Raw genomic sequence first — 108,462 nt, forward strand, 5'->3', positions numbered from 1 at the left:
GGTGGGGGATGGGGGTGAGGAGGAGGAGGAGGAGGAGGAGGAGGAGGAGGAGGAGGAAGATGAGGAGACGGTGGTGCAGAGGGCGGTGCTGTTGGAGAGGTTTGCGTTGTTGAATTTAGAGGCGGGGACGAGGAGGAGGAGGGGTGCGACGGTTAGTCGGGTGGAATAATAGGATAGAGTGATGGGGTTGGGATGGTGGATGGTGGGGGTGGGATTGTTGGGGGAGTCTTGGATGGTAGCTTTGGTTTGGGTTGGAGGTGTGGATTTGTTGATTGTTAGTCTACCTAGGTATATCCGACACCAGCAATGGAGTCTTATACCCATTTCTTCTTCTCGGATTTATAGTTTCTTAATGGAGTCTTTTTTTCTTTTTCTTCTAAAAATACCCATCTGCATTCTTCATGGTCTTTTTAAAGTCTTAATCAAAAGGTACCCTCCTCAACCCCCTCGCACCACCTTTCCTCGCCTCCCCCTCCGCGCCAACCGCAGCCGGTACGCGAATACCACAGCAATCACCCCAACCCGCACTCGCATGTACATGTCTCTTCCCCGTTTCATCATCAAATACCTTGACCTCCCCACCCTCTTCTTCCTCTTCCTCCTTCTCCACACCCGCCTCCTCTTCCGTGCTCATGCCCTCAACAGGCGGCACCAAACTACCAAACAAGAAATGTTGCATAACGGGTAGCTTCTCCAGAATCTCCTTGCGGAACATTTTCCGCATCCCGGATTCTATCTTCGCCCATGACTTCGCGGAGGATATGTCGTCCAGCATGGGTGAATGCCAGCGCAGACCCTCGACGTTCTTGACGGAGTTGACGAAGGATATTTGGTCGAGGTAGAGAAATTCCTTGCTCTCCTCTTCCAGTACCAACGCGTTGTGTATGCTCTTCGGTGTGATGTAAGGGTGATGAAGCAATTGCGCTGCGCCGAACAAGAACGGAAGGAACTGGTAGTCGTCCAGCCCCCAGACACCATGTGAACCGGCTGGCTCGAGGTAGTATGATTCCTGGACGCGGCGCATGAGGCGGAGGTATGCGGGGAGGACGACGAGCGCGAGCGCGGGGAAGGTAGTGTCGGGGAGTATGCCGATGCGATTTAGACAGAGCAGCCAGAGAAAGAAGTTGAGTTCGTGGCCGGATCCATAGTCTATTCTTCGTTTGTTTCCAAAGGAGTTGTGGAGGTACGTCGCTATCTCGTTGACCTGCGCCTTGTCGCTCAACCCGAGCTTCTCGTGCCATAGTGGTAACACCGTCTCTACTTCATCGAGGAAGGTGCGGAAGACTGGGTTGCCGAAGCGCGAGCCTGTGTCTTCTGGTGGACACCTGTCTAGCACCTTTTCTGCCTCCGCTAGTATCTGCACGACTGTCTTGACTGTGTCTGTGACTTCTTCATCTTTGACGCTCGAGATGCTGCGGTCGCGTACCGAGTCGGCGATGCCGAACACGAACGCTTCGACTAGCGTGCATGTCTTGCTCTTGAGAAATAGCTGGTGATCCTCTGGGCTCAATATGCGCCTTGAGGGTCGCGTGTACGTATGTGTCTCTAGATTCGGCGGCGCGGGTAACGAGGGCGTCGGTGGGGGAGGGGCAGACGGCGGTTCTCGCGATGTGGGGGCGCGTTTGCGGGGGATAAGCTTGGGGAGTTTGGCGCTGAGGTCTGGCGGAGGCGACGGGATGGCTGGCGGTTGCGTCTGTGTCATCATGCTGTGTACTTTATGTGTTGGTTGTTTAGGTGTGGATTGTTAGGGTGCTCAGCGTAGGAGGCGCATGGAAAGTGGAGGAACGGGCCGTGGCTCCGTGAACGTCATTCGCGACTTTCATCGAAGGTTCGTTACACCAGACTAATCTATCGAAGCTTCTGTTGCATTCAGAGAACGGGAAATAAGACAGGACAAGATGACATCGCTGTACCACTACACATCCTCGCCATTTTCTCTGTTCAGATGAGATGCATATGAAGCCTTGTGAACACCATGTATCTCACATCCTGAATCCGTCTCTACAGCCCACAAGACGTCACTCATTACACAAAGTCTTGCACAAACGTCGTTACATGCGTCTTCGGAAGCAAGGGAACGCCTCCGTCGTACCAGCCTTATCGGCAGGGCGCAGCGTGATGTCAGATCGTTGCAACCGACTCCATTGTGCAAAGTATACGATGCACGTCTCGGCTTGATTGAGCATTATACAGGTTGCGGTGAGCATGCTCTCATCATCTTCGGGAGCACTTCTGGTGTCCAAGCGAAAGACGATGTCATGTGGGGCTTGCGTAATGACGTTCCTCGGGCCATATGAGCTGAGTTTCTCTCGATGATTCCTCGGTGCGTTCGATTGCGCCGTTACTTTCTTACTTTGAAATGGATTGCTATCAATTCATGTCAGTTGTTCCATGCCATCATCTGTTCCTGATGATGCTACTGTGTCTTTCTGTTTCCTTCGAGAAGTCCGCACGGCTTTTGTGTCTACATGGTGGATCTCTTTCTCATACGAAAGAGGTTCAGCTGGTGAGATGAGAAGTGATAAGCAATGAACAAGGAAACGCGACATTTGAGCAGGACTTCATATACTCTTATCGTTTTGGTATATCCAAACATATACCATCTATATACATCCAAATCGTCCCTATCCAAACTCATCCCATCATACGATCCGCGGGTATCAAACGTGTTCTGAAGGCCCCTCAAACCCTCCATATCACCCCCTACAGCCTACACAAGAGTAGATCAACGACAGCCTTACATAACCGTACAGCACCCAAGCTTCTTGAGCAACCTGGACAAGCCCTTCTTGGCCATCTGCTCAATCTCATCATTTTGACCCTGCTGCTGTCCGTGATGTTGCTGGCCACCGTGTTGTTGACCACCATGCTGCTGGTGACCTCCATGTTGCTGTCCGCCATGTTGCTGGCCGCCATGTTGACCACCGTGCTGTCCACCATGTTGTCCAGGGTACCCTCCATAACTCGGAGCCTGAGGAGGCGGCGGCATCTCATGCACATCACCACCCTGCAGATTCACAAAGATCCTACCCTCGTTCTCCTCAGTGCGGTACTGCAATCCCAATTCGCGGCACACCTGCTCGACCCTCGGCTTGATCTTCTGGACATGGTTCCTGCTGTGGTTTCCCTTGCCCACAATGACATGTAGATGGCCTTCACCTCTCTGTCTCGCAACCCTAATCCTCTCTTCCAGGACATCCTCGGCCTCTTCTACGAACAAGCCGTGGAGGTCAATGGTATCGCCTGCGACTCTGCCCTCGGCGTTGTTTTCCCGGAAAATGTAGTCGCGCGCCTGACGGTTGTATTGGTCCATCTTCGCGGCGTGGGCTTTGCCTTCTTCGGAAAGCTCGTGGGCGCGCGCTCCATCGCCGGATTCGTAGGCTTGGTGGGCTTTGTCGAAGCAGGAGGAGCGTTTTGCGGCTTCTTGGCGCGCAAGGTCGCGGAGACGGTCGTACTCGGCTTCGGTATCGGCGGACGCGTGGTTGAGTGCTGGAGATGTTTGTCAGGCAATGCGCATTGTAGGTTGTGAGCGGTAGTGATTGTCCGTCAGGGCGTGTCAGGCTTCGAGTACGTACAGCGCGCGCCCAATGAGTGCATTTCCATGGCGGCCATCTTGTCGCGACACCAATTATAACAATAAAAATCGCGTGAGAAGGGTGGGTGGTGCCGTGTTATGTTGTTGTCGAGCGACAGCACACATTAAGATGAAGCTCGGAGCCGCTAAGCGGGTACATGCAGATGCGCAGGGTCCAGATTTGACGTGGCTCAGCCGTGAAGATCGGGCAGCCCCATCGTGGAGTACCCAAGATTGAACCACTGCGACGGTAACAATGCGCTGTACTGCGTGTAGACCGATATGAACATGAAGTGAATTGGGTGGGTATAATAATCGTACGATGCTGTTCGTGATGCTCGCAGTCGAGCAGAGCTTGCGCTGTGATTCCGCCAACAATTCTAACCCCTGCAATGCGTATACGACTGTTCAAGGCTGATGGCTGCGACATGGATGGGCAGGATCGAGAGTCGCCCTAGAAACGAATCTTCGGCCCAACGAAGACGATCAGGAAGGCGATCACCCATAGCCCAGCGATCATGCCATACAGCTTGATCCTGTCCCACCAACCCTTGCCTTCAGTCATCCTCCGCAGGGCACCCATTCTCCTGCTGGCAGCATCCATGTTCAACGTGTTCTTATCCAGCCCTGCAAGTGCGCGATCCACTACGCCTTTGTCCCCTTCGAGCGTGTTCCCAAAGTGTATTGACTGCTCTTTCAGTTGCCTCGCCATATCGAGCAAGTCCGTCGTGAGCTCTTCTTGTTCGTTGCGTTCGTGGGAGAGGAGCGCTTCTGTTTTCGCAAGCGAAGGGTCGGCTGTGCTTGAGGTAGATTTGGACGGAAACAAAGAGTTGCCGGATGCTGATTGAGTCCCTGCTGCGTTCGCCTCCGGCTTGCCTCTTCGGCGCAGCTCTGACGCGATGCCTTGTGCTGCATTCTGAAATGCTTCATTGCCTTCTGTAGATGTCGAAACATCGCGCCCGGCTTCCGTCTTTACTCTCGGTGCATACGAGGGAAACTGATCCGCGTCTTCTTCATCAGAGTCTACCGACCCTTCTGACTCCGTGTCGTCTAGCTGATTAAGCTCGTATATCCGTTGGTTGAGTTGCTTTATGAGTTCGCGTTTCTGTTGCAGGTCGTTCTGTAGTTCGGCTTTCTTCGACTTGGAGGGTATCGTAGAGGCAGAGTGTTCGAGGCTGAGGAGTAGGGTGCGGGCATGTTCAATGTTCTATGATACCATCAGTGTATGCAATAGAATGTATAACTGTGTGAAGCTTACCGCGCTCACACGTGCGCGCTCGTAGGTGGACTTTCGCAACTGCGGTGACGGGTCGACCAGTACTAAACGGTCTAATCTGGACAACAAGCGATTTAGATTGATGCTCGTGGTGTCGCCGAAGCCCGGAGAGCGAGTTCTTGTAGTCATCGTAACGGTTGTGGTGGTGCGCTTCTAGGTGGATGCGATTGAAAGCAGGCAAGAGTGATGAAGAGGTGACGCTGGCGGGGTAGGAACTGGTGCACGCTGTTTCTTAGGTCAAGACGTGTGTGTTCAGCTTGTATTTTCTCGAAGTTCTTGTTTTGTCAGGATGGTTTGGGCTTAGGCAGCGCGTAGTTGGCGAAAGGTGTTGTTCATGTGAATTTACGTGTTCTCTCCGACGTCACCGACGCGAACACCAATCGTGACATGGTGGGTCACCCCCACACAAGCCTAAGCTTTTGCTAAGACAACATCACAACATCTGGTACAAGTCTCATGAGAACAATTGTTCATAATATGATACATCCTCTTGGTATAGTACAAGTCATGTGGTCGTCTAAAAACTGACCAATTCCATCGCTACGCTGTTTTTGCGCAAATGCGGCATTGCATGCTTTCATCAAACTCCAGTCATCGCTATAACATGCTGAATGGATACACTCAAAGAAACAACAGAATGCTAATCAAACTACTTCTGAGAAGGAGTAATGGGGCCACGAGTGAAGCTACAAATTGTTAGCAAGGTGTCATGGTTCAGGGAAAAGAGGCATGACGTACTTGTTCCAGAGGGTTCCAAGGAAACCTGGCTTTCCGTATGCGTCGTGGAATGACTGCCTGCGAGCCATACTCTCTTCGTCTTGACGACGCTTGAGGGCCTCTAGGTTGCCAAATCGCTGAGCTGCGGAAGACTGAGAGATGTCAGCAGCTGTTGATATAAAAAAAACCCAAGTTAGGCTCAAATAGGATGAACTTACCCTGCGACGGCCATCGTAGTATGAAGAGCCAACTGAAGACTCTGAAGAACGACGGTCGGCCTCTTGCTTGGGTGCTTCGGGCATGGCTGGGGTGGTGTTGTCTCCAAAGACCTTGTGGTTCTGGGAAGAGTACTTCTGCTGGAATGGGGAAGGCATTGTGTGGTGGAGTTGGACTGATAGGGGTATTTGAGAAGGTTGGACTTGGTTGGACTTGTTGATAGAGGCTGACTGTATGTTTGAGCTGTGATACCGTCTTCTCAACGGACAGCAGCAGCTTCATATAGCCGTTGTTCAGCTGAATGTCTTCAAAGGTACGATCGCTCGTGGCCTGACCATTACGCAGACGATATCTGATCGTACCAATCAGACGATGCTGAACTTCCCCCGCATTCCAAACGTGCAGCTTGGACCCTGATTTCTGTAACAATGACATGGAAAGGGCAGTTGCTGAACGCCAACCTGCTTACGAGCTCACTGATCAGAGCAAAGGGTCCTTATCCAGCGAATCAGGTCTTGATGATTCATACGCGTCATGTACGGCTCGGGGATGCCTGGCATGAACCCCCGCTATCATGTCCTCCACAACGTGACTTCGATCCAGGCTGACAGTCGTGGTCTCGAAGATAGTCTGGGAGATTCCAGAACCGGTTGGATTGTCGGCGGACCCTTGGGGGGCTGAGTCACGTGCTAGTACCATTCATAGTATATCGATCGCGCTAGCCTTTGGAAGTAGATCGGTCTTGTCCCGATCACTGCTTGATCCCGGGGTAAACTGGAACCATGACGGCGTGGTGGACGGTGTGTTTGAGAACAAGACCTAAAGCAGCCACGCGCGTTGCCCTGCTTCACATCGAGCTCGACCAGCTCGACCAGACGGCTAACTCCGTTCAGCTGCAGAGCGCTGAAGCTGCCAAACCCTTATCGCCAGGTGGTACCTTGACATCTTGTGCATACTCCGGAGTACCGTATCGACCAGGTCATCGTTGTTTCTTTTTCTGCGAACGCTGTTGATGTCATCAGAGGACGTTGCTCGAACTACTCACCTTGCTTTGTGTTGCGTTCCACGGACCCTGTAAATCGTCCAGTTCACGGTCAACGGGCAGACGCGAACAAACCTCGCCCGGGCAGAGTCACGTGTATGACGTCAATGGCTTACTCGATGGCTGACTAAACACGACGCGTTACCCGATTAGATAAGCGAAGCTGGAAGAAAATGTCTTCCGCTCTTGCACTGCAGAACTTCTCCTCACCTACCAAGGTCACTCGCCTCTCCGATGCAGGCATCCACCAATCTTTTCGCGACACCGATGGCGACCGGCGCATCTTGAGTCAAAGAAACCGAGGTAGAAGCGACACGCGTCCTGAGCCGTGTCTTTAGAGTTTGAGGCTCCCCGCCGTTGGGTATCAGACTGGTTCTTACAGGTGAAGATTGGCAGGTACTGATGCAGATCTCTCGGCCACAGAAGAGCCGGGCCGATGAGAGAAAATCTCCCTCGTATCCAAGCTGTCCGAGTTTTGTCGCACAACACTCTCCTTTTCAATGCAGCCGCACACACATACACTCACACATGGCGCAAACTCAGTGCGTGTCATCGACTGCACTGCCTTGCCTCGACGTCCGCCTTGCCGTCGCCGGCCGAGGACCCTGACAACTGACAGGTCCACGAGGACGCCACCATGTACCTAGGTACCAAAGGTATGTTACATTCGCTCGTTCACCTCCCCCTTTCCTGATGATACCACAATTTTCAAAGCATAGTTCATCTTAGTCTTCGGACAGTGAGGAACGAAATCAGCAATGTCTTTCGCTCCTATCTGACACAAAAAACCCACAATTATTCACGTCTACCTTCTGGTCGAACACTTTCTAACAATGAATAGACTTTGCAGTATTCCCGCATCGCAGTGAGCATGCGCCACCAAGTAGGCCACAACCTGAGGCGCCTGCCAGACAACCGTCACCGGGTAAGCGATGTGTCGCCTGGTAACGTCTCAAGGCTAAATGCTGTGCGTGGTTTCTCCAAGCAGCCGCCGACGATGCCTGTGCCACAGCGCACGCTTGATAAGGCAATCTCAGTGGGATTGTATCACTGTGATGTATGCAGGTGCCGCCATGTCTGTCGTGAAGCGATGTCAGATCCGATTCAGAAGTCCGATTCAGAAGCAACTCCCATCGCCGCATGTGTGCGCGCGCGCATCTCCTTCTCCTATGAATAAATAAGATTTCAAGGGGACAGTCAGTGCGGAACGTTGCGGGTGAGCCGGCTGAAGGGAGGGAGGGACACCGTTGTCCCATACACCACATGTTATCAATCAAACGCTATTGCCATTGCGCGTTCGCCGGGAGGTGCGCAACGCTCAGCCTCTCCATTTGCATTGTTGCCATGATTTGAGAGGATTATCCCCGGGGTAAAGTTTATTCATGTTGATCGCGGGACTACACGAGAATCACAACGATCTTGTGTACCTCCGGTGCAACAGGCCCTGATTTTGCAGGTTTGGCGGCGTTATCGAGCCGCCATCCGGCCTCGCGGTTGGTGGTTGGCAGCGGCGATCGCTTCCCACTATGCAAGCCCGGCAATCCCCCGGCAACAATTCAGTTTAGATTCCCACAATTCGTACCCATGAGCGACATCGATATTTCGCCGACTCGGAACGCTGTCCTTCCAATGTAAGTCGCGAGACGTGCAGGATAACTGGAGAACCGAGCGCCGTCTCTGTGACGTTAGCGTTTGACACAAATTGATAAGAAAGCCGCCTTCCCAGCCCGACCGCCGAAGGATTTTGGCCCATTGGTTTTTGTACCGCCGAAGCACCGCAACAAGATTTTACTCGTGGGATATGCTTGTGGGGCTGTCTCCTATGCGTTGGCACTCGAACTAAGCCACCAACCGGTCAGCACGCACGCCCTCCCACACGTTATTGTCCCGCTCGTTTCCTCCCTCTCTTCTCAACTCAACACCACACACCTACCTACACACGACATCAGCAATCGCCTCTGCAAACCAGCACATTCGAGCGATTTTTCTGGCATCATTTGCTAGCAACGACCATCAAAGACGACACTCTCAAACAAGAGCCCTTGCTCAGGATGACAATTCGGAGCCCAGACGGAGCCCTATCCAGGTACTTACTGCCCAACGGTTTCCCCCCAACTCATGTTCTGCTTTACGCGTTTCTTACCTTTGACTACGACATCCTGTGTTGCTAGACTCATGTATTTCTTTCCTACTGTTTGTTTTTGTTTGCCGCCATTACAGCCCGCATGGATGCCCAAAGGATGCCACAGGATACCTTCCACTGGATGTGCCGCCCTGGTACAGGATCTCCACTTGGCCACTTTTCTTCAGTAACCCAATGCCGGATGCTTCCCAGGACAGCCTTGGATTCGAGAGACGTAGCGCACTGCCCTTGCAGTGTTTGTAGACACGACAATCACGAGGCCTCGCTGCCCCGACTTCAAAGCTATCATGCAGAGCTCTTGAATCGGCGGTCAACAGTCACGAGTGGATCCTCGCGCTAGTCACATGCACTACGACGCACTATCTGGAAGATGACCAACAACAACGGTATGCAAACCTGCACCGCCCCCAGGACAACGTAGGCAACTCTCAGCAACGTCGTTCATTCATGTTATGTTCGACTGCGCTCAGCGACACGACTGGTAGTATCAATGTACGCAATCCACACCTATGGAGCCCACAAGGATGAAGCCATCATGGACCTGCCTTCAGCACCTCAAGCCACATGGACTTCTCATGGACCCTGCCACCGTTTTCCACTGGACGCTAACGAGGACCACCATGGTCATGGACTGATTTGGAAACATTTGGAGATACGAAGTACGTACTGTAGGCTGAAGCTTCAGCCTATCCACATCGACCTATTGATCCGAAACTAACTTGACTGTTGTTGAAGGAGCATAAGATGTTCTGGATGATTTGCTCCGCTTTCATCTTTCCTGGTCTCATTGGACGTTACTGGATCTGACTGGATTATACACTGGATCACCAACTTCTCGCCAAAGGACTCGTGGACGTTTCAGCTTACCCACAATGTCGTCCCTACCTCCCCAGGAATCAGGTCGCTACCTCGCAAACAACCCCAATCTTACTGGCTTCCTAAGGTGCGTGCTAACCCCTGACGCCTCTGCGCTGCGTTGACTGACTCTTCTATAGGCATCCTCGGACATACTAACATGGCGTTTTCCTTTGTACATCTTCACGAACATGTTAGGTTTGCGCGTTTGGATACTAACTTTGGTGTCCAGCGACTCTTTCTTCGACTCACCACCGGAGAGTGCTTTCTACATCTCAAACATCACTGAGTGGAGGAAGGAAATCCCAGCCCCGGTCGTTTCCGCACCGGACTTTCCTTTCTCTTCAGACTTCCAGGACATGCACACAGCAGAATTCTTTGAAATCAAGGATACTGCTTCGGAGTGCAGCATGGACAGCGCATACCAGAGCCAGAGCGGCGCCAGCCGGCGCGGAGCCCAGAAGCCGGAGCTACACCACCAGGATAGCCGGATCAGCAGCCAGTTTGTTGGCAGCGACATCTACTCGCCGACAATGAGCTCGGAGAACTACAGCACATTCCCGGAGACCCTGGACATGAGCCACATGCAACCAGCCACATCCGGATCATGGAATGCCACAGAGGGACCCCTCACATATGCTAATTACTCTACAGCTCAGGACTACACACACTACTCGCCAGCGAACATGCCTCGCTTCGCACCTTCCACCATCGCCGACTCTCCACAGTGGGCTACATCCGAGACCACCTTCCAGAACAACCCTTTCACCTTCACATCATGGCCGACAAACGACACCATGTTCAACTCGCCTCAGCGATGGCACAGCGCCTCCTACGATGCCTCAGAGCGTCCCGCCACCCTACGCAACTCATCGTCATACTCTCTCCAAGAGGAGTCACGGCGAGCTTCAGCACAAGACGCTGGCTTCGGCGCTTTCGTCGGCACCCCGACCAGCACCGCCAGTGTTCACTTCCCTCAGACAGTCAACGTTCTCGAGGACACCAAGCCCGCATCTGTCGCCCACTCAGTGGAAGACAACGAGGACAGCCTCTCCCAGTCTGAGGCAGCTGAGACCAAGCTCGAAGAAGAGCGCACCAAGGTCGCCCGCAGCCACCCTCTCTACCAGCAGACACCAGACAAGGATGGAAAGTACCACTGCCCTGAGGAGGGCAAGGCCGGATGTACCCACAAGCCCACCGCTTTGAAGTGCAACTACGAGTATGTATCGTTCTCACACAACCCAACATGCACTGACACCTACAACAGCAAGTACGTTGACTCTCACCTCAAGCCTTTCCGCTGCAACAAGAAGACCTGCGTCGGTGTGCAGTTCTCCTCTACTGCATGCCTCCTCCGTCACGAACGTGAGGCGCACGGTATGCACGGTCACGGCGCGAGGCCGCACCTTTGCCACTTCCGCGACTGTGAGCGCGCTGTGCCAGGTCACGGCTTCCCTCGTCGCTACAACCTCTTCGACCACATGAAGAGAGTGCACCAATACGATGGGCCCACTACTGAGCCATCTCCGCCTGTCCAAGGGCACGCTCCTCGCAAGTCGGCGTCTCGCAAGCGCAAGGCGTCGGCTGAGGAGACTGGTGAGAAGCGCGTTAAGGTTGTCAAGCTCACTGCCGAGCAACAACGCCAGCAGCGTCGCGAGGCCCTCACCAAGGAGTTCTTGAGCAAGAAGCAGCACATCATTGATGTTCTGACCAATCTCAGTGCCCCCAACGAGCTCGGCGACGACATCCAGTTGACGAAGGAGGTCGTTGGCCTTCACGACATCTGCACTCAGTACCGAGATGTCTTCGGCGGCTGAATGAAGCACACGTCTGGTAGACTCCGTCTGCAGAGACAACCGCCAGCAGGTTTGTCATCACAAAGCCGGACCCCTACCCTTGTTTTTTCAATGCATACACATCGCGTTTGATTTTCTGCGTTCTCCGAAAGCCGGATGGATTCCCGCATGCCTCGCGGATGAAGGACCATGACTTCCCACAAGTCTCGGATGGATGCCACTTGCCCTGGATGGCCACAAATCTCCGGAGAAAACCCAGGATACAGAGCCAAGGACATGTCCCAGCCGTGGACTCGGATGCCAAAGGATAGCTAGTCAGCTCTTAGAGCGATAGCAACCCCGCTGAGGGGGAGAAGGACTGAGGTCTACTCATTGCACTATGCATGGCATGAGTTGGTTGATGTATCAGATTGATCTAATGTTAACGGAGGAGTGTAATTAGTACAGTTGTATTTCTTTGGCTAGTTGTCAGTACTCGGAAGGATGACCATGGAGAAGAGGTCGGTCTTGTATAGCCATCATTACCCGCCGCGCGGACGTTGGTGGCTGGAGGAGAGATAGTTCTTGCTTTTGTACGTAGTTTTGCTATTTATACTGTTGTTGTTTTACCTAAATCACTCTTCATGCGCATGTGTGACCTTTGGTGTCGTTGATGGCAATAGAGGGTGCCTCAGCTGCTACCTGGTGGGCGCCCTCCCAAACTCCGGCACATTTCGGCAGCCCCTCGTGCTTCCAAATACCTTCTATTCATCTAAAGAAGCCGATCGCGTGAAGTCCCAAATGTAGCAAGCAATCACCGAAGTCGTGAACGGCGCCCCACCGCCAGGTGCATTTTCGTCCGTAGTACAGTGGGTGGGACAAGCCGAGGTTGTGTCTGACCTGTCAGGCCCGATGGCCAGAGCCAAAGATCGGGTCTCCATCAGGGTCTTATTGCGTAAGCCTAAACCGCCAGTCAAACAGTCGTGCCTGGCTAGACCGAATCTTCGAGTAAGCAAAACACGGTCAACGGAGTTCCGCGTGTGCGTAGGATTATTAGGATTACGATTACGATCACATGCCATGATTCGATTGGGAGGGGCGACAAGCCGCACAGCCCCGCGTATCGCGACGAACTTCAGACCTGTTTTGCGACACGACTTAAAGCTCCGAAGCCTTACTACCACTTTTGCACCTTGTGCTTATACGACTTCTACACGCTCCTATACACCTGTTCTCGAGAAGAAGACTGTCTACGTAAAGAAAGAAGTACCAGGACGAACAGCACACTACACAACCATGGCATCCGCAACGAGCTTCTTCGACTTCAAGCCCAAGGACAGTACGTCACACCTCTCTTTCCTCTCCCTCTCCCCCATCTCTCTACGCAACAGCGACTAACAACCCCCCGCAGAAAAGGGCACCCCCTACGACCTTTCCAAGCTCAACGGCAAAGTCGTCCTCGTCGTAAACACAGCCTCGAAATGCGGCTTCACCCCCCAATTCGAGGGCCTCGAGAAGCTCTACAAAGACGTCAAGGCCAAACACCCCAACGACTTTGAAATCATCGGCTTCCCGTGCAATCAGTTCGGAGGCCAGGACCCAGGCTCCAACGACGAGATCCAGGAGTTTTGCCAGTTGAACTATGGCGTTAGCTTCCCCGTGCTAGGCAAGATTGATGTAAGCAACCAACGAACGAAACCACGTCTTATGCGATACAAACGAACACACGCTAATTACTTTCTTTCTGTGGCGCATAGGTCAACGGCTCCTCCGCAGACCCCGCCTTCGAATGGCTCAAGAACGAGAAGCCTGGCCTCATGGGCCTCAAGCGTGTCAAGTGGAACTTTGAGAAGTTCCTTGTTGGCAAGGATGGAAAGGTCAAGGGCAGGTGGGCGAGCACTAAGAAGCCTGAGGATCTTAAGGCGGATATCGAGAAGGAGTTGGCTGGTAAATAAGCGACGGGTGTGAGTGTGATGGCGCGGCACATACAAGGAGGGGAAGGCTTGAGGCTGGGGCTGAAGGATATATGATGGAGTATTGATACCACTTGCATTGAATGGAATTGATGGCATACTGAATGGAGTGGCGGTGTGTGAATGCGGTCAGGCAGATACCATGGTGATGTCTGTTGACGATCTGCTGATTATACATAGGGCTGAAGTGTACACCGAGTGCACTTCTTGCGCCCTCGTCGGGTCATCGGAAAGGGAATATTGAGCGCCGGCAAATTACAAAAAGCGCGTCTTACAAGGCCATGATAAACCCCAGAGACCCCGCTACACAAGTTGCCCTTCAGTCTTCCAAAGTACACGTCAACAAGCGCATGTGATTCACATCTCTGCTCTCCAGACTTCGCTAGCGGGTCTCAGATGCAGGTATAAAACCTCGGCGCTGGGCCTCCTCACTCCTTCCATCATGCCTTTCCACCCAAAATCGTTTTACCAAAAACAATTACCTGAGGAATTATGTGGGCTCGTTCCTCTGGTGTCCCTTGATCACTGCACCAAAATTCGCGGCTCAAGACGACATGTCTGCGTCTATGGCAAAGAAGCCGTTACCAAAAAAAAAATAACAGGTCACAAGACATGTGTCGCCTCGGTCTCGTCTGCATGTATGCCTTCGAAGATTCCCAAAACCGTGATTCTGCAATCTTATGAGTAGAGTGCCAGCGGACGGCACTTTCCAAAACAAAACCATGATATCATCATACATGTGAGATCCAAAAGTACAGACATTGATCTGATGTCCTCGCTGTCCTTCCTCCTTTCCGATGCACTCATCTGCGCAAACTAGACTACTAGTCGTTTATGTTTGGTCGTAGCCTAGGGAGCTGCATAATATTTAAATAGTGTCTTCTATACCTTTATTTCTTCTTCTATGTTCTAGTATCAATACTAGTATGTACTTCTGCAATGGCCACGGACTTTCTGCAGGCGCTCATCACGCGATCTTTTTCCCATTGCCAATATTTCAGCGATCCGCGCGAAATCGGTAATGCTACAGCTGGTGGCCCAGGCGCCTGGTGGGACCCAGACAAATGGTGATGGGCCAAGTCCACCTCATAGCGCACTACCGCTGTGCTGCATGCGAACTGTGGCCGAGTTGCTTTGTAAACCGATGGTTATATAGCTTACCTAGGTATTGTTTGTATTGGATCGTGATCCGAGGAGCTAGATGGTGTATAAATGATGTCTTCCACACCCTCGTTCCTTCTTCTACAACCCCGACACTTTTTCAAAAGTTCATCATCGAAAATGTTCACACTGTACATATCATGAGTGTGAGCACCCTCCGCTCGCGCGAGAGAACACCAAAACATGATACGCATCGCATGCATGATCAGACTGGCGACTCTCTGTCTTATCAAAATAGAACACTTTCCTATCTATGACTTCGGTTATCTCAAAAAGTCGCGCCCAGACTCTTTCATGAGTTTTTCCTCGGTCCTACACTTAGCAAGAGCGTACATTCTACTCAGTCCAAAAATCCGCGTTCTGGATAGCAATGCTGTTACGAAACAACGTAAACCACTGCTCATGGAAGCAAGATCTTTGGCACTTCGCTACCCTCCTATACCAGAAAGAAATCGCAAACGTGTTCATGTGTCTTTGTCTGCATCCCGCTCACTATAAAAGATGTGCGACTTCCCGCAGACCTTCTTCTCTTCTATTCCACTGCACTTCTGTTATCGTATTACCAAAAAAAAACACCTGAGAGGTGTGATGGAGTTGTCGTTGCGTTGGTCTCTCCAAAACTCACTTTGGACTTCCGCATGCAACGAGAAAGAAGCCTCGTCCATTCCTTCCAGGATGCCAATGTCAAAATCGCCGAGACTTCCAAAACAGTACTATGAAAGATTATATCATGGGCATTCTCTGAGAAAAAATCAGGATGCGGAGTCCCCATGAAGCGGGTGCACTGGCAGCCAAAGCGCATACCTTCAGTACCTATCATGTGTCCACCGAGGACCACCACGACTGCGCGAAAATCAGCCGCCCAAATCAACGCCAGCTTCTACATTTACCTTCACGTCTTGCCCGGTTTCTGTGATATAACGTCATTGCTTTTGGGAGGAAAACTGAAAACCAAAGGCTCAGAACACATGTGTGGCGGGCTGGTCTATTGTTACGATTACTGCCCAGGTGAGCCGGGGGCGCGGTGGTAACTATGCAGACGCCCGCGATCTACACCTTTCCACAAATTACCCGATTAGGAAAGTGCTTATCTACTAAAATACAGAGAGTCACGGTGGATGAAAGCTGTTCTGGAGCACATGAAATGTACTATACCAAAGATGAATGAGTTGGAAAGGCCAACTACCACGGCGATACCTAGGTATGTTCTCCTCCGCTGCATGGCAATAAAAAAGCATCTTAATTCGCCGTCCCTATCTTCTCAACTCATATCTGCTACGAATATTTCCAAAAATGCTGTAACAGATCAACATGTGCGGGCTGCGGTCCTTCCCAGCGCTTTGTCTCTGCAAAAACCATCTCAACACATTGCATGTCTTGCGTGGCTTTCGGGTTCGACAAAAACATCCGCAAGAACACAGCATGTGTCTCTGTGACTACACAAAATACAGATGCATTGCTATGATGTATTTCTCGCCCTCGAGAGTGTATAAATACATGCGCTCTTCCTCCTGTTATCTTTGTTCCTTACTTCAACAATCTCTCGAAACATTGACCAAAAATGCCATCCTCACAAGCGATGGCTCGAGTGCGCTTTTCTGCAGTAATGTCTACTTGTTTGGGAGACTAAACTGGATTATGCCTGTCCTATGGAAGTTTTCGAGTAACTCTCACACAGACTTTACCGTGCCAGAAAACCACCAAAATGCATTTCGGATTCCGCGCATGTCTCCTTCTCGGCTTGCAGGCTACATCAAAAGCAGCATTTTTTCGCTGCATGATTCGTGTGCAGTAAGTTCCTCGAACAATGTGGAGTAGCTTCAAAGATATTCCTCAAACTCGGATGTCTTCTGCGCTCTTTCCTTTGGTCAAAACATCAAAAGTGCTACCATAGGTCAGGCTAGACGTTTTCATAGCTTGTCCGGGTCGTCTTTTTCATATGCCGTTTTTCTACCCTTTCAAAATGCGTTCAAAGATGTACGTGAGCATCGAATACGATCGACTTCGAGTGGGTCGGGGTACTATATAACCTTTCCACCCAGAGCACCCCTCTATTCTTCTTTATCTACTGTCCCTCGCATTTTACCAAAAGGACGGAATCCACCAATCATGTGCTCTTCGCTCTCCTCTCTCGTTGTACCAAAAAGCGCATCCAACTCCAGCATGGCTCGAGAGCTCCTTGCCCTAATCCATCGCAATACCATCTCTTTTCCAAAAGCACTCAAGCAGTTGACCATGAGTAGCAGATTAACACCCGCGCAATGAGCTTAGCGCCAAATGAAGTCTACATAAAGACTGGGAATCTGGCCTTCTCATTACTATCACTCACTCGAGAGCTTTTCTAACGAAAATGGCCTTCCTCGAGTTCATGGGCGCTGGGGGTTGTGTTGAGCTTTATAGCCAACAAAAACCCCATTAAGCCCCATCATGGGCGGCGTTGAGCGAAGTGCGGGACGCGTGAGAAGACCGTGGCGAGGAGTGGTGGTGATCATCATCATCATCATCGGTATATACGTGACAACAGATCTTGACGTACGGGTTGTGTGACAGGATCAGGTCCAGACATGCGATCATAGTAAAGCAAAGGTGTTATATTTCTCTAGCAACGACTGTAGTATGGTTTTCTCCCTTTTCTTTCTCAACTGTAATAAGCCTGTTCGGCACAAGAGAGTGTGTAGAATCGAATGCTATCTCCTGGAGATAGCCTATATGTCAATCTCACTACAGCTGATGTCCCCATCCTGCCTTGTATCTTCTTCACACCTTTGCAAGTCCGATGTTGAAGTGCAATGTCACGCTGTCACACACTTCGGCGTGCGACCGCATGTTGGCACGGACGCATGCAGTGCGGCGCCTGAAGGATGGTGCCAAGTTGAGCTGCAGTACGGACTGGATCCAATATCGATATCTGTGCTAACGCACTGGCAGTCGCCTTCTCTGGTCCTGCCGACGGAGCGCACTGTGGGTCGGACGACCCCCTGTGAAGCATCTTGCCCCGTTGGGTGGAAGAGAGGCTCGCAGCCAAAACGTGGTACGTAACCAGTAGGAATGATCCCTACGGTATCAGAAGACAGGAGATCAGTCGTATCCGTTGTTGCCAGTGCCTATCTGGCTGGCGAAAGCCGTGGAAACGCTACGAGCATCGTCATCCTCAAAGCCACCAAGTCCATTGCGTAGACCGCGACCAGCACCGAACCCAGTACCAACGTTCGGACCCTGACGGGTGGTCTCCACGTAGCGGTTGAGACGGTCAGACTGGCTGAGAGAAGTCGGCTTGTTGTAGTCGTTCAAGCTCAGGCCAGATAGGCTGATACCGCCCGGTGCATCGCTGCGAGTATCGGTAAGCTCGCTAGCGGCAACCGACTCACCAGCAACACTTGCAGGTGCTCCGTTCTTACCCTTGCCGTTGGGACGACCAGGAAGAGGCCACGACTCCTGGAAGTTGGAGAACATGGGAGGGTAGTTGGAGGGAACACCAACACCACCAAGGGCAGAAGAGTGGACTGAAGAGACATCGTCCGGGATGTAGCCGACAATCGAGCCGTTGTCGTTGTACTCCTGGCGAGGCTTATTCCCGTTGAAGCCAGCCTGGCGACCAGATGTCATAGCATTAGCGTGCTGGTAGGCCATCTGGTAGCGCTGAGGTCCACGGTAGGTCTGCTTTGGGCGGCTGAATTGCAGAAGGGAAACCTGCAAGTTGGTCAAAGGACCCTCAACAAGACAGTTGCGCTCCTTGAAGTGGAGAAGGAGGTAGTGCCATAGCGGATGCTTCGACAAGACCTTGGGGTTACCCAGAATGACGAGACCGTACTTGGCTCGGGTCAAGGCGACGTTAAGACGACGAGGATCGCTCAAGAAACCAATACCCTGGTGGTCGTTGGAACGGACACAAGATAAGATGATGAAGTCCTTTTCACGACCCTGGAATGCGTCGACGGAGGCAACTTCAACTTCCTTGTAGTTTTCCTTCTTAAAGCTGCCTGTTGCCTGCATGGAGCTGACAACATAACTACGTTGACCTTCGTATGGAGTGATGATACCGATGTCGCCAGGCTGTACACCGGCCTTGAAGAAGCGGGTGACAATCTTCTCGACGTTCTGAGCCTCGGTGCGGTTGAGGTAGGATGTTCCAGAAGCTGAGATTTCTTCGGCCCCGAGGTTGGACCAGAACATCATGGGGCTGTCGACAACGGGCCAGGGGAAGTCGACATCGCGACGGATGCGCTCCTGCATTGTGACACCGTTCTGGAGAGAACCTTCGTAGAACATGTTCGAAGGGAACTCAGACAGACAAGGATGCATACGGTACTGAACCTGAAGGCGGATTGGAGAGCAACCCAGAATGACGAGACGCTCGAAGAGAGACTGATTGAGACCAGCTGTCGCGGCCTTCTTGTTCATGATGACAGGCCCAAGTTGCTGGTGATCACCAACAAGTACGACCTGCTTACATCCAAGGACCAGGGGAATCATGCACTCTGGCTCGGCTGACTGTGTCGATTCGTCGATAAGGACAGTGCGGAACTTCATCTTGGAGAGGCGCGGATCACCGGCACCAACACAAGTGCAGCAGATGACATCAGCTGCGTTCAGAATCTCGCGTTCAGCTGCACGGGTAAGCTGCTTGAACTTCTTCTCATCTTGACTTGAGAGTTCACCAACATCGCTCTTCAACTGGTTCAACTTGTTGAGCTCAACGTTGGTGTCGTTCATGCGGACTTGCTCGTGGAGGGAGAGGAAGCCGACAGGAGATTCGACATCCTCCCTGGACTTAGCGGTGACACGGACAGTCTTCAGCCCAGTAAGATGAATACGTTCGCACAGCTGGTCAACAGCGACGTTGGAAGGTGCGCAAACCAGGACCTGGCTACCGCTGATCTTGCAGAGATGGTAGATGATGGTGGCTGAAGTGACAGTCTTTCCAGTACCAGGAGGACCTTGGATCAAGCTGAGTGGCTTTTGAAGCACACTCTTGACAGCGTTGATTTGACTGGCGTTCAATTCAGGAAGACCTGGAACACTGAACTTGCGGGGAATCTGGATCTTCATGGGCGCGGAAGCAACCTCATGGCCGAGAAGACGATGGAAGATGTAGCCCGAAACACTCATCTCATCGATGGCAAAGGTCTTCATGGCGTGTTGCATGCGGTCGAACGAAGTGGCCTTCCAGACGTAGTCGGCGCTGAAGTTGTGGGTGCACTCGGTAGGGACGGACTTGTGGTCGCCCTTGGTGCGCAGCTCAATCGTCACCTCATCGGACTGGTTGTTTGGGATCTTGATGACATATCCAACGCCTTCCCAGTGTGGACGGAGTTCTCCTGTATAGCGCAAGCGCATCTCGTCGCCGACTGCGAGCTTGACGTCGCCCAGCTCGAGCTTGGGGAGGATGAAGCTGGCCGTGTGCTTGTTGTTCAGGGCCATGTCCCAGCGAACGACAAGGTTGTCCTGCGACTGCGACTCCTTCAGCTTGCGATCATAGTCGGCCTCGATCTTGACTAGGGGACCAAAGACGTTCTGGTATTGGAAGGCGTCATCGTAGCGCAGCAGGACCTTGGCGATAACCTCCTCTTGACCAGCACCCTTCTCAAGATCGGCGATTGTAGCATTCGCGTTGTCCTTCCATAGCTCTTCGAGTTTCGCGATCGTCTGGGGGCTGAGGTGGCGAGCGCGGAGCTGCTCCTGGTCGGTCGGGGCAGGTACGAGCCAAGGAAGGAAGGAGCGGTCCTCGATGAGCGGCTGCCAACGCGACACGTCCCAGTTCATGTCCTTTTGCGAGGGCATGGAGGCGCATGGCTGGCGACATAGGAGGACGACGACGGTGTCTGATTTGGCGGGGATGAAGCCGAGGAGGAAAACGTTCTTAGTACCGCAGTTGTAGCACTCGAGCGTCGTGTCGCCGAGCGAGGAGGCGGGGTGGAGCTGGACTTCCTTGTGACGGGCGCGGACGAGATGGTTGATGATGTGCGAGGAGGACGAGTTGCCACGGGCGCTGCAGAACCACTTGCTGCAGGCGAGACACTTGACGACGCTGCCGGCGTTGTGAATACCACAGTATGCGCCTAGTCGGGATATTAGTATGCCTCTCATTCCCTCCCAACCCATCATTACCTACAAGCGTGTGCTGGTAGCTCGACCTCGGCGTCTTCCGCTCGCATAGCAGACTGGCCGTTGCGTCCACCGACTGGCATGCTAGCCATGCTCTCCAGGTCGTCTTCATCGTACTCCTCGTCATCATCTGCGCGTCGCCTACGCGAAAGACCACCGCGTGCAAGATCGCCGTCGAGGATGCCCTCGTCTACGTCACCGGCGTTGATGGTGGCAGCCGAATCGGACACCAGGTGGTTGCCCATGTGCGTAAAGGCGCCCTCCATGATGAAGGTTCGCGTCCAAGGCTCCTGCTTTATTCGAAATTTGTGGGGTTGGGTTGAGATTTCGGGGGCAGTTGCTGCCGGGAATGTCGTGGGTGGTTTGTGATCAGGTCGACTGCTCACACCATTTCCAGCGGGAGGTTGTGTGGTAGCGCTTGGCGTGTTTGCGCGCGCAAGTGGTGGTGGCGGCGAAAGATTGTGTCTCAAGGTTGCAGCAATTCAGCGGGGTCGGAATGTCGGAGCACAAGGCTTAGCGCGTTTCTTACCTGAGGCATCGCTCTTTCCTCCACAAGACACTCACTCTGTCATCAAGACCATAGCTCGAGTCCCGTCTCTCTCCCTCTTCTCTTACCGCTCAATACCGCCGTTTCATACATCCATTCACTTTCAAGGCCTGCGTCTGTGGCAGTGGCGCTCTGCTAGGTTTCACAACGGCTTTTGATCGTCAGTGAAATGACCTGCAGCAGAGCCGCATTAATGGACCCTTTATTCTAGTGCCAACGTCTTTTCTACGGATGTGTCGAAACCGTACGCCCTCATGCACGCCATGTTTGGGGTCTTTACTTACAAAGTCCGATACAGTGCGAGTTGAGGAGTCCGCGATTGCTACTCGACTATGCCTGCCAAAACCGTTCACGGCTTCCACGGATTCCTCATGTTACAGAGGATATCACTCGCGTTTATCGCCTACGTTTTTTTGTATGACGTCAAACGCAGCGGTTGGTATGATTTTCTTTAATGGCACTTTGCTCAAATGCGAACCCGGATGTCTCAACAGTCACCATATCTCGCTTTCACGATGGCCAAGTAAGGGCGCGCGGCTTACGTTATCCGAACACACTATACAACTCGCAAAGATAGATCTTCGCGACTTGAAGAACATTTCACAAGAGCGAACGGACAGGGACGCCATCGACGGCGTTTGCCAGCTCCGGAACAGCACTAGGGTGGCTACAATTTGTGTCGCAATCCACAAGCAACATGTAAGACATAGTCTTACATACTACCTACTTGCTAAGATATAATAGTGTGTATGCAGCGACTTGGAAATGCGACACAAATTCTGGTTACCCCTGTTGACAGCTCTTCTACGAAGCGAGCATTTCCAACCCCCACGTCTGTGTAATGGTACAACATCAATGTACTGATACATGACGATATATTCGCTCTCTTTACATCGATGCTGCGTACTGCCGACGCAATACGATGCCAACCCGCCGAGCACTATCGCCGGAGAGCATCCGAGTGCCCCACACCTACTCATTGGAAGTGGCGGCAGCCGCAGTATCCACACTGGTAGGCTCGTTGGTTCCAGGAGACAAGGCAACAACGTGCCGCACGGGACTGGCCGAATGATCGATCACCGCTTCTTTACCTCATGCGGGGTGCAGTCTTGCGGCACGACTTGCATGCGTTTCTACCACTGGCATTGCCTCCAAGCCACATGCGCACACTGTATCAGCCAGCCTACGATATAGTTTTAGCAGGGGTGACGTTGCCTCCAAGCTGCAAGCCACTACTCATGACTTTGGCTGCACGGGCTCAGAGAGCATCGCGAGGTACTTCGGTCCATGTGTATCGCAAATTCACAATATCTAGCGACCATGGCGTGCGATCCGAAATACGTAAACACCGCATGTTACGACTTGGCTGAGGCATGAAACCTCTCCGTATGATGCCGCGAGGCTACGTGTACACGTTTTGGTCCACGCGCAGCTTACTCCGTCGCTTCGCTGAAGAATAAGGCCCCGGACTATTCGATATTACGGCGGGCTGAAGGAACAGGAGTGAAGCAACATGATCGACTGTACCGCGCCAATGATACCTGACGCATTGAAAACCACGCCATATGCAGCCGGCTCGAACAGTCGTGTCATAGATAACCGCATCAGCATTATCGAATGAGCTTCGTACTCAGAATGTTGATCGACACTTGGGCCATCAGAATCAATCACTCTATGTTGATTGATCACCTTCTCGCGGCACTTGCGGCTTCAAAGAGGTGACCAAATATACCAGCTACCTGGATATATGTTAGTAAGCAGTCTCGTTTCTGACCTACAATGCCTGTTGAGACATGAACATCCCTACACCCGTACTGCAAAATAATCCGAAGTAGGTCATCTCGTCATTATCGCAATGATAATGTCATGCATCTGCAAGCCTCCTGCTAGTCAGCAGCTTATGCACAACGCTCATCTTTCAATCCGACATTCCCGACAATGCGAAGCGAGAGACGGCACCATTGAGGTTCATGTTTGATTCCACATGCATATACGATCTTACATCGACTCCATCAGGCGACGACTTCCTGCGCCTACATCATGCAGGACGCCTCATTCACAAGATCAACAGCCCACCGGAATATTTCACATCTGACGGGCTATCAGTTCATGCGCAGCCCCCACATGAAGTACCACGTTCTTCAGCGCCTGGTTCGCATATCCACTGTGGGACCCTGCTTGGTGAAGACTCTGATGAAGAAATCTTGAGTAACCGCGGCTTGCGCCTGCACAAGTCGCCTGCACAAGTTGATCGGCGAATGCGAAAGGCGCGGGAAGGACATTCCAGCCTCAAGTCAATGGCTTGACGTTTGATCGGAGTACGGCGCCACGTGCGGTAAACACCACACTGCAAGCCTCGCAGTCAAGGAACAGAGTGGATACCCAGCACCTACCACCGAGTCGAGCGCGCTTATCTCACAAATTGCGGAGTTTACCAATTTCGCAGAGTCCTTACATAGAACAGTTACGCCCCGCAGAAGCGAGGTACCCATACCAGTCGCCCCGAGGCTCGTGCGAACTCAGAACTCAGCTTAATGCTTACGAGAGAATCGGAGCATCATCTCCACCGATCAGAAATCACGGTGACACAAATCCGATATGCCTCACCTTTTGGAATCTTCTTTTTTCGGTGCAGCGAACATCCACTCTCAGCCTCGTGCATGCTGCAACCTCCGCAATAGATAGTGTAATCGGTCCTACTCCACGGTCATACAGCATCGTAAACGCAAGGCACAACACCCACCTGCCTTTCCCGCTGCTACATACCCATCACACAGCATACTCGTGACATGTAAAACACATCGGATCAGCATCCGAGCAAATAGACTTTCGAACAAATCACGCATGGCAGTTCTCAGCTCCGCATCCACCCGCCTCGCAGGGCAGTCGTACATGAACACGTACATGAAAGCTCGGCCCCGCAATCCTTTCCAAGATTTTCTCCCTCAAGCGACAGTCGCATTCGTGATAGCTCTTGCCAGGCGAGCCATTCACGTACTGAGAGAGTGACATCCACATCGTAAATGTCTCGCATATGTTCTGCATGCTTTCGCATCCACCATCTCCGATGCCCAATGTGTGCCTCAAGCCCAAGATCTACATCGAGAGGTTGCGAGCAGAGCGCCAGCAGCGGGAAACCGAAACTCTACTTACCTAACCAACACACGCCCTTGTCTACCTACCCGCGACATGCGTGCCCTGCGTGCGTGCGTACGTGCAGCGCGACTTAGCAACACCTCACGCCGAAGGAACGCTGCGTTGCGCTCGGACACTACGTATTGCGTGCATGCTGTGTAACATACTATACATATATACACATGGCTCATGACTCGGTACATGATCCAAGCCCATCTGCATGCTGCACACTGCTCCGTAGTAATCCACGGCCATAGGTCAGAAACGGGAAGGAACGAAACGAAGGAAGGCGGACGAATGCGCAGAGGAGAGCGCACGCACAGCCGCAAAAGACCAGAGTTCGCGTCACACAGGCACAGCCGCAGGCAGGCAAGCAGGCAGGCAGCAAGACTATTGAATTTTGACTCGAGGCTTCGTATATTTGAGCTTGAACTTGGTTGAATACGCCATGGAGGTTGTGTAACGTTACCGCGGTGATCGGATCGTGCCGTCCTGGTTCCGCCCTTGGATTTTGCTTTTTCGCGTGTCCCCAACGCACGCGCAGGCTGCCAGCCTCGAACGGTTCCTTCCATACTTTCGGTACGGAGGCATCATCACATCATCAGTACAGTAAACACCATCGCGCATCTCCATGCTTTCGCGCAAGGCCCACTGCCCAAACCCAATCTTCTCTTTCCCCTTACCTCACCACTTTGCCTCACTTCCTGCTGGCCAGCCTTGCCTCTCCCACTCAAATCCATGGCCCAGTCCAGCCTCTGCGCCCAAACCACATCCGCAACACCCGCAAGACCGGATAGTGGCTTTTGCGTTCCCGTGCTCTGCGGGGAACTCTGAACCCACACTTCCGTCCGCCGTCACTGGGAACCTACGAACCAGCGAGCGAACAGCTTTCGGGCGGACATGCGTGCGCAAGGTTTACACTTTTTGCTTTCACAACCCTACCCGTGCGCCACAGAGCGGTCCAGATCGACGACCGGCTTTTGCAGCTCCTTTTTCTTTTTTGTCAACGCCAACGAAATAGGTGGCTAAGCTTGTGGTTTTCTCCGCACGTTAGCTAGAGCGGTACTGTACGGTACTGTTGGTTGCAGATGCAAGTGCATAGTGTTGTCATGATGTAGTGAAGATGGGGGGTGCGGAGTAAGACGTGTTTAGTGCTGCATGTGGAGAGCGAGTGTGGGGTGTGTTGGCAAGCCAGAAGTCATTCATTCATTTTCGCGAAGAAGCTACTGCAATAGTAAAGCGCAGCTGTAGTGTGCGTGCGTGCGGATGGTTAAAAGCTTGGAAGAGAGAACACGAGGTTAGGACGGAAGCTAGCCACGTCAACCACGGCCGTGGTGGCAGGCAGAGGTTAGCTGGAAATGTCATTGTTCAAATTACCATGTCTGCCGTGCGCCATGCGTTGCGGCGGCCTTGTGCGGCTCCGAGGAAGTGGTTGAGAGGGAGCGTAGCTCGTGCTCTCGAGACGAAGATCGTGAACGGCTGCGTCGATCGGGCTGCAAGGCCAGCCCGCTCCCAACCCATCGCCCCTTTCCGCCAGTTCCAGTCCAGCCAGTCTCCTGAGCGACGGGAAAAATATTTTGTGTGGTCATCATTCACGGTGGTCAGAGCATGGAAGCATCGAGAAGGAGGGTTGTGTGGAAATTTGACTTCCAAATCTGCGCAATCGTGGCGCTGAAGCCGTGTGGTATCATTTCTAAATGTTTGTTGAGTGGTATCTTCCTGATGATTAACCTTATCCCACGCCAATGCCATGCCCATTACCCACAACAAGCCAAAGGGCCAAAGAGTGAACATGCGCCAATGCCCACCCCCCTCTTCCTTGCAAGACTAGCATGCAAGACCGGGCCGGCCCACGTATAGAAGTGAAGAGAAAAAGATTGCACCAAACCATGTCCTGCATCGAAGCGAAATTGATCGTCCTCTATCGGAAGGAGGAGACGAAAGAAAGAAAACAAACCGAAAAGTCAACAGCCGACCGACCATGCGAAAACCCCGCACCGCAGGCTCGGCAATTGAAAACAATGCTATGCAAAGCAGTTTTGATGTTGTCGTAGCGTCGTTAAGAGTTTGCTAACAAAGGAAATAAGAGAGAACAGTAGAAGCTTTGTACAGGTGATGATCGAGCGATGAAGCTCAAGAAGCAAGTCTATGGGATATCGCCAAGATGCAGTAACTAAGGTCAAAGTTTGCTCGCCGGCAAACTATCCTTGTTGGTCCCCCATGGTTGAGTGTTGCGCCGATGACCGATGTGAAAACAAAGTATTGGTTATAGAAACGGGTATATGCTAAAAGCGAAGAGTGGGACGAGGCGATCAGTGTCCAAGAGGACACATGATCAACGATAACTTTTGAGTGCCGAGGCCAAGTTGCGGTTCGATGGAGTTTTGATAGCCGTCGGAAGCGGGCCTGCCAACACAATGCGGTTGCGCCAGGACGCGGTATTTGGATTGAGGATGGGTCGGAATTGTTTGCCGTGACCCTTGTCGTGGCGCCAGGCACCAATGGAAGATGCCGAACCGGAACGCCGTGGGATAACAGAGTAGAGGTCGGTACAGATGAGATGTATGATACAAGTCGGATCGACGCGTGGCGCGTCGTCAGCTGCAAGCAGTGGCGTCATGCTACGCTATCGCTCGAACGTGCTCGAGCGACTGATGGAGTCTAGGTCGGATTCGCGCGACTCGCTTCCCGCGCGTTGTTGCTCTTCCTTGCGCTTCCTGCGCTCACTGGGTGCACGGCTGATCAAGCGCCTCACGAAGCTGCGGCTTGCCTTGGTGTTGGTGGGCTCTTGAAGCGGGCTGGTAGGCTCAATGGATGATCCGCAAGAAGCGTTGGCGGCAGGCTCGGGTGCGTCGACAATGTCCTGCTTCTTGATCTTGCAGAAGAGAGTGGAGAACAGGTATTGCTCGCCATTGCTGTCGTAAAGCGGGAGATGGCGGTAGCCTTGCTGGATGCTGTTGAGCTTGGCGGTGAATGTAGCAAGAGGGGCGTGATTGGTGGTTCGGGCATCGAGCGAGTTCCAGACAGTCCAGCGGACGAAGACAAGGCTGGGGTACCTGGTCGTAACTGTCATATCAATCTCGTTGCCGAACTCGGGGTTGTAACCGTTGCCCTCCACGATGCGTGTTCGCTTGCGCAGAGGGTTGCCAATGCCAGAGTGGCCATTGCGAGCAGATGCGTCCTGTCCGCCGATACCGGTGGCATTCGCACCCATGTCTTCGGCGCAGTACATCTCAAACTCAACATACGGGTTGATGTTGGCTTCCTGTCCGAGACCGCGGGGGCGCGGGAGCTGTTGAGCAGAGATGATTTGCACAGTGAACTTGACTTCCTTCTTAGGTGCCTTCCTGTGACCAATGACTGGGGTCTGTGATTCAAGACGAAGTGCGGCTGGCTTTAGCACGTAGCCTGTGCGATCCTCGCCACCAGCAAACATAGCCTCGTTCAACTGCTGACCGAGGTCATAGGTTTGCCAGTTCAGCGCAGCCATCTGGACGCCACGACGCCAGAACTTGAGAGGATCGAAGTTCGATGAGTTGATGCGGAAGGCGTGAGGGTAGACGCGCATGAGGCAACGCATGTTATGCTCCTCAAGCAAGTGCTTCTCCCGGGCTCCAGGCTTGGTGAGCTTCTCAAAAGCACGCTCGTTGATAGAGAAGACGTGGTTGAAGGTGTTTGCGTCCATGCTGCCAAAGTCTGTGAACTTAACTCCCCTTGTGTAGACACCGAGGTTGCCGAGCTCTTTCGTGATGTTGCTGGTCTTGGCCTTCTTCGGCTTACGGCGATCATCTACTACCTCAGCAGTCTCGGCAGTGGTTGCATTGGGGCTGTCGCTGTCTTCAGCTGAGCTCACAGCTGCGGAGGTGGGTAGCGTGTTGTTTGAAGTTCGGGGTGTTGCCCAGAAGGATGCTGCTCGCTCTGGTGGGCTCATTGAAGGCGGGCTGGAAAGAAGAGGCGAGTTTGGGATGAGGTTGTCGTTCAGTATGACAGGTCTTGACCAAGGGGAGCTGAAGCTGCGCTGTCTTCGGGAAGTGATTTCGCCCATAAGAGCCCTGGTGTCGATCTCATCGCCAGCAGCACGCTTGACCTTGATGAGGATGCGGTGCTTCAGCTCTTCTGGTGAGGGTAGCGACTGCGACTCAAAGTCTAGTGGCTGGAGAACCAGCTTGTCGCCAAATTCCTGCATCATGATCTTGACCATGGCAGACTGTTGAACTGGAGAGCAATGCACCTCAAGCGAGAGGATGACTGGGTAGGGTGATTCTGTGAAGGCGTACTTGTTGATGACCTTGATGGTGTCTTGGAAGAGGATGCTCTTGGTCAGAGTGCGGCCGTGCATGACGACCGGAATGTTGTCGGCGCCATCCCAGCAGTCGATCTCAAGGCATCGGCAGCCCTTCTGAAGCGCAGTTATGTACGCCTCAGTGCTTGATTCGCCTGCAACTTGACGGCCGAGCAGGTAAGTGTTGTGTGAGCTGGAGATGTAGTACTCGTTCAATGGTCGGTTGAGTTCCTGTGGCTGGCCGACTGGCTTGAGGATGGAGTTGGCAGCCGAAGTCAGGTACGTCTGGAAAGCGGGGAAGTTCATAGCCAATGGCAATGGGACCTCTCCGCCTTCGGTCGGAGTAGCAGCCATTCTGGGTCTTGTTGCACGTGCAAACTTCTCAAAGGTGTTGGTCCAGTATTCGAGATCGGCGTTCACGTCTACGCCTTGCTCGCGCTGCAAAAAGTCGAAGAAAGTGTACTTGTCCATCTCAATTTTTGAGCCAGACGTGTAGGTTTTGTAGATCGCCTTGATGTCTTTGCGCTCCTTGAGGCGGCGCACAAAGTACAAGAATTGCGATTGGTTTAGTTTTCCAGCGTCGAGGGTATCGGCTTTCTGGAAGTAGGCGCGAAGGGTGGCTTCGGTGCAGTTGATGTGTAGACTTCGGCACAGCTCGACGGTGCTGGGGAAGTCAAGTGTCTCGTCGCCCTCGCCACGCTTCTTCATTGCGCGTTGCCAGACGAGCTTCGCGCTCTTGTCGGCAAAGCCCAAGAGGCCGGCCATGAGGTCGATGCGGTTGCGCGACACAGACTCGAGCGTCTGAGTCCACATGTTGAAGACGCCAACGTCAGGCGCAATCAAGTGCATCGTCCGTATCCGGCCCTTGGAGCGTGTTGTGTCGGTGTAGACAATGGTAAACCAGTAGGGGGCCCAATTCTCGGATAGTTGGCACTCTTCGCGGTAGTGCTTAGCTTCCGGACCTGAGCGGATCTCCTTGACATCGTCGATGTAGAAGGCTTTGGAGGGGCGCGAGGAATCCCAGAATACCTTGGCTGATTCCAGATCGAGCCGCAGGTTGATCTCCTTCTTCTCCTTCTTGGTAATCTTTCTCAAAACGGTGCCTTGCTCGAGGCGCGAGTTGCGTACGGGGGCGACGACGGCGGCGTCTGGTATCGAGCTGAAGCTGGGGGTTGGGTGTGAGATGCCGAGGCCGTGGATGGGCTCAAAGGGGTCTTCTACGGCTTCCTCCTCTTCAAAGGCGTCGAAGTCGGAGATGCCAGTGTCGGCGTCGGCGGCAGTCCTGCTGTCGCTGCGGCGGCGCATGATGACGGGGCCGGAGCTCTTGTCGCGCTGCGCAGACGCATTGCCTCGGCGGAAGCGACCTGGAATGCCCTGCGCGCCGCGGCTCACTCTGCGGATCAGACCTGGTCCCTTTCCTAGGGCCTCGGCCATGGCTGACGGTGAGGACGTGGGCGGCGACTGGACGGGTGGTGGAGGCAGGAGCGACTCGGGCAGGGTGTAGGAGGGAATGGCCGGCAGTGAAGATGAGACGGGCACCATGCCCTCGGGCGTGGACTGCAGGGAGCCATTGAGAGAGCCATTGAGGTACGAGGCCGTCAGCGCGGGACTGGAGCGGGCGGGTATGGTGATGGCGCGTCCGAAGCTGGGCGAGGGCGAGGGCATGCGCGGTCGCGAGATGGCGTCGTGCAGCAGCGACATGGTTGGTGGTGTGGAACAAGCAAGAGGATGTGACGGGGCGGGCTAGTAAATCTTCATGGCGCGGGCCGTGGTGAGGGAGAAGGAGCGTAACGGCGAGCGGGCGCCTCTGGGTAATAAAAGCAGTCAGGATCAACAGCCTGCTGGGTCCTGGTGGAAAAGCGTAGGCTAGGAGCAGCTTCGCATCGTGAGACTGACGGAATGCGTTTGGGCTATGACGAGTCGGGCTTGGGAAGCGCGCGCTGCGCGAAGATGCAGACGCAGGTCAGCTGGGATTACTGGAGAATTGACTTGCATGCACTCTGCATGGATAATTTGGGATCTGAGTACTCCGGAGCAGTCGTGGGGGTTGCAAGCGAATCGCGTCGGCAGACCAGGGCGGGCGAAAATCAGTCAGCGCGCGAGTGGGCGCTGCAGGAAATGCGGAGAAGGGTGTGGTGAGGCGGCGTATCGTGAGTGAGGTGGTGGAATTGGTGGTGAATACTCGGTGGTGTGAGGGTCTTGTGCGTCTGCAATTGGGCGTAGTGTGGATAGTTGGTGGATAGTGTGCGAGAGGAGTGGGCTGTAGGGCAGACAGGTAGTAGTATATGGGCAACGGCTGCGCTTGGCGGCCGTCTTTGGGCCAGGAACAGACAAGGCGCTCACCGAATTTTCAGCTAAATCTTACAAGCACACGATTATCCCTTGACTCCTAGTCATTCGGGCTTCCATCCGCCTCCGCTCAATTCGGGCTCCGAGGGCACTTCCCTGTTTGTCTCCTGGCCTAGCGCTCGACTGCGAGAGCCGCGACACTGGGTGAGGCCCCACTGAGCAACGGTGTCCTGTATGACGCAGCCCATGGTTATACTATGGGGTCCGCCAATCATGGCGCCTCACCGTTCGACGCCTGAGCATCACGGCCACGGCATTCCACAGGCACCCAGCGCCGCAGCATGGCACAATGCGATGACAGGGCAGTGCATGTTCTGCTCTTGTTCATTGTCCACCGAGTTGCATCACAGGGAGCCATGCTCCATAGTCTGATCCATAGCCCATTGTCACGATGCCGTGCCTTCCGGAGCGGGCATGGCATGGCTGCACGAAGAAGCAACCTCAGCGGCCCTGATGCTGTTCGGTTCGTGTGTCGTCGATCAGCTTTGACTCACCGGTATGTTGCGCTGGCCTGTTAAAACTTTGATGCGCCGTCGTCATGTTTGCTACATCGTGTGCGCGCGGTATACTAGCTCTGACTGGCCTGGCACAGCAAGACGGTGAGTCCGAGTCACACGAAGCAATGAGTGTACTGCATTCCGCCCACAGTCGCTGGAAACAACCCACCAGCCAGTCGCATCGGCGCTGCAAACGCCCCATGTGTGGCGGTGGAATCCCCCATCTCTCACACGTGGCGCGCGGGCAAGTGAAACCCAAGTGCGAAGCCGGCACAACGGTTCCATCATCATAGCCGGCTTCTGACGGCCGGCGCAGAGTCAGGGATCCGCCGTCGACGCCCTCCAACCTTCTGCTGGCCCCTCAATTTGCTGCAGCCGACTCGGCTGCTTCACAATTCCAGCACGTCCCGCTCCTCACAAAGAATGGCGCGACAATGCGGTGCGCCCAATGCCCGTATCCGCATCGCCCTGCCACTGCGAGTCGCGTGATTGTTCCACAAACTTTCCACAGCTTCGAGAAGGAAGGATTCCTGCCCCTGGCGCCCTGCTGCCAATCAAACCACGACGCCCCCGCACATCACCGCACACGATGCCAACGTGCCGGGCTTTCCACTTTCGTACTGTCCATGTGACTTGGGGCGGTGTGATGCATCAAAGTCCATCGTTGCGCTTTGTCCAATCGTTTCTTTGATGCGCAGTAGGTACTCTGAGCTGCCGCTTTCATGCCTTGATTCCTTTCATGCCCTGATGTCGTGGCACCGCATTCGGCCCTTGGGCACCAGCGGCCTCTGGCAGCCCCTCGGACGCATATCCGGTAGGCTCGCCGTTGTCGTCGTTGCCGTTCGCTAAGTAAGGATGGCCGGCACTGTGTTGTCACAACTCGTAGGGCTCACCCGAAATAGCGCTGCACGTAGCCCCGCCTGCTCTGAGCCTGCTCGAAACATTTGCAGCGATGACATGCATCTCTGGCCAAGATACCATGCATTCAGTGCCCTGTACCCATTCACCGTGCGAAGGGTGATGCCTCCACACATTCATATCGGAATCTTCACATGGCTTTCTGCATTGAGCTTTTGCATCACTCTGCTGCTCCATGTTTGCGCTGCCGATGCTGTCCGGATGTTGAGCAGCGCGGACGATCGGAATCTTATTGTGTCCATGAGCTGAGCTGAGCTCATGCTACCGGACTGCGGCATGAACTGCCCATCGTACACAATCTGCGCCAATGAGAACATGTAGGCCCCATAAAATATTTTGATTCGCTCATGGCAGTAGGTCGCACGCCGATTGTTAGCCTACCACGGTACGACGTTGCGATATCGATAGGCATGAAATGGCGAATCCATGTTACAGGAAGAGCCGAAACTTTCCACCAAATTTCAGCCTCAGGCATCCCGCGTCCGCACTGAGACGGCCAACCAGCATGTACCTTGTCAACGTTTGTTAGGATCGACGAGGTGGAGTGCCCCGTCATCGCTCGTCAGGATATCGCAGCCAGAGGAAGACCCTTGCGAATTTCCTCGCAATATACGTCTGTTCGACCATGTTGGATGCTGTGCAACGGCGCTGGCATGTCCATCTAGGTTGCGGGACGTTTTTGTGCTACTGAAGACCCTTGAGGAGATGATGTCTGAGGAAGCGTGGTTCTGCAGAGATGCATGGGACTGCCCGTCGAACACTTTGCGACCCGACATCTTCTCGCCCTGCTTATTCCCGCTCATTCCCTCAACAAATCCACCAAGTCCCAATGGACCGTCGTTGAGGAATGTTGATGGCGTTAAAGCTCTGGATTCCAAGGCGTCATAGCCCGTGCCAGAAGCAATTCGAGGTCTAGACTCGAACGTTGCAGGGCTGACAGAGCTGACGGCACGAGATAGTGGCAGACACCTTGAGGATGAATTCTCCGAGTATTTTGGAACCAGCGGGGATGTCTTGCATGCATGATCATGCATTCCTTGATCGTTATCGTCGGTCTGAAAAACAAACGCTTGCCAATTCTTCTCGTCTTCGTCCAGACTTTGCACAGCAGCGTTGACCGGTCTGTCCCGACGAATGAGGGCCATGTCGGAGGCATGCGCCGACATTGGTTTTCTTACACCTCTCTTCAAAGACGGCAAAGAGGCGGAAACGGAGGACGAGCTAATGCGACTCTCGTTGCCCTGACCTTGAGTGGCATGCTGTGACCAGTCTATTGCAGCTTCGTTATTATGTCTCTTGGCGGGGTAATCATGCGGGACGCTGCTTCTGGATGGAATGGATTTGTCGGAGTGGCTTGAACCATCGGAGATTGCGAGATACGTCTTCCAGGGACCCTCATCGACGATTGCATTGGCAGCAGAAACGTCAACACCGACTGATCGTTCCCTATCAATATTGTGCTGATGCACATATCCCGTCTTGGACTCACCTACCGAGTCTGGATCGTCAAAAGGCTTTGTCTCACCGATCTGGTTGCCATCCGATGCAGTGCGACCACGGGCACCTGCAGTAGAGTTGGAGCCGCTGAAGGCGAGACGAAATGCGCGCTCTTCCCCGTAAGCATGGTGTGTGAGTCGGAAGTCATGCGTAGAGCTCTCGTTTTCACGAGAAGTCATCGTCGCAGGTTGACACTGCAGCTCAATCTGGTCACCCGTGAAGCTCTTTTGCTCAGAAGCGTCTGGAGAAGGACTAGCTACACTGCGCCGAGCAAGGCCATAGTGCTGAGGTTGTTCACCGGTCGATGGCGCACGGGAAGCAACATCAGCTTGCTCGAAAGCACTAGTTGCTGCAAGAAGCTCAAGGTCGGCAGGTGGCTTCGCTGAGCGTAGCTGTGCAAGCAGTTCTTCCTGGTCGAAAAGCATGGATTCAGAGGAAGCATGCGACTGCGCATATTGGTCCAATTGTGTAGAGTAAGTGTTTGTCATTGCATCTGTGCCAATCCGGATTCGAACATCATCCAGACGCTGGCGTGGACCACTATCTCCAAGGACTTGGGCAAAGGCATCGTCTGCAAAGTTGTGGACTTCATTCTCGAATTCATCCTTGTCCTTTCGTCTTGGGGCTGCACCGCGTCCTCTTGTCGTTCTTCTGCGCTTGCCGATCTTGCTCTTCTCTCTGCTCGAGCGGAACCGCAGACTGACCGGCTTCGATGGGTCGATGCCGACCCAATCTTTCTGTGTTAAGAGCCTTTTCCTATTCGCTTCGAGTAAGTGCAGTTCCGTATCCACTTCGGAGGCCTGACGTTTTCCGTCACGCAAGTCTATCTATTGATTAGTATCTGCGGTCACTTGGGCAAGAGTGACGAGCCGTCACTACTACCTTTATGAGTAAGCCGATCGTTTGGGTGTGGTTCTCCATGGGGTGTTGTCTCACGACGTTTTGCGGTTGGCTGATAGTTGCCTGGCGTGTGCTCAGGCTGCGTTCTCTCGTTGCGACGTTTTGCTGCGTGCCCGGTGTGTCGCAGAGAGCCTGAGCCAGATGGTGCTATGCCTAAAAGGTAGGAGTCCCCATCGTCTTGCAAATAGCTAGGGCGAAATGGAGCGACGGGAGCGTTTGTATCATTTTGGAGCTGTGTCCGCGCTCGGGCAAAGTATGCTTTCTGCTGTTGGACCACGCCCGTGTTGGCTTTCTTGGTGCGCTGTAGCGAGCCACCTGTCCAGTTCATATTCGAACGCGTCGAAGTTTTCCTGTCGCTGTCCTCGATATGCGCGGACCGATGGAGAGCATATCCTGAGTTGTGCTTGGGGGATGAGCACTTTGCTCGTTGCAGCTGCCCAGGTGCTGCGCGCGCGCTTGCCGACTGGCGATGGGCTGCTCCTTCCCCTCAGCGGCTCCTCTCTCACGTCACCCTCATGAACCCCGAAGCTGCAACACCACTGCAGCACGTCACTCCGCCTCTCGTAGCGCTGGCCTACTCATCTTCCTCGGTTAGACTCAGCTGTACAGCTCGAGTGTCTTGCGCGACTCATGCTCGGATCTGTCGTGCCGGCGGCAAAACGACTACAGATGCGAGGGTCCAATCTCCTGATCGATCAGCGCCTCCTCCATCTTCCCTCCGCAAAACTAGTGGACCGCCGCAGATGTGCCGAGACCCTGCGACGGGAACCCCGTGGGTGTAGCAAATCTTCTACCTTCATGGCCAGAAGGTGGTGGAGAAGGGACCTAAAAGATCATCGCGCTGCTACACCACCTTCAACACATACAGCAACATATGCGAGGGCTTCCAGTTCTGCAAAGCCGATTTTAGAGTTATCCACAACGCGAAAACTTTGGGGCAACTCCTGGGGAAATCGTGGAGAGGTGGAGAAGAACGTGCTCGACGACCAAAGCCCCATACAAAGCTCCACCACCTCCAACGAAACCCCGTTCATCCGTCTCTTTAAAATTCGCAGCCAAAACACCGGTCGCGATAAGTGCGCTTCCTGCATAATGCTGGAGCTACTTCAGATCATTGCTCCTTGCAGAGGGGATTCCGGTCCTAAACGGGTCTTGCGGCATTCTGAAAGCGCCAATGTGCACAGGATGCGCGACTTGACTGGCCGCTAAATGTGTTCTCCCAAACTGACCAGGCACTCGTGTTGCGTTCCCACCCAAATGCCTCAATCTACGTCCACTACGCCAACCACTAATCGTCAACAGTCGTTCAACTTTCGTTCTCGAGGGTTTCTTTTTGTGTTTTTCTATACCAGGTGTTGAGCTTGGTTTTGAGTAAATATCACTCATATCCACAATGGCAGCCCGATCCTATAATGCGGAATGATGGCATACATGCTTCCTGGCGCCGCAGTCCATACTGCGCATGCGCCGCCAGTTGCGGTGTACATTCATGTACAGTTACGTCAAGCGCTATGGCCTGAGACTATGCCTGTGGGTACTGGTTCTACTCGCGGCCCACCACATGTAAGCTGGGGAGATATGGCTCAATGCACGCGCCTACACTCGGAAGAGAGGTGCGTCAGTCGTCTCATTCGACATGTGAAAGGTAGCGATAAGGCCCGCGCATGGAATCGCAGGTGTATCTCGTCTCTATCGATGCTGTATCATTTAGTCGAGGTCAGTTTTCGATATGGTGACGACGGACGAAGGCTAAGAGCCCAAGAGCCTAAGACGGATTGGCATGTCTGCCGAGATAGCCTACGTTTGAGCCTCAAGTTGCCTCATCTAGCTTCCGATACTTGGCGATAATTGTCGGCCGGATGGTTCTCGCCGGAAACGAGGAGCTATCGATCGGAGCTGGTAGACTCCAAAGGGACTCATCAGCATCGCCTGCCCTGAGTCCCTGAGGCTCTTCATTTGCGGATGCCCCAGCCGATTCGAATGGCTGTTCCAAGGCGCCGAAGCGATATGCGAGCTAATCAGATATGACATCACTAGCGCAAAAGACCCTCAAAACTCTGCAACACAGTTCCACAGCAACACCAACCGCGGCCGTCTACCACATGGCGCGCATGGGACGGCAATACTTTGAGACCGCCTGAGATGCAGGAGGCCCTGTACCGTGACTGTCATACCCACTATTATTGCAACATTACCAGACTACTTGTCGAATGGGCATCGAGAAACATGCCACAATCTCTCACCACATGTCAGAAGCGCACGCCTGGGCTCTCCCTACCGCTATCGAATTCCGGTGTTGCAAAACCGTCCCTTGCCCTCAATCTGCCCGAGTGACGCCATAGATCTACGCAATGCCATCCAACAGAATCCCAAGCCATACCCTTATCGTTCAGGGTCCGGCACATTTACGCAGAAGCGCAGTGTACCGTGCCGCTAGAGTTGCAGTGGACGTTTGAGTAGTGTAGGGGGCGAAGTACAGACTACCTTGTCTCTTCGGTATAAAACTCTGGGTATCTGCGCGCAAACCAACCAGCAACCCACCTCCACAAATCCACATACCCACATACCCACAGTTCTCTCCGCTTCCTTTGAGGGGTTTTCTGGAGACATTACCTATCTATCGGGCTCGCAAACTATAAAGGCTGTTGGACTTCCAGCGTTTTCAAACTTGCTCAAACCACAACTGTATAACTCCTTGCAACAAACACACGTTGCAAACTTCCTCGAACCCAAACACCACACACTCCATCACCATGTCGGCACCCTCCCTAGCAGCCCCTGCAACGGGCATGCGTCGCCTCTCTGCCAGTGAGGCTACCAGCGAGAACATCAAGATGGGCCCAACGGTCGTCGTCCCCCCACAACATCTCATGGCCCCCTCGTCAAAAGCATCAGAGATCGCCAGTGCCTTCGAGACCGCCAGACATCACCTTGACGCTGCCAACACTCCTGGATCTCCTGGCTACACCCCCCCAGAGACATCAGTTACGGACAAATACGCCTTCGCTTTTGGTATGTTAGTCACCCTGGGAAAGCAAGTCTTTTCTAACGCATCCTAGATATCGATGGTGTCCTCATCCGAGGTGGACGACCTATCCCTGAAGCCGTTGAAGCCATGAAGATGCTCAACGGTGAGAACGAGTACGGCATTGTTGTACCATACATCTTCGTTACAAACGGTGGTGGCAAGACTGAAGCCGAGCGATGCGTGCAACTCAGCAAGCAAATGGAGATGGAAGTATCACCTGGACAATTCATCTGCGGCCACACACCCATGAGGGAGATGGCAGAGAAGTACAACACCGTCCTCGTCGTTGGAGGCGAGGGCGAGAAGTGCCGCATTGTCGCTGAGGGCTACGGCTTCAAGGATGTGTAAGTTGGTCCGTCACTTCTGTTCATGACATCGACTAACATTGCTCCAGCGTTACTCCAGGAGACATTATCAAAGACAACCAAGATACTACACCCTTCCGCAAGCTCACTGAGGAAGAATACAAGAACTCGCGAGTCCGCAACTTCGCTGAGGTCGACATTGACGCCATTTTCGTGTTCGCCGATTCTCGCGATTGGGCATCGGATCAGCAGATTATCCTCGACCTGCTGATGTCGAAGAACGGTCGTCTCGGAACCCGATCTGCCAACTTTGACGAAGGCCCACCAGTCTTCTTCTCCCACAACGATGTCGTCTGGAGTGCTTCGCATGACCTTACCCGTATTGGTATGGGTGCTCTCCGTGTCTCACTCGAGGCCATGTTCAAGGCTGTCACTGGCCGCGAGCTCAAGACAACCGCATTTGGCAAGCCTCAGATTGGCACTTTCGAGTTCGCCACCCGCCTTCTTGCCGAGTGGCGTCGCGACACCCACGGCATCAACTCGGCTCCTTCAACAGTCTACTTTGTAGGTGACACACCCGAGTCCGATGTGAGGGGTACCAACGAGTACAACGAGCACACCGACTCCGCAAACTGGTACTCTATCTTAGTCGAGACTGGTGTCTACCAGCGCGGCACCACACCTCGCTTTGAGCCCAAGGCTATTGTGAAGAACGTTCTCGACGCCGTCAGGCACGGCATGGAGCGCGAGTACAAGAAGGCTCTCCGGGAGAGCATGATGGAGACTGGTGTGCTCGAGGAGTAGATGTCTTTTGACTCTCTTCTCTCTTTCTATTCTTTGCTTTCCTTTCTGCATAGCACGGCGTTTGGGTAGTACCTCATCTGATTTCGGCAAGAGTCACTGCAGCAGTCGCTATAGATGATAGACATAGCTAGATCGCGCAATAGTAGACACAAACACAATTCATACAAGGCAGGCACAAATTGCCTAGTCACTTCAATCAACCAATCTCTCTATTGCACATCCTCACTTTGATCACTAACGAAGAGCATCGCGTGTTTCAAACCAAATGACTATCTACATGAATCAACTACCGACGTCTGCATTCGCAAGCAAGTCGATCCGGCCTTATTCATCCCATCACCTCGCCTACAAATGCCTCAACGATAGATCCTACCAAAAGGCAGCGAGCGAGTGTCGGCGGCAACTTCCGATTCGATCATTCCCACCCGGAATGACGAGGAGCGCAACGCCGCGTTACCCGGCACTTTCCACACGGCGCTCAACACCGCGAAGCTTGTATTGCGAACCGCCTGAGTCGGGCCGAGATGGCTCGTAGTCGCCGGTTAGTGCGACCAGCGACCACTTGTATTACGACGGCCTCTATGATATCAGCCCACGTCACCAACGAGAAACGGCCGAGAACAGCCTCGCCGATGGGATCGCGATGAGAGAGATGTGGAGTGAGACTGTAGGAAGTTAATTGTGGGTGTTGTGGGCTGGAAGGATTGTGAGAGAGTCGATTGCGTGACTGTCAATGGCGGAACGTGTTCCGCAACTGTAAGAGGAAGTTGCGAAGACACGGTTAGGTCCATCATCGCGATTTCGTATCTGGCTCCACTACTACGAGATACTGATACGACGGCATGTGACATGCATAGGTGGACCATGTCCTCGGCACGGATAACACATCTTCCAACGGCCGTGGTGTACCGTATGTACTGTAGAGCACAGCACAGCAGCTCGGACATGTTTCGAATCGATCGACGAGGCGACGTTGCAACATGGGCCACATGTGGACCCCCCTCATTGCGAGGGGCACACGACGGATGAACCATCCTCATCCCACTTTCGCGCAATCTTATCGTTTCGCCAACGGGTGGATGAGGGACGACCGGCGGAATAGTGTTACAAACAATGCTGAGACAAACATACGGCTATACTCTAAACTCTCGAGATGAGCCCGACACGACACTGACAGTCTGAGTTCGCGCCTTGACTCATGGCCCTGGACCCCGCGACTCGTTTGACAACAGCCGGCCGCTGACGATCTGGGGTGGCCTTGCGGGCAATGCTGGATGTCAAATAACGAGGAATTACCTTGCGCGTTCTTTCAAGGCTGAAGCATGTAGAGGTTGGGGGGTAGCTGGTCAAACATGAGACCAGTGATCCTGATTGACAGCCAATCTGACACTGAAGATCCCGTCTGTCTCATTTTCCCCTTCTGGCAAGTGAGCAGATTTTACCGTCTCCCCGCTGGCTGAGGCGTTTTGGTTCTCGTCGGTCCGTAATGAAGCCTTGCGGCAGGCTGTTCGACCTGCGCTGATAGGTATGCTGGACCCTGCAGTTGAGGGTTGCAGATAAGCGGTCGCTAATGCAAATGGCCGATGGTCCGCTCGGCAGTCAACGTGTACGCTCTTGTACAGAGTTCCATGTGATGTGGTACGTTGGGCTGGGAAATTATTGTCGTACGTGAAGCTGGTACGGCGTGAATCACTAGTCAAGGCCAAGATGTTGGTGAAGGTTTGGCTGAATGGTAGGTTTCTTGCGCTACTCGAATCCGATTGGCGAGCCGGCGTGTAGAGGACTCAACGAAAACAAAGACCACATTCCATACACGTGTACATCGGTGGATCGTTTTGTCACGCGTCAGATGTTTAGTTTCAAACATCACTCCACTGTGGAGATCTCGGTGCCACGGAAGATGAGAGAGAGATGGATGGTATTGGTATATACGGAAGGAGAAGAATAGACAACGAGAAATGTTTGGCGATATGTAACCACGTCCCCTCACTCAGAGCGCTCTTCGTAGGCGTTAAGACTGTAGAACCAGTCCAGCTTGTCTCGTATAGCCTCTTCAGTGTAGTCCGCGTCGTCAACGTTCTTCGGTCGGAACTTGGGCTCCATGGGGTCAATGAACATGGTGGAGTTGTCGTAGCCCCATTTCTCAAGATTCGTGACATTGAATGCCACCATCATGCTGCGTGTTGTTAGTATGAAACTTCGTGACTACCGTATCCGACAAAACTTACTCATGGTCCTCGTGGACGAGATTATGACAATGAAACATGTAAACACCTGCCCACGGCGCGTAGCGAGCCACAACCCTGACGACTTCACCAGGAGCGATCCACACAACGTCCTTCGTACCCGCTGCTTCATATGGCATCACCTCGTTACGATTCCCCGTACGAGACAGTACCTGGAAGTCGACCAGGTGGATGTGAACAGGGTGCGAGGCATTTCCACCTCCGTGTCTCAACTCCCAGATCTCGTCCTCCCCCAGGACAGGTCTCGTCAAGATGCGGTTCTCGATGTCTTCCCATCCTACGCCGTTGACGAGCCACTCGCCGTCGATTCGCGAGAATTTGAAACTCTTGGTGACGTTGGTTTCCGGGGGAGGAGGGATGTAGCGAAGGTCGGATGGTATGGGGTCGTTGTTGGTGCAGTCTGTCACGGTGTCGCCGACTACGAAGCGCATGACGCGATCAGTTGCGGCGAAGTCAAGGTTTCCCACCATTCCGCGCTCGTTGAGCATTGTGATGTTTTTGCCTTGGAAGTCGGCGAAGTCGACGACGATCTCGTAGCGTTCACCTTCGGAAATAGCGAAGTTCGATGTGTTCACGGGGTGGGAGAAAAGTCCTCCATCCGAGCCGATCATGGTGAAGTCTATGGTCTCCTCAGTCGTATCGTCTTGCAGGTATAGGACAAAAGCTATATGTCGTTAATGGAGTTGTAAATGGTATACACGGCAGGTTGACTTACAACGGCTGATGGTACCGTCGAGAATACGGAAGCGATACTTGCGTGGTTCGACATTCATGTACGGCCATGGTTGACCGTTTCTATTTCTGGGTCAGCTCCAAATTTAGCTGCTGGAAACAATATGCGCTTACACATGGATTACATCGCCCCACAGTCCAGTGTTGTTGTTCGTATCGAAGAGGAGTGAGCCATCAGGATTGTATGTTTTCGCGCTCAAGGATAATGGGATATCATGGTCACCAGATGGTAAGCCGAGGGATTCTTCATCTTCATCCGATATGATGTAGAACCCAGAGAGACCTCTGTATACATTTTCACCGGTCTGGCGCTCGGTATGGTCCTGTTAAGAGTCAATATGCGGGCAACAAAATGAAGGGCGGTTGAGAAAAACTGACATGGTACCAGATAGTTCGAGCGTTCTGTGCGTTCGGGTAGTAGTAGTCTTTGTATTGACCAGGGAATGCGTAGTCTGCGGCCCAGCCATCGAACGGAGCACGGTTGTACTGGCCGTGAACATGGACTGATGAATTTGTTGGACTGGTGTTTGTATATCGCACTACTGCCTCTGATAACTGAATCAGCTTTGACTTCATAGACAGAATGAAGCCGAGACCTACCTCGCCCTTTTCGCATCATAAATGTCGGTCCCGGTGACGACCCATCATATGTGTATAGAGTAGTGGCTGGTAGATTGGGGTATATTTGTTGGGTGGCAGCCTTGACTTCCACCTCGTAGTAGTCGATAACGGCGCCGGTAGTCTCATTGGTGTAGGTGCTATCCACTGTCAGCGTTCGGCCACTTTCAACATGATGAGTACTTACAATTTGGCCTCCTTCACAGCAGGTATTGGTAGGGGATACTGGAAGATCCATGTGTATTCGGGGCTGTCCCATCTTTCGGTCTTATTGTTTGAGGGTATCGTGTCATATGGTGGTACGCCGGTCGGGCTAGGAACTGGAATGTGTGAAGGTAGAGTTACGTTTGCTAAAGGAGTGGCACGTATGCTGTGTATCAAACAGCCGACGAAAACAAATGAACGAGTGACAAAGGGAGAATGCATCTTGGGAAGGAAACTCGACCAGCCTGTTTCCGCGGATGACGAGGCATCTCGAATGCTTTAAGGAGAGAGCGATTAAACATTGTTGTTGACGTATGAGAACAGAACCGATCGTTTGATGAGGCATGGGCCATGTGATAGATCCTGCGTATCTCACAAAACGAAGGACAGGCGCAGGGACTGTTGTGGCTGACTCCCAAGCATGCGGATCAGTATGTAGTGACTCCTCTGATCGAGCCAGGATCCACCATCTTGGGAAAGGAAGTTAAGGAGAGTTGGGCCATCGAAAATTGCACGTTGAGTTGAGTTGAGAAAAGCCGAGAAAAAGAAAGTCAAGGGGGATCTGCGGCGGTACGCCACGAGGTTGTAGTCAGTGTAGTCGGCATCATTAGATCTAGACAAGAGAAGAGCGCTATACTGTTCTTCATCACTCAATACTCGAGCCGGGTGTACGATTACAGCGTGGCGCACGAGTTGATGTCGTGAACAAGGAGCTGCGATGATCTGTGGACCCTTCCCGCGTGCAGATGATGTCTAGGCTTAAAGCGGTAACGCTAATGCTTTCTTTGGCTGCTCTTCCTCCTGACACTGCGGTCTTCTCGCATTGTAACCGCACGCATCACCAACGCTTGCGCAAAACCCTGACACTACCTTTACATGCGTTCTCTTATCTTTGATCGCCAGTTACGAAGCTTATAATTGCGTTTCAGTCCCTCTCTCCTGCCCCTCCTATCTTTGATCAACACTTCGCCAGATGCTGTAGCTCGGCCAAGCAGCGCCTCACGGTCTCCGCATTTCTCAATCTTGACAAAAAGCACCTCGATGTCTATTCTTGCTGTATAGCCGAGCACTAGCACGATAACGAGGCTGAACGCGAGGCCCCGAGTTATTGGCATGTCGCACCTGCCACACTACCACCGTGCTTGTTGCCATGATCGGCATCACGGCTTCGAATACCGCATTTTATGTGGTGGCACGGCACGGCACGCTCTATAAATCTGGTTCGGGAGATTGCCACCGTTGACGCGGTAGGGCCACGAAGCGGCAATCGATCATCGAAATGGGAAATGCACGCCCTCCGGATATCGATATTGCCCGGGTGGAATATGTGCACCAGTATCTCATGGCTGATTGTTGTTTTGACGATGGAACCAAGTCATGCGTTGATGCATTAAGAGGCCCGGTTTCCTAGTGTGAGAAAGTACACGAAGTTGCGACTTTGCAAAGCCTATCATTCGGTACATATCATTCAGCGCAATGCGCTGCAAACATCAGCAGTCGATATATTTTTACATCTTCACTAATGCAGTCAGGTCAGCAGCTCACGTACTGAGAGTTTTTTTTGTACAACTATCACCGTTGGGTGGTAGCATTCTTGATCGGAAGCTATTTCAGCAAAGCAACCCTACGTGGGGGAGAAACAGCAAGTTGGAGAGACTACTGCTAGACCATAACGTCGTATCAAACTGAAGCAGTCATTCGAATTTCGACATAAAGCACTCATCGCCTTCGGGCGCTAGAGCTTTTCAAAATGCCTAGTAAAACCCATAGCCTCCAAATCCTCCGCCATAACCACCGTATCCTCCGCCATATCCTCCTCCGTATCCCCCTCCGTATCCGTCATCGTACCCACCACCATAATCATCGTATTCATCATCGTACCCGCCATACCCATCGTATCCATCATATCCGCCATCGTATCCTCCGTATCCTCCGTCAAACTCTCCCCCATATCCACCGTACCCTCCATCATAGTCATCAAAATATCCACCAGGAGCATAGTCCTCATACCCATTATCATACCCGAACATTCCCCCAACGGGCATTCCCCGTTGAAACCCCCTCGCATAAGCTTGCCCTACCATTTCCACATCATCGTATGCATCATGAAAACCCTGGAAATGCCCCATGGGAAACCCTTCTCTCATACCACGTTGATCCCAGCCGGCCTTCTCAGCCCGCTCACGACCTGCCTTGTATCCTTTTTTGGGGTGGCGTGGCATGTCGCCCGTTGGGGGATCCTGGCCTGGCAGCCAGTACTGTGCTGTGGATGTGCGCCCATTGTCGTCCTCATAATGGTGTGTCCATGGACCTTCTGAAGTAGCATGAGGGCTGGCTGCGAAGGAGCCGTCTAATATGTGTTGCCGGCCTGGTGCCTTCTTCGATTTCTTCGCCATTGTTAATGGAGTTGGTTGGTAGTTTGTTTGGGTAATGTGAGTGTTGCTAATTAGCGAGGTTGGAATGTGTGTTGAGGAGGAAAAAAAGTACCAAAGAGCAGAATATATATCAGCTATCGAGCTGTCGATGACGACACCGGGTGTTGGTGACTCGAGACCACGCTGGCGACATGTTGATGAAGAAAGGCAATGTGTTTGGTCAAAGTGCGACTTGGCTACGACAACATGATGTGGTGCGCTGTGTGTTCGATCAGTCAAGTGTCTGTCAGAGAAGAGAGTGTGAGAGCTATGTAGCAGCTAAAATCCGGGCGTGCACGTGTGCAGAGCAGAAGATGGGTACTATGTGATCAAGGCGCGGTGAATATCGGGTGCGGGTGATTTGAATGGGGTGTGCCAAAGGGCTGAGTGTCTGTCAAATCCGCATTTTCCCCTGTTAGTCCTAATTATACTTCCTGTTTACGTTACGTCCATACAAGCCCATCGCCAGTAAAAGACAGCAAGTACATATTTCAGTGCCATCATGTTGGGATTTGAATGATTAGCCAAGCTTAGATAATGAAACACTGATGATCGAAGTGTAGTTCTCAAATTGCGGTCGTGAGCCTAGGGTATATTTGATAGACCCATTGGACACTAGACTACTCGAACAGAACCTTAGTAATAGTTGTATCCGCCGTATCCGCCATATCCATCATGACCACCATAACCGCCAAACGACCCATAATCGTCGTACCCATCATATCCTCCACCATAATCATCATACCCCCCGTAGCCATACCCTTCGTATCCTCCATATCCGCCGTGGAAGTCATCATACCCACCATACCCGCCCATGCCACCACCAGTGAAATCATCGTAGCCCCCATAACGATTATACATATCACCGTGAAAAGCACCTTGCTGATACATGTTGTCGTATCCATAGTCGGCACCCTCTTGATATCCATCGTACATTTCATCATAGTTTCCTTTCCTGAAGCCGTATTGTCCACCTTGGACGTAGCCGCGGCCGTATCTAGTAAGATGTATAAGTCAGCATGGCGAGAAACAATGCGAAAGAAGAATCGAGTCTATTCACCCAGCCGCCCTTCCGCCCATATGGTTCTCATAAGCCGCGTGAGCATAGCCCATTTGACCGGCTTCGTCGTAGGTCGGCTGCCGTCCGCTGCGACGACCACGATCTGGTGCATCGATGTGGCCAGAGGAGTAGTCATGGGTTCCGTCGTCGTGTGTTGTGTGACTCATTACATAGTCGCGGGGGTCATTCGGGTCGTAGCCTGCGAAGGGGTCGGGGTGGTCTTCTGTGCGGCGTGATCTGCGAGAGCTTTTCCGGGCCATGGTTGTTGATCTGTGTGATTGATGGTTCTGGAGGTTGCTTGAGGAGTTGTGATGAAGAAAATAGTAGCTGTGAGAATGGGGAGAAGAGAAAGTAGACTCGACTTGACAATATAGACGATTTATATGCGCATTGCTACGACGTGTTCGCTGACGGCGATGTTGAGATCCTCTCGAGTGCGAATTATCGCCAATTCAACAACTAGTGACGGCGTTGACATATTGGAGAAGTGACTGACGCAAGGTGTTCCAGCGGGTAAAGACGAACATGCTGGTGATGGCGCGCTTGTTGTACAATATAGAGCTGTACCTGGCCAGGGTGTTGAGCAGACGAAATCATAGTGCTCGTCGCCAGGTGAGGCCGCTGAAGCACTCGCTGAGTAGAGTTCTGTGAAGCACACACGTTGCTACCATTTGTTCGCAATGACGGACACACCAAATCGACTTGAATGCAAAACACTCCAACACAGTTTTTGTCACAACCGCCTCACCCGACCAGAATCTCATCGAAGTCCTTCGCCACCGCAACAGTACCCATACGTGGCTCGCTCGTCTGCTCTTGAAGCCTCACAATTGTTTCACTCCTCCACATATGTCGTCTCCATATGTATCCATCAATATGGAGACCTCACCTCACCATTGAGCAGCGATTACCCGGCCAACAAGCGAGCTTGCCGCAAACCAACGCGCGTCGCCATAAACCTGTGTCCTGCCACCATCGAGGACCCCACGCAACCGTTGCAGCAAGCAAAGCGGGCATGCCCGACGGCCTGATCACCCAGAGGAAACTAATCCCGAGTCGCGTAGAAATTTGAGACGCTTGATCCCACGCGTGGTTGCCGCAAAGATATCCATGTCCCGTTCGTGCATGGCGGGTCCTATACGGTCCGATAACAAAGGCCCGACGCGGCTGATCTATGCTGGCGATCGCGATCGTGGAGGAGCGGTACATGTGACTGTAGTAATACTGCGATCGAAGATTGCTGATTGATTTGTGTTGGGCTGTGGTTGGGTTTTCTTTCTGTAGTCGTAAGCAAGGCTGTTAGTGCCGGTCAGGTTACTTTGACAACCTCCACCTGGTGGATGAGGTACCTTGTCGGTTGCTCCCAATTCTTGGGTCAACATCCCACGCTGACGTTCTCGACGCCTGTCTCTTCATAATCCATGACGGAACAGTCTCCTGCGTGAGTTCATGCTATTGATGGGAGACCTGGCGCAGTTGCATATTGTAGTTTTCCCCGCCATGCCATGCCTAGACGAGAAAGGTTTCCGTGCATGTAGTGCTTGACCGCATCTAGGATGGACTCTTGAGCATGCTCCATGTATCTTTTTCATGCAATCCTTGTACCATTAATGGGAAGCCAGCGGTGAAGTGGCCCGCGCCCACCTAGGAAACAACGGTGTTCCGTGATTGTGCTTGTCCGCCTCTTGATGTCAAAAATGACGTATAGGTACAGGTGAAGATGACGATGCAATCTGAACTTAGCCTTCTGGATCAATCGTTGCATAAGTTGACTACGCACTACGAGCCGACGGGTTGGTAAGACGAGAAGTCGGTGAGAGGATCTGAGCACACCCTCCGCAAAAGCCCACGCGGCATTGCGGGGTCGCAGATGATGCGGCTCTCAAGTGGGGATGTGGAAGATACTTGTTGATGTGCGCACTGTATTTCCGTGGTCGTTATGATGTGGAGAGGGTTTAGCTGTGAGGCGGCTCAAGGGAGACTCCCGATGCATCGTCAGGATGACTTCGAGATTGTGTGGAGCGTGGCATCATCCAAGTGTATGTCCGGACCATCGCGATGGTAAGATTGTTGATGTTTACATGCTCTTGCATCCTGAGGTATCCTTCACCCGAAGGAGTAGCGGAGAGCGGAGGAAATCTAACCGCATGAGGCCTAGACTCATTTGCGCATCCCAGATCCCAGCGCGACCGCCGCTGACGTAGTTTCTTTCAATCGTCATCTTGACTTTTCGATCCCCAGTGCCTTCCACATGCGAAATGATTGGCGTTCCTGAAACACATCCCCATCGTTCCTGGACGTTCCTGAATTACGTTCGACTTACAAATCGCGCAGGCTGTGGAGTAAGAATGTGTGGACCTGACTCTCTGTTACAATCGAATCGACATTTTCCAGACGAGGGTCCGACGACGACCCGATTCCTGGGCCTTCGATTCGTGTGTCGTCATGTCATCCGTCTCGTAATACTAGCTATGGTTCGAACCAAATTTCCCAAGATTATGGCGTGAGAGGCGCAATGGGAGAGTGAGCGGTGAACGAGCGGCAAACGTACGGCCACGTGCGTCGTCGTCGGCATGCTAACAACTGACAGAGTTCAGCGAGTCGACTTGCGCAGCGTACGCTAATGGCTTTCGCGCCTCGTGAAGTGGAGGCAGTGTCGATTCGAAATACCTATCGTGTGCCGTCTTGTGGAGTTTGAAAAATACCACCGGTTACTCATCATTACCTGGACATGCACGTACTACTGCACCAATCATGCTCTAACTCATTGTATAGTAACCGAACCTAAGGTATTGGACGATAGAGCGACTTGCGACAAATGACGAGTAGCAGGCGCGGCTCTAATCTACCCTGGAGTACGAGCGATTGGCTCGAATGCAACTACTGCAATGTCGACTCAAGACGGATGAACAAGCGAGTACTATCTTCGAGCTGATTTCCCTGATCTTCATGAGCGCACACACGTGATCTGCAATCATCTCGGCGGCCCACGAGTAAGAGGCTGCAATCGCACCACTTCCTCCATCTCGAGGTTTCCCTGGCTCTCCCAGCATACACACGCGTCTCTCTCTGCATCACTCCCATCATCACGCGTCATCAGGGTGCCACGACCGTTGCGCACCACATATTCACTGACAACAGCATCGATGCCCGGAAGCTCGCAAACAACCGATGCCGAATCCCTGCATAACTCTTGACCCACACACATGGCATTTACTCGGCATCTTAGATCCGTGAAGGAAGGCGCACGGGGCACAAGCCTACCACACCACACCAACCAACGGCTTTCGTATCAAAAGACGCAGGGAAGCCGGCCCCAAAACGAAATAACACGGCGATAAGAAAGACCCTGTTTTTCTGTGGCATTCCTTTGCGATCTTGAGCGGGCTGTGCAAAAATAGCATGTGCTGGCAAACTAAACGCAGTCCAACTTTTATCTCTAGTGCAGCTTGCGTTGGGTAGATGTGGGTTTGGGACAACAAAGAGAAGGAGATTACCAGCACATTTGTTGTACAGCAAGGCCCTAACCTCAACAACACAAACAATCTGCGCAATACATGCATATTCCCGCAAAAACAACCGCCCATGCGCAACATGCAACACATCAATCACGGTTCCCCTCGAAAGCATCACATCCAAACCCCTTCCGGGCCAAGATCACCCACCCGGCACACTTCACCCCAAGCAGCAACCCACCATGAAGATCCTTCACAGCACTGCGGGGCACCTTGCGCTTGGCGAATCTCACATCCCCCATCACCCATTCAGAGTAGAAGGATGATCTTTAGTTAGGCCATCTTCCTTTGTTCGCAAACACACGCAGGTTTACGCGAACGGCCTGCGGCGACCAACGCCAATGTCGCCGCCGAATGATCAACATGAACAGCGATATCTCAGCTGATATATGGCCATGTGTTGGCGATGATCGAAACATGTGGTCAACGGGCCGTCTAAACCTGCTTTTCGACTATCCCTTTCCCTTGGTTTTTGAAATCACGATTGACCCGGACATGTGGTGGTAAGTGCCGCTGGATGCGAAGCGAGAGTGCAACTGCAACAATAGCGGTAGCGGACCTTGGTCACATAGTAGTAGCCCCATGATTAAAACTGCCAATGCAAAGCCGGATTGGATGCCTCCAGCAGATTAGAAAATTCCCAAACTGCAAAGAAAGAATCAGGGTCCGCTCGCACGGGTCTAGTGGACGCTACGATGCGTTGGCTTGCAACTCTAGTAACTATGGAGTGATGTGGGGAATATTCTGCATTTCTCATTGCCGTGGTTGATTACATTAGGAAAATGCAGGGAATCACGTTAGCGGTGGTAACAGCGACTCAGTACACGTCTGTACACACGTCCGCTGGTTTCGGCGGCTAGCAGCTGATCGCGTGTTTCAGAGAGGCGAATGTGGCCGGCGCGCGCTGGCATGCTGGGTAAAAGGATACGGGGTGGGCAAGTGGAGGGGCGTGATTTTTTAATGGGGGCGAAAGAATGGGGAAGGGAGGACATGAGTCGGGTAGGTCGGCATGCTCGGGTTGTACCTCTGGATATGGCGGAGAGAAGGAGGAGGCGGTGGCAGTGTTTGTTGGGTGAGATTTGTGAGATTGTAGATCGAGGCATTGTTGGCATGCATCACGGAGGCGAAAAAGGCATATGATAAATGGGATAGAGTTGAATTGTCATTGCTAGCTACATGAAGAAACAAAAGAAGACCCGTCATCTGCCCAGCTCGACACCAACAGGTGGAGCGCTTACTGTGAAGCTATGGACAGGCGAGATGCATGCATGCGGTACGTTTGTATACTCCGAGGATGAAAAACGCATAGTTGGGTATTTGAGAAAAAAGCGATCGGGTTGCCACGCTCCAGCACTTGGAGTGTGTGGTTGAAGAAGAAGAATGTTGCGAGTCCGTGTTTGCTAGAACGAGCCGTTCCATCCGTTCTCCGTCTATTGTTTGTGTACGATTCGTGTGCTGGGTTTTTTGTTTGTTTGTAATGGTGATGAGGATGATGATGAACGCCGTTGATGCTCCGTGCCATAGGTGATATAACTCCAAAATTACTTGACAAATAGAAAGGCGTAGAGCGACTAGTTGTTTCGGTGCCGTGTCCTAGTGCCAGTGCTTGAGTGGTGGTGTGTTTGCTTTTGCTGGTGGCGGGATAGTCAATGGCCACCAACGGAGGTTGCACGGCCAGGAGAGTACTCTCCCCTTCGACGAGCTTCCTCGCGGATGTACTTCTCAACGTGCTGATCGGCTTCGGCACGGCTCACACCAGCGGTAAGGTAACCGCCGGCGTCTTCTTCGAGTTCCAAGGGAGTGACTACCCCAGGACTGGCGAGTGGCTCCAGACGTGGGCTGGTTGGCTTCGGTCCAAAGCCCCTGTGTTGACGGCTGGTGTTGGCAAGGAGTTGTTGTTGGTAGAGGTACATCTGTCTCTGAACCTCGTACTGCCTGTTGGATGATCGAGGCGAAGCGGGCGAGTTGGGGCTGTCAGGACCAGCAGTAGGCGTGTTTGCATGACTTGAGCCTTGGGACGAAGCGTAGTTTGCTGGGTGGAAGCGGGGCAGAGAAGGGAGCCTCAGGTGTGCAGCGGGGCCGGTGTTGCTGGACTGTCGTGGGTTCATGGCTGGTCGACGTCGAGCCTGGGAAGGAATATCGAGAGGCTGTGATCTGGGCGAGAGAGGCGAGCTGATGGCAGGCATGCTGCGGTCGGCAGTTCGAGAAGACATGTTCTGGTGAGAGGTGTCGGATCTGAAGATGACTCGCGAAAGGGAAGGCGACGTTGGCGGAGATCGCATATGACGTGTGGCGAGTATATCTCGCGTTCACCTGGAGGAAGGAAGGGTGCGGCTCCGGTGAGTTGTTATATCAGCTTCTCCTGAATGACAGCGAGGAGAGGGATAATCGAAAGATGGAGTACCGTGCTTGCAGGCAGCAAAGCACAGAGCAGCGGCGGTGTCTAATATATCTAGCAGCGGGAGGGTCCAGCAGAGGCTTGGGACTTGGTGGCAGGGCTCGGGGATGGTAGCCGATCTTAATGGAAAGGTACAGCGTTGATCTTCCGCTTGAAGGCGCACCGTCGTGCGGTAATCGTTCCTGAGAGGGTAACGAGCTTGATGCACGGCTCAAGTGGACCCCGTTTCAATGTGGTGGAAGCACAGGCGCCTGCTACTGGCAGCACACCAAGCCGGTGTCTATCAGTTGCAACAGGTGGCTGCGGGCCGGTTATGGCGGAGTACAGATGGCGCGTGTGTTTTCCCGAAACCTGGGTCCACAATCAAAGTAAGATGGAGTGCAGTGCGTCGGCTAGTCTGAGGGCGGCGCAGAGGAGGGAGGGTTGAAAGCTAATCTAACAGTGAATAGGATAACTGGTACACAGCGGCCTTTACATAGCTAGTACCGACCGAGGACAAGGCCGCTACAGCGAGGCGCGCCATGATAGCAGGCGCTATAATCTCGTCATTTCACCTCGCAGGCCTTGGTTTCGCGGTTTGGGCGGGGCGCTGAATTCCTGCCTCGCTAGCCATGCGAATCGTCCAACACGCCTAAGCAGCTTGTGCAGCTTGTCCGTTATGACGCAGTGCAGCATGCCCGGCTCATGATTAAGACCGAACACGTGCCCGCCTTAGAATGCCCGGCGCTAAACGCGTGGTGCGAAGACAGCATTGCAAACTGCCCTCCATTGCCCTGCAGCGCCGTGGAGGGTGTGATAGGGTACCGTTGCATCTGCAGCAGAGCCCTGCGCCAGGTTGCAGCAACGTCTTTTTTCTTTCACGTCCGCGCGCGTGCTCTCCAAAGTACGGTCTGATGAGACCAAACGGTAGCGCCTTCAAGACATGACACCACCACACTGCGGCCGCAACGCCAAGCGCATTCCACCTGTGCAGCACAACTGCGACATTCTTCGCAAAAGGGTATGCACATATTGGCTGGATGTAACGGCGTGAACCGATCATGATCCATCATGCGCCTTTTTCTCTGTCTATCCCGAAGTTCACCCTAACATCGCCGAAGAATATGTGTGCGATATTATTTGGAGGGAGAGCCGCTCGCACGGTACAAACAACGCTGCACAATCCCATATTACCCAACATGCGGAAATACCGCCTGAAAGGACTGCCGCCGAAGCCGCTCCTACACACAATTCTTCCATCGTCTACTGAGCGCTGACCGATGACGCCAGCGCACGAACTTTAATGTATGTGATGTTCTTCTAGAGAGGGTCCGGCTTTGCTCGCCGCGATGCGATGCCGTCACGTAGTTTGGCTTGGGCACCAGAGGACAGAGCTTAGCGCGGCTATCAGAGCAGTTGTTTGGGCATCCCGTCAATGCGTCAACTTGCGATGGAGAAGTTGTACTGTTGTACAGCTTGGTAGATCTCCCGCGTGCGGCTCAGGTAGATGAAGCAATGCAGCCGCCGGAGGAGCTCGGCCACATTGAGTCGGCGCACGCATTAGCATGGGAATAGGCAAAAGCAATGGAGATTGAGGCTGCTTGTGGAACACCGAGGTAAATCGCGGCAAACAAGACCGCTTTGAGAAGGTGTCACAGGTACTAAATCACCAGCGACATGTCTCGGGTCACTCATACTATTCGCGGTACGCAGGTCGTGTCGTGAGATATTTGGATTTGTTGGTTGATGTATGTCGCTGCATGCTTTCCTTAGTATCATCTTGCGCCCAGCTTCTCCAGTGCCTTCGCGCCTTGTTCCTCCCACTCTGCCTTTGATATCCACATGTTCTCTTTGTCGGCCATGATGTGCGCGAGCACAGCTCCACCGAGGAACACCATGTGCCTTCGCCGTGGGGGGTCTTCGATGCGGACCTTGAATTTCTGTGTCTGTGTTAGCAGAGTTTAGCCGGCATAGTAGGTGTGTACCCACGTTGAGTCGCTCCGGGTTTCCGCCCAAGACCTTGGTGAGCCACAGCTGCTTGAGCTCCTTCTCCAGCCGACTTGGCAGACCTGGGTACATGCTGCTACCGCCACTGAGCACAATGGCCTGGTATAAACTGCTCCTGACATCGACGTCGGCCGCTTGGATCGTGTTGAACAGGAACTCGGCGATACCGGGCTGCTCGACGTCCACGAGATGCGGCTGGAACAGACATTCGGGAGCCTCGAAGCGCTCGCTGCCAACCCGGATGACACGACCATCAGGTAGAGTGTAAGATTCCACCAGCACGGTTGTGTCTTCGCTAAGGCGCTGGTCCAACTCAAGGTCGTATGAGACGTAGCAGAGCTTCTCCTTGATTTGACGGACAGTCTCGAAGTCGGCGGTTCGGTTGAGAGCGTATCCTCTCCGCAGGAGGAGAGCGATGAGGTTGCGTGTCACGTCGCGTCCGGCGACATCGAGACGGCGTGTGAGATGGTTGAGGACTGTGCTTTCGTATACGGGAACAATATGCGTGACACCATCTCCCGAGTCGACGACTACACCAGATGACAATCCCTGCGCGTATAGAGCTAAGACAGCCTGGATCGCCACGTATACACCTCCAAATCCATAGCGCTCGAACATGACTTCGCACATGGTCTCGCGGTTCTTGAGCGGGTTCATCGGCGGTTCGGTGAGGAGGATCTTGCGGCCTGTGGTGTCGAGCTTCATCTTGTCGTGGAAGGTGTAGTCCCAGACGTGCTGCATGTCATCCCAGCGCTTGACGATACCATTCTCCATCTACAGACAGACAGCGTTAGCTCGGAGGCAGCTTGAGATCTCGACGATGCACATACAGGGTACGTGATCTGAAGCATTGAGCGCGCTGCCGCTGCTTCGTCACCGCACATTATGTCTTTGAGCTGGATGTCACCGCCATCTCGCTCTTCGGTTCGCAGGATGGGTCGGCCGACTATCGAGGGAAACTGGTGGTCGGGGAAGTTCTGGAGAGGAACCTGTTAGCTTTTGCCATGACCTGTCTTCCGTGTTGTATAGAACATACCTGTCCGGCGTAACCCGCCTTGAGGAAACCGGTACCGCCATCGAGGACTAATTGGAAGGTAAGTAGAGCTTCACATATAGCTGAGGCCGCTGCGCATACCAATGGGAGCTTCAGCCATCCTGTGCAAAGCTCGAAAGGGTTGTTGGGGCTGAAGGAGTGGATGTTGGAAGCTGGCCGTAGCTCGGGGCTGCCTGCCTTGAGGTTGACGACGTTGGCGGGGCGCATGGTTGGCCAGGGGTCCGTGAGCACTCAAACGGGCAATGCGAGGCTCACAACAACTTGAAAACCGTCACTTCATGTCTTGAAGATCCTGAGATAACCGTAACATGATACTAACAAGAAAAGAAATTGATGCACAACGTGTATGATGTGCTAGATATCTCATGGCGTTCAAGTCTGGTGTACAGAAGAGATGTCTTCCTCAATAGCCCATACATGCGATAATTGAGATTACTGCGCTCAGAGACCATTCATAATCTAGGAACCCGTACACGTCTCTACAACCACTATCTAGAACCAGCCTTGGAAGATGCTCAGGTGTGGTCACCCACCTCATGCTAGTCGCATGGTCACCCACCTGGGAACTTGGGGAAGTCGCGACTTGCGCATCGCTTAATGCATGGTCCGAGCGCCTCCTGCCCACTTCAATATCGTCGTTCTGCAACACCGAACTTTCTCTCCAGCCAGTTCAACTAACAGCAGGTCAAGATGCCTTTCGTAAGTACGCCCTGAATTGCGCCCGCAATGCACCCCTCCATTCCATTGCCATACGGCAACCCCGCTTCGACGAAAGTCGAGTGGAGTCTTTGCGAGATGCTTCGAATGCGGGTTTGAAGCGCCAATCGCTGACTCTGTCAAAAGTCCAAGCTCCAGAAGAACGATGCCTACTTCTCGCGGTACCAAGTCAAGTACAAGCGCCGCAGGCAGGGAAAGAGTACGTATCCAGTGAACTGTTCAAGCCGCGACTTCTCTGACAATCTGCAGCCGACTACTACGCCCGTAAGCGGTTGATCACCCAGGCCAAGAACAAGTACAATGCGCCCAAGTACCGCCTCGTCGTCCGTTTCACCAACAAGGACATCATCTGCCAAGTTGTCCACTCCGAGATTGGCGGTGACAAGGTCTTCATGGCTGCTTAGTACGTCCCGGCGACTCCGCTTCTGTAGACACTCGACTAACAACAATCCAGTGCCCACGAGCTCAAGGCTTACGGCATCACCCACGGTCTTACCAACTGGTCCGCCGCCTACGCCACCGGTCTTCTCCTTGCCCGCCGTGTCCTCAAGAAGCTCGAGCTTGACGAGGACTTCGTTGGTGTAGAGGAGGCTGACGGTGAGTTCACCCTCACCGAGGCCGCCGAGGTTGACGGCGAGGAGCGCCGCCCGTTCAAGGTCTTCTTGGATGTCGGTCTCACCCGCACCTCCACCGGTGCCCGTGTCTTCGGTGCCATGAAGGGCTGCTCCGACGGTGGTGTCTTCGTCCCCCACTCTGAGAACCGCTTCCCCGGATACGACATGGAAGGCAAGGAGCTCGACGCCGAGACCCTCCGCAAGTACATCTTCGGTGGTCACGTCGCTGAGTACATGGAGACTCTCGCCGACGACGACGAGGAGCGCTACAAGTCTCAGTTCAGCGGCTACATCGATGACGACATCGAGGCTGACGGTCTTGAGGAGCTGTACCAGGACGCACACAAGCAGATCCGTGAGGACCCCTGGAAGAAGGAGGAGGGCGAGGCCCCCAAGAAGTCCAAGGACGAGTGGAAGGCCGAGTCGCAGAAGTACAGGAGCAAGAAGCTCACCAAGGCCGAGAAGGAGGAGCGTGTCAAGGCCAAGATCGCCGAGATCACCGCTTAGGCTGTTCCTTTCTCTTGTTCCTACTTTGTTCTATCATGACAAAAGCACGGCTCTGGCGTCTGGGGATGACATGGAAAGGATGCCTGCCTTTGCAGGATACATCTACTGTACTTAGCCTCACGACCTCAATGAGATGACGAGACGGCAAGCCGCGATTGGCTACCACAACAAGATACCCCCCAAACAATGTGCCCCTCCTGTTCAGCTTGTGTGAAGTGTTCTGAAATAGCAACATGTGACACGCGCGTGTGGTCGGTAGTGGCCGACACCACATGGCGTGCTGTCGCGGGTTTGACCATGTGGAAAGACAAGCACGGGTTGCTGTTTTTGTGTGGCCATGACGGTCAGGTGTTTCAGCGGCACTGAGGGGACAGTCGGTAGTCAACGCTTTACTCCTCCGCGGAGGCATCAGCCAGCAGCAGAGTGAGGCATGTGGATATGTTGCGATTAGGTTCGTTTCAAGGAAGATGGCAGACAGATATATAGGTCATCCTCGCAGTCGATCATGATGTTCGGCAGGATTGAGTACGCGATAGAGCTTGGTGTGGAGAGGAGAAGGAGACCCGAAGCGCAATCAGCCGACACCTTTCGTCATCGGCCGGCTCCCACAGCTTGCAGTGCACGTTCGCCATAACATCGCATCGGCCGAACATCGCACAGAGCAGCTCCCAGAAATCACGCAGCCGTCAGCCTCGAGCGCAGCGAGTCGTTGAAGTCGCACGGAACACATTATCTGAGAGAGTTTGCAGCATTTCCAATCGGCGGATTCTCGTGGAAGCAGAAACCCCGCTGACTTCCGTCCGCCTCACCGAGGCCGCCTGCAACCCTGACGCATGGCGAGAGGCCTATATACGCAATGACAGCCGTACAAACGCCCGGCGATACCGCGTCCGCCATGGAAGACATTCACGGTGTTGATGTATCATGGCTGCATCACTCGACTAGAGGTACGTGAGGCCCGCTTACCCTGCTGGGTGGAGACGTCTCGGCTTTGCGGCGCAACCCTGAGCTTGAGAGGCTACTAACATGTTGCGCCTGAGCAGACCATCACCATCGCCAGCAGGCGCCCTCGTCGCCCGGCCTGACCAGAGATGCGCCGCCCAAGACATCGTCGCATGGTGGCCTTCCCGCCAGACCCCGCCACGACGAGCAGCAAAATAATGAGCCGACACCGGCGCCTACGAGACCCGCATCGCCGCCGCGACCGCCCCCAGCTGCTGCCGCTGGCCCAACTCCTCCACAAAAGATACCGAAGCGTCCAGCGCTGCTTGGCCGCGGCAGTACCGACAAGAATGGCAGCGGCACGACGCCACCCGACGCGAAGAACAGCTCGCGACGCAACTCGTGGATGAACAGCATCAGCTCCAAGTTCTCGTCGCAAAACTCGCCCGCCGCAACAACACACACCCAAGCCCAGGGCTCGCCCGCTGCTGCTAATGGCACAGCGAACGCGTCACCCTCGGCCAACGGCGCCCTGAATGGCATACAGGCAGCATCGGGAGGCACTAATGGCGCGCCCGAGCCCTACATACCGCAGCAGCCTAAGAGCTCGTTCGTGGGGAACGTGTTGCGACGCCTGTCATCCGGAACCCAGGTCGGCACCGCTGGCAAGGTCTACCCGAATGGCGGCATGTGCCCGCGCAAGATCATGAACGTCGACCCCAACCGAGAGCGATGTCTAGTCCCGGAGCTGGATCAGAACAAGTTGCGCAAGGTGGCATTCTGTGTCGACGTTGAGATTGCTGGTGGACCCAAGTACAAGGACGACGTCGAGACGGACGACAAGACCAAGCGCAAGGAAAAGAAGCTGAAAGAGCGCGGCGAGGGTGAGGCACTCAAAAACCCGGATGCCGTGGCGGAGGAAAAGGACAAAGACGGTGTGGTCTCCATCGCCCAAGAAGTCGTCGGCAACGATTCCGAGTCGAACCCAGAGGGAACAGTCGTGCACGAGGACAAGCAGGAGCCGAGCCGGAAGAAGGAGAAGAAGAAGCGATCCGAGGCTGAGCGCAAAGAGCGGAAAGAGAAGAAACGCAAGAAGGCCGAGGAGAATGGCACAATCCCCATGGAGCTTACTAGAGACGACGACAGCGCCAGCGCCGAAGGAGTACCTGCTGCGACTGGAGCGCCGACCCCTCGCGCTCAAGACCGCCCGACGATCGACCCGCTGCGTATTTACCGAAGATGTTGCCAGCTCCGCGAATCCCCCATTCTCAAACGCATCAGCGACCAGCTTGCGGCACCACGCGCGTGCTCCGTTGTTCAGCCAGGAGTTGTCACCTGTCTGGACCTGACAGGGTCGAGGTTGCAGCTGGCCGACGTCTTGACGCTGTCGGACTGGCTCGCCATCGTACCAGTGAAGAAACTGTTCTTGGAGGACGCGGATCTGAATGACGAGAAGATACGGGTCATACTCGCTGGTCTCCTGGCTGCCAAGGTTCCTGAGCCGCCGAAGCGACGTGATCTATCCAACGACGGAACACAGGACGGGCTGTGCCAGCAAGGCTCATGCGCAGTCAAGAAGCTGGTTCTCAAGAACAACCCAAAGATCACAGCTGAAGGCTGGAAACACATCGCTCTGTTCCTATACATGTGCAAGTCCATCATGGCGGTCGACGTGTCGATGATACCGTTTCCCAAGTCTCGCCCGCAGGTGGCTTCTCCGCCTACGAACAGCACACAGGCGCCGTCACCCACCAAGGACGCTAAATCGGCAGATGTAGCCGAAATATTCTCCAAGGCCATTTCGGAACGACTGGGCGGTTCAGAACTTCAAGAGCTAGCCATGGCTGAATGCAACCTCACTTCGTCAAGTATCCGGAAAATCATCGACGGCTGCGTCATCAGCGGTATTACGCGTCTTAGTCTGGCGACGAATGACATCGACGCCGAAGGCCTGGAACACGTCCTACACTACTTGCGCTCTGGTGTTTGTCAGGGTATTGATATTGGAGGGAACGACCTGAGATCATTGATGGACAAGATTTGCGAAAGTATCAAGGCCTGCCCGAACAGCCCACTCTGGGCGCTGTGCCTACAGGATACTAATCTCACTCCGGACGCTCTCAAGACACTTATTCCGACTCTCATCAATCTACCTTCCTTCAGATTTCTGGATCTCTCGCACAACAGAGGCCTGTTCATGGGCCAAACATCCCTGTCTCTCCTTAGAAAGTATATGCCTCAGTTCAAAGAGCTGAAACGCATACATCTCATGAATGTCGATATGAAGCCGGAAGATGCGATCGCTATCGCGGAGATTCTGCCGGACTGTCCACACATCGCACACATCAACATTCTCGAGAACCCTGAGATAACACGCGTCGCCAGTTCGACCGACGAGGAGACACAAGAAGAAGCTGCTGCGCTGTATGCATCACTCACTCTAGCGGCCAAGCTGTCCAAATCGCTCATTTGTGTCGATGTCGATATCCCAGCTCCAGAACAAGGCGAAGTCATCAAAGCTCTCGCCAAACAAGTCGTCGCATACTGCTTGCGCAACATTGAATCCATCAATGAAGTGCCAGAGCTTCGAGCAGCACCTAAGCAAGTTGAGGTTCCAGACATCCTGCTGCATTTTGTCGGTACGGAAGACAATTACAAGGATACTGACGACGTGTCAAATGCTGCAGATAACGACTACATTGTGGGAGGCACAGGAATTGCGAAGGCGCTTAGCTATTGTCTTTCACACAAAGAAAACGATCTCCGAAGGGTGTCTGTCCCAGCAAGTGGTACCTCTACCCCTAGAAGCAGGAACAGGGTACCAGTGCTTGAACAGCCGAGCAAGGCCAGAGCCATGTCCAAGGATCTTCTCGAGACTGCGCGAAACACACGGTCAAGAATTCAGCCTGCACTTATCAGAGAGGCGAAGAGTGACAATGACCTGAACTACCGTAAGCTTCACCACCTTTCCATTGTGTTGATATGCTAACATCCCGATAGGCCGTTTACTTTTCCTGGATACCACACTCCAAGGCATGATCCAACGCTTCGAAGACGAATACCCAGAGACGCGTCTCCAACCATCCGACGCTGCTTCCACTACGAGTTCCAAACTCAGCAGCTCACCGCCTACCTCCTTTGTACCAACACTCGAGAACAGCGTCTCAACAGACTTCACCGCCGATCAATCCGACGAAGACGAACCCTCCACCCTACGCTCACGCCACAACTCCGACGTCTCCCTCGCATCCCGCCACATGTCGCTCGAAGAAGGACGACTCCACCGCTTCGGCCACCGTGTCCGCACCGGTCTTTTCAACCCATCCCGCCCCACCACCCCCGACGTCTCCGAGAACCACGTCTCATTCATCTCGGGTACAGCGGATGACCAAGGTCTTCCCGAACACCTTCGTACCCTGCGCGCATACTTCCAGAACTACAGCGGCGACGAGATGAGGCATATGATTGAGGGCAAAGGCTGGGAGCAGGCTTTCAACAGCGTCGTTGAGAACGCTGAGGAGCTGAGGAATCTGGAGAAGGAAGACCCCGAGCAGTTTAAATTGTTCAAGGAGAGTCAGATTGCGGCGCTGAAGAATCGTAATCCGGACATCTTTGCGCCGGGGGAGAAGGGAAGGGTGAGTACTGAGGCGGATGGTGGGGATGACTTTGCTATTGAGGATTGAGGATCCTGATTATGAGGTCGGCATTGGGGAGCGGCGAAACGGCTGGGAGTATTAGGCGTGGAACTATTGTAATATCCGAGTTCGCTGGCTTGAGCTGAGGTATAGTGGTTGAGGCGTTGAAGCGCGCTCGCCAGCAGCTCAAGTGTTCATTCTTTGTATATTTGTAACATAGAGCCGTGATGGCTAGCACACCGTCTTGTATGGTGTTTTCATTCGAATTCTCATTATACATCACGATCACTCTAATTTCGTTTCAGACGTATACGATTGGAGATTTCTGATCACAGCTTCTCGTCCGTTATGTGTGGATAGATGCATCTTCCTCGCCCTCTATGTAAGTGTCCCGTGACGTAGTGTTGGGTATAAAAACGTCTTTCTGTCTTTCACATGCTTTCTTTCTTCATCACACACTTTCAACAATATTATCAAAATATGCGGATCGCACTGTTATGGCTCTGCCGGCTGTCCTGCTCTCTCGGAATTTCTTTCAAAAGCACTGGAGACTATACCAAGGTTTCTTCCTTGCCTTCTTCTGCTTTCTACCACAACCAAAATCAATTCCAGACTTCGACGTGATTACTAAAAAACAAAGCCCTCCTGAACCCTCATGGTCTTTGCTCCTTCTGAAAGAAGTTTATCATTCCCTCATGGGAAAGACTTCGGCTTTGCGGGTTTTCCAAGAGACGGAGATGTCAAAAATGAATCTACGAGTATGCTATGAGAGGTTCTCGGGTCTGCAAAAAATCACGCACGACTGCTGCATGTGTGGCTGCTCTACCCGACTAAAATCGCTATGGAACAATACGATGAGAAGAGCTTTGGACCCGATCAAGCTACCAGCGAGCTAGCTTGACGGGTATAAAAGCTGTCGTACGGCTATTCTCTTCTTACTTCCTTCATCATCCTCCAGTCTATTGTAGGCACCAAAAACAAAAATACTCTGGTCGATGTCTGAGACGAGTCTGCGTTCTTTCTACACTCTCCAGAAAATCCTGACATGCAAACTGATGGACTCGGCTCTTGTGTGCGGATACAACGTACAGGCGTGCTCTTCTTATCTTAAACTCTAAAATTGAAAAACAAAAGGGTTACGCTATATGAGCGACCTTCGGCTGCTGTTCCTTAAAACACATTTGGTCAGAGACATGTCATGCTGGGTGGTGCTTTGCGACATCAAACCAGGTTCCGAAATCTACATGGTCTGCACCAAAACTTGTCGAGCAGTGTCTCATGCCGTCCAAAAAGCCTACAATATTCTTACATGGCTTGCTCGTATTTCCCTGGTCTTCTCCTCGGGTATATAAACCCTCGATTTGGTTCTCTTCTTCTTCCTCGTCACCCTACAAAAACAGAAACATTTACCGAAAAAAACAACCCGACCAAGACACGATGTCTGCGCGAGACTCTTTCCTCGTGACATGAGTTCCAAAACCGACCACCGGTGTACGCATGACCTGTCCGTGCTGTTGGAGTCGGCGAAGATCGATTGCCAATATGGATATGGTCAGAGAAGCTGAAAGAATCGAATTGAAGGCAATATGGAGATTCTACGGCGGACGATCAAAAGACCCATCTTCACTGCGCATAGAGTGTGGAGTGCTTTGGTGGTTTGACTTGCCCGTACACTTAAAACACCACTTCGGAATACTGATGGAGAGGACTTCTTAACGTTTCTATTGCGCACTTGCTCCCAAAACTTTCCTAGAAGATATCCATGTTGTGGGAGTCGTTTTCCCAAAATCGACACAAGATGGAGTCATGGGGTTGAGACCTTTTCCTACACTCTAAAAGATCCATCTGTCGCCTTCATGTCGCTCCGCCTCAGACTCTGCCCACTCGCCATGTTGTTGTTAGCGCGGGCTGCATATAAAAGAGTCTTGCTGCCGCAAGTGCACTAATCTCTTCCTTCCACGCCATCTTGAGCGAAAAGCTAGAGCACTACCAAAAAAGCTGCCTTCTCGCCTCATGTTGTTCGGTGCTCCGGTTCTCTTACCTGACCAGCATCCAAAATCAAGGATGCAAGAGCATATGGTTCGCCTTTGCCAGTCTGAACATTCTTTGACATGTTGGACAAGAAAAACTTGATACCGAATTATTCATGTTGAGGCCCAAGTGATCGGTCTTAAAGCGGTGATTGAATCGTTCATGATTTGAAGTGGACTGCGATTAAACCATGGAGAAGTTTTTGGGCATTCTGCAAAATCACACCACTGGAAGAGAGATTGAGAAGCCGCTGCCTCCAAAAACATCGAGTATGTAGATATGGACTGCGTCGACCAAAACATCGCCGACTTCTTTCCATGTTGCGACTTCGAAATCGGCAAAAACACTGATATAAACCCTTTTGAAGCACTGCGCAGGTGGTGTATGCATCTGAGTCGATGGGTTCCAGCTCTGTTCCATGGATCTGAAGGGTACTTCTACTTGAAGCATAGTCTGGCAAAGTTGGAGAGGCTCACTATTTAAGCTTCTTTCTTTGCGCAGGCCTCGATCCAACTTCAAAACCATCTTCTTTCTTTCAAGATACTAAAAAGTGTTTCTTAGCGCCCTATGGAGCTTGCTCCGTGCTGGCACCGTTCATGTACTGGAGTGGTGTTTTCTCCGCGCCGAAAGATCTCAGGCGACGTATGAAGTAGAAAGAAGACACTCCCATGTTTGTTACGAGTGATGTTTTGTAGCACTTGGATTAGGCTTAGACGCGTGTAGGGACCTCCTTCCGCTTTTACTGCTCTCCTTCTCAACACAACGAGCAACGTCCATGACATCGTATGCCTATTGCCCACCCTTCGTGCGTCTTTAGCTCTGGTCAGGACATGAACTTAGTCCAGGCTGGTTGTTAAGATGGAATCTTGGTATGCCGCATGATTGCAATAGCTTTGATAGGATTTCGTCGTGGCTGGTTGAAGTGGGGATGTCGAAGCGCCGATGATGTGTTGACAAATTCGCTGGACCGACTTCCAAGGCTTGTTGGACGTAGATCAGAGCTACTGACGAGATTAACAGACAGATGAGAAATTCAAACAGACGGTTCGTTAACGGGTCTACGCCTAGGTATAGTAGCACCAGGTACAGTCGTATTTCGTATTTCGCAAAACTCTTAGCATGGAGTAGTAGTTTGGTGGTGCTCAGGGTCTGACGAAAACACGAAATACGAAACACGAAGAACGCATCTGGCGCTGGTAGTGAACGCGACTACACCTACCTTCACTGGCCTTCGGCGATTTATGCCGCGCCCATATAACGGAGTACGTCGTTCTGGCGTCCTAGTAGACGGCCACTAACGGGTTCTCAAATGTTTAGCGACGGAACGGAGTCTGGGTCCTTCAACGACTTCCGGTCGATTACGCCACCGATTGTTTTCCCTTCGTCCCAGGACGAATCAGCCACAGGCGGACTGTTCTCCAGGATCTATCCGCATGTTCCAACGCCACACTACGTTAGTAGGTGCCTTTGGCGAGTCTCTACCACGTGAAACTTCAGGCACATACTGATCTGGACAGGGTTGACGTGCGTCCTGGAAGAAGACCCCGGCTGGTGTCAGGCCGAGATGTGAGCCACCGTAGCGCGCCTCGGGGGTCCGATGGTGTACCTGATAATTGCTTTTTGGGTAGATTTTGAGCCTCAAACAACTTTCAGGGGTCAGTAACTAGCAAACTGCATGATGATATTGTTAGGCTGTTGGGGAAAACAGCATGCTGCCAGGCTTTTCTATTGATGCCGAGTGACATGTGAATGACGAGCGTTCAGGGTAGGAGCGGTTTGACGGAGGCAGCAGCAGCATCAATACTGCCATTATCAAGGGATTTCTGACACGCCCCATCACCCAACTTGTCTGTTGTTTCCATTGCGCACCTTTAGGATAGGTTGGAGGGTGGGAATGTAGACATTCACTCGACGGTGACGCTAATGCCGACTGCCCAAGCCAGTCTCCAGCCACATAAACCTGTCGTCATCTGTTGCCCCGTTGAAAAAGTTAAGAGACAACACCTACAATGTTCCATCTCTAGACTAATACAAGAGTCGCACCGTAGGGACCTTCGCATTCGTCAAAAGTTTAAAGTTGTCCAGAGTACGCTCTAGACGTTCTCCAGCACGTGGCAGCGGATGTAGTTCCGATCGACGCTATATTGGCGAGATGCCGATTCCCGTCAACAGGCACCATCATGATGGTGCATGTTTAAACTTCCCGCCCACAAATACCATCAAGATCGTGCATGGCTAAACTATGTCGGTGCCATGAACTCGGGAGCATCTCCGCAGATGTTGTTTGAGATCCTTTAACTATGCCTCGCGGGCCAGCATCTGTATCTTGAGCAGCATCCAGTCCACTCTCGTAGTCGCAAACAACACTCATTTGCTACGAGAGCGCCTCTAGTAGACGCCATGCTGAACGATCTTTACCGACCCGGTGTCGTGAGCGAGCCTTGGGGGCCACTCATCTCACCCGATTACACAGAAGACGAGTTCACCAATCTCGATGTCCTTGTCGCTTCCATTCCATGGGCCCTCACGTTGGCAAACGTCATACTCGCTTTGTGGCAGATCTACCATCAAACTAAATTGGCGAAAACTCCGATTCGAAGTCCTTATTTATGGATGGCCTGGTTGGAGCTGGGGGCCTGTTTTGCGTTGGGTCTTGTTGGCTACCTGCATGTGCTGAAACACATTCCAGCGAGTGAGTATTATCCATGCCCTCGAAAACACTGAGCTGATAAAGTGCAGGCTTTGCTTTCTACTTTGGAATCTGTAAGTTGCATTTACCGAATTGATCCTTCCACTACTGTACTAATTCTGCATAGTGGCCTGCTGGAGCTTCCAGGTCATGCTTCTTTTCCAGATTATCGTCAATCGCATCAGAGTTATTGATGTTAACCGCAAGCACGGCGACAACATTTTTATCGCAGTAACTGTCTATATCACGGTAGTGATCATCAGCGGCTTCATTATTTGGATCCCAGCCCGGATGCAAATTAGCCACTATTGGGAGTTCATCTCAGCGGCTTGGGATCGCACTGAGAAGTGTCTGTTCCTCATTATCGATTTGGCGCTCAACTGGTACTTCTTGAGAATGGTGAAGAACAATTTGATCCGCAACGGTCTCACAAAGTGTAAGCCAATCCATGCTCATGCTACACTACAAGGTCATCGCTGACATTTACACTTACATTTAGACAACAAAATCGTTCAATTCAACCAGCGCATCATCGTTCTGTCAATCCTAATGGATGTCATGCTTATCGCCGCTACCGCTATTCCCAAAGCCTTCGTGTGAGTCATTCTTCACTTATTTATCTAGCTCCATTCTAACGATTCGCCATCTTAGCTACGTCCAATTCCACTCGCTGTGCTACCTCGTCAAGCTCAACATCGAAATGGCCATGGCCAACCTGATCAGACGCATCGCCATCTCGAACTTCAACCGCACTGGTGCAGTACACGAGTTCAAGGACCCATCCACCCATGCATCGGAACCTTATAGCAATACTTTCGCCTCCACCCGGGGCAGCGTCCAGCTCGGCAACATCGGCAAGAGCGCCAATGCCTATGACTGCAACATCAAGGCCACAACACAATACACTGTGACTTCAGAGCCCAGTTTATCCCCAAAGGACAGTCGCCGGCCTTCACATGTCGAGGTGGAGATCTCGAAGGGGCACACGGACAACTATGGCGCGATGAACCGACCGGTGATTGTCATTGAAGAACCGGAAACGAAGAGCTTGGACGGCGCGACAGAGGTCGCAGAGAGTTACCATACTGACGATGAGGCTGTGCTCGTGAACAAGAGGGGCCATTGGTGATTCAGATCCTGTTGATCTCTTCGCAACACCTGCTCCAATGAGGATTGCAATACAACTCAACCTTGGAAACATTCGCATCGCGGCGAACGACCATACAGAAATACCTTCAATCGACTGGCTCTCCATGAAAACGTCCCTCGTACCAGTTGTGGCAGCTTTGAGCCTACTTTAGGGTTGCAGTATGAAGTATTTGTCCATAACTTCGATGAAATCAGTGGGTTGTGCCACCCCGAGGATGCTGGGATATGGTGTGCAGCGGACACAGGAGGAGCCATTTTGGTCATTTGGTGAGGATGGCAGTGGTAAGACCATCGTGTTCTATAGTCTGACTAGAATGTCGTCTTATCTAATTGTAATGATAACGAGCGGTATCGCCAACGCGTGATCATGCCCAAGTCTCATACTTTGACGAACAATATCCTACAGGTCCATGGCTCCATCGAGGACTGACATCATCGTTGTCAAACCGAACGATCGGAGATAATATTGAGTGCTTCTTGCCATACGCCGTATCGTTGAAAGTGACCATGTATCCATCACGGCGCAGAAGGTCCGAATGGCTTGACCAAGCCTCCCCAAGGATGTAGAGAAGATCTTCCACGTGCAGGTCTGGTGTCATGGGTTTGAAACCATACTTGTCCTGGATTCTCTTCACTGTATCCGGCGAATACAATCCAAATGCCTCTCCCAGTTGTATCACATCCACTGACGTTAGGACTGAGGTGGCGTGATACGATCCGCCCTTAGTTGCGCGATCACGTAGAGCAAGGAGAACGTTGACGACACCGACCGCGCCAGCTAGCATGTCGGCAACGGGAAGAGCAGGGAGCACACTGACACCGTCCTCGAATCCATAAGCTTTGCCACAGACATAAGAGCATCCAGAAGCGGCATCGGCAATCTGCTGGAATCCCGGGCGTTCTGCGTAGTAGCCGTCCGGTCCATAGGTATTGAGATCAATGTAGACGATTCCTTTGTTACGTTGCCTCGACATCTCAACCAAGTCCTGTAGCCCGAAGCCCTTCCGCTCGAGAGAGCGTAGCCTGAACGCTTGGATCATGACATCCGCATCCGCCATAAGGTCAGTCAAGGCTTGCCTGTCGTCCTCTTTCTGAAGGTCCAACGCATATGTACGTTTACCGGCGGTAAGCGTGATACTCAAAGGCTAGTGAATGTCAGATCGATGTAATTATAGAGCGTAGAGCGCCTCGTACCTGCAGATCGGGGAGGTCGGGGCTTTGAACTTTGATGACGTCCGCGCCCAGGGCTGCAAGAGCCGCTCCCATTGCTGGACCAGCGATCACGCGGGCTAGTTCAACAATCTTGATGCCGGCCAACGGGCGAGCATCACCAGTCTGTGGAAAGGGTACGGGTGGCAATGCCGAAGTGCCCTTGACCTGCGCGTAGTCGATCAAAGGATGCGTAGCCAGTCGCTTGCCCATCGACGTTTCTGCCCAGTGTCGTGGTGTGAAGCAAGTCTGCCCGCAAAATCCGTTCTCCATGTTTTTGATGTCAAGTTCGGCAGCTGAATATTTGGAGATGGTGGATTTGATCAGCTCATACGCTTCTTCTCTGTTGCCAACAGGGGCTTCTCCGTCGATATCGTAGGCCTTGAAAAATGCTGGGGCGTTGAGGTTACTCATTACCTGATACCAGACGCGAGGATCCCGAGTTGGGTAGATGGCCCACGAGCGAATGTACATGTGATTCTTGCTGACGCAGCCCTTGTCAACATCCAGACTGGCTTTTGTAAGGGTGCCATCGGTCTTGACATCACCGAGTCCTTTACCGTCGATGTCGACGAGGGCTACGGTGGCAGGGTACAGACCACACTTGTCAGTGTCGATGTGAATTTTACCCGTTTGGATGCCCTTAAGTGCGCTGATCTCTTTGGCAACAACGCCGATCATGGCATGTAGAACGGCGGACTACGCAAAGAGAGTGAGCACATGGTGATTTTTGAAATTTAGGGAGGAATGAGCACGCACAAAGACCTGCGATTTCAAGGGTCCTGGGATGATGGGTAGTTCCCCCCCAGAGAATTCGACATCATTCAGGGCAGCCTCCTCGGTCGTGAAGCCAGGTGTGATACCAGCCAGGTGTTTCAGTAGTCTACTCGCATCGGCAGGCACACCAATGAAGTCGCGATCAACGAATGTTCCAGGGCCAAAGGCGTCCTTTGTCGTTTGATGTACAGCCATGACGAGGGTACAATCGTGCTTGGAGAACGTTGATACTAGCTAAGCGGTGAAGGAAACGAAGAGAATGCTTCTCTGAAAAGTAGAAGGATGTGCAGGAAGGAACTCTGTAGACATTGGTGACATTTATAATGTATGGATGAACTCCTTTTTGGAAACAACCATTGTGTAACGATACCTGGGAGTCCGCAGCCAATCGTATTGGGAAGGGTAACATTCCATTGGCGGCTGTGGCTTACGCCCGTAGACGGTAGTAGCATCTTCGAACGCCGAAGTCTTGATGCCAGGTGCAGCGTCTAGGCTGCGCCTGCAGAACAGAATGTCGGCACGTTGGGTGAGGCCCGGGGGAGCCGATCGAACCACGTGAAGAGCTTTGGCCTCGGTTGGGCCTCTTTCCCGGCTCAACGTCCCATTGGCTGACGGCCAATCTTGCCTCGGCACCGCCAATTGGCTCTCATCCATGGATTGGTTGGGACGGTGTTCAATCTGTTCTACTATCAAGTGATGATGATGTTTGGAGACCAAACCTTGCATGATGCAACGTGCAATGTCGTAGACTCTCTAACAGAACTCGGCCGACCTTTCGGGCGAGCCATGGGAAGATCCGATGCGACACTGGTTGCAGCTCATTCGCAGGCAATACTCCTCAGTAGGTCTTTCGAGCGGATATACTATGTTGACGTTGTTGAACTTCGTGCGAAAAAGAAAGGCCTGTACTAACGCTGGTCGCAGCTTCCCGGCCCTCACCGTGTAGGCACACCATCTGAATGTACACCTCCATGTAACAGCCCGGCCGATGCGTACCAAAGTCGATTCAGTTCCTGCGATCGCATTAAAGGGACGACGGCCCCCATAAAGTAACCATCCAATCTTTCCTCACAGACCTTTGCAACCATCCTTCGCAGTCTTGGAACTCTGGTATCTTTCGAATATGTCCATTCGTACTGTCGGTATTGTTGGCACTGGCGTGATTGGAGCATCGTGGACCGGTCTCTTTCTCGCTCATGGCCTGCGTGTGATTGTTGCAGACCCGGCACCTGGCGCAGAGGAGAAACTGGCGTCCTATCTGGAGAGTATCTGGCCTGCGCTAGAGACCATGGGTCTTGATGAAAAGTAATTGCAACACTAGACTCATCCGGTGTGCCACAAGCTGATTCGAACTCTCCATCCAGCGCTTCGCTTTCGAACTACCAGTTTGTAGGCGCGACTTTAGGCAGACACTACAAAGACGTGGACTTTTTGCAAGAGGTGAGTGCATATAATCAGCTGCTCTCCAAGTTCACCAGCTAATAGGATGGCACAGAATGCGCCCGAAAGGCCAGATCTTAAAACTAAACTTCTTGCCGAGATCGACGCGGCTGTTCGACCAGATGTTGTCATCGCCTCTTCATCTTCAGGCATTCCAAGCTCGAAATTCATCAGCCAATGTCAGCACCCTGAACGAGTACTCATTGGCCACCCATTCAACCCACCTCATCTCATGCCACTTGTGGAAGTTGTCCCACATTCAAACACAAGTGCGTTAGCTGTCTCAAATGCGATGGTCTTTTACGAGTCCGTGGGACGGCGTCCTGTTCACATCAAGGAGGAAGTACCCGGCTTTGTCGCCAACCGTCTTCAAGCTGCCCTTTGTAATGAGGCATACAGCCTAGTGGCTCGTGGTATAGTCACCGCCCAGGACCTTGGTGAGTCTCTCGTTTTCCCCATGTCTTCCTTGGTTTGCTGACCACAGGTGGCCAGACGCTTGCGTTACTACTAGTCTGGGGCCTCGGTGGGCCATGGTTGGGCCATTCCTGGCGAATGCAATGGGAGGAGGCGGTGGCAGTGAAGGGTTTAAGCACCTTCTTGAGCATCTAGGACCTGCAAGCCGAGTCTGGGTTGAGGATATGCAGGAACACAAGTTCGACTGGTCACAGGATAGCATTGATGCCTTAGGTTCAAGCGTTTCCGGCGAGCTTCAAGGTAAAGACGTCCAAGAGCTCGAGCAAAAGCGGGATGACGACCTCGTCAAGTTCTTCAAGGTCAAGGGCGTGAGGCGTACAAGCTTCCATGGTATTGCGCTTTAATTCCATCGATCCCGTAGCACGAGTACCATTTCTGCCCACATCACAATTGCGCATGCAGCAGCGACCGTGCCGCCTACCTCGCCCGTCCGGTGGCGAAACTGCAGGGATACCCCACATACTAGCGTCTTGAAGTGCCGGACGAACTGCTTTCTTTTACTACTTGGCACGGCCTTTCCAAAAGGCAATACATCTACCAACGTTGACTCATACGTACAAATCTACCCAAGCCACTCCTTATCTCTGTTCCCCCGACCGCTATGGAAAACATTTCAGATTTCCTCGACCACCTTTGCGAGGCGGAAGAGCATCGAGTACAGCTTCTGGTACGTTGGGGCTATACGATTTACAGAACATATTATGGCCTTGGCTCTAATGAGCAGTGGAAGAGGCTGCTCAAGGACATCACCGATGGTGTGGAACGAGGTCTCCCCGAGATGGAGGGGGCAAATAAGATGCCTGACACTGTCGCAAAAGCAAGGGATCAGTTTCGACTTGATGCACGCTCACTTCCCACCACCTTGAACGACTTATCGATGGAAGACGTCTGTCAAGTCTATCGGGAAGGAAGTGGGGGTCAGCCGATGAGAGGGCTACAGTGTAACAACTGGCAGAACGCCATCTTCCTGTTGGCGGATGCTCAGGTGCTACAAGATCCTGATCTCAGCCTGGTCAAAGTTTTGGACGCGGACTACGACCCTGTTCGTGCTGTGCCCACAAATCCACGGTATGGTCCACAGCGAAATTTTGAATGGTTGACTATCCCAACCACAGCCGTTTTGGACTTCTACAATTATGTGGACATGCCCTTCACGTTTGACGAGCTTGAAGATCTGGCTGGGAAAGAGAGACATTGGGATCCATACGAACAGAAGTGATAGACTACATCTGTATGACGGAGACGGATAGAAAAGAGAAAATGAAGTTATAGTCACTATGAGAGGGCAGTTGCAACGCTCACCAAGCGCAGGCATCCCCAGGACCAAAGTGTATTTGAGTGAAGTGTATTAATGCAAGTCTACCAACCATTTCCACCACGACTACCACATTTGCCGATTTCCATGCCTTGGTAGTCGCAATCAACGTCCATGTTACCACCTACTTCCATCTCTTCGCTCATAGCGATTTGAACAAGTAGCATATCCCGATTAAAACTATACCATGTCCAAGTAACACACGACGAAACGTCCTACGATCCTCTCTCTGGTAGTCCCTCTGTTGTCTCTGCTCTTTCTTCTGCCGTCCCATCTCCCGCCGTCCCCGCCGCTGCGTCTTCTCGCGGACGCCTTCAACATCACGCACCAGACTCCGTACAACCCGTTTCGCCTCGCGCTCAGATACCTCATGTTTTGCAGCAAGTTGCTTGATGAGGAGTTCCTTTATCAAATCCTCCCTTTCGCAGCGGGCGGCTTCGAGGTTCTTGGTGCGGACATTGTAGTTTTTCTCGCTGTCGGCGCCGGAGTAGTCTGTTGGCGCGGTGGCTGCGCGTGTGAGATAGTATTTTTCTATCGCCTTGACTAATTTGTCGTCTGGCAGGAATGGTCCTCCGGTAAGTGGCGCTTTGAGGTAGACCCGTTCGTGTGTTGTAAAGGGGCAGGTGGCGCAGTGAAGTGCGGGATTGTGGGTGGTTCTTTCTGCAATGGGTTTTGAGACGGGCGTTGTAGAATGCACCGCTCGTACTTGCCGCGAAAGTGGGCGTGAGGCGTTGAAGATGCGTGTGCGCATCATGGGTCGAAGAAACGACATTATGATGAGACTGGGTTGTTTTGATAGTTAAGACGACCTCGGGAGATGATTATGGGTATATGAGCTGTTTGAATTATTTTTCTGTATGCCATGTAGGCAGCAAGATAATGTTTCTCCGGTCGTGACAGTCATCTGGTTCTCTGCGGTTTTCCGTTACAGTACCACGGTTCCAGGGAAGACACTCCCACCGACCTTGATACATCGGGAGGGACCGGCTTGGATGCTACCAAGCCAGCCCTCCGGACGGGTTATGGTAGTAATCGCGTATGGAAAGAGGTGCTCGCAGAGAATGATTGCATACCTAGGTATACCACCTACATGCGCGGGCTGGGGCGCCGGGTTGGCGGACGCGCTTGTAGATGATGCGCTCAGAGACAAGCTTGATAAGCAGGTATATGCTCAAAAGACATAGTGCGACACGCAGTAAAGGAACAAGAACAAGTTGTAGCCAAAGGGAGGCAGGCAAACTCGCCAAACCAACCACTTCTCCATTCGTCACACCCACCACTATCTAGTATCTACTACTACCACCGAACTCATCTACATGCTTTCTAAGGATATCATAGCTCTCGCAATATACGCTCACCAACAAACCAACGCAAGCGAATGACTTGAAAAAAAATGCTGTGCGAAAGATGCATGCTTATGTGACTGACGTCTACCCAAAACGACCATCATATACACAACCCAAAAAGGAAACCACCGGGACCCGCCCAAGCAGCAATGACGATGCGTGAGTGGATGACCAGTGGAAAGAGAATAGACAAACGTTCCCCTGTCATGTCATATACACATCCACCTCTCTCGCAGGCAGGCAAGGGGATGACAAAGCCTACAAGAAAGGCAGAACCACACCCTTCCTCATCGGACTGCCCCTGCCATCCACCGTACTGCCCTCAGCACTGTATCCAGAATCGCGATCAACGTCGTCATTATCAAAGTCGATGTCGAAATCCGGTTCTTTTTCCTCCTCAGCCTCCTCGCCATCCTCATCACCGTCCCACGCTTTCTGTGTCGCGCCGCGCGAGTTCCAGCGTAGCGTGCGGCTGATGCTATCGAACCACTCTGTGGGCTGGGAGAGAACGGTGGGGAAAGGGTACTGGGAAGCGGCGATGGTGACGTGGTCGCCCTGGCGGAGCTCGACGCGGCCCTTGCCGTCGAAGGCGCAGTAGGCGGTTGCGCGCGACTTGAGGGGCACGGCGATGCGGAGGAGCATGCTGTCGTTGAGGAGCATGGGGCGGAAGGAGAGGGTGTGCGGGCAGATGGGGGTGAGGAGGATGGCGGGGATGTCTGGGTGCACGAGCGAGCCGCCTGCGGAGAGGGAGTAGGCGGTTGAGCCTGTGGGCGTGGAGAAGATGACACCGTCGGCTTGGACTACTGTCAGCAGGTTGTTGTCGCCGTAGAGCTCGAGGTTCGAGACGTAGGGCGATGGGCCGCGGTCGATGACGAGCTCGTTGAGGACCTCGAATTGCTCGGCTTCAATGTGCGATGGTGAGCCTTGGGCCGCGGCGTTCTTCTGGTACCGGTACACAGTGCATGTGAAGCGCATGCGCAGGTTCACGCGCATACCCGTTTCGCACATGATCTTGTCGAGCGCGGGCCTGTACTGTGCGAACTCGAAGTTGGTGAGGAATCCGAGACTGCCCAGCGAGAAGGAGAGAATCGGTGGCACGATGCGCTGGAAGAGCCATGAGGTGAAGAGGACGGTGCCGTCTCCACCGAGAGTAAGGACAAGGTCGAAGATCTCAGGGGTTTCCCAGCATAGATCTGGTGTCCACCAGCGGAGCATGTTCTCATAGCGCTTGTCCTTGGCCAACAGCGAGGCTGCGTCGAAGCGCTTCGACTTGCGCAGCTTGTGGTCTACGTAGACATTCACTCCCACGTCTGAGCCGTAGCGCGAGGTCGTCATGAGCCATTCTGCCAATTCGCGCGTGAGGTATACGAGGTTGTTGTCGCGCGCCTTGGTGACAATCATGACATTGCGCACCGTCATCTTGATGGGTCGGCGCTGCAACTGCTTGGAGACCTCGCGAACGCTGTTCGCAGTCTGCATGAGTCGCGAATGCGATATCGTGTCGTCCTCGGCATCGCTCATCTCTTCCATGACCTTTCCAAGGTTCACGGCCTTGTCAAACTTCTTGTGGAAGAAGCATGGTGATGCGAGCGCAGCCATCTTGCTGGCGGAAAGGTCGGCTGAGTGCAGTTCCAGCTCGTTGAGCGCCTTTGCGAGTTGCGAGTGCGTGATGCTCTTTGAGCGCGCACTCTTCCCTGCGCTCTCCATTATGGCGGTGTCCATGGACTGTGACGTCGACGATGGTGGTGGCCGAGACTGCAACGCCTTAAGAATGGTCTGGCGGGGGATCGCAGAGTCGATGGAGCAGGCGTTCTTGCGGTGCTTCCGGATGCGATGCTCGCCAAAAGAGGGCACGCGCGGGAGGACGGAGAGGTTCTCGATGGACGAGGACTTGGTGATAACGGTGGGGTCGTCGTTGCGGGAGGATTCGTCCGAGGTCAGACTGGCTGGATCTTGTGTTGCAGCGGGCGTACCGCCAATTTCTTGCGTTACTACCGATGCATTATACGGCGCGTCCTGGGGGCAGTGGACGCTGGTCTGCGGAGGCTGTGGAGACTCTGGGCGGGTGGGATTATTAAATGAGGCATCGGCATCGACGGGGTTAAGGTCGGAGAAACTTGAGTTGGGCGCCTGTGGGGACAGGAGCGGATGAACCTTGGCCGGACTAAACGGCTCCCCATTCTGGTATGTTGCCGATAACATCGTCGCTTGATTCTGTCTTAGTGATCGAGCTTCGTTAAGCGCGCTTGGTGTGCAGGTTGGCGAGTGCGATATTAATCGGCGTCGTTATTCGGGTGCGGCGGCAAGTATGTTCGCAAAGTATGTACAGCGAAAGATGAACGTATCCAGACAGTTCGGTCAAAGGTAATAAATGCTCCAGGCAAAATGAAAAGGAGAGGAAGGAAGCGAGGGATTGTACTACTGCATGGGCGCGAGTCGTAACGATGTGTGATGGCTGCTAACGGTGATCGTGTAACCCGTCGTGGAAGTAAAGATTATATTGAAGGAAGAGCCCGGCTCGACCTTGTACAAAAAAGAAGAAAAGGGAGACGTGAAGTGTGCACGACGATGTCGTGGCCGAAAGAGCGAAGGCGCAGGTGGGGAAAGAAGGTGGTGCAGCTTGAGGCAGGTATTAGGCACGATGCGAGACCTACTATATTCACTCTCCGTCTCAATGACATCTCTGCCACCGCCATTATGGAGCAGTGCCACATCACGATCCCATGCGCCAGCCTCAAACCAAAGATTCCGCCATCTGTAGCGGCTAGCCCGCCGGCAACGTTGTGACACTTCGCGTGTCACAAACTCGTGGGTCCACGCCGGAGCATCTGCCAAACATAGAACGACGCTTCACCCCAAACCGCGATCTTGACACAGATCACAACGGCCCAGAAGTTCCTGTCATCCTGTCTTCGCAGGCACGCTCCACAGCATGGCCACACCGCTGGATTGACAGAATCCTTCGATGACCCTGAGGTTCATGGTCGAGAAGCGCTCGCTCACCGACGGGTCTCAGCTATCGGATCATACCGACACCCTCCGTGTTTGATCCACACTTCGTTTACAAAGCCACAGCGGGTACTACAGTCAAGGGGAATTGTAATCGTGATTCAGTACGAATCGCATCACCGCAAAAGTTATGCCATCTGTCGGCTGTACTAGCGAAATCATTTGGAGGACGAAACGACCCAACGTGGCCTAGTCCGCAGCCAACAGTAATCGGTTGCTTCGAATCTTCACCTGGTACAGGAGAGTTTTAGACGAGACAGCTCACTCCTCGCTAAATGTAGACCTCTTTGACACGTCTACCGGGCGATTGCGGACTGCATGACATTGCTGCCGTTAGTACCGATGGCCCACAGACCTCATACGCCACGCATGGCTAAGACATGGAATGGAAATGTGGCAAGCGTGTACGGCACATGTCGCGTGGAACATTGAGTGAAGTGGGCTCATAACCGCTACCGACATGGTTGCAGGGCCCGTCTCCGTGTCGTTCCCGTCCACTCACAGGCCAGCGACTGTGTGTTTGCCTCAGAACTCAAGCTGGTTGCTGAAACTCGCGCATGATAACAGCCTGCCCAGGCACCATTTCTCACTAAGCGTCCGAGAGCCTCAACTGCCGATGTCCTGGAAGCTGGACACATTGTTGTGCGCTGGCAAGTGGGGTGCGGTCCGAAGCGCAAGAAGTAACCAGGCGCTTGTGGCTGTCATGTCGCCGGCTTGGTGTAGAACGTTAGTAGTTAGCAGAACAATCATGCCTGAGCGTATGCAGTCGAAAGTATCGATGTTTCGTTGGGTATGACTTTACAGTCTTTTGATATTCATCACATATCGTGGTATCTAGTGAGGTCGTAACGAAAAGAAATTCGACAAGCCAGACGCTTATTGGAGAGCCTTGCGAGCAAAGGTGGGCAGAACGAAAGCCGCCTCGTGGATCTCCTTGCTGTAGTACCTGCAAAGCTGCTCCTCCTCTTCGGTAGACCAGCTGCGAAGGGGCTTCTTGAGGTCGCGGTTGGCGTCCTTGCTGCAGACCATGAAACCGATCTGGCCGGAGGGGTAGGTGGGGATGGTGGTGTAACCGTACTCGACGTTGGGGAAGACCTCCTTGCAAGCCTTCTTGAGGTTGACAATGAGGGGCATGTGAAGCCATTGGTTCTCGGCTATACAAGAATGTTAGCCATTGACCAAAGCAGCACCTTTCCGGCGCATGGCGGTCGAAAAGTGGACGTGAACTGAGCGGACTAGGAGAGGGCTTACAACCTTGGGTGGTAATGACACCGCCTTCGCGGAGCGCACCGTTGAGCAACTCGAAGTAGGACTTCTGGAAGAGAGCCTCGGCGGGACCCTCTGGGTCGCTGGAGTCGGTGATGATGACGTCGAACTCGCCCTTCTTGTCCTCGAGGAACTTGAAGCCGTCGCCGACGATGGTGGTGGTCTTGGGGTGCTCGAAGCCGACAGACATGCCGGGGAGGTATTGCTTGGAGAGGCGGATGACAGCCTCGTCGATGTCGCAGAGGGTGGCCTCCTTAACGCAGTCGTGCTTGACGACCTCACGGAGGACACCACCGTCACCACCGCCGATGACCAAGACCTTCTCGGGGTTGGGGTGGGCGTTCATGGCCAAGTGGGTGATCATCTCCTGGTATCTGTTCTACTATCAACCATTGTCCGCGTCTTGCCATAGGGTTGTGACGTACGAGAACTCATCGCGCTCGGTGCATTGGATGACGTTGTCGAGGACGAGGACGGTGCCGTAGTTGGTCGACTCGAAGATGAGGACGTCCTGGTACTTGCTCTTCTCGTGGTGAAGAACCTCCTTGACCTGGAGGGTCATGGCCTGGCCGGGCCACATGCCGGAGATCTCGCGGAACCAGCCATCTATACCGAATGTCAGCAATTGAAAGGGTGTGGTTGTATGACTGCTTCAAAAGTCGACTTCACTTACCCTTGATGGTAGGGTGTTCAATGGCAGGCATCTTGAAGGATTTGTGTGTAGAAAAAGGAGTATAGAGTAAAGGTGATCTACGGGAGTAAACAGAAGATTGACAGAGCTGTCGCCGGATATATATGGGGACCTTCAGGTTGGCGGAGTTTTTGCTGGTGTTTGCGTTGGGCACAATTTTCTAGGCCTATGCACGTCACTGGTCGCGCGCGCCGTACCTGCCCCGCCATCCCCCACCATCATCCCGGGAAGGTCCAGCCGCAAGGCATCTATATTGGGTAGCATTATCTCCATCTCACGTCTGCACTTCATGCTGCCATCCCACGTCCCTCCTTTGCGTGATTTTCGCGGGCATACGGCGCGGATGCGACACCGAGTTGATGTAGAGGGTGGCTAAAGCAGTGCTGACAACGAGGGCGGCCGTCAGCCTGCAAGGTTCATACTAACACGCAAATGGGTGTAGACTGCAGGTAGGAGGAGCATAAAGAGCCGGGACGCAACGCTCGCAATGAGATCAACACGTAGTTTCATTACCACTGGGTATCACTCAGAAGCGGCCCAAACATGACCGAAGTCGTCCCAGTGCAAGACCCAGCCCAGGAGGAGCGCAGCAGAGTAGAGCAAGTTGTCGCGACCAAGGCATATGTGAAGGATCCTGAGCTACTACCATGGTACACGAAGCAACTTGAAGAGCCTAGTCCGGAAACGAGAGATCTGTTCGAAAGTTACAGCAGGGTGCCAGCAGCGGACATCATCACGCACATCAAACGTGTGAGAGATGAAGCATTCTCGGTCGTGAGTCTAGTCTGCCATACATAACAATAGCGAGCTGTACTGACGACCTTGCAGTTCCCGTATCCTTGCTTGGGAAATTGGGGGTTCTTGAACTTTTCCATCGAGAAGAACCCGGCCTACCAGGAAGTCCTCAGTCGCATCAAGGACGGGGAGCAGTTCCTCGACCTTGGATGTTGTATGGGCCAGGACATCCGCAAGCTGGTCCACAACGGCGCGCCCTCCGAGAACACGTACGCGTCCGATGTCAAAACAGACTTCTGGGGCTTTGGCTATGATCTGTTTCTCGACAAGTCGACTCTGCAGACACAGTTCATGGAAGCCGACATCTTCGACGCCAACTCGGAGCTGAAGCAGGTAGACGGTAAGATCGACATGATCAATGCCGCCTCATTCTTCCACCTGTTCGATTGGGACGGTCAGGTCAAAGCAGCTAAGCGCGTGGTCCAACTGTTGAGGCCAGTGGCTGGAAGTCTCATCGTCGGACGCCAAGGTGGCAAGCCTGAAGCCGGCAGCTTCTCACACCTCATGAAAGAGCAGACTGCTTTTTGGCACAATCCAGAGTCCTGGGCGAGGATGTGGGAGCAGGTTGGGGAGGAAACTGGAACGGAATGGAAGGCTGAAGCTGTGCTTGGCGAAGAAGATCTATCGAAGAGGATGAAGACGACGCTTGTGCCTCCGGGTACTAGATTCATGACCTTTACTGTACGTCGGGTGTAGAAGCTTCTTGTAGGGGTAATGTTGGTGTTAATAGATACAATCATTGGTTCACATACTTTCTCATGATCGTGCCTGCCACATGGGATTGCGGAGCAGCAGCCAATGAGCGTGATCCAGGGTCCGAGCAGACAGGCCAAACTCAATCTGGCTTCAACACGATTGCATCTCCAATCCATAGCCCATTGATACCAAATCTTCCCGTCGCTCACTCAATAAAACTACTTCACACATACTCCCATCATGGACCCCTACTCGCCCGAAGGAGGTTCGTCAAAGCGCCGGCCACGCCAGCTCAAGCCCCGCTAACGACTGTCCAGAGCTCATAAACATCCACTCGGCCTTCCACGCCGGCGCCTACCAGCAAGTCCTCGATTTCGACACGTCGTCCTTTTCCGCGTCAAATGCGCTGCCCGTTCGCGTCCTCAAACTCCGCAGCCAAATCGCGCTGGGCCAAGCACAAGCCGTTTCCAGCGAGCTCGCATCCGAGAAGACTCCAGATCTGGTCGCAGTAAAGCTGCTAGCAGACTGTGAGCAGGGCAAAGACGTAGTGGACCAGGCGAAGAAGCTGGCAGAGCAACATGGACAGGAGAACTTGACAGTGCAGCTTTGCGCGGGCATCGTCTTGGAGAGGGCGGGCGAGACGGAGGCTGCGCTTGATGTGCTGAGCAAGCACCAGGGCAGCTTGGATGCGTACGTTAACAGTCCCTTTGCATGGACTATTCTGGGCAATCATGGCTAACATCTGGATAGGGTAGCACTCATTGTACAAATCCACCTTCAACAAAACCGCACAGATCTGGCCGCAAAAGAGGCCCAGCGCGCACGGAAATGGGCACAAGACAGTCTACTAGTAAACATTGCCGAGAGTTGGGTCGGCATGCGCGAGGTATGTCCCTAAACTCGACTGTCACATGCCATAACACTGACACCACTCAGGGCGGCGAGAAGTACCAGTCCGCATTCTACGTCTTCGAAGAACTAGCCACAACCGCTCAATCCACCTCCCCACACTCGCTCGTCGCACAGGCCGTATCGGAAATCCACCTCGGCCGCCTCCCAGAAGCCGAAGCCGCTCTCCAACAAGCCATTTCCATCGACGGCACCTCGGTCGACACAATCGCAAACCTCATCGTCCTCAACACATTGCTTGGAAAGAAGGAAGAGACTGAGCAGCTGAAATCACAGCTGCAAACATCGGCCCCACAGCACAGGGCAGTCGCAGACTGGGCGAGCAAGAAAGCCGAGTTTGCCAGTGCCGCCGCAAAGTACACACCAAAGTTCGAGGTTGCTTCATAGGAGGAGGACGCCTTTGCGCACTTGGTGTCTACAGGAGTGGTGTATCAAGACGTGGATGCTATGCAAGGTGGGCCCATTATCAGGCCTGGAGAGACAACATTCGACGGCGCTACTTAGGAAAAGCGGAATGCCACGACTGTGGAACGAAATATCACGAATATGTGGCGGCATCCGACGGTGCAAGACTTGAAGGCTGCCAGTACGTGGGCATCCGATAGCGATGATGAAAATGAGGCATATCGTAAGAAAAAATAGACGACATTGCAAACATGTTAAACGCAAACGCAAAGTTTTGGAGCGGCTTGAAGGCAGAGAAGTACTCATCGTCTCTACCTCATGTTGGCATTACAAACCACATACAAGCATGCTACTGTCTACTTATGTCACTGTTATCTCTAGCAGCTGTCAAAGGTACCGAAATATTTACTCAATGGATCCCTTCGGGCACAGAGAAGAGGGACGATTTAACAGCACTTAGAATCCTTCCACTAACTCAGCTGTACACAAGAGTGTGGGGGCGAAAATAGGTATGCCTCAGCCTTGCATGATGTCTCGAATCCATATCAGGAAGGTCCGTGCACTAGGGTCCTTCACAGCCACTGTGGGGTAAACGTCACGATAGTACAGTCCATCAACTCTACGTCAACAAACGGAAAAATATCAGGTATGCCTCGTCACAACATCTGTGGCTTCATCTCGAGCCCCAGTCAATAGTTTCTCTACACTGACAAGGCTGAACGTACCTAGGTAGGCAGTTCCTCGTATCACACACATCTGTGACATCACACCACTTACGCCCGTCAGCACTTGAGCCTCTCCCCGCAAACAGCCAGCCGACACCAACGCGTACCCACCTAGTACAAAGACCTAGCCTCCCAGCAACCCGGGTTTAGAAGCAATGACCCACCGCCATCCCAGGGCTAGTAGTAGCATACCGCCAGCTCCACGGCACGCATCATCATGTCTTCGCTACTAGAATACCGACCTCTAGCTCAGGACGAGTTTCGGCTGCTCATCCTCATTCCTGCAGTGTCAATAACAGCCCCACTCAGAGTGCACGTTTTCCACGATAATGTATACAACCCGGAAGCATCCTACGCCGCACTATCGTATACATGGGCGTCGAAGCTCGAAGGCAACGACTACAATAGCAACGACGTCCTCGAGTCCGTGGATGTAGACGGACACGAGACGTTTTTGCACCAGAATCTAGCCAAGGCACTGCGGTCTATTCGCCGTGAGGTCCCGCAGTGTATCTGGGCCGACGCACTGTGTATAGACCAGAATAACATCCCTGAGCGCAACGTCCAAGTCACGCTCATGCGACAGATCTTCTCCAACGCAACGAATGTATGGGCTTGGCTCGGCCCACCAGCGAAAGGAAGTAATCTAGCCATGGACTTCCTTGCCAATCTAGCCAGTCGTTCTGATGAAGAAGGCATCGGCCCGTGGCTTGGAAACGAAGGCATGCACCCAGATACATACCCCACATGGGAAGGCCTCCGCGCCCTAATGGCGCGAAATTGGTGGAAAAGAGCCTGGATAGTCCAAGAATTCGCCCTAGCAAAAGACGTCGTCTTCATCTGCGGAACGCGCCGCCTCTCCGCCGACGCCCTCGAAGCAGCCGACCACCTCATCTTCATGGAATTCACACCTTCGAAGAACGAACGCGTGACGGCTTTGACACGCGCCGTGGACATTAACCCCCGCGTCCTCGATCCAGCGCGCAATCTCATGAGTCTGCGTCGAAGACTACAACAAGGAGAACAGCTTTCTGCGTTAGCGACGCTGCAGATGACGAGATTGACTAATGCGACGGATCCGCGGGATCATTTGTTTGCAAAGATAGGGCTCTCTGGGACGGAGCTGGTGCAGTTGTGTCCGCCGGATTATAATGCCCAGGCGGAGGATATCTGGTTTACATTTCTCAAGGAATTTATCAGGCAGAAACAGGATCTTTATGTCATTTGTCTGGCGGGAATGCAACCGCGGACGCACTATGCATATGCACTCCCGTCATGGCTACCCGATTGGGGACCGTCGAAACCGCAGTATATGCTCTGCTCGCTGTTTACGGGGAAGCAGTGGCCGTTTTTTGATGCGGCGAGTGGTGCTGCTGCAGTTGCGACTATTTCGAGCGAGAAGATGGAAGAGGGTATCTTCCTCAGGTGCAAAGGCCTCGTCATTGATACTGTGGATGGCGTTGCGGGCGATCCGTGGTGGACAGACACTGAAACACCGACGTCTCTCCGCCAGTCGAAATGTAAGAAGAATGCGTATGGAACGCAAGTTGGTGCATTTGAAGCGTTATTGAGGACACTCACTGCGCATACAAATCGTATGGGTGTCTGGGGTCCACCTCCCCCGGAATTTAACACCATCTTCGCGAAACGGTGGCATGAGCTGAGAGAAACGACGGCACCGTACGAGGCTGATGAAAGTCAACCTAAGACTCAACCTCTCCCTCTTCCGTTCTACATGCGCGCATCAGGTTTCGAGCGCGCATGGCGCAGTATGCGCAATCTGAAGTTGGATGGCGTGGAACTACACGAGCATGTTGAAGCTGGGCTGATAGACGCACAGAACAAAGCGCAGGCGTCGAGTTCGGGATCCTCAGAGCAAGGTCACGAATTTGATTTCTCGATCCCGGCACCGTTTCACCCGCTGTGGACTGCGCTTGAGCATAGCGCTGGTCAGGTTTGCTACGAGAGGTTTGTTTATACGACTGAGGGAGGGTATCTCGGGGTTGGTTCTTCCACTGTGGAGCCGGGGGATAAGGTTGTTGTATTGCTGGGATGTAAGGTGCCGGTTGTGTTAAGGCCGCTGGAGAAAGGAGGATATCAGCTTATTGGGGAGACTTATTTGGATGGTGTTATGTATGGTGAGATGACGAAGGATATAGGGAAGGAGGGGTCTGCTGTGCCGGTTGAGGATCTCGATATCTTTTAGGTGTGAAGGGTCGTTTTTATTGTGCTTCCTCGGTTGATAGCTGCATCCATAAAATGCATGATTGTCAGTACGACGACTAATCAAGTAGCTACTGTATGTTGGCAGGCATTCGCGAGGCTTTGAGAATCGCAAGCGAGATCTCGGCCCTAATAACAATGTTCGCCAACGGTCTCTACCATACACGCTATTTCCAAAGTTGTTTTGTCAGCTGCTGGAAGTCGAACATGTCTAACTTCAGTACTGTCAGCGTGCAGGACCTTGGGACCGTTTGGAGAGGTCTTAATTAAGGCCGCCCACTATCCTCTGACTCAGCCTCAGGCACGCCGCCAGAATACTAAGATCACCACTCCATCGCGCGAACAAACACCGCGTCGGCCCCGCGTCTGCGAAAAAAGGCGGATCCAGATAGACACGCAAGATCCACGTGAAGCGATTAGATAGGTAGGTAATCTTAGAACATCCGCATGCCCGCGCCGCCACGCCCGAGCGGTCAACGGCATGCGCAACTTTTCCCAAAACCCTTGCATACAACAGGATGACATGTACGTGCCGTGCATACGGGAAAGTCATCTCCCTGACAGCAAACCCGTGCGGCATGCGTGCGCAGCTGCACGCAAGGCAAGCCAGCCAGGACCTGATCGACGCGCCACGCGCATTTAGCGGTAGATCAACCACGGCACCGGATCTGATGGAATTTCACCACCTTCGCCTCTGTCACCGCAGTCCGAGAAGACCATTTCTCCGAGCGCTTGAAAGACGCATAAAGAGCGCGTAGGAAGGGATAATCCCACTTCTAATAACACATCATACAATCGCGCGTTATCTGACACGTAACTTGCTGAGACAAGGGGGGTTGCATACCTGCAACTCCAACTGTTAGTGGCGCCCGGGAGCTGATACATCCGGAGCTCGACAGCTCCATCTTGGAACGAAGCTTAGCCTGGCTTGCCAGCCAATGCGGGACAGGCTGTGTCTCCATCCGTCTGCAATTTGCAGCTACCTATGCCCGTTAAGGTAATGTGGGTGGCTGATTCTGGGACGGATTCGGTATCCTGGAGTGCAGTTGTGTGGGTTGGGATGATGGGTCCTGCTGCACGGCGCATTTTTGCTGTGTGTTGCGGCCAGAGAGGGCGCGTTCGGCGGCCGAACGTAGGGAATGGGTCGTAGAGATCCCGCGCCGCAAATTTGCCTTGCGGGTGGATGTGTGGAGAGGGAGATTGTGTGTTTGTTTGCTGTTATAGATCGTTATCTTTTGTCCTCACGTTGAAGTCGCGCATACGTTCGTTCGTCGTTGTCTTTCGCTGTACATTCCCCGAATACCACGCTACCCAAAGGTTCCGCGCCGTCCGCTTTCGGAACCGCCACGCTAGAAGCACATCGTCATGTCTGAGGTCAGGATAGACACCGACAGCGCGTTCGACGTGCAAACACCATTGCTCGAGAAGAAAAAGATGGTTGTAGGAGTACCGCCGGTGTTTGAGAGCCTCACGAAGCAGCTCGACAAGATTGTAGAGCAGCCACTACTCGGCCCGAAGACCAAGTTCCCCGCAGGTAGGAAACCTACTGTGTTCTGGTGGCGAATGTAAATTGACCAGCTGGATAGCTACATTTGCGTTTGCGCGTAAAGATGTGTCAGGCAGGCGGCTACCGCAGGCTATTGCCCATCGAGGGTACATGGCCAAGCACCCCGAGAACACTATGGCCTCGTTAAGAGGAGCAGTCGAAGCAGGCGCAGATGCTCTTGAGACAGACATACATCTGACGAAGGATGGTGTAGTCGTGTTGTCGCATGTGAGTTGATCAAAACTTACCCCGATCGTATACTGACTCTTCTGTAGGATAGGAACTTGAGAAGATGCTTTGGCAGGCCCGAAAAAGTTATAGATTGCGACTATGAGTTTATAAGCAAGCTGAGAACGCTGCAAGCACCTCACGAGCCGATGCCTCGTCTTATTGATTTGCTCGAATATCTTGCGCAACCTGGGTTGGAAGACATTTGGGTTTTGCTCGATATCAAGGTATGTTGTGCTAGCCGAGTTGTACAAGCACTTGCTGACGCGATACAGCTCGATAACGATGCCGACGATGTGATGCGCTTGATTGGTGAAACAATCAACAGCGTGCCTGCTGCTCCATCCAGACCGTGGAGCAAGCGCATTGTGCTTGGGTGCTGGGCAGCCAAATTTCTTCCGCTATGTTCGCGATATCTGCCCGGCTTCTCGATTTCGCATATTGGCTTCTCAACACTCATTGCGTCACATTTCTTCAGTGTGCCGAATGTCTCGTCCAATATGGCCCAGGCCATTCTCATGACGCCATGGGGCAGGATGTTCATACGGCGAGCTCAGAGCGACGGTCGGCCCGTGTACGGATGGACGGTGAACTCGGAGAGCCGGATGCGTTGGGACATACGGCAGGGCCTTGACGGCGTCGTGACGGACGACCCGAAGCTATTTCTGGAGATTCGGAGGTCATGGCACGAGGGAACCAAGGACGGCGTGACGCTGCTGATGTGGCTGGACGTGCTGCGGTATAACTTCTTCTGCTTGATCTATACCTTCTTGTTCCAGTGTTATTTTGGGTTCCAGGGCAAGTCGTTAGTCAGGATAAGGGAAGAAGAGGAGGAGCAATAGACTAAGTACGCGAATATCAAGAACAACATTCAGAAGATGTAGCACGCTAACCTTAGAAAAAACTGAACAGCCTAGAGTCTACGTTGACGTTAGATTATCTACTTTGCAAGGTTTTAGCTTAATGTAGCCTGCAGACCTGTTCAGTTTTTTTCTTGTATGAGGTGATAGTGTCGTCGTGAGAGTGGCGAGTATCTGGATTGGCATGGTGAAGTGAAGGCCATGGTGTTGGGTGGTATTGCGTGGAGAGCTATGACGGCAGGGTCCAAACATTTGGCGACCCGACGCGTGCACCCCGCCCAGAGCGCGTTCGCAGCCCACCACGTCGCTGACCACCACCACCATGCCCAGGTACGCGCGCGTATATCTCAGACTGCGGTCACATGGTGTAGCTAATCGGTATCAGAGAAATAATAACACTGCAGGCGGGCCAGTGCGGCAACAGCGTCGGGCAGCAGTTCTGGCAGCAGCTGTGCCAGGAACACGGCATCAACCGCGACGGCAACCTCGAGGACTTTGCGACCGAGGGCGGCGACCGCAAAGACGTATTCTTCTACCAGTCCGACGACACCCGCTACATCCCCCGCGCCATTCTTTTAGATCTCGAGCCCAGAGTGCTGCACTCGATCCAGTCGAGCGCCTACAAGAACATCTACAACCCCGAAAACTTCTACATACACAAGGATGGCACCGGCGCCGGCAACAACTGGGGCATGGGCTACAGCATGGGCGAGCAGGTGCACGAGGACATCCTGGACATGATTGACCGCGAAGCAGACGGCTCCGACTCGCTCGAGGGCTTCATGATGCTGCACTCCATCGCTGGCGGCACGGGATCCGGTCTCGGCTCCTACATGCTCGAACGCCTCAACGACAGGTTCCCCAAGAAGCTCATCCAGACGTACAGTGTCTTCCCCAACACGCAGGACGGCGACATAGTGGTCCAGCCATACAACAGTCTGCTGAGCATGAGAAGGCTGACGCAGAATGCAGACTCCGTGGTAAGCTGCCCAGTGGTACTTGCATATATTCACACTGACCTCCCAGGTTGTCCTCGACAACGGAGCCTTGACTAGGATTGCTGCAGACCGACTGCACGTTATGAACCCGTCGTTCGAGCAGACCAACCAGCTGGTGTCCACCGTCATGTCCGCCAGTACCACGACCCTTCGCTACCCCGGATACATGCACAACGATCTTGTTGGCATCGTCGCATCGCTCATTCCCACGCCGCGCTGTCACTTCCTTATGACTTCATACACCCCCTTCTCTGGCGAGAACGTAGAGCAGGCCAAGACAGTTCGCAAGACAACCGTCCTGGACGTCATGAGACGACTGTTGCAGCCTAAGAACCGCATGGTCTCCACTAACCCCACCAAGAAGAGCTGCTACATGTCTATCCTGAACATCATCCAGGGAGAAGCGGATCCTTCAGATGTATGTTCCTTCCTGTTGACCGCTTGAATCTAGCTCACTGACTATTCAGGTACACAAATCGCTTATGCGCATTCGCGAACGACGTCTCGCTACCTTTATACCCTGGGGCCCCGCCTCCATACAAGTTGCGCTGACCAAGAAGTCGCCCTACGTGACCTCCTCGCACCGCGTCTCCGGACTCATGCTCGCAAATCACACGGGTATCGCCACGCTCTTCAAGCGCATAGTCGCACAATACTCCACCCTCCGTAAACGCAACGCCTTCCTTGAAAGCTACAAGCGTGAAGTGCCCTTCAAGGATGGTCTCGGCGAGTTCGACGAAGCTAAGGAAGTCGTTCAGGGTCTGATTGCAGAATACGAAGAGGCCGAGGATGCCGACTACTTGACCAAAGAGACGGCGCCGCCTGCGGATGAGGAAGCTGACAAGAGAGTCGGCTAGAAGTCACCTGAGCAACTATTGGATTTGGCATCGGCGTCATTGGATGGTGCAGTGGAGTCAAGGGTACCCGACTTTCAAGTCTATTTCGCGGCGTTGGCGGACATGCAACGTAGGCTACAGACCTACCGTGATTCTGAAATTTATCATCTTCCACATTCTTCGAATCGTCGTACCGATTGTGGTCATCATGGTGGAAGATATCACGGCTCTTGCTAGTTCTGTAAGGGCGGACTGATTTGAAGAGAACGCCAGGAGTTTGTATGGTAACGAGCGCAAGATAATCGATCCATCGAGGTCTACCACGGATCGCTAATTCAAGAAACCAATCCACTGACTGTGTGGTTGTAGGCATGTAGCAGATTCACCGTGGTACCGTGACTGGAACGCTGTGGTGTTGTCATTCTCTTGCATTTCTATTGCTGACCCAAATCACTTCAATGGAAATAACCACAGGTCAGTGCGTTGGAATCCACAAGTGAACAGCAAGGCTTCACTTCTATACGTATAAAGTGTACGCAGTCCTCTCCGCATAAAATACGTCGTAGTAAGTCAACTGTGCCTACTCGCCTACGACTACACTCACTACCAAATCAACCAACCACAGAAATACACAACACCCCGTAGGAACAGCCCAAAACACCAAAGCTTTCCCCCAAAATGTTCGCGTTAAGCATCCGCTCCATCACCAACTCCAGAGTCGTTGGCCCCCTAGCCATCTTCGCCCTCTCCACGCAAACCCGCACCCTTTACTTCTGCGGCCCCAAGCAAGGCGATCACGATGCGGACCTACCCATCTCTGAACACTACCACGCGCGTCTACGAGCATCGGATCTAAAACCAAAATCCACCGCAGACTCGGCACCGACCACTACGCCCACCCGTCCTACTACTCCACCACCCACTCAGCCTACCACTACAACAGACACAATACCCACCCTTCGTATCTCCGTCACGCACGCGCCACCAAACCTATCAGCCCGGCATACAATGCCGTCTGCCAACAAGCACGAGATCGAGAATTTTAGGAAGGCGTTTGGGCAGATGGAGACAGCTACACACGATGGGGCCACGGACTACAACAACACCCTTGCCGTTATCCAGGAGATTGCAAGGCTGCAGTTTGAGCTGAGGAGGGGCCAGGTGGAGGGTAAGCCTTTTGAGGAGCTGGAGAAGATTAGGGGGGAGATTGAGGATTTGAGGGGGGTGTTTGAGAGGATTGGGAGGAGGTGGGGTATCTAGGCTTGGGGAATGTAGGGCGCTGCTGGAGATTGTGGATATGTGTCGTTCTACAAAGATTGATCGTGCAGTAGCTTGGAGGGAGTCTTGAGATCACCATGAAAGTCATATCCGAACAGAAATGAACGTTCTTCGAAACTAAACCAGAATGCAAAACGATGAGTGGTATACAGCACATTTCCCACCTCCTCCCAGCGCAAGAAACAACGCCTCTCCAAGCCTCACTTCTCCTCACATCTCCATTCAACAATCATACATCCCCCTCACGCCCCATCCTTATACCCCAACCCCCCAGCCTTAACATCAAACTCAATCAACTCATCCAACCCACAAACCTGAAACAACTCCCTCGGGCCATACCTCTTCCCATCCCCCTCCACACTCTCCACATGCCCCGCCTTCATCTGCTGCACCGCCCTCCTAACCGCGGGATACACAACCTCGCAGGCCAGCAGCGGGAAAATAGCAAGTTTATACCCCATGGCCTTGCATTCTTCGACTGAGAAATCAGGGGATACGCCGCCGGGGACACTGTTGAAGAGACAAGGTGTGGGAGCTAGGTCTGAGCATATGCGCTGCGCGTCTGAGGCGGTTGTCACGCCTTCCAGGAACGCCATGTCTGCGCCTTGAGCGACTGCCGCACGGAGACGTCGGAGGGCTTCTTCGTACCCGAATCCTTGCAACGCGTCCGTTCGAGCGATGATGACGATGTCACCGCCACTTGCCTCCCGCGCTAACCTCGCAGCCCGGATCCTCGCTTCAAACTCCTCGATGTCGACGAGTTGCTTGCCGTTTAGGTGCCCGCACCGCTTACTCACGATTTGGTCTTCGAGGTGCAGGCCGGCGACGCCCGCGCGGATGTACGAGGTTACTGTGCGGCCGACCATGACGGGCCCGCCGTAGCCGGTGTCTGCGTCGGCGATTAGGGGCGTCGAGGGCGAGAGGGAGGCGAGCATGCTGGCGTTGGTGAGCATGTCTGTGAAGGTGGCTATGCCCATGTCGGCCGCGCCGAGGCGGGACATTGTTGTTCCTGCGCCTGTCTGGACATGTGTTAGTTGGGTTGGTTTGGTGTTGTTTGATATCGTGGGGGGGATGTTGGTGGATATGGAGATGGGGAGATGGGGGAGACGAACCATGTATAGACAGTCTACGCCTTCTTGGAGAGCTATCCGCGCTGTGAAGCCATCGTATACGCCGGGACAGGATAGGAACTTGTTTGGATCCGCCAGCATGCTTCGCAGTTTCTCGACGGCCGTCGTCTTCCTTTCTGTTTGTCCTGCTTTGCTGGATCCCATATTGCCTTGTGTTCTTTCGCTTTGATAATGCCGATAACAACAATAACCCGACTCTTTACTATATACGCGCAACCAACTCTTTCTTAATACCAAAAGCAGCAGATTCAATCAATTCAAGGGGTATAGTGTCCTCGTCAGGCATCAAAACGAGCAAGAAGGTACACCCGACAGCCTGACTTTAGCCCGCTGAGACTCGGCGTCTTGCGCATACACTGTGGCGGGCCGCAACAAGTAAGGCTGGGCTACCCACGAATAGTCGACCAGATGCGGAAGCGATGGCCTTACGTACCCGTCCTGCGAACTAGGATGCTGTCAACCCGAAAAGCGACCGCGGATTTGGGAACAGTATCTAATCATTGCCAACCAACCGGACCTAACTCCTACAACCTTTATATAGAAAATCTAATAGCTAATCTCGAAATAAGCATGAAAGGGTAATAAGATAGTAACCACACCACTTCTTTTCAGTTGAGAACGAGGCTACGCCGCAGATAGGCAGACCCGGGTGTGCCCTCCGCCCGTCTTTCTCGGCCAAGTACTCCGTAGCCATCTGTATTGATCAAAGATCTTCTTTTTTGCGATGGCGAAAGCGAAAACACTTTCTCGGATGAACATTCAACCAACCCTATAACATGCAAAATAGTGAAAAGTGCACAACCCACAAACGTCATATCCACACCCCTCGAGACGACGCGCAAAACACCAAGCGAAAAGCCGCAGCCGTGGTGGTGACCACCCCCGCAACAAAGCCCTTGTTCCTGCTGCTGACGTAGTGTGCTGCCGATGTTCGCCGGCAGTTTGACCGGTAGGAGCGCCATGCTTGTCCCTTCTCACTGGTCAGACAAGACTGCGAAATTCAGTTTCGCCGATGTCCACGGTCGGCGCGTTGGAGGCGGGAGGCGATATCGTATGAGAGAGGATTTGGAGGATGGAATGCCCCGTTGGGTATGCTGGCCGATGCCGAAGTCTCCTGGGTAGGCGAGCGAGCGCATGGGGGGTTGGTGAGAGGGGTAGACTGGGATTTAAAGTGAGCTGACGGCCGGCATGGCGGTTGCTTTGGTGTTTTGTGTCGGTTCCTCTTTCCTCCTCCACCTGGGTACACGCCTTTGGATTGTGGTGCACAAGGCGCCGCTAGTGGCCCATCAGGGTCAGGCTGCGCGATGAAGGCACTACAGGTGATCGCACCCACGTTTTGCTTTTTGCTGCAAGGTTCGTCTTGTACCTGTCGGACTGTCCCCACTGGAAGAGAAGACCCTTTGTTATCATATACGCCTTGGTAATTCATCTCCATCGCGTTCGGAGTTCGTTCGGTCAGACCGGCACACCACCCCAGCTCTTTGGCGTCGCGCCTGTTCCCAGGAAGATGCAGCGTGCATCGAAGCGATCGAAAAATTTGCGCCACCGCGATCCGTTCCTGGACTATCGTCTAGCGGTGTTACCGATCCCGCGATCGCGATCCCGAATCCAGATGTCTACGTTTGGGAGGTCTTCGTAGACCGTATGTGGCGTCTGCAATGGACGATCGGGGTAAAGTATATTCCATGGCATTGCGTATCTGAGTAGGTATACGGTATCTGAACGCTTCAACTCCCGCACCAGGCGAGAAACCGCTATTATTACTCTTCCATCGCGTCTGATTCATCCCCTCACGCGGACCCTATAATGTCTAACCGTAGGTGTATCCCATATTCGGTGCGCCTCCAGGCCCTGGTGCTGTCATCATTGGATTCATAGGGCCAACCGGCACATTGGGCATTTCCGCATTCGAGAATTCAAATCCGGCCGCCCAGTCGTAATCGGGGAATTGATCAAGCATTGGCGGCACTCCATAGTCTGGACCTTCCCAGGCATCGAAGCTCATTACGGACGGGTCCTGTTGCATCTGAGGATTCACCAAGCTAGGGTCGAATTTGGTCACTGGGAGTTGTTGTTGCTGTCTCATCGACGGATCCGGAAGTTGCTGCTGGTGCTGCTGTGGGTGTTGTTGTTGTTGTTGTTGTTGTTGGGATGGGTATTCTGACATGTTTGTTAGTTCAGAGCCCGTCAGACTTGACGTAAGATGCTTACGAGGTGGGTTCTGCTGGGGGTTCTCGTGCGACAGAGTTACTTCGTCGCCGTACGGATTCTTCATGTTGCTGAACTCTTCTCGCCAGTACCAGAACATGTCGTAACTAATGCTCATGCTCAATCGCGTCCTCAGCCTCAGATATAGTGACTCCACACGGCCGTCCTTCTTACGGAACACCTTGTCGCTACCCCACAAATCCTTCATAATGTGCGCAGTTCGGAAATGGATATCTCCTGGTTGTAAAGAGACGTTCTTAAGGAAATCATACGCCTGTGAGAAAGCTCGTTCGCCCGCAAGTACATCCAGATGTTGAGCAAGCGGACTTCGAACGAGTCTAAGGATGGTAAACCCAGCCAGAGTAATAGTTCGGTCAATGAATGATTGCGAGACGGAGGGTAGGAAGATCTTTTGTGTCGTCTGCATCGTCGAAGCGGACTGGATAACTGAGATGCAAAGGGAGTAGAATCGTGAGAGACCCTCGGCATCGGGTCCAGGGTTCGTGGGGTGGGCGAAGAAATGGAACGCCATTACGTGAATACGTGCACAGCTTAGTTGCAGGGTATCTATTTCGTTAGCTCAAGTTTCGAAATGACCGGGTTAGACTTACCGAGTTCACTTGGAGAAGATGGGGCCAAGCTGAGGAGTTGCGAGTCGAATATGCCAATCAATGATCGTAATACACGGACATCACAATGAATAGATTGTAAGTTGGTCTTGCCCATGGCAACCATGGCACGCATGAGGATGATGTAGACTTTATGCAGGAACTGCAGGTCAGACGGGAGGTATGGAACCATGTCTTCACGGTCTTGTTCATCGCCATCGAAGAATGACTCAGCAAGAGGTGGTATACCTTCAACACAGCTCGTTCTAGATACGGTTAGCGTATGTCACAAAGTCACTTCTTTTGGTGACCTCACCTTATGGAAACGATGACGCAACACAGCCAGAGCCTGGCGCGTTGCACCTTGAGCGACTGGTCCTTCTCAAGCGGCGTCCTAGCAAAATCCTGGCCAACACCTGCTATGTGCAGACCAATTTGTGTTGCTAGATGCACTGCCGATCCACACATGAGGTGTGTCGTATCTTTGTACATTGAGTTGGTGGGTAGTCGCCATGTGCACAGAATTAGTAGACCTTGGATGATCGGAACTTGTGAGGTGCGTAGCGCCATTGAAGAGAACGCGAGCTGGGTGATGGGCTGGCTCGTCCTCTCTAGGACTTCGTGTTCAGAGTACCGCCGCGATCCCGTGACCACGATAGTCCAAAACAAGAACGGCGATTGGTCATAATAGTCATTCGGCCCTATTGAAGGGTCCAAGATAGGAAACAGTGGATGGTATTGGGTGAAGTAACTGCAGTCATGTTAGCATAGATAAGAACAACATCCTGCGTCAACGTACATGGTGAAGCAATCGTCAATTCTCTTTGAATCGAGCAGGTAGCCGTCAATCACACGCGGTACCGTGCCATGATGATCGGAACCTTTTCGCGTCGGTGGCCGCGAGTCGAAAGCTGGTGACATGGAGTCTGATGCATCTGTCCTTCCGGAAGGATCAGAATATGTGCCCGAAGCGTGTTCGAGCGGACCGTAGTTTTGCATGTCGACGGTCGGTGATGCTGTCGATTGCGGGTAGTTTGCATCGCCAGGATTCTGCCCCTGCCTCATATTCCATCGCAACTCTTCCAATTCGCGTCGCATCTCAGCCTTTGTTTGGCGCAGGTTCCTGGTCGACGTGGGAAGAATGCGGCATTCGAGGCCCATCTTCTTGCAGCGGCCGCATGGGTCATGCGGTACCTTGTGCTGCTCGACATCACATCGGATCTGCCAAAGAAATGATCAGTAAACCATCCAAGCCGTTGCGGACGTTGTCGCGATGCATTGAGGTGGGGAAGTACCTTTTGCTGTCGGCACTCGACACATGCCTTCCGTCGCGGAGTGGTCATGCTGGCCTGATTCATCTAGTAGGTATCCACAGGGAGTTGGCGAGCGGCAAGCATAGACTACTATAGTATTCCGCGTCTCAATCGGCGAAAAAAGGCATATAAGAAGGTGTAAGGGAGAACTTCGCCATGAACTGAAGAACCACACTCGCGATTAGCACCTACGTCGTCATCAGGGCCTGTTGCAGCGGTGCGAATCGGATGGCGGGGGAATGGGACCCAGTAAAGGACCGATGGTGATCCTTTTCTCAGCAAGCACGTCTCAAAGTTTTTTTCTCAGCTTCCCTTGGCTTCTCGCCCTGTGCTAAATGTTTCTCTTAATAATGTGCCATGCTAGACGACGCTCGTGCGCAATGAGGCTAACAGGCTTTGTTGTCTGTGTGGAAGGAATGCATGTCGAGACGCACGCGATTTTCATCGGGACCCACTTTGGCGCCTAAGCCCATGCGGACCTAGTGTTTTGCGTAATGCTGTCTGAGCACTGCACTACTTGCATGGCCTGCCGCCATGTCATGTCGAGTGAACGCATCTCTTACACTGTCACCCAAACAGTCCATCTGTTGGGCACTCAAGCTTTTGTGATCACCGTGGCGCAGCCGTTTTGCCACGCCTAGCTGGGAGCCAGCCACCGCGGCCCTTCTCTCCGCCGCTGCTCTTCACCATCAACCACCTCACTCTGCCAGCCCTCAAACGTGTTTGGTGGGTCGAGTCAATGCAGTCGTACCTGATCCTCATCTTGGATGACACCCCTTGCCCAGATCGGGCCTAGCAGGCACGAACGTCCCAGTAGCTTCACTCCATGGGCGGGCGCTACCCATCCGGTGTCGACGGCTCAAGTTCGCGTTTAGAGTTCGTACGAAGCCACTCTGCCAGGCATTCGACTCCGGCATTGCACTCGTTGCGCCACATCGAAGCGAATGCGACGTGAGGAGGGTTGTGTGCCATGACAATGCGTCTGTGGCTGCCGCCTGATTCCGCCTCAAAAGCAATGAACGACAGCGGGATTTACTGACTCTAGCACCTTCACACGTGGACTACCGACGCTCATAGCTCTGCCTTGGCCTCCTGCAATTCCCAATGATCGTCCAACACATGATCGCTGTGCGCCAGGCCGCTTGCTCGGAACGGCAAAGCTGCCTCGCTATCATAACCAGCTCACAACACTCGTCTCGCTGTCCAAAACAGCTCATTCCACTTCACCGACTCCAAGCGCGCACATGGTTCCCCTGCTCCTGGCGAGACTCACCATCCCCACACACACTCCTTCCTTTCTTCCATACCTTCTAGCTCAGGGTCTCTCCGCAAGCCACTTCGCCTTCATAGGTAAGTCGAGCGTCCACCTCCACCAGCTCCGCGGAAGACAGATGCAGCGCAGATCACAACGGACTTGCAGATCAGCTACACCAAGTAACCTCATCCTATCCATGGCCAATGAGCGTGTGACATCGCTATCTACCGCATATCGCGTACCAACAGCCAGCAGCGCACACAATTGTAAAGGCGGAGCAGGGCGGGGATGCCGGGGAGGATTCTCGGAACAGGATGTATCCATCCTGTTTGCATTAGATTAAGCACAGCCCGTGTGGTGAAGACGCTCGGTCGGGTTTTGCGTCCAAGTCCGCAAACAGAAGTCGTATCGTAGGACTTGCATGTACCTTGCAAGCTGCGACAACTCCAGACTCCGGAGATTTTCTCGTGACGTTGTCTAGCCACGTTCTTTTGTTTGCTTTTTCGAGGCGGAGCAACGGAACTCGGAGCCTCGATCGAACCCACATGGCACAATGTAGGGAACGGTACCGCTTGCTTTTCCCTCAGTTCTGGGCCACTACCTCGCCGTTCCTGGAGCTGTCGCGTGTCTACCGGAGTGAGAGTGTGGGTTAGGTCCCGTCGACCGAGGAGAAACACGGATACCGATAATCTCTCCCGTGGAGTAAGTGGTGCCACGAGACACACTCAGGGTGCAATTCCTTTCGCTACCACTGAACACACACATCGATTACATCTCGGGACATTTCAAAAGACTCCTGATCTACTGCAGTAGGAGCATTCTGCATGCGAATGCAAATCTCTACACAGCCTCCTCTAGATTGCATCTCGAGGTGCCTCCTACCACGATTATGGCACACGACGTCGTATGGAAATCTCCGCTTGCGCTGTTGTCCGGATGGCTCCATGAATCAGCTGCCAATGTAGGTGTACGTACATGGCGCAAAGAGCGCTTAGCTTACCCGGTGGGTCGACCCTTCAGCACCCAGATACTGCGAAAACAAGAAAACGAGTCCAGAACCACAGTATGGTCGGCGTCCACATAACGCCTCTCACTGCAAGATACTGCGCAGGCAAAGGAGGCAGATCTAGAGCCGACATATCGACCGTCTCGAATCAACGCCTCTCCCACTGTAATAAGAGTCTAGAACTATCAAGTCGGCGAAGGACAACAGGAATATTGACACTGTATCTCAAATTACAGACCTCGTGATCCCTCAAGCTTTGCCTCCACCCAAGTAACGAGGAGACGCTTGCTACCAGCAACCACAACAAGGCCACTCAAGACAAGACATCTCACTGGGGTCGGAGTCTAGAGCTACCCGGACGGCGAGGTAAAACATAACATTAACAGGGTATCTCAAATTGCAGGTTTTAGCATCCTTCAAGCTTTGCCTCGACCCAAGTGACGAGGAGACGCTCGCTACCACCAACGCAACGAAGGACGTATGAACATCGGCGAGGTCTTTCGGCATGCAGACTTCAGCTTCCCTCAAGTTTTGCCTCCACCAAGGTCACCAAAGTACGTCTTCGATGACCAGCTCGAACCAAGGCCAGGCCCCAGTCTGGGTCAAATGCGCCTTCTCCTCCTCGCCTCCACCACGATGTTGAGGAGAGCCTCGGTACCAGCAACCGAATGAAGCCACTCAAGAAAAGCTGCAAGTATCCAACAAACAGCCGATTGATACAAGGTAAAAGGATGTTCAGGAGGACCCAGAAAGACATCATTTGTAACTCACAAGCCAGCAACAGAGAAACAATATTAATCGTAACAGATTTGTTCATCGATATCAATCTACTCGTCGTAAAACGCAAATTCAGTGGTATAAGAATACAGTATAAAAAGAAAAAAGGAAAAGTCGAGCCAACTTCTAACAACAGTAGACATCCAGCAAAAAATGCGTACCGTTCACCCCTCCCTCGCATCTAGATTTCGTTTAGAGCACCTCTCCCAGTCTCATCTTCTCATCTCATACTCATACCCCTCTCATCTTCTATATCACAACCACCTTCCTACAACCTAAGACCACGACGCATCACCCTCGCCTTCGCCGCAGCACCAACATCCTCCGCACCACCATCCGGGTTGGTAACCGCACCAGCAAACCCAACAAGGCTGTTAAACTGATCCGCAAGCGCCTTGTTCCTGTCTCCGCCCTGAACAGCCGCAGCAGCACTCTCGCACGTAGCTACAGCAGCCTCGTTGGCCTCGCACACGTTGGTCAGCTGGTTGCAGAGCGCGTTGGTGATGATGTCTGGGTTGAGGGCTTCGCCTTGGCCGCCGCGCGCGAGCGGGTCCGCGATCTGGAAGGTGAATTCGTCGGCGGGGCGCCCGTTTTCGCCGCCTTGGAAGGTGATGGTCGGGGTGCAGAGACCGAAGTCTTCGGCGCCGCCGGCACCGCCTGCTGCTGCGTCGGCTCCGGCATCCGCGCCGGCATCGGCACCAGCATCGGCTCCGGCGTTGTTGTTTCCGGCGGCGGCGTCTTGCTGGTTGTTTGCGTTGTTGCCGGCGTTGGCGTTGTTGTTGTTCTGGTTGCCGGCATTGGCGTTGTCGTTACCGGCGGCGGCATCTTGCTGGTTGTTGGCGTTGTTTCCAGCGTTGTTGTTCGCATTGCCAGCGTTGTCAGCTGCGTTGTCGTTGCCGGCGTTGGCATTGTTGTTCTGGTTCTGGTTCTGGTTGTTGTTGGCATTGCCAGCGTTGTTGTTACCAGCCGCAGCATCGTTGTTGTTACCGGCATTGGCGTTGTCGTTACCAGCAGCGGCATCGGCACCAGCATCAGCAGTAGCGTTACCAGCGTTGTTGTTCGCGTTACCAGCATTGGCAGCTCCGTTGCCAGCAGCGGCATCGTTACCAGCGTTGGCGTTGTTACCAGCGTTGGCGTTGTTACCAGCGTTGGCGTTGTTACCAGCGTTGGCGTTGTTACCAGCGTTGGCATTGTTACCAGCATTGGCGTTGTTGCCAGCGTTGGCATTGCCGTTACCGGCAGCAGCCTGGTTGCCACCCTGAGCAGCACCGCCGGCAGCAGCACCACCAGTGGCAGCACCGGCACCACCAGCCGAAGCCTGGCTAACAACAAGGTCACCAAGACCAGCCTGGTCCATGAGGTCAAAGACACTCAGACCATCAGCAGCAAGAGGAGACGCAGCACTGCTAGCGCTAAGGGCAGCAGCATCACCGTTGACATCGACATCAGGGTCAATGAGAGGAGTGATACCACGAAGCTCAGCAGTAGCCGGAAGCGAAGCATCGCCACAGACGTTCTGTGCGTTGCCGCCAGCGAAGGGGTTGGTGTTCTTCTCCGCAGTGACCATGCCAATGGCAGCAGCAAGGGCATCAGCACCGCCACCGAGTTCGGTGAAGATCTGATCAGCACGGACGAGCTGATGTGTTTATTAGCCTGAGACCCGGGGATGTGGAGGTAGGGTAAACAAGTGGAGAAGCAACATACCTTATCGCAAGAGTTTGCTCCACCGAGAAGGTCAGAGATGGCTGCACCAGCAATGGTAGCAGCGGCACCACCATCACCACCCTGGACTTGACTGATAGCGTCGATGGGGACTTGCTCCTGACCGAAACGGGCCTGGACGTAGGCAATCATAGCCGCGATGATGAAAGTCTTGGAAACCATGTTTGCTGATTTGTTGTGGTTGTGATTTGGAATCGAAAGCACGATAATAGTAGTAATGCGTTAAACGTTAAAAGTGGAGGAAAACGAGAGACTAGCTCTTGTAATGAAAGAAGTAAGTAATAAGTGTAGAGAGGTTGTTGATATAAAGGCCGACCTGGGCGAAAGAATGGAAAAAGTGCTGTAAGAAGCGAAAGAAGGGGAGTTTGCTGGATGCTACTGTTGACTTTGCTGTTGTCGAAGTTGCTGGCCTTCCAATCTGTGGGCGAGGTATACCAGGCTTATATATCACATTCATCTGTGCCTCCGTTCCCGCCACTCTCTCTCCAAGGGACTCACCTCCAAGCGCCATGCCTGGGGGAAGGATCACTTGGACGTCTCAACCATGCGCCCAAGAGGTGTATCCCGCCTTCGATCCGACGCCCAGAACACAGCGGGGTCGTGAAAACGCAGTGGAAAAATGACAGAGGGGTGTTCGTGCCAAGGCGTCATGCGCTCTTGAGCGTGCTGGAACGTATGATTGCCGGGCTGCGACTTCGCTACGCCTTAGGAGCCGTCTGTTAAGGCTTCCGTGCGGGGCATCGACTCAGTCGACTGACGTGCGTGCTGCCTGATGTTGGGGGTGTTGTGACGGCCTCAGTCGCGGTGGGGTTTCATGTGACTTTGCGACACGGGACTACGCCTAGAGCGTAGTATAGCCGCCGTCAACAAACGTCGCTTGACAGCGCCGATCATCAATGCGTTCGCATCTTGAACTTCCATTCGAATTCTCAGAGACCTTTTGCGATGCATGAAGAAACAGCGAGATGCTCGGGCAGAAACACAATGCAAGGGAAATGCACGTAATGGTGGTTATTGACGGTGGTATTTGGAAAGAAGAAGCGGCCCCGTCTGGCGTCATATGCGATCAAAACAAGCTGCTCAAAACACCGAGACAATGCGCGAGATTCGAGAGATGAGTCGAGTAAATTCGTAATGCCTTCTGTCAAACGAAGGACCGTAGGGAGGCGACCGTTAAGCCGCGGGTGTTATTCCTGGTCACTGCGACCAGTTTCGCACCTACGCAGGCGACATCGAAGTCCCAAGGCCAGCAGTCCGCGAGTCCATGAAGTGATTCTCTTCGACCTGGCCATGCATGTCTATAACGCCAACGCTATGTACTCACTACAACCTATCGAGCTTCCTCCGCAACAGCCTGGTCCTCTTCATGAGCTTCTTGTACTTGTGCTTCTTCATCTTGAGCTTCCGTTGCCTCTTTACACTAATCATGTACATGCCGTATCTTCGTCGCGCAACGTGCTGGCGAAATGTGCTTGGCTTCCTCTCTTGCGCGGGCAGCGGTACTTCGGTTATGCGCTGGTTGATGCTGGCGGAGAGGCCTTCAGCGGAGTGGGACTCGGCCTGAGGCGCGCTCGCTAGTGCATCGTACGGCTCGGGTGCCGCTGGTGCTCGGAATGGAACAAGGCGAGAAGCCCAGTCTTCTACGCTTTGCTGTGTGGGTTCAACATCGAGGTGGTATACCTCCTGCTCCGATTGTATCGCATCGGCTCGTTGCTCCTCTTGTGCATCGATCTCGGCGTTTACGCGGTCCAAGAAGCCAGCGAGGACGTTCTTGGTGGCTTCCATTCTTTGGACGTCATTCGCCCGGTTTACGTCGAAGAAGGCGTCGAATTCAGCGGTCGACGTCGCGTTGGGGAAGGAGCGCGAGATGGAGATGGGGCGGTGGAGGCCGAAGAAGGCAGATAGTTTGACATCTACAGTACGTCAGCATATGCATGGGAAGGTGCATCCCCGTGGCATCTTACCGTCTTCCCGGAGGTGGTTTGTTGGCGGTACAAAGGGCACGTTATTGCCCGTGGTAGCCGTCGAGGGCTCCTTCAGCTTCTTCGTCTCCTTGGACTTCTTGCCGGCGCCCTGGAGCTCTGCCGTCGCGTTCTGATCTATTTCCGTGGGCTTCTTTTTGCTGTTCGGGGGTGTGGACGGCTTCGAGGACGAGTAGCGCCGCTGGTGGCTGGGTCGGAAGGGTTGTTGCGGCGCCGTGCTGGTGCTCAGCGCAGAGCGGGCGCAGCGGGTGAAGACATACGAAGTCGCTGGCGCAGTGCCGAAGGTGTTTGCAGAGCGGGCGACTCTGCCAACAGCGGGCGAGAACATGGCCAGCTAGGTTGAGGGGTATTGGGTATGACGATGGTGTTGATGAGGCTCAAGGCCGGCTATCAGGACTTGCTGCAGGTGCTCCACGCGCCGATGTTTCCCCGATTGGCACTAGCACTGGCAGCCGGCACCCGTCACGAGAGCATTGCACATGTCAGAAGCGTGAAGCGGTCGAGAGTACGGTGAACGTCCACGGATAGCTACCTAGGTCTCGTGACGAGATATCGGTGAGTGGCCTAGACCGTGTCTCCTGCATGTTCTACTGATATTTGTAGAAGTATTGTGATACTAATAGACACGCCTCTGATTCTCGCTGTCTGCAATATAGTATGGATACCTAGGTACTGTTCTGCCCAAAATAGAGCACTGTTTACACCATCAAATCAATCTTGTCCATACTTGCACAGCTTACAGCTTACCTGGCTAGCCTTCTCTTACTTTCTCCCTAGACTAACACCATGTGTTAGCAAGCGCCTACTATCGCCCTCTCACAGGCATCGTCCCCTCCTCAGAGCAAGGGATTCCCCCATCCGCACTACCTCACTTCGCATCCCTCCACAAACCACACTGCCCTCACCAACAGCACCCTTCTACTCACTCCGCCAACACTCTTCGCGTGACCTTACAATCCCATTGTGCGCGCCTGACCACCCACCCCGCATGTCCAATACATCGCACTGCACTGCACTGCACTGCACTACAATCCATCTCACCCTTTCTATACACATCCACCCATCCCATCTCTCTCCACCACAGACCGACGCCACAAGTCCAAGCCAAGCCACCAGCTCAGCCACTCCCTCATTATGGAGGGATAGACCCTCCTCCCACTCTGCGACGCGACGTGCGAGTCAACGTCCCACGCCGGGTTGAAGCGGCACGGACCGAGAGCGACTGGTTCGGTCTGTAAGGCAACCACGCCGCAGAGGCGCATGATGCATGGGCGTTGACGAACCCCGCGGGATGCGGCTTTTTACCATCCTGATCATATCTCCCTTCGCTTGCGGTGGGTAAATCAGGGTAAATATGATGTAAGTTGGGGCATGGTTATGTAAGTGGCTGCATGTGCAACGACACGGGAAACGGAAACTACGGGAACCGGAGTACGTCAAGATGAAGAATGTCTCGGAGCTGGGTAAGATGGTTTGTTGATATTACACTGCAGCAGCAAAATGTACCTCTTCTGCATTCCCCGCTGCACGTCCAATGCCATGTAATATGTTTCTTTGGACATGGCACTGCCCAACCCCAATCTATGACCCTGCCCACTCTCAGTGAGTGACTGCGCAGGAGTACTAGGTACACAACACCCAATGAACGGTAGTTGTCCAAAGCCGAGATAGGGAGGGAGATTTTGTCAGCCTCTGTATCTTTCCACAGTCGAGTTCCAAGACATGCTCGTCTCCTCAGATCTGCAATACACTATGAATCTACAAAATGCGTGTGTCCGCTTACTAAAACAAACCAAGAGAGAAGAAAAAGGACCAAGATCAAGACTAGCATCAAGACCAAGAGATTAAGTCGTGAGATCGTCATGTACTGGCGAAGATGATGATGAAGCGGAGAAAGAGGTATCGGGGGGTATATAATAGAAAAGGGCCGTGGAAGTCGTCTCTTCTCGTCCACTAAAAGTCCGTTGCTACTCCGGTCCCGCCAGGCGGACTGTCCGTTTTTGGGGCAGGTGGGTCGACAGCGCGGGCGCGTGTGCGTTGTGCACCCCTGCTTTCGCGTGGGCGCGCGAGCGCTCTCGTGGGCTGTGTGTAAGACGGCGACGATCGCAACGCGACCATCCGTGATTACTATAGTATCAGTGCGTTGAGGTTGCGCTGGACGATCATGTCTTGTACAGACGCCATGGTGATCTTGAGCAGGTTGGTGTCGGTCGCGTTGGTGTAGTGGACGTAGACCTCCTTCTTGGGCTGGCGGACTAGGTTGCGGAATTTGTTGGCGAAGAACTCTTTGCCGGCCTCCACATCTCGATCCCCGCCGGTGTAGTCGGAGAAGACCCTCCGGATTGGGCTCATGCCACTTGCTATCTTGTCGGTGAAGAGATCGATCTTGTTGAGGAAGAGGATAAGCGCCGACTTTTCGAAGTATTTGGAATTGGATATCGACTCAAATAGCATGAGAGCTTCGTGCATTTGGTTCTAGTGCTGTTAGTGGATGTAGCGTGTATGCTTAAAAGGCGACTTACGCCATTCCGGTCTTCTACTAGCACGTGGTCGTATCCGCTAATGGCCACGAGGAAGAGCACGACTTGCACGTTGTCAAAAACGTGGATCCACTTCTTACGCTCTGAGCGCTGACCACCCACGTCGACCATCTTGTATGTCAGGTTGCCGAGCTCGAAGATGGTCTCGGAGATACCGGTGGTCCGTAATCGCGTGCGCAGGATGTCTTGGTCGGTGGGCAGGAAGTCCCGTTGGAACAGACGGTCGATGTTTTGGAAGAAGCTGAATTGTTAGCCTGGGAGTGGTAGAGATGGTGGAGGGGAACGTACTAGTTCAGGTTGTCGTGCAGCGCATACTGGTTGCCCTTGAGGATTGTGAGCTGCACGCCCTTGTCGGCCCAGAGCGAGTTGAAGGCTGTGTGGAACTCTTCGGGCATGGGCTCCTCGGTGCCAATGTCGGGCGCGGAGTTGACCATCTCGGAGTACCGCTGTCGTCGGTTAGTGGTGTTTGGGCAGGAGCCATTGGATGGGACATACAATGTTGTCGTCGTCCTCAAAGTCAATGTCGTCTTCCTGCATGGCTGCGTAGATGGTCTGGAAGGCCGAGACCAGGTTGTTGAAGATGGTGGCCCGCCATGTCTTGCGCTCGAGGCTCTGGAATCCGCCTGCGTTGATGATGCGCATCTGCTTGAGGACGGTCGACTTGCCGCTCTCTCCGGCACCTGCACTCTTGTCTCAGTCACGCTGTATCACCGGGGCCCGTTCAATGCATACCGAGTAGCAGCAGCTTCACCTCGCGCTCAGCCCGCTTCCGGTCGGCGCGGAGGTTCTTTTCGATCTCGACATTCTTCCTCGACTCGGGGTCGGTGGCAGAGGGTTTTCGTCCGAAGCACATGATTGCCGGTGCCATAAACTGCTATGGGTGACGTCGTGGAGGAGCTGAGGCAGCGGCGATGGAGAGGAGAAGTCGCGACACGCTAGGGATGGGCTACAGCATACAGCAGTAGCGAGGTAGCAGTCAAGGCCTACCATGCGTGTTAGCTGAGGTCCTAGCGGGCTGACTCGTGCAGGTAATTGGAATCTGAGGCGAGCGGGAGACGCTACCGGAGGTTGGGAGGGGTGCAGTAGGCGGTGGTGGTGGTGGGTGGTGTACGGTGCTAGCAGAGGGCGACGCGACTGAACGAGGGACGAAGAAGCAAAAAAAGTATCTCAATGGACAGGCAGGAGGGCGCAAACGAGACACTATGCAGCACTAACAGACGACTGAACAACCGGGACGGTATGCGACTGGCCTAAGAAATAACGTGTCGGCAAAGAATCCCTGATCTGCACCGTTCGCGATGAAGGCCCATGCTCGCAGCAGCAGCCGTGACCCAGCTGGGCGGGCAGGATGATATTAAATGTCTTCCCGCGACACGGCGGCCAAGGGCAGGTCAAGCGTGCACGCCCGACGTTCGGATGCCAGTCCCCCATGCGGACGCGATCGGCGCCCGCAACGTGATGGACGACGTGAAAGCCACGAGACACGGCAACCTGGCGCGACGATCGATTCCCGCTGCATCCAGTCCTACCACGGGCTAGGAAGCCTGCTGCCGCCGCTCGCCAACATGACTAGACATCTGCTCCCCAACCTGATGCTTCGGACCTGTACCGGTGCCTCCGCGTTTCACTCGTCCACCGTAGGGGGCTGCCTCTGTACGCTGCTGGCCCTGCCTCCGCAGCGAGTGCAACATCACTAGCTCCTTCTGCCGGCTCGTGCACTGCTTGCCCAACTTTCGCCTGCTTTCTTCTCCGTCATGATGCATTCCTTCGCGCCAGCTCGCCCGTATGCTGCAGGACGGCCTAGGAGCAATCCCGACTATGTTTCAGACGCTGGATGGCGGCTCTTTCCGCGCCATACCTCCGAAAGTGGACCCACCCCATCACCTCCAATGCTTACCCAAGACGCCTCGTTTCGGCCTTTCTCTCTCGACATGTTTGTGATTGCTGCCTCTCCGGCCCTTTTCACACCACTTAAACCACTTCAGCCACTTGAGCCCGAGGTAACTCGCTGCGACCCCCACTCGCTTGGTTCAACGGCCGTTCCCCATGGCCACCTGGATAAATAGCGAGGAGCCTCTCAGGTCTAAGGGACCCACCGCAACATATTCCACGAGCGTCCAAAACCACAACGGACTAGCGCCGTTCCAACATCCTCAAAGGGGCGGACCGTCCTCTGCGCGGGTATTCGGCTGCCTGCGTGTCTGGAACTCTCCTGTTCCACACTGAACCCACTCGATGAAAATCAAAATGTGCCCTCTGCACGTCTGAACACGGCCAACGCGATCCATCGTGGTCCATCGCACGCCGACGTGACCGTCACACAGCATGCCGAATGGGAATCTGACCCGTCTTCCTGGTTTGACAGGCAAGCAGAATGGCGTGTCTTTTGCTTTTTGTGTTTCTGTCCCGTAACCGAGGCTTAAGCCGCGTTTTGCCATTGCCTTGTCAGCACTTCTTGTTCGTTTTGGAGGGGACGTTGATCCAACATCGTATCCTGAGTCAGCCAAGAGCCACGTTCCCGTTTCCAGGTCGCATGTCCAGCTTGGCGGGTTGTGGGGACCATGGGGAGCGCTGGAGTGGGTGACTTGTTCTCTCCACAAGTTACATCTTAAGTAATCAGCATTCCGCGATCGCCCTGACAAATTTGTGGCAATACTTCGACGTGTAGGTCTAAGAGTTGCTATCGTCCGCGGGCTCTTGCTCAGCTTACGTTCTAATACCACGATGGACATTTGTTGCCCAGGTGGCAGCTCTAGTAACGACAAAGGTAACTGGTTCATGTCCCTTTCGAAGATCAATCTCTCGAATACTCCTGTAGTCATATCTCTTTGTTTTCATCTCATCGTCCACTTCTTCTGTCTTTCCTGTCTCCTTCCCGTTGAGGAAGAATGCAAAGAACTAGAAGTCTACATTAACTTTCACTTCTAGCCGGGTGTGAATTGCGGCGTACTTGTTCATTTTCTCCTTTGTATGAGGCGTCTGCGTACTTCAGCATGCAGGCGACTGCCAATTACCCGTACCTCCTTCAGTCGTTGTGTTGGCGCGAGAAAAGGTGAAGGCAGCGACTCTCTCCGCGACCACGTGACCATATAGTCCATAATTATGATTTCTCACTTCACCGCGAACATGTCTTGATTGGATCCTGACTATCGCCATCACTCTCATCGGAAAGATTGACTCGGTTGGGTAGCGAGAGTACCTGCCTGCGTTGTTGCCCTGGGGCCGAGCGCGACTGCCCTTCTACCTTCTGTCCACAAACACGGCGCCAGCTTCACCCCAACAACC

At 53.2% G+C, this 108,462-nt stretch overlaps 32 protein-coding genes across 32 annotated transcripts; 14 read left to right on the forward strand and 18 right to left on the reverse strand.

Annotated features, from left to right (window-relative positions):
• Positions 1-418: 418 nt before the first annotated feature.
• Positions 419-1,705, reverse strand: J4E79_005649 (uncharacterized protein; the record flags this gene model as incomplete). The annotated part of the gene is made up of 1 exon (XM_049354527.1): positions 419-1,705. One exon carries the CDS (start codon positions 1,703-1,705, stop codon positions 419-421), a length of 1,287 nt encoding a protein of 428 aa, XP_049210650.1.
• Positions 1,706-2,737: 1,032 nt separating this feature from the next.
• J4E79_005650 (uncharacterized protein) lies at positions 2,738-3,612 on the reverse strand (the record flags this gene model as incomplete). The annotated part of the gene is made up of 2 exons (XM_049354528.1): positions 2,738-3,489; positions 3,576-3,612. The coding sequence occupies 2 exons, from the start codon at positions 3,610-3,612 to the stop codon at positions 2,738-2,740; spliced, it is 789 nt and encodes a 262-aa protein (XP_049210651.1).
• Positions 3,613-4,028: 416 nt separating this feature from the next.
• On the reverse strand, positions 4,029-4,979 carry J4E79_005651 (uncharacterized protein; the record flags this gene model as incomplete). The annotated part of the gene is made up of 2 exons (XM_049354529.1): positions 4,029-4,781; positions 4,833-4,979. 2 exons carry the CDS (start codon positions 4,977-4,979, stop codon positions 4,029-4,031), a joined length of 900 nt encoding a protein of 299 aa, XP_049210652.1.
• Positions 4,980-5,499: 520 nt separating this feature from the next.
• Positions 5,500-5,941, reverse strand: J4E79_005652 (uncharacterized protein; the record flags this gene model as incomplete). The annotated part of the gene is made up of 3 exons (XM_049354530.1): positions 5,500-5,536; positions 5,589-5,719; positions 5,786-5,941. 3 exons carry the CDS (start codon positions 5,939-5,941, stop codon positions 5,500-5,502), a joined length of 324 nt encoding a protein of 107 aa, XP_049210653.1.
• A 3,899-nt stretch (positions 5,942-9,840) lies between these two features.
• Positions 9,841-11,640, forward strand: J4E79_005653 (uncharacterized protein; the record flags this gene model as incomplete). The annotated part of the gene is made up of 2 exons (XM_049354531.1): positions 9,841-9,911; positions 10,056-11,640. 2 exons carry the CDS (start codon positions 9,841-9,843, stop codon positions 11,638-11,640), a joined length of 1,656 nt encoding a protein of 551 aa, XP_049210654.1.
• Positions 11,641-12,894: 1,254 nt separating this feature from the next.
• GPX1 (glutathione peroxidase gpx1) lies at positions 12,895-13,553 on the forward strand (the record flags this gene model as incomplete). Its single annotated transcript, XM_049354532.1, has 3 exons — positions 12,895-12,937; positions 13,010-13,275; positions 13,356-13,553. The coding sequence occupies 3 exons, from the start codon at positions 12,895-12,897 to the stop codon at positions 13,551-13,553; spliced, it is 507 nt and encodes a 168-aa protein (XP_049210655.1).
• Positions 13,554-27,145: 13,592 nt separating this feature from the next.
• J4E79_005655 (uncharacterized protein) lies at positions 27,146-30,502 on the reverse strand (the record flags this gene model as incomplete). The annotated part of the gene is made up of 1 exon (XM_049354533.1): positions 27,146-30,502. One exon carries the CDS (start codon positions 30,500-30,502, stop codon positions 27,146-27,148), a length of 3,357 nt encoding a protein of 1,118 aa, XP_049210656.1.
• A 2,922-nt stretch (positions 30,503-33,424) lies between these two features.
• J4E79_005656 (uncharacterized protein) lies at positions 33,425-34,983 on the reverse strand (the record flags this gene model as incomplete). The annotated part of the gene is made up of 3 exons (XM_049354534.1): positions 33,425-33,534; positions 33,812-34,889; positions 34,939-34,983. The coding sequence occupies 3 exons, from the start codon at positions 34,981-34,983 to the stop codon at positions 33,425-33,427; spliced, it is 1,233 nt and encodes a 410-aa protein (XP_049210657.1).
• A 2,732-nt stretch (positions 34,984-37,715) lies between these two features.
• Positions 37,716-39,099, forward strand: J4E79_005657 (uncharacterized protein; the record flags this gene model as incomplete). The annotated part of the gene is made up of 3 exons (XM_049354535.1): positions 37,716-37,974; positions 38,022-38,334; positions 38,385-39,099. The coding sequence occupies 3 exons, from the start codon at positions 37,716-37,718 to the stop codon at positions 39,097-39,099; spliced, it is 1,287 nt and encodes a 428-aa protein (XP_049210658.1).
• A 1,986-nt stretch (positions 39,100-41,085) lies between these two features.
• On the reverse strand, positions 41,086-43,121 carry J4E79_005658 (uncharacterized protein; the record flags this gene model as incomplete). The annotated part of the gene is made up of 7 exons (XM_049354536.1): positions 41,086-41,275; positions 41,328-42,009; positions 42,061-42,140; positions 42,192-42,400; positions 42,456-42,625; positions 42,678-42,835; positions 42,883-43,121. The coding sequence occupies 7 exons, from the start codon at positions 43,119-43,121 to the stop codon at positions 41,086-41,088; spliced, it is 1,728 nt and encodes a 575-aa protein (XP_049210659.1).
• Positions 43,122-51,534: 8,413 nt separating this feature from the next.
• J4E79_005659 (uncharacterized protein) lies at positions 51,535-52,101 on the reverse strand (the record flags this gene model as incomplete). Its single annotated transcript, XM_049354537.1, has 1 exon — positions 51,535-52,101. One exon carries the CDS (start codon positions 52,099-52,101, stop codon positions 51,535-51,537), a length of 567 nt encoding a protein of 188 aa, XP_049210660.1.
• A 1,939-nt stretch (positions 52,102-54,040) lies between these two features.
• Positions 54,041-55,426, reverse strand: ARP2_2 (Arp2/3 complex subunit, actin nucleation center; the record flags this gene model as incomplete). Its single annotated transcript, XM_049354538.1, has 5 exons — positions 54,041-54,205; positions 54,255-55,046; positions 55,103-55,249; positions 55,309-55,355; positions 55,408-55,426. 5 exons carry the CDS (start codon positions 55,424-55,426, stop codon positions 54,041-54,043), a joined length of 1,170 nt encoding a protein of 389 aa, XP_049210661.1.
• Positions 55,427-56,016: 590 nt separating this feature from the next.
• Positions 56,017-57,164, forward strand: RPL5 (60S ribosomal protein L5; the record flags this gene model as incomplete). Its single annotated transcript, XM_049354539.1, has 4 exons — positions 56,017-56,025; positions 56,170-56,242; positions 56,293-56,446; positions 56,498-57,164. The coding sequence occupies 4 exons, from the start codon at positions 56,017-56,019 to the stop codon at positions 57,162-57,164; spliced, it is 903 nt and encodes a 300-aa protein (XP_049210662.1).
• An 895-nt stretch (positions 57,165-58,059) lies between these two features.
• Positions 58,060-61,789, forward strand: J4E79_005662 (uncharacterized protein; the record flags this gene model as incomplete). Its single annotated transcript, XM_049354540.1, has 3 exons — positions 58,060-58,111; positions 58,208-61,057; positions 61,107-61,789. The coding sequence occupies 3 exons, from the start codon at positions 58,060-58,062 to the stop codon at positions 61,787-61,789; spliced, it is 3,585 nt and encodes a 1,194-aa protein (XP_049210663.1).
• A 4,383-nt stretch (positions 61,790-66,172) lies between these two features.
• J4E79_005663 (uncharacterized protein) lies at positions 66,173-67,590 on the forward strand (the record flags this gene model as incomplete). The annotated part of the gene is made up of 4 exons (XM_049354541.1): positions 66,173-66,464; positions 66,589-66,897; positions 66,961-67,057; positions 67,113-67,590. 4 exons carry the CDS (start codon positions 66,173-66,175, stop codon positions 67,588-67,590), a joined length of 1,176 nt encoding a protein of 391 aa, XP_049210664.1.
• Positions 67,591-67,975: 385 nt separating this feature from the next.
• On the reverse strand, positions 67,976-69,791 carry J4E79_005664 (uncharacterized protein; the record flags this gene model as incomplete). Its single annotated transcript, XM_049354542.1, has 3 exons — positions 67,976-68,755; positions 68,805-69,518; positions 69,579-69,791. 3 exons carry the CDS (start codon positions 69,789-69,791, stop codon positions 67,976-67,978), a joined length of 1,707 nt encoding a protein of 568 aa, XP_049210665.1.
• Positions 69,792-70,719: 928 nt separating this feature from the next.
• On the forward strand, positions 70,720-71,854 carry J4E79_005665 (uncharacterized protein; the record flags this gene model as incomplete). The annotated part of the gene is made up of 4 exons (XM_049354543.1): positions 70,720-70,901; positions 70,961-71,036; positions 71,092-71,473; positions 71,529-71,854. 4 exons carry the CDS (start codon positions 70,720-70,722, stop codon positions 71,852-71,854), a joined length of 966 nt encoding a protein of 321 aa, XP_049210666.1.
• A 257-nt stretch (positions 71,855-72,111) lies between these two features.
• J4E79_005666 (uncharacterized protein) lies at positions 72,112-72,729 on the forward strand (the record flags this gene model as incomplete). The annotated part of the gene is made up of 2 exons (XM_049354544.1): positions 72,112-72,177; positions 72,235-72,729. The coding sequence occupies 2 exons, from the start codon at positions 72,112-72,114 to the stop codon at positions 72,727-72,729; spliced, it is 561 nt and encodes a 186-aa protein (XP_049210667.1).
• A 140-nt stretch (positions 72,730-72,869) lies between these two features.
• J4E79_005667 (uncharacterized protein) lies at positions 72,870-73,579 on the reverse strand (the record flags this gene model as incomplete). Its single annotated transcript, XM_049354545.1, has 2 exons — positions 72,870-73,005; positions 73,038-73,579. The coding sequence occupies 2 exons, from the start codon at positions 73,577-73,579 to the stop codon at positions 72,870-72,872; spliced, it is 678 nt and encodes a 225-aa protein (XP_049210668.1).
• An 850-nt stretch (positions 73,580-74,429) lies between these two features.
• Positions 74,430-76,373, reverse strand: J4E79_005668 (uncharacterized protein; the record flags this gene model as incomplete). The annotated part of the gene is made up of 1 exon (XM_049354546.1): positions 74,430-76,373. The coding sequence occupies one exon, from the start codon at positions 76,371-76,373 to the stop codon at positions 74,430-74,432; it is 1,944 nt and encodes a 647-aa protein (XP_049210669.1).
• Positions 76,374-78,056: 1,683 nt separating this feature from the next.
• SPE3 (putrescine aminopropyltransferase) lies at positions 78,057-79,150 on the reverse strand (the record flags this gene model as incomplete). The annotated part of the gene is made up of 4 exons (XM_049354547.1): positions 78,057-78,334; positions 78,432-78,820; positions 78,872-79,052; positions 79,120-79,150. 4 exons carry the CDS (start codon positions 79,148-79,150, stop codon positions 78,057-78,059), a joined length of 879 nt encoding a protein of 292 aa, XP_049210670.1.
• Positions 79,151-79,680: 530 nt separating this feature from the next.
• On the forward strand, positions 79,681-80,628 carry J4E79_005670 (uncharacterized protein; the record flags this gene model as incomplete). Its single annotated transcript, XM_049354548.1, has 2 exons — positions 79,681-79,911; positions 79,966-80,628. 2 exons carry the CDS (start codon positions 79,681-79,683, stop codon positions 80,626-80,628), a joined length of 894 nt encoding a protein of 297 aa, XP_049210671.1.
• Positions 80,629-80,868: 240 nt separating this feature from the next.
• Positions 80,869-81,924, forward strand: J4E79_005671 (uncharacterized protein; the record flags this gene model as incomplete). The annotated part of the gene is made up of 4 exons (XM_049354549.1): positions 80,869-80,893; positions 80,946-81,318; positions 81,379-81,514; positions 81,565-81,924. The coding sequence occupies 4 exons, from the start codon at positions 80,869-80,871 to the stop codon at positions 81,922-81,924; spliced, it is 894 nt and encodes a 297-aa protein (XP_049210672.1).
• A 960-nt stretch (positions 81,925-82,884) lies between these two features.
• J4E79_005672 (uncharacterized protein) lies at positions 82,885-84,873 on the forward strand (the record flags this gene model as incomplete). Its single annotated transcript, XM_049354550.1, has 1 exon — positions 82,885-84,873. The coding sequence occupies one exon, from the start codon at positions 82,885-82,887 to the stop codon at positions 84,871-84,873; it is 1,989 nt and encodes a 662-aa protein (XP_049210673.1).
• Positions 84,874-86,255: 1,382 nt separating this feature from the next.
• Positions 86,256-87,506, forward strand: J4E79_005673 (uncharacterized protein; the record flags this gene model as incomplete). Its single annotated transcript, XM_049354551.1, has 4 exons — positions 86,256-86,424; positions 86,477-86,664; positions 86,712-86,891; positions 86,940-87,506. The coding sequence occupies 4 exons, from the start codon at positions 86,256-86,258 to the stop codon at positions 87,504-87,506; spliced, it is 1,104 nt and encodes a 367-aa protein (XP_049210674.1).
• Positions 87,507-87,846: 340 nt separating this feature from the next.
• On the forward strand, positions 87,847-89,379 carry TUB4 (gamma-tubulin; the record flags this gene model as incomplete). The annotated part of the gene is made up of 4 exons (XM_049354552.1): positions 87,847-87,854; positions 87,910-88,504; positions 88,551-88,940; positions 88,990-89,379. The coding sequence occupies 4 exons, from the start codon at positions 87,847-87,849 to the stop codon at positions 89,377-89,379; spliced, it is 1,383 nt and encodes a 460-aa protein (XP_049210675.1).
• A 657-nt stretch (positions 89,380-90,036) lies between these two features.
• J4E79_005675 (uncharacterized protein) lies at positions 90,037-90,618 on the forward strand (the record flags this gene model as incomplete). The annotated part of the gene is made up of 1 exon (XM_049354553.1): positions 90,037-90,618. The coding sequence occupies one exon, from the start codon at positions 90,037-90,039 to the stop codon at positions 90,616-90,618; it is 582 nt and encodes a 193-aa protein (XP_049210676.1).
• Positions 90,619-90,878: 260 nt separating this feature from the next.
• Positions 90,879-91,910, reverse strand: J4E79_005676 (uncharacterized protein; the record flags this gene model as incomplete). The annotated part of the gene is made up of 2 exons (XM_049354554.1): positions 90,879-91,655; positions 91,749-91,910. The coding sequence occupies 2 exons, from the start codon at positions 91,908-91,910 to the stop codon at positions 90,879-90,881; spliced, it is 939 nt and encodes a 312-aa protein (XP_049210677.1).
• Positions 91,911-93,576: 1,666 nt separating this feature from the next.
• Positions 93,577-95,925, reverse strand: J4E79_005677 (uncharacterized protein; the record flags this gene model as incomplete). Its single annotated transcript, XM_049354555.1, has 6 exons — positions 93,577-93,926; positions 93,978-94,541; positions 94,586-94,848; positions 94,899-95,333; positions 95,382-95,803; positions 95,878-95,925. 6 exons carry the CDS (start codon positions 95,923-95,925, stop codon positions 93,577-93,579), a joined length of 2,082 nt encoding a protein of 693 aa, XP_049210678.1.
• A 3,276-nt stretch (positions 95,926-99,201) lies between these two features.
• On the reverse strand, positions 99,202-100,817 carry J4E79_005678 (uncharacterized protein; the record flags this gene model as incomplete). Its single annotated transcript, XM_049354556.1, has 2 exons — positions 99,202-100,569; positions 100,638-100,817. 2 exons carry the CDS (start codon positions 100,815-100,817, stop codon positions 99,202-99,204), a joined length of 1,548 nt encoding a protein of 515 aa, XP_049210679.1.
• Positions 100,818-101,978: 1,161 nt separating this feature from the next.
• On the reverse strand, positions 101,979-102,965 carry J4E79_005679 (uncharacterized protein; the record flags this gene model as incomplete). The annotated part of the gene is made up of 2 exons (XM_049354557.1): positions 101,979-102,568; positions 102,620-102,965. 2 exons carry the CDS (start codon positions 102,963-102,965, stop codon positions 101,979-101,981), a joined length of 936 nt encoding a protein of 311 aa, XP_049210680.1.
• A 1,799-nt stretch (positions 102,966-104,764) lies between these two features.
• J4E79_005680 (uncharacterized protein) lies at positions 104,765-106,045 on the reverse strand (the record flags this gene model as incomplete). Its single annotated transcript, XM_049354558.1, has 5 exons — positions 104,765-105,112; positions 105,160-105,418; positions 105,466-105,623; positions 105,673-105,857; positions 105,910-106,045. 5 exons carry the CDS (start codon positions 106,043-106,045, stop codon positions 104,765-104,767), a joined length of 1,086 nt encoding a protein of 361 aa, XP_049210681.1.
• Positions 106,046-108,462: the final 2,417 nt, after the last annotated feature.

Source organism: Alternaria viburni (assembly GCF_023758015.1).
Source record: "Alternaria viburni strain BMP 2772 chromosome Unknown scaffold_11, whole genome shotgun sequence".
NCBI classification, from domain to species: Eukaryota; Fungi; Ascomycota; class Dothideomycetes; order Pleosporales; family Pleosporaceae; genus Alternaria; species Alternaria viburni.